Below are 132,491 nucleotides of genomic sequence, written 5' to 3'. Positions count from 1 at the left end.
GTGATTTTCATGAAATCTGGTTTGTTATAAATGTGACAAATTAAACATGAGAGTGGTTACATGTTGGAATTAAATTCAGTTACTGGGGGTCATCTAATCAGCTCTGTAACAAAACATGAACCTTGTTGTGAGTTCCTCCCAAAATTTAGATTTCTATTTTTATAATATTGTTATAAAGCTGCCTGGTTGTTTATAATATTCTAAATAAAGAATAAAATGTTGTAAATAAACAAAATGTTCTTCATAAATAAAGAACAAAATGTCCTTAATAACAAAATGAAATGTTGTAAATATAAAACAAAGCGTTCTAAATAAATTACAAAATGTTTTAAATAAAGACTAAAATGTTCTAATAAATAACAATGTTTAAATGGAGAAGTTTATTCCCATTATTGTTTCCTGGTTTATACAGTCAGATGAATCCAGAACAGTCTGTTACAATACTATTACACTTGTCTATGTATCTTAAAGGAAACTATATTATACAAAAACACGTTATTAAAAACTTTGCAAATGGTTGATGATAGTTGCATTTGGCAGATGTGGTGGCACTGCAGTAGGTGCTTCACCATTGGCTGTCTGATGGAGATCTGCACTCTAATTAGTGACCTCCTTCAGTCTTTATTTATATTAAAATGTGATTTGCTCAGAGTCTGTGTAGGTCACAGCTTGTTTTGTGGATGTCCTCCTTGACATCAGGTAGTCATGAGTCCTACGGAGAATACAGGACCGTTGATGTCGTGTAGAGGAGAAAAAACAGAGGAGTGCACTCCCTGAACCTCTGCTTTCATCTGTCTCTGGTTCTCTCCATTTGTCTGACCTATTTACTTCCCTTTGTCTCTGAAGTAAAGGATGATAATTGAGCTCCATATATAACAAGCTCGTCCTCCAGGTGGAACAGCTCTCTCTTCCATACATGAAAAAAGTGTGTGGAGGAAAACAGTGGTCTGACATTTCCCCTTAATGGATTTCTGCATTTTCAAGTGGCACTTAGAGCAAAGAGGGTGCAGCATGTGAAAGACACCCATAAATGGTACACTGTCATCAGCACTACTCATGTGTTTCTTTTGTTTTTTCATAGACAAGTGTAGCTATTTTTATCTATTCATACTGTTCAAACCCGTTCTGCACAGGTTACTCGGCTACACTAATGTTAGTAGTATACTCTTTGTAGAATTAGAGTCCAGTGGCAGCTATGAATGATTGTTTTTGGCTTGTGTGATCAAAATACTTCTAACAATTCCAGAGTGTTGTAAAGAGGGATGGAATCATTCCAAAATTCACAACATGTCATTACCAACATGTCCTCATACCTAAATGACAGAAGAAGTTAGCTTTAGATACCAAAACTACTTGGTGAATTTGAGGAAAAGATCATGGGATGAGTTAAAATAAACAACGTTACCTTACCTAACCGTACCCTACGCAATGTCATGTAACTATAAACATGGTTAGGTTTCAGCACCAAAACTACTGGGTTAAGTTTCATGGTTTGGGTTAAAATAAGTGTTACGTTGCCTTATGTTATGCTACGTTACCTTACACTACATTACGTTACGCCACATTACATTACGCCACATTACGTTACGCTACATTACATGACTCTACATTACATTACATTACACTACATTACATTATGCTATGTTATGTTACTTACACTATGTTATGATATGTTACATTATGTTGCATTATGTTACCTCACGCAATGTCATGTGACTGTAAACATGATTAGGTTTAGGCTCCAAAACTATTTCATTAACTTTCATGGTTTGGTTTAAAATAAGAGCGCTACATTACGCTACGTCACGTCACATCACATCACGTCACGTCACATTACATCACGTTATACAATGTCATGTGACATTAACACATGGTTAAGGTTGTGAATGGTTGCAGTCTTGTTAGGTTTAGGAAACACTGACTTTTGGTTTCACATGGGACACAAATGGCATGATTTTCATCATGTGATGTCCGTGTTATGAGTCATCATGTTATGTACATAACGTAACATAGTCTTATCCTAAACCCAGTCAAGTAGTATATTTGTACCTAAACCTACCTTAACTGGGACAATTTCACAGTGCTGACCATGTGTTACATAGGCTTTCTTGCCATGTCACATACAGATGCTAAAGAGTACCTTGTGCTTCAGAATCAGACACTGAGTGGCCATAACAAATCATCTGTATATGACGAATTAGGATGAGAATGTGTTGCTCCTGGGTCAAAGTCCTGTGATTGTTTGAACCAGCCAGCTGCCTCACCGCTACAGGCCACTGTCTAACAATAAACATAAATATGGATCATAATAGGCTTCTTGAACAGATGACCAATGCACCATAAGTGTTTTTCTTCTGTGGATAGGCTGCTCTTTATCTAATGAAATATTCCATTTTAATCCATATTTGTTACCATTTAGCCTTTTAAAAACAACATTTTTACTACAGTCAAGAAACATGTTTTTTTGTTGTGGGTGGTCTGATGAGTTTGAGTTATGTTCATTAAAGACAGTTGATTTAATTGAACTCATTTAATCCGATGAATCACTTTATACAAACTGTGGATTTTGTTCCAGACATTTGAAGCATCATTGGAAAACCTCTACAGAAGCTTTGAATGTAAAAACAGAGAAGACAGTGGGTGAAGCCCCTTCAGCCTTCAGCCTCTCTCCTTCAACCTGGTTCTGAAACTGAGTGTAACTGCAGCAATAAAAACATGATGAACAGCTGAGAGCTGAATTAAAGAGCCCACAAATACTGATCAAAAGACCTGAACAAAACAAAAGATCAAGATTTTGTGTAATTGTCTTTTGTGTTCTCCAGTAGTTCATTTGACATGAAGATCTGTCCACAGACATTCCATGACTGTTACACATTAGCATGATGATGTCTTAAGATTTTAAATTAGTCAGTGCTAACACATACAGTATATACATACAATATATACATTTTAGCAGTTTGAATTAAATTAAAGCCCTCTGCACTCTCCAGTGAAAATATTACTCCAAACTCCTTTTAAGAAACATGGCATATTAAAAGTTCTTCTTTTCAATTTGGCATCAGTATAACCTGTAAAGACAAACAACACACCAAACAAACAACAAACAAACATAAAGACTAGAACAGCAAGTACAGGTCAGTACAATTCTGTCATAGAAATAACAGCAGGTTTGGTTTGATGGTGTGCAGGTGTGTGTGTGCATGTGGTGTATATGTGTGTGGGTAGGTAAGTGGGGGTGTGGGGTGTGTGAGAGAAGAAAGGGCAGAGAGGTGGAGAAAAAAATGAAAAAATAAAATTAGAATATAAAATAATAAGAAGAATTAAGTAATAATAAGACAGAGGAATAGAGTTGAAATAGATGAAAGTAATATATTATTATTATTATTATTATTATTATTATTATTATACATATATATAATTGGACCAGCTTTGGGTCTGGGGATTGGCCCATTGAGGATCTAACCCCTTTAACCAGATGGTAAAAAGGGATCAGTTTATTAGGGATTAACAGTAGTGCTTTAATTGTGCAGTATGATTAATCATTTGTCAATTAATTGCTGTTAAGAATTTAAACAATTAAAAATGTATTCATGGATATTTAATCAATAGTCATGGCAGTAATTGCACCTTATCTGACATGATTTGTCTGATGGAGACATTTGTTGATTAAAGAAAATTAAACTTAAAATGACAAAAAAAGAAAAAACATAAAATATGTAGAAATGTGTTTTGTATCTTATAAATTACTAATGATTAGCTGATTTTAGCATTTTCATCTATTGGTTTAGGAAAATGCACAAAAGTTGCAACCCTAGTTTGGAGAGGTGACTGTGACATCAACAGTTAAAAGTAAGTAATACTAGTAGTTTTGGTAACAAATACTTTTACTGAAAACAAATACATTTACTGAAATATACTTCTAACACCAGTACTTTTACCTGTAATTGAGTTCAGCAGTCTAACAGTACTTGTACTTGAGTACAGATTTTCATACTCCTTCCACCACTGTCCTTTGTCCAGGCACCTATGAAACAATGTGTGATACACACATTGTGTGTGTATTACAGTGTGATTCTCATCATTTTGGACTAAATTATTAGTCATCTACAAGTGGTACAGAGCTGATTTTGATATTTATGTTCTCGTTACATAAGTGGTGTTTTTCTCATAAACCCACATCACACCCTCAACAGCTCACTGATGAAAATAGCTCAGCTTTTTCTTAAAATGCAAGATCACCAAATGCCAGTAAATACAGCCTGTTTATTTTATGATTTCAGCTCCGGTACACGGTGGAGGAGGCCACTGTTAAAATAACTGTATCATTTATGATCTGACAGCGTCAGGAGAAACAGGGAGGAGAGAACACTCAGGCTCTGAAGTGCAGTGGAAGCCCCTTAAATGGTCTTTTGGAACAATGAGCATATCTGTGACACTGAGCAGAACACATGACTGTGACAGAGGATGACCTCTTCGTATCTGTTTAAGTCCATTTAAAACTCAGCTTATTTACTTATTTTGTGACAAGATGTGTAGTAGTCAGTATACATTGCAGTGATAATATAATCATTCATCCTCCATATCAGAGCCCATCACTGTCAGAGTCACACTTGCTTTTATTAGCGGGGCTCAGAGCAGAGGAGCAGTCAGAGCTGTAAATGTTGCTGTGTGGGTGCTGCTGACGCCTAACCTCATCTCATTTTTCTTAGATTTTATACTGAATCACAAGATCACCAGAGCCAACAACTTCCTGCTTAACAAAGACAGAGTGATTTGTCATTTAAGTATTATAATATGAATGATGCATGTGAAAAGACTGACAGATGCTTCATTTTGGTGACTTTTTAAGAATGAAAATAAGTACACTGCAACAGCATTTTATGCTAAATACTCTTAATTTTACTTCAAATTCTCAGGGAAGAATACAGACTAAGTCACTGCTCTGGCATGAACTTGTGTAAATCTCTGGTATAAACTAATATTCATCTTTTTTTATGCATTTATTTTTTCTCTGCTCCTAAAAGAAATCTGACACAGCAGGTTTAATAAAATGCATACCCCTTTCCTTCAAAACTTTCCCTAAGAAACAGGGATTTTTCTTTCCAAGGTGTCTGCTTTGACATAGCTGTGTTGTTGTGCGGGTAGGAACAGCAGACTATTTTTTATAAAGTCATGACACTGATAGTCAGTCACTGGTCATATTCACCAAGCAACAAGTTGATACACTGCAAAGAAACAGCCCTACTAGAAAGAATCTAAATATTCTTAACTGTAGTCAAATTGTCTTTTTAAGAAAGAAAGACAAAAAGATCTTAAAACATGTCCAAGAATTTTCAAGAGTACCTGATAAATCTAGCCACTTACACACCCTAATGGAAAAAAGACAAATACTTCACTTATTGAAAAATACTTACTAATAATTTCTATCTTAATTTAAGATTTAGAGTTAGCAAAAATAAAAAAATAAAAAATCTTAAAAGACACATTGTCTTGAAACAGAATAGTTTGGTTTCTAGATTGAGCTGACCTTCAGAATCTATACCTTAAACTGAAATTAATAACTAGCACAAAAGCACCAGATGCATTCTTGTTTTAGCCTTTTATATTAAAACAGTGAGGGAAAAGCATTTGTTTCAATAAAAAAAATATTGATAATAATATTCAGGGAGGGAGTGAATGTGTGAGCAAAAGAGAGAGCTTAACTCTGACTCACACTGAAACTTGGTGCTGTATAGTTGCTGGACATATAGTTTTCTGGAAGCAATAACAATTTTTCATATTTCCATATCTGATAATGATGAAGATCTGCAAGATCTGCATCACTGGACCAAATGCATCACTGCTCTGAGACTCATTAGTTTGTTTCAGATCTGAAAATGACTATGATGTGTTAATGAGCTGCAGTTAGTATTCAGCACAGCTGCTTGTATTTTGCTGTACAGCGTTGTGCCAACCAGACCAGGTTTACTTAACAATGTGAGATATGAAACAGCAGGTTCTGTTCTCCATACAGTCTGTTGCACCCAGACTCACTGACAACGAATAAAAACAGATTAAATGCAAATTTAATTGGTGTCTTTTCATAATTTGGAAATGGTCTCACTCTTGAAATAATAAAAACAATCTTGTTCCTCTGCTGGGATATTATGCAAACTGTCATTGCAGTTTGTCATTAGTTATACATAGCTCAGTATTAACAGCAATATCCTATATATCAAGCAATATCAAGAAAAGTTTATACACACACACACACACACACACACACACACACACACACACACACACACGAGATTACTTTTCTAATGCAAAAAACTTGCTTGACAAGATTATTTTTCTTTTCAGACAACAAATAAGACTGACTTCCCAGAGATAAAGCTTTTTTTAAAAGAAAAAAACTCCCACTGTGCTTTGCACTGCAATAACTGAGAGCAAAGTTTGTCTCACTGTGGTTAAAAGTTCATTGCGGCCTGGCTTTACTTTTCAAACTGTCAATTTTTCTGCTAAAAATGCTACAGAAGAAGAAAGAAAGAAGTGATATTTTGCATATTGTAACACATTAGTTTAGACAAACATCCAAGGGACATGTATAGAATTTCTTGTAAACAGAATCAGATATGTACCATATACAGTATGTTGTTGTATGGGGATATATGTGCAAGTTTTCATAAAGAAATGAAAGAAAACTGCAGAAGATCAGAAGTTGAAATAAAGTGATCATAACTTTTGGAGAAAATACAGATGAGGCTTCAACAGAAGTTTCTCTGAACTATTATTAGATGTCAGCATCTAACGCTCAGCACTAATATTGGATGACTTAACTGTGAATTATTTTCAAAACAGACTGCTGGAATTTAAACATTTCAAACATGGATGTGAGAGTGAATGCTTAGTGTTGCAGATGATTGCTGCTGTATTCTCATGCTAGAGGAGTGAAGTCTTTTATATTCCTGTAATCCAGTGAGACTGATGCTGTTGGCACTGTTTCAAATGAAGATTGCGTTGTTCACACATATGTACCATGAATGGTAATAACTCTTCCCTGCAGCAGTCGGTGCAGAAGGAACCAAATCCTTCAGGAAATCCTCTCCTCACTCAGTCTGGCACCTTTGCAGAATGATAGTGTTCCACAGAGAAGTGGATCCTGCAGCTCAACTGTTCTGCACAGCCTGTGTGTTTACAGCTGATGGAAACATGTGGCTTATCAGCATGTTATGTAAGATCAGGATTTACAGCTTTTTAACTGAGGAATGTCAGATGGATCAGAAATATGCAGTTATTTAGCTGATCTGCCTTCATCCAGAGACCCCTGGACACGCTTCACCAGGAGTCATCAGGTTGAAATATTGAGAATTTTACTCTTGTTTCTTCAGAAGATAAGAGGACATAGAAAAGATGGGTTGGATGTGTTCCCGCAGGGGAACCTACAGGATGAGGAAGCATCACTACAGTACTGCGTCATGGAAATGAAAAAAGCACCATAGTTATGACCCTGTCTCTGCACCTTCTGTTAATCAGTAAAGATTACACTGGTATCCTCTAAGATTCTAAGGTTGGCAAGATGTGGAGCTTTATTCAAAAATATGCTGTAAAGGCAGGAGGGCAGAAGAGCTGACATCAGTAAAAACTCTTAAATACTTGCTTTTCAAAAGAACCGGTATTTTTACAAGGAAACTACCCATTTTCTCAAAACTTGAGAAAACAGTCTTTTCACTGTTTTATGAGAAATAAATGAGATTCTTAATTTGAACTCACTGAAGTCTCGTCTGTTTCTCCTAAACCCCCTCAGGAGAAAAAAGAAGCAAAACAAAAGAAAAGCAGGAGATCTTTTGCTGAGCTCAGAGGTGTCTCGGAGGTTTCTCCTTGATGACTGTATGGAGAGACAAGACTTTAATTTGACCACTGAGACAAATTAATCTCATTTGTCAAGCTTTCTTTTAAGATCTCATTCTTATCTAAAAAAAAATGATTAAGACAAATTTACGATCAGGGAAGTGAGACAAAAAAGAACATTTTAAGATCTTCAGTTCTCAAGTTAGTCTCAATTTAGTTATTTCTCAGGAGCCAAATTTAAGAAGTGTGAGAAAATGGTCAGTCTCATACTGGTCTTAAATTGAGCTCATTATGTCTAGCCAGTGGCGTAACTGGGCTGTATTCCACATGGGTTTTGAGGTTAAAGGGGCCTGACATTGGTGTAAACTTATTGTTTCATTCTTCAGCTCCGTTTTACATATTCACACACGTTTGTTTTGTCTCTGCTCCGTCAGAGCGTCTTGTTCCCATGACAACTGACCGGAGAAAGACACATCGCGCGTAGCAGGGGTGGGGGGGTGGGGGTGGCGCTCGTATCCCCCCTTATATGCAACAAAATGCAGTGACCCAGTCTAACGTTACACTCCGTGCAGCAGTGTAACGTAACCCCGCGGCAACATTACATTTAAAAAAAAAAAAAAAGTTTGACCACAAGAGGGCCCATGGGTTTACAAAACCCACCAACCCTACATCAAACAACAAACATGCCATGTTGACAGCAGGTAATAATACATCATTAATTTAATGATGATAGGCTTGATAATGTTGGCATGCTAATGAAGTGTAATTTATTTTTCAAACTCAAAATATCATATCTGAAAGAAAATTCAAAATACAAGAAAAATGGTGAATGTGGCAAGTTCTCCTAAATCACTCGTACACACCACTTAAGAACAAAACTGTTTGTATGAGGTTCTTGCATGAGGCCTGTTACCTTATTTTGAACCTTTCCTCTGGGTACATCCAAATTTCCAGAAAAAGATCCTGCCATTCACAGGAGTCTAACCCCAGTTACCAAGGCAAAAGTACTGTACTGAGCCACCGGCACATCTTACTGTTTGTTTGGACTACTTTGTCACTCTCTGTCACTTTTTTCAAGTGATGCTGAAGTTTGAGGGAATCTGAAAGCAGACAATGAATTCGGGGTATTCGTAGGCATTCTTACAAGCAGCAGTTAAGTCTTCCTTGGCCAGGAGGAGTTCCTGCAGCAGAGTTTTTGTTAGTGGGGCTGTTGGTCTGCTTGGTCTTTACTTTTCAAAAAATTCTTGTGAACTCAACTTTTGTGAGTTAGCGCTAAATTTTGGGAGCAGCGCAGCTTTGTGGCAGTCCAGGTCAACTCTAACTGATTTGATGAATGGTGTTTTTACTGGTGGATAATTAGAAATACTGGCCCATTTTAGAAATATGGGTGTGACAAATAAGATTCCAATATGTTATATATTGTTAGAAGTTATATTTTATTATTGTTCAGATAATTATAATTCATTATTATTATTTTGTAGCTTTTTTTTTGTATAATTTTAAAGTTTTGATGTGTGTTTTTTAATACAGCTGGTTGGTGCTCTTTCTTTCTGTGTGGTCTTGTAGCCTCAGTAGTAGATTCTGTCTGTTTGGTGTGTTTTGAGTCTGAAGTTGTTGTGGTCTGGGTGGACTAATGTGCCATTTCAGGACACCTCAGGAAAATATGCAGAGTGTTTTGGGTAGTCTGTGTGCCCGGTTTGTCTCAGCCCACCCTGCTCATATACTGACCTCTAATCCACCTGCTGTTCTCTGATTACTAGACCAGATCCAGAATATGAAGGGCCTCATTTGACCCAAAGACAGAGAACAGTTACCCTGGCAGCATCACATGTTTCTCCTGTAATGATGATGAGGCACCACCAATGGTGGACAGAGTACTGAAAATCTGTACTCAAGTACAAGTACTGTTACATTGCTAAAATATTACTCAATTACAAGTAAAAGTACTGGAGCTAGAAATATACATAAGTAAAAGTACATATTCATCTCAAAAACTATTCACAGTATTAGTTTCTTTTAACCACTGACGTCACAGTCACCTCTGCAAACTAGGGCTGCATCAAAACTGATGATTTATTAAATACATAAGTCTGTTTTTTCCCTCATGTTCAGTATTTTTCTCATTTTAAGTGGAAGTTTAAGTTTCCTTATTCAACAGACAAAACAATGTTGAATGAAGTGCAATTGCTGCCATGACTATTGATTAAATATCCATGAATACATTTTTAATTGGTTAAATTCTAAACAGCAATTAATCAATTAATGATTAACCATTAACATCTTTATCCAAAAGTGTGCTGTCGTAGCATTTTGTTTTGTTTTTGAATTGTATGTCTTTGTTTCCATTGGTCTGTCTGTGATCAGATCACCTGATTGGTTGCAGAGGTGTGTATGTAAGGTCTGGATATTAATTGTAGTCAGTTACTTTTAAAAATCACAGTTAAGTACTAAGTAGATTACATCTTTTAATACATACATAAGTACAAGTAAAAGTACAGACTTGAAAAGCTACCCATAAAAGTACAAGTACCCCAAAACACTACTTAATTACAGTCTTTTGAGTATATGGAATTAGTTACTTCCAGTCCTGTGCACCACAGTATCGTGGTCAGACCCCAGACAGTCAGTACAAACAGCACAGGTGACACTGATGTCATCCGTTTTCATTCACTCATATAGTGTTGGGGGACCACGGCTCTGTTGCATCACCGAGCCATGTTTCAGGTCCGCCCAAAAAATCCCGGACACAGACAACAGTTTAACACTCTAACTCCACAATTCAGTACCACAGAGTTCTCAGTTGTTTTCTATGTTCTAATATGTAGAACATGTTTAGAGGGAAAACTCTGAATCCTCTTTAGACAGACTTTAATGACTGATAAAAAATAAAAAATGTGGACCATGAGGCATAAATGAGAACGACTGGATACAGGGGGTGGCTCATTTCACCCACTGGCTCCACTTACCCTGTTCACCCCTATTCTGTAGTTTGGGTCTTGGTTGTCACGAGAGGAATTAAAAAATAAAATAATGTTAAAAAGGAAATAATGGCTATAAGTGATCCTTGTGTGGCTGGAGGAACAGACCCCCCCCCCCTGCCCGGTGGCCAGCCTCCTCCTCCTGAAGGAGGAGCCGTCCACCCTGCAGCCTGCAGCAGAGGAGCCGCTGCTGAAGCTGCAGCTGTGAAGACAGACTGAGAGGCAGCTGGTCCCTCCTCAGCTCCACACAGCAGCATGACACCTGCAGGATCACTCTGCACACAGGACTAGTTCTGTTTCTACTGCCAGCATGAACGAGATCAAGATCACTGTGCTGGGCGGCGAGGGGGTCGGAAAATCAGGTAGGAGAACCTGTCTGCTGCTGAAAGACATGGACAAGTTATTTCTTCTCATCGACCTCACCTGTCTGTCTGTCTGTCTGTCTGTCTGTCTGTGTGTCTGTGTCTGCAGCTCTCATCGTTCGCTTCCTCACCAGGCGCTTCATTGGAGAATACGCTTCTTCTTCAGGTGATTATCATTATCGGTCTGTTGATAAGAACATAAAGACTCTGTAGTCAGCTGACTGTGTATCTGTAGACAGTGAGAGAACACACACTAAGTTGATGAACAAGATTGCTTCATATTTATTTACAAATGAAACAGTTCACTTTTATTATGATAATAGCCTACATATGACTCATGAAGTCCCTTCAAACTATCTGCACATCCCAATATCCCATATTTACATTTGCATATGTACTGCACTGCATCTGACTTTTCACTGTTAAGTTGGACTGAATTTTAAAAAGTTTTTCCTCCAAACCAAATATGTCCACATCCAAATCTGTACCTAACTTTGGCATGGACCTACAGCTGCAATCAATTGATAGATTATTAATTGACGATTAAATTAATCACTAACTATTTTGAGTGATTAAAAAAAATTCTGGTGTCTTTACCCCTCTCTGACAGTAAACTTTCACCATTTTCTGACTTTTTATAGACCAGACAACTAATTAATTAATTTAGAAATTAATGAATAGATTAATCAACAATGAAAATAATGGGTATTTACAGTCCTACATTGAATGTCCAGTCAGATTAAGATTGTTTTCTCCATTTTTGATCAGATATCATAATTTTTCAAAATGTTGATCTATTCCTTTAAAAGGTTCACTCTAGATAGTTTTGTTGTGAGTTGCAGAGTTGTGCAGATATCAGCTGTAGAGATGTCTGACTTCTGTCCACTATAACAGAAGTAGATGGACTTAGCTTGTGGAGCTCAAAGCACCAAAAAAACATATTTGAAAAACTCAGCAGCACCATCTCTTTCCAGATATAATGAACCAGTTACTCAAGATAATCCACACATTTAGATTTTCTTTCTATCAAAGCCACGCTGTCAGAAGCACTAGCCTCTCATCCATGAGATTCACGCTCTCTGCACAGTGATATGGGTGGCAGGTGGACTTAAGTAGAAAGAAAATAGTTCCTGCATGAAACTGCTTAATGGTCATGAGACATTGTGGTTGAGTTTTATAAATGCATCTTTTGTTGCTTTGAGCACCACAGGACTAGTGCCATTAGTCCCATTTTATTAGAGAGAAGGTAGACATCTCTGTGAGCAAATATCTTCAAAACTCTGCAACTCACACCAAAACTATGTAGATCAGACCTGGGCAAAATGCAGACCAGGAGCCAAATGCAGCCCACTGAAAAGTTTCATGTGGCCCACAAGGCCATCATGGAGATAACGAAAATTAAAAATCTAGCAAAGACAGTCAATAGCAGCTTGCTTACCATCAAACTGTTTTCAGACCTTTATTTTGAAAGAGGTCAGTGCTGTGTTCATTCATAATATTAATGAACTGTATATTTTATATGAAACTTAATTCATTATTTATTACTAACTTTATTCACTCCGTGCTGCACATCCATGTTGTTTATGTTGTTCTACTACTAAAGTTTGGACATTGCCAACAAGATATTTACCCACAATTCATCACATGGCAATTCAGAAAGGGTGACCAACAGTATAAAACACTTCTGACCATTTCATTAGTAGAGATTTGGCCATTATTAGGACCTTTTATCATTTGTATCTGACCCACAGCAGCTTGATCAGTTTCTCATGTGGCTCCCCATGAAAAATAATTGCCACCTCTGATCTAGATGGATAAATAGCACTCCAGGTAAGAGGAAAAATATGTAGATTTTACTTTAGGGTGAAGTGACCCTTTAAAATCGTATCACTTTGGTATCAGTACTGAAAAGTATTGAAAGTCAGGTTGTCAGATATGATATTTCTGTGCAGAAAATGTCAAATAATACTCATCCCCATCATTATTAAAAGTTACTGAAGCCCCATGTGGTTATTATAATATTCTGTAGCTCTTTTCTGTCTACATATATTTAGGCCAATCTAATGATCAGTTTGATGCCTGTCGGCCTATAAAAAGACACTCTGGATAATGAATGTTTTTGGTTGGCTGGTTTCTACAGTAGTTTCTATACACCTCTTAATCTATCTCAAGTATTTCCGATCCAAGCCCTCTTATCTCAGTTTCTTGTATACAGTATTCTCCCTCATGGTATGTACTTTGCATGATGTAGCCAACTGCTAAGTCTTAAACTACATTACATAGATTATTGAAATGTTGCATAACTCAATATTAAGAGCATGGCTGGGCTGATTATTGGATCAATTTCATGTTATTTCAGATGGTTGTTATGCAGTATATCTGGTTGGAGGAGTCATGATGTAATGGTTCCATTCTGCAGCCTCCTTGAAAGGCTCCCTGACCTGCAGGAGGAGTGACTCATATTAGTCTCTGATAGTGACTCAATAGGCCTTTGTTTCCCTCAGAATAATCATCTGAGCCTGTCCACTTTCCACTCTGCCAGGGAGTGAGACAAAGATACTGTAGTGTGAAAGAGACGGGTGCATGATTATTCTGAGAAATTAGTCTTAATGTTCGTGACAAATGCAGGTAATAGCAGCTAATAACATTAAAGAGAAGGTAATGATTTACACTGGTCTCATTTATATTTTCAGTATAATTTGCTTATGGAAAACACAAACATACAAAACAAGACAAAATACAAGTTTTTTAATGTCTCAGACGGACTAAACTGACATTTTCCGTGTGAATGTTTTTTCCCCTCTGTCCTGTTTCCTCATCCTCTTGCTGCTGTCTTCCTCCTCCACCCACAGAGTGCATCTACAGAAAGCGTCTGTCTGTGGACGGGAGACATATCAATCTGGAGCTCTATGACCCATGCTCTCAGGTGAGTTTATAGTGCACTCTTAGAAATAAGGATTACAAAAGGGTTATTCCTGAAGGGCTGAGGTTCTACCCAGAACCACTTGGTTCTGAAGAACTCTTTTTTGATGAAAACTGTTTGTCAGGCATTCTTTGTAAGACTAAAGGTTGCATTAAGAACCCTTTTTGGAAGACAGGGTTATTTGTACCATGATAAAAGATGGTTCTTGATAGAACCCCCTGGGTGATGTCTAGATAGAACTCTCAGAACATTAAAAGGTTCTCTATAGAACCCACCAGGTGTGTTCTTGATAAAACCCATGGAATAGAAACAAGTTTTTTGTAGACCACAAACCTTGGGTGGATTCTAGATAAAACACATTGAATATAAAAAAAGTTCTCTATAGAACCCCCTGAGTGGGTTCTAGATAAATTGCTTGGAACATAAAAAGGTTCCCGTAGAACCCCCTAGGTGGGTTGTAGTTAAAACCCTTGGAATATTCAAAGGTTCTCAGTAGAAACCTCTGGGTGGAACCATTACATCACAGCAGAGTTGTCTATAGAACATTTCATAGGGGGTTGTGGGTGAAAGCTTTCACAGATTGGTATAACGCTTTATGTTGGGTTCTAGGTAGAACTGTCTGAAAGGATTGCAGGGGGAACCTTACTGTCACCACTTATTGTACCTGACCTCACTATCCACTGCAGCTGCTAATCCAAACTCACACAGGCTCTTATCTAATCATCTACCTCCTGTCCAACCATCTGCAGTGGTGTTTCCTCCTGCATGTGTCCTCACACTGGACATGTATGTGTCCTGAATGGAAGGCAGATAGGTACCAATGATTTTCTCTGCAGTCTTGACTGTCTGTTCTAGTCTGTGACAGTGATGGATTTCCAGAGATCACACTGGAGTTTTGCAGTGTAGAAGTGGATCAGCAGCTCCTGATACAGGTTGAACTTACTGAACTGCAGCAGGAAGAACATCCTCTAGTAGTCTTTCTGATACATGTCTCAATAGTGGAAATATTGTGGATCCCAGAAACCTGAAGGTTTCCACAGCAGACGCAGTGTTGTTGAGTACAGTGATGGGGGTCAGTGTTGGGGGGCTCCTCCAGAGGTACTGTAGGCACTATTTGAAGCCTGCTCAACTGACCTTTCACTAAGCCCCTCCTCTGAACAGCAATTGTCCAATCGTTGATCAGCAACCACAACTAGGGCACAGCAAGCCTGTCAAGCTTTGCATTTCAGTGTGCATGGGGCACTGAAAAGAGCAATACTCAAAATGTAAAACTTAAGAGGACACATGTGGGGAACGGATTAAACTTTCTTTGTCTGCATGTACAGTGTGTGAGATGCAGAATTAAAGTGGGCTGATGACAATGCATTTCTGTCAGCTTATTGTATGTCCTGTTTCATCATCTGACCAATGTTTTGCTGGAGTGTGTCTTTAGCCTCAGTCTTTTAGCATAAATGTTACATCATGACACTTTTACACAGTTCTCTTTTTAAAATATTTCAGATGGAAACATTACAAAGTCAGCAGGAGAAGTTCTCCTCAGTTGACTCACAGAGTTTGATTGATGATAACATTAGCATAAGCTTGCATTAATTAGCTACACTTGGCATTTTAGCACAGAAAAATGAATGATCGTTTGATAGAATGAAAAAGTTGCTTTAGTAAACTTATCTGTGGAATCAAAGACAGAGTGTTTCAACAATTACTTGACATTTCAATGTTAAATTTATCACCAGTATCACTGTAAACTGCATTTATGCAGTGCAGGAGTTGGTTTACTGTGGAGTCAGTTGGGTGCCAAGAAGAGAAGTTAACCCACTTTTCACCCAACTGAAGTTAATCAGCTGCTAGATTGGAGACATAAAATTCAGTGAAGTGACTAAATAAGGTGCTCTGAGGAGAACATAGAAGAACATAGAAGAGAAGCTGAGAGTTTAAGAAACTGGACCTGATCAGGCTGATAACAAATCAACAACAATCAGAGGAAGATGATAAACTCTCTGTGGAGAACATAGTGACAGTGGAACTCAGCCTCACACTGGGACCAGGTGATCTTCAGACAGGTGAGCTGTGCTGGAGAAAGAATTCACATCCTTTACTTCAGTAAAAACACTAATACACACTGTGAAAATACTCCACCACTACTCCTGCAGTCAAAGCCTGGCAAATGTAGTGGAGTAAAAAGGAGAGTGGAACTAAAAGAAACATAAAATGGATGTTATTGATGAGATGACAGAAGCTGAATGTGTGGTGTTTGTCCTTTACAAACTTTTAAATAGTTGCTGTTTTGTGAAGAAAAGTGGGCGACACACTTTAAGGTAGGTACTTTATATAAACCTGTCAAAGACATTTAACCACAAAGTCTCTGAGACATTTACATCTCTCAGGGAGAATTTATGCACAAAAATAAGCCACAAAATGGCAAATTTATTTATTATTCAAATTTTATACCATATTTTTATTCATTTATTATTAAACTTTGTTATTATAGGTTTTAGTGTGTTCATAATTTTCTTCCATTGTCTCAAGGTTTGAGGTACTTTTTGCTCAGTTGAATCTTTCAGCATAACAAATTGAAACATAAAAGATAATTATTATAAAGGATTTGCACTGATTGAAGTACCTTAACTTACTTTAAGTAGTTGAGTAAGTTCCATTAGGGTGTAAAAATGTTCATTCAGCTTGGCAAATACAAATAAAAGCTATTTCATATATAAACATGTTTCTCTGATTTTCAGTATAGCCCCTCCAGATACAGTCAGAATCATTTTCCAACAAGAACAGCTCAAGAAACTGAGACACTGCATGGTCTTATAAGTGACTGCACAGCCTGAACCTTCTATCACATCAAAAGTTGCAGTGAGTTATTTAACTGTTGATTCAACAGTGATCAGCAATTTGCATATACTTAATATTCAGTAATTTTCTGTCACAGTGGTGTTTTGTATTCTGTACTTGTTTTGTCCCATTAGTTAAGATATTATGTGACCACCATTTTACTCCTTAACTTTAAGAACTCTACACCAGTGTTTCCAAACTTTTTTCCTGGGGACCCACTTTTTAAAAAATACAAACTATTGTGACTCAAGTTTGTGCATAAGTGAACATTTCTGACCATTTTTACTGCCATTTCTGTATCACACTATATTAAAACTTTAAAAAATGAGAAATAAATTCATTTAGGCTGAGTTAACAGGTAGTCTCATTGTTTGTATTTCCTCCTCTTGGGAAAACAACACAGGACATTTTAGTCTTTTTTCCTCAGTAAAACAATAGACAGGTTTGAAACGTTTTATAAAAGCTGTACTGCAGATAAAAATCCTAAATTTGCAGAATTTCTTCCATAGTCTTTTTATTTATTTATCTGGGGACCCATATAAAATCTCCTGTGACCCACCTGTGTGTCCTGATTCAGTATTTGGAAATGACTGAATGCAGATATATAGGTGGAGCTCTGTGCACCTTGAGAAGAAGAAGGAGAAGTAGGCATACTGTATTCATCCCCATTCATTCAGCAGAAGTTATGTTTTTAACCCTGCTATAATTTAGTACATACATACACCTGAAATACACAGACATACATCAGAGAGATGTCAGTGTGAGGGGGATGCACACATACATATATATACATATATATAGTCAGGCACCCTGAGCAGTTAGGGGTTCAGTGCCTTGCTCAAAGGCACCTTGGCAGTACCCAGGAGGTGAACTGGCACCTCTCCAGTTAACAGTCCACACTCCATATGGAACCTGAACTGGTGACTGGCGAGAGTGTATTTATTAATCACATCACCCTCTGATCTACATTCCACTCCACTCAGCTCATTTGCACTTCACACCGCTGCTCATACACAATAGCATCCAAAATAGCAGGTGAAGATGGTCAGACGGTCCGTGGGCACAAGACCTGCCCCTCTGCACTTGTTGTTGTGCTTGTGTGATTAAAATCGAGCCCAGTGAGTGTGAAGCAAAAGCTGGTGAGGATCATCCATCCTACTTTAGAGAGCCAGTCGAGCATGGAGCTGTCCTCAGCTGAACCACTGCCTCCAGCCTGAGTCCAGTCTCAGGTCCATTAATCTGAGTTAGAGCACAAGGACAGCCTGGCACTTCCAGCATCACCTCACCCCCACACCTCTCTGTTAACGTTCACACCTCAGTTTATGTATTCATGTTGACTACCTCATGTCTTTTGTGTACTGTAAGCCCTCAGCTGGCTCACAAATGCTTCACAAAGGCTCTCTGTTCGGATCTTTAACAAACATTGTTATCTGCAAGTGATCAGATCAGATTTGTGTGTCCAGACATCACCAACCTATCGGCATCGCAGGCTGTAGTAACAACGTAGTCATCAGTAACTGTGCACTCTGTTAAAGCAGCTTTTCAGTGTGGTAGTATGAGAAATTGAGATGAATCAAATCACTATCAAGTCCCCTCCATCACACCAGACAAAGTCTAGACCACGATTACTCAGTTTATCGATTACTTGTAAACTATTACATTAATGGCCAACTATTCTGATAATCAATTCATTTTTTGAGGATTTTTTAAAATTCCTTTTTTTAATGTCTGAATTCTCTGATTTCAGCTTCACATTTCAAACCGTTCCACTCCTTCCATGTGTTCTTTTGCTGTCCAGACTTAACATACTTTGAATATGTCAAAAAATGGATCTGGGGCTAGCAGTCTGAGGGTCTTGGTTACACTTTTGCAGAATGTGGGAACTGGTTGAATTTAAACAAATTCTTTGACCACAAAATGTTTCACCTTCATTTCCTCTGTGTTTCAGGCCTGTGAGGGTAAATCTACTTTAAATGACCAGATCCACTGGGCCGATGGTTTCATTGTGGTCTACGATATCAGTGACCGCTCCTCTTTCCTCACTGCCAAAGCCATAGTGCACCTAATCAGAGAGCTGCACCTGGGAACTGCCAAAAGGTACAGACTGAGATCACTGTAATGTGACAGAAGCAATAAAAAACTTCACTTTTAAAAAAGTTAGACACAGAAAAGCAGAATACATTCAACTGAACACAATACAGATACAAGATATTTAATATTCAAACTGATTAACTTAATTGCATTTTGTAACTATGCACTCATTCTGAATTTGATGCCTGCAACATGTTCCCAAAAAGTTGGGACAGGAGCATGTTTAGCTCTGTGAACACTCAGTAGGTGTCCAGTAACTGAGGACACTAGTTATAGTTTGAAGTTTGAACGTCACAGTCTTTTATATTTTTGCTTGATACACAACTTCAGATGTGCACATGCAAAATGTGTCTTGGAATTGTCTCGCTCAAATAATACGTTCCGTCTCTGAAAAAGATGTCGTCTGGATGGCAGCATATGTTGCTCTAAAACCTTTATGTACCTTTCAGCATTTATGGGACCTTCATGGATGTGACAGTTACCCATGATGCCATGGACACTAACCTCTTTAGCCCAGAGGAGACGACGTCCATGATTTGTGAAAACAATCTGAAATGTGGACTCGTCAGACCACAGCACACTTTTCCACTTTGTGTCAGTCCATCTCAGATGAGCTCGGGCCCAGAGAAGTCTGTGTTGAAGTGTTGATATATGTCTTTCTCTTTGCATGGTAGAGTCTTACTTCAGCTGACTGAAGGTCACAGGCTTTCTTCAGATTCTTGGAATCTTTAAATGATATCATGGATTGTAGAATGGTGAAATCTCTAAATTCTTTGCAGTTGTGCATTGAGAAATGTTCTTAAACCGTTGGACTATTTGTCCACGCAGGTTTTCATGAAGTGGTGAATCTCACCCCATCCTTGCTCGTGAACAACTGAGCCTTTCAAAGATGCCCCTTTCATACCAAGCATTCAACAACTTTCCCAGACTTTTGTTGCTCCTGTCCCAACTTTTCTGAAATGCATTTTACACATCAAATTCAGAATGAGCATATTTTAACAAAAATCAATGAAGGTGAGATATAAAGCATTGAATATGTTGTCTTTGTACTGTTGAAATTGAACATGTGCCAAAAAAGATAAGCAAATGATCACATTCTGTTTTATTTACATTTTACACAGCATCCCACCTTTTTTAGAATGGGGTTTGTATTTTATTAAGGTAAAGGAGGAGTTAGTGATTGTGTGACCCTGCTCTTCTTTCTGGCCTACAGGGATACAGACTCCCTCATATTTTTGGTCGGTAACAAACAGGACCTGTGCCACATGAGGGAGGTGCGGCGCGAAGAAGGTCAGTGTCTGGCTGCTGAGTTCCACTGTCAGTTCTATGAGCTGTCAGCAGCTGAACACTACCAGGAGGTGGCACTTATATTCTCCAAGATGGTGCAGAACACCAGCCTTGGCAGCAAGGCCAAGGAGCGCAGGAGACGACCCAGCGGCTCCAAATCCATGGCCAAACTCATCAACAACGTCTTCGGCAAGAGGAGGAAATCAGTGTGAGAAGTTACATACAAGGACAGCGTCAGTCAAGCCTAGAATGATGGCACTGGACTGAAATACTCCCTCTGGCTCGCTTTCTATCTTTGTGTTTGGTGTGGCTGTTGATTAGCATTAATCTGACCGACTGTCTATATGTGTAAAGAGGTGTTAGTGTGATAGAATAATAAGACACAGCTCACTGCTAACTTTCACTGATTCATGCTTTTGCTCTTTAAGATCATTTGAAACATTTCATGAGAGACACCAGCTGAAGCATTTCAGCCAACTTAAGGAAAATGCCTGAAAAAGCTGGTGTTCTTTAAACCATGATAAACAAATGAAATCTTCAGACATGTTCCTTGCAACTCATTTCTCTGTCAGTTAAACTCAAATCTTAATTTAGACTAGTCAACTAGTCTAATGTTAAGAAAACACTCAGTAAATCAGTTAAAATTGAGCACAGTTCAATAATTGATAATATTAAACACTGTCCAGAATACAGGTCATTACTCATAACCTTAATCTGCAATCACCAAATTGTATTTTAAATGCCGCTTAAATGTTTGGCACTTTGCATCATGCAATACAAACATTACACATTAACCTTCAAAATATGACAAAGTCTCTAAATGTTTCACCATTTCAGACTGAAGAGGATCATAGTGTCTGTAGATTAATGATATCATTCACCTGGAGCTAACATTAGCTGCCAGCCTGACACAGTGTGGCCAATGTTAGCAGTGCTAGCAGCAGCAGCAGCTGCTCTTGCAGGTTAATGTCCGTGTCTGTACTGAATGTGGTCACATGTTGCTCCAGTCAAGTGGTTATATACCAGTTTATTCTGACACAGCAACCTTATTTTCCTTTTCTACATCCAAATATTGATAAACCACACTGTCTGTGTCATCTGTTCCACTTTGCTGATAACATCTGGGGCTGGCCATCAGGGCTTTTGCATTGGCTAAGAGGGGCTGCTGTCTGCTTGGACTGGTGGGAATCTGTATAACATATTAGAGGCAACAGTTAACTGGCAATATATATAAATAAAATACTGATAAATAGTTTAACCTACTGGCAAGGGTGGCGACGTTCAGTTGTTTAATAGTCAATTAATCACACACACCCGAGTTGCTGCATATGTAAATGTCAAATGTAATATAAATGTGAAGAGAGTAAAACTGTCATGTCATATATTGTAGAACTGAAATGACTTGTACAGACGTCATGTGTCACACAGGTAAAAGTGTGTGATAAAGAAACACACAAAAAGTGTTTAGTATCGAAGGTATACAGACTGAAACTTGAGACATTCAAAAGTGTCTCTGTCTCACCTCTGCAATCTATTTACGCTAATGATATGACCTTTATTTTATTATTAGTGATGATGAGTAGTAGATATACATTTACCCTGCACACTGTATATTCTCAAACTAGCTGTTGACTGTGGACATCAAATGTACAGAGGTGGGTTATAACCATCATGCCTTAGGAAAAAGGCCTAAGAAAACTATGATACAAGAGTGATATAAAGGATGATTTTTCACTACTGTGGCCTTGTTTTTGTAGTTTTGTTCATCAGTGTGGTTAGATTAGATTGGATTTTTGTTGTGTGTACTGGACCCACCATGTCCAGTACAATCCATTAATCATTAAAAATTCATGATGTTTTTTCCTAATTTTCTTTTTTTTTTTTTTTTTTTGTATTTTTTTTCTCATTTTAAATCTAAGTTCAAGTTTCCTTATTCAACAAAAGGCTCTGCCAGACAAAACAGTGTCAAATGAGGTGCAATAACTGCCATTTGTAGACTATTAATTAAATATCATTTTCAGTTGGTTAATTGGTTAACTGATTAATGACTGATCATTAACACTTTTATTTTTTGTATATATGTCCTGGTTTTCACTGGCCTGTTTGTGATCAGATTACCTGAAAGGTTTGGATATGAATTAAAATTGTACTCAGTAATCAATTATGATTTAAAAGTAGATTACATGGTGTTATGCAGGGCTATTCAACTTCAATACCAAGTGGGCCGAATAGGAAAATCACTGGGGGTTCGTGGGCCACACAGAATATTTGTCAACTAATGGCTAAAAAACCTCTATGTTAGTAGATATATACATGAAATAAACTAGTGACACATATTCCTTTTCTTTCACTTTAATGCTTTTCCATACATAGCTTTTTAACCAAGGTCCCTAACCCTCTATAAATAAAACGAGCCATGATTTGTCTTGTAGTGCCTCTTCACATTGTATTCTTTCATGACAGATATACATTCGTTGCACAGTAAACAGACCGGTTTATTACTCGTCACAGCAGGTAAAGTAAATAAATATTTGTCCGTCTCTTGGGTTTTGAGAGCGACATGTTGCAACACGATGTTAGCTTAGCTAACCAGACTTTACCTCTCTCATCCGTGAGCCCTGAGTGCAAGTGCAGAACGAGCGTGGCAGCCAATTACAGCACACCCCTGCCCAGCATATAGGTGCATGGTGTGACTTAACATTGATGTAGAGCGATCCAAGTCAGATCAGAACTGTTCAGCCTGAATGGCTTGGGTAAGCTCAGAGTTGTAGGCTACCTTTATTTTATTTTATCACATGTATGACACACATGTAATTACCAGATTTACCGGCAGTCTTGCGGGCCATAGAAAAATTCAAAAGGGCCGTATCCGGCCCGGGGGCCGCTAGTTGAATAGGCCTGGTGTAATGCATACTTAAGAATGAGTACGTTTACAGACTTGAACATCTACTCATAAAAGCAAAAGTACCCCCCAAAAATCACATAATTAAAGTAATTTGAGTATTTGTAATTAGTTACTTCCATCCAACTACGGGCATCTTTTAGACGCTCACTTCTTTTCAGCTCCACTCCCCCAGATTATAACACAGGAGGTCTTCATTGTCTCTGAGCCCAAACTGACATAACCTCAATGAGCTCATAGTGATCTCACAAAGCTCTTCCAGATGGACACAAGACATTTTACAGACAATATAAACCATAACATTTAGGAGTACAAATCATTTTAAAGTCTGAATTTGTCATGTGCGGTATCAGAAAGCTGTCTGTATCTACTGATCTCAGGAATGAAGCTACAGAATAAATTGCTCTTTCATAACTGAAAGAAATGAAATGATAATAAAGTAACCATTAACTGCTGCTAACCACAACTTAGCTGCTGTTAGCTAGTTAGCTCAGTTAGCCTGGGAGCTAGTCAGGTGTGTGGTGTTGTTTGCTCCTCTATCAAAGGAGCTTCTGACCACATGGAGGAGGAGGCGTTCAGGCCCCTGAAAGAGGTCCTGGAACCAGAGCGAGTAGACAACATAACCAGCAGGCAAAGAGATGAAGAGGATGGTGATGGATGAAGCTAAGACAAGTAAAGAAGATCAAGACACTACACGACAAAGTTCTTCTTGATCATTAGTTATACATCATAACAAACGCACATGTACAGCTGCCCATATTTACCACAGCGGTGTAGAAGCGAATTGCATGAACAAACTGGCAGCACCAAATCATAAAAAATAACATTTCTTTCATGATGCAGTGCAGAAGCACTGTTAGTTTGTCTCCACAGTTGGTTAACAAAGCTTTAGATTTGTCACTTGCCACCAGCAGCAGCCTGTAAACCCTGGGGTTCAGATTTACTAAACAGTCTGGATATGTTTGCTGAGGACATCGTGCAGGTCAGATCTGAGGCTCCTCTGGGTTTGATTCACCAGAGTTAATCAGATAACTCAGTAAACCTGCTTGGTGCAGACCCCCAGGGCATGAAGGGCCTCCATGATGTTGTTTATCACACCGTCCTTTTATAATAGTGAGGTGCTGAAACACAGATGAATCACAATGTGAAGAGGCAAACAGCTCCAGCTGCAGCCTCCACAACATGTTGATGAGAGAGGACACTGTGGATCAGAGGACAGAAAAATAAAGATAACATTGGAGGAGGTGGACTACATTCACTGCTTGTCCTCTGCTGGTACAAAGAAGCAGCTTCTACCATTTCAAGATCATTTGTTGACACATGAATGAAAAACTTTTATTGTCAAAGCAGGAGACTTCTAAACAGCTTAACTTAAAGGTTAAGTTCACCAGAATTTCTCAAGTGCCTCTAGTGGTATATCCATCCATATAGTTTGGGTCTGATGTTTGGAGCTTCTGAGATTTCTGCCCTCACTCCAGTAGAATGGAGGTGGATGTAATATAGTTTGTGTTGCTTTGAAACATTTTAGATAATTTTCAATTCAATATTCAAGCATCCACATAAAGACAAATCAAGTTCATAATTCACTGTGATGACTTTTTAAAATATGATTTTTTGGGGCAGTTTCTAAAACTCACAAGAGCTTTAGCTAAAGAAGAAAAGTAAATTATCCAAAGATTATAGGTCGGCAAAACTTTGTTTAGTTTATTTCAAAAGTTTCAAAGTTTCAAAACTATTTGAAAATGTTGAGTTTGAATTTGATTCATAACTTGAAAATCTAGAGAAGGCAACTGCCTTGAAACTAGGAGTTTTCTCATTTTTTTTTTAACAGGACAGAACTTATCAATTTTAAGAATAAAAAAAAATATTTCATTTGTTCATTTTGTGCTACTTATTACAACTACTAAATGTGAGCATTTGGTTTTACAGTGTAGCTTAAATCCCTTTTGAAATAAATGTCTATAATATCATGAAGTTTTTGGTAAACTTTGTTATTGTTTTTTTCAGTGATATTTTATATAACTTTTTGGCATAAGAGTTGAGAAAAAGAAAATAAATACATTTGTAACATTTTGCAGGTTAACCAGCTGAAAAGTCTGAGTGTCATGAACTCAGAGGGAATAGATTCCTCAAATATAACTACAGAAACAGAAAATCATGAACTTTGTTTCCTGACAGTAGAGCTATTCTGCAATCAAACAGTATTTGATTGATAATGTATATATCTATATATATATATCTATATATATATCTATATCTATATCTATACACACACACACACACACACACACACACACACACATATATATATATATATATATATATATATATATATATATTCCAATCTTTAAGGACTACCATCTCTTCTTAACCTTAAAATTACATAATATTTAATTAATTCATTTAAAACTACCTTCCTCTGGCCTATCTATCTATGTAGATAGTTGTGGTGCTCAAACAGCCGAAAAATATATCTGAAAAACTCAATGACAATGTTTGTTTTCAGACATCATGACCCAGTTACTCAAGATAATGCACACACCTTGTTGTGAGCAGTTTCATATTCTTTCTTCCTCAGGAAGTGTGTATCTACTCATGGTTGAGAGGTTACAGTCCAGCTGAGGATGATGCCATTTATGTTTGGCTCCTGCTTTATCAGAAGCATGAGCCTCTCGTCCATCTGCTCCTTCAGTTCCAACTGTTTCTATCATGTGATAGCAGAAAAAACAGAAATCATTGTATATTGTGAGTGATTTGGGTCTGAGATGTGTGTACATGCAGCAGAGGTCAGAGCGCTCTGTCTGCTGCAGAGGTCTGATATCTGTTTGATCATGGCTAACATATGGTTCTGGTTAGGGCCTGTTGAGGGGAGAAACCAGGGGGACAGGAAAGTCTACCAGCCCACAGCCTCCAGTTATCATCAGTACAGAGCATGGAGGCTCCTAATCCGCTCCATCCATCACAAATCCCTCTAACTTTCTCTAACAAAGACTCTACAGATGAGCCTGACTGACAGCTCAATGAGAAACACCTTCAGCTTACTGCATATTGATGCATAGTTAACTGGGTACAGACTGTACCTGAGGTCCTCAGAGTGACTGAACTGCCATGAAAATAGGGTCACATCTTAATGTGTGTGGCATTTAAAGTATTCAAATGTCTTTAATGTATTTTCAAAAGCCACATATAGCCATGCTTAAACGACCAGTGTGTAAGATTTAGTGACATCTAGTGGTGAGCTTGCAGATTGCAAACACCTTTCACAAAAATACGGTTCTCAATAGAGCCAGTGTTTGGTTTGTCTGTTCTGGGCTACTGTAGAAACATTGGTGGCCACTCACAGAGGCTCATTCTAAGATGGTGAAACCACAAAACTTGTCATTTTCATTCATCAGTGCATTATATGTGGTCATACACCAACATAGTCCACGTTTGACTGATTATGGTAACGCTGACCTCAGTCATTTGGATCATGGAATATCTGTTTAGACAAAACCAGCTGGACTGGACTTTATGTTACTGAAGATGTTTCTCCTCTAATCCAAAAGTTGTGTTCAGTTGTGACTGAGTCAAGGTGTGAATAGATGTTAAACTGCCTAGGAAAGTTGTCCAGACAGCACAGTGAAGTCAGATTTAAACTTCAAAAAAAGTGCACGGCTATGGCCAGATGTACCAGTCCTAAATATCTGATGCAGGTGGAGATAACTGAGAGTGAAGACAACATGAAGCAATTTTAAGAGAGACTCTCAGCAGTCTTTTCATTTGCAGTAACATACACATAACACAGGACATGTATGGACATGAACACAACAATCAGTATTCAGTTAATTACACATGGCACAATAACTTTATAAGTTACCTGGATGTAGTGATGTGTGCTCAGTTGTTTGAACACTCTTTCAGTGGATAAGGAGTTACAAGTCCTCGTCTAAACTAGATGCTCATTTTTGCTTATAGTCTGTGTAAAGCAATAATAAATGTGTTCCTAGTTTGTCACTCCACAGAAACGTGTATTAACAACCCAGACAAATTTGAATGATTAAAAAAAAATCACTAAGTATATGAAATTAGGTCTCAAAATCAAGAAAAAATGAGCAGTCTCAGTGTCAAACACCACTCTGATCTGAAAATAACCTGGAATATGGACAATCTGTCTAGCAGTTTTATTGGACATGTGTGATGTTATTTCTTTTCTTCTGTGTCAGGTTGTTGGAACTGAAGTGAGCTGAAGTGAACTGCTGGGCTGATTTGAACTGAGAGAGTCACTGAAGGTACATTTGAAACTGTTAGGAAGGGTGAGGGGAGGGGGAGGCGTGTCATTAGTTCACAGGACTTATATAAAGATGGGGGACCATGGCTCCGGGGCAGTACTGAGCCATATTTCAGATCTGCCCAAAACATCCTGAATGCAGAAGTTAAGAAGAAATACGTTTAATCGCCTTTACACAGACTTTAACATTAAATAAGCCTACTGATATAGATAGAGCCCTCTTATGGATTTATTGCTAAATATCCAAGCGGATAAAAAAGAATGCATGGAAGTAATAGTTTTATATCGTTTGAAATGGATGTATCTATTTTTGTATGTAAAGGGTTCATAAATGAGCCAATTTAGTTCAGAATTCAGTTGTCCCTCCTACCTGCTACTACCTCATGTAAACTGTGATGACATGGTGATACTAAGTGTTACTCACATTATTGTGCAACTTTTATATTAACTGTACTTGTGGAATATATGAACCAGCCTGTGAGATTAAAAAAACAAAACAAATTTGGTGCTTGTTTCAACTTTGTACTATTACTGATAGAAGACAGTCTCATCATGTGAAAGAGTACTTCAGCTATTTCAGCTAACCAAGATTTTTTAAATTTGGACTAAAACATAAAGCATAATAATCAGTGGTGGACAGTAGTGAAGTACATTTACTTGAGTACTGTACTTAAGTACATTTTTTGAGTATCTGTACTTTACTTGAGTATTTGTTTTTTTGGAAACTTCTGACTTTCACTCCACTACATTTCAAAGACAAATATTGTACTTTTGACCCCACTACATTTCTAGGAATCTTGTTGTTACTTTTTGACTGAGCTTTGAAGTCAGCTGTTGGTGTTTTTCTTTTCTAAAATGTAGTCGGTCACATGCTGTGTTCCTCACAAAAGGAAACCAATCACAATAGCTCCTCTCAAATGGGACTGATGTAAAAGTGGAAATTCATCATCCAGGCGCTCTCTGTAACAAGAACAACCAAGCTCTCCCTCTTTCATTCAAACAAAAAGCAGTAATGGTGACGGCAGGAGAAAGACAAAATTAAATCTCAAGATGTTATTATAATTATTCATTATTCCAGGTAGCTTTTAAAGTTGGATTGTTTTTATCGGGGTGAAAAATACCACATAATTCATGTATATATACTGCCTCTGAAGACAGAAAGAAATCTCAGTTATTTAACAGACTTAAAGAACTCCTTACAGTTAGCTTCAATCTAATTTTATACAGTGATTTTAATACAGTTACATCAGAAAATGAACAGCTGTCCTTTTTGTTTTTGATTGTATTTCTATGCTGAAGTTTTTATAGGTGTTTCTATAGACTTTGTGTAGCAGAGTGGTTCTACAAGCAGGTCAGTGCATCATTAGATGTTTCAGAGAGTTACAAGCTTCTGTAAATGCATCATGAAAACAATACAGCATGTACTGATATTAGAAAATGTACTTTGTAATTTGTACTTTTGAATACTTAAGTATTTTTAAAAACATGTACTTTTGAATACTTAAGTATTTTTAAAACTAAGTACTCTAGTACTTTAACTCAAGTAAAATTTTGACTGAGCAACTTTCACTTGTAGTTGAGTAATATTTGACCAGGAGTATCTGTACTTTGACTCAAGTACTGGGGTTGAGTACTTTGTCCACAACTGATAATAATCCCAAAAACTTCTTCATGCTCCATTTTCCAAATCTTTGTGGAAACATAAACAGGAACCAATGTTAAAACTTCCACAGGCTGGGAAAACTCTGTAAACACTAAACCAAAGAGGTCCTCATCACCCACAATACAGGTATCTGAGTATTTCTTGTAACAACTCCAAACCAGCTGACCTTGTGCCCAGCTGCTGCACAGAGCCCAGAGCTCCTTACAGTCAGCTCACTGATACCACAGATAAATGCTCTATTCAGAGCTGAGCACAGAGGTGCACTGCCAGCATTCCTGCAGCTCTCTGACAAACACAGTCCGAGCTGAGTCCTTCTTGTTGGCCATCATGTGCTGCCTCACTACTCTGCATTACAGTTGGGAGACACCTGTGCAGGACAGGCATGTCAGGAATGTATAGCAGGAGAATGTGAAGGAGAGAGGGTGGGAGTAAGACATCAGGTTGGGGTTAATAATTGCAACACAAACAAAGCCAGTGGGATGCTTCTCCCAGCAGGTAGTATCAGAGCAGTGGTGCCCAACCCTGGTTGTCAGGATCCCCTGTCCTGCATGTTTTAGATGTTTCCCTGCTCCAACACACTTGATTCAAATGATCAGGTTGTTGTCAGGCTTCTGCAGAGGCTTGATGATGAGCTGATCATTTGAATCAGGTGTGTTGGAGCAGGGAAACATCTAAAACATGCAGGACAGGAGTCACTGAGGACCAGGGTTTGGCACCACTGTATCAGATGAACATCTAGCTAAATCGTAAGCTCTGACAATGAAAACAATGTTTAAACAGAACAGTTTTATGCTCTTTGCACAAATGAGGGCCACAAATTTGATTTTCATGAGATAACTAAATGTGTCCCTCAGGGTTTCATTTCTTGTCCACCTGTGTTGTTTTCTATGACTTGGGCAAGGACATTCAAGCAAAATACACCTATATGCTGATGACACTGTCCTTTATGTACATGCTCCCTCCATATTACAGCCAGTGCAACAGCCTCCGACTGCATGTCAGTCATTACAAACTCTTCTGCTGAGGTTGAAAGTGGTTTTACATGATCAGAAAATTAAGTTCATGGTTTTCTCAAAAGCTCCCTCACAGTTGCATGATGACTTTAGAATTTTCAAGTCTGATGGTGAAGGAAGACCTCGTACAAGTACTTGAATAAGCTCTCAAGTTTTCATTTAATGCACATATTGTCAATTTAGTTAGGAAGCTCAAAGTGAAGACTGTTTTTTATTTTAGCAATGAATCTTGTTTTACTTTGAATTCCAAGAGAAAATATGTGGAAGCTACTTCTCAATGTGATTTATTATAGTACATAAATGCAGCCTTCTCCATTTTTACAGAGCTTTGAGTTAATGTACCATGTGTCTCTATATGTCATTACATATGCAAACTCCCTCACTCACCACTGTATTCTTTATGATTTGATAGGTTGGACATTGGTGCCATTCACCAATCATATTTGAAATAAAACTAAATATGATATAAAACACAACCCTCTATCTTTTGGTTTAAATGTGAGGAAAACGAATTATATCTCATTTTACTACTATAGAGACTTCAGAGCCAGCGGTCAATTTCAAAAGGTCATGCAGGGATAAGGCTGTTTTTATCGGGGTAACATGAATGCTATCAGCCCGGTCATCTTGCCAGCTGGTGAGGTATGCTGGTCGTCCCGTTAGCAGGATGACACATCTCCGAAAACGTCGGAGCAAATTTTAAACTATGCGCTATCGTGATGAATCGACCACAGATTTGAAGTTTTAATGTCTACATTCTTGCATAAAATAATCTTAAAATTGCATTCCATGGTACTAAAACAGTAGTATTTCGACACTTGTAACTTAAAGTTGTGGGTCAAGTATATCTTTAGTTGTGGCTAGAGATATACTTGCTGTTTAATCATGCGTTTGCATTCGCATATGCGTAGTGTTAATTTCTGAGGACGCGCACAACCATCGCTCCAAATGGACGCAGGATATGTGAGGCAGCCATGAAACATAGGGATGTGTACGGGTGCGAATGTGAACGCGTAGTTCAAAGCAAATATATCTACGGCAAAAGGAGAAAAAAGTAGAACTAAAAAAGAGAAATAAAATAAATTAAATTCAGAAAAAGAAAAATACAAAAAAATGTATATATACATACATATACGTATACATATGTGCAGTGGTGGAAAGAGTATTAAAAATCTGTACTCAAGTATAAGTGCTATTACATTGCTAAAATATTACAGTACAAGTAAAAGTACTAGTGTTAGAAAAATACTTAAGTAAAAGTACAAAGTATTCGTCAAAAAAACTACTACTAAGTATTAGTTTTAACCGATGATGTCACCATCACCTCTCCAGACTAGGGCTCTAAATTTTGTGTTTTGCTTTACCAATAGTTAAAACACTAACAATCAATTAATCATTAATAATTGATTTGATACAAAACAAGTGGGGTTTTTTTGTCTTTTTTTCTCTCATTTCAAGTTTTTATTTCCTTATTCAACAAATGTCTCCAGCTAGATGAGGTGCAGTTACTGCCATGACGATTGATTAAATATCCATGACTACATTTTTAACTGGTTAAATTCTTAATGAAAAATAAAGATCAGTCATGAACATACTTTTTTTTTGTTTGTCCATATGTCCTGTTTTTTATTGGCTTTTTTGCTATAAAATCACTTTATTGGCTTCAAAAATGTAGATAAAAGGTCTGGATAGTCATTCAAATTGTACTCAGTACTCAACTCTGATTTTAAAAGTAACTAAGTAGATTACATGACATAATGAATACTTAAGTACAAGTAAAAGTACAGACTTGAAAATCTACTCATAAAAGTACAAGTACCCACTTAATTACAGCAATTTGATTATTTGTAATTAATTACTTCCAAGAAAAAAGAAAGACAATAAAAAGAAAAGAAAACTATATAAATAAATATATATGAAATATATCATAATTGAGCTTGTCTGTGGTTGGGTTCGGCAGAGGTAAAAATGATAATGGTGGCCTGATGGCCATACCAGTGGACAAAATGTGGTACAGTTCCCCAGACAGAAACCTCCTCATCACAATCAGGACAGGTATCTGAGTATTTCTCATAAAAACTCTGAACCAGCTGACCTTATACCCAGCTGCTGGGCTCCCTCCCTCTCCCTCTATCTCTGATGATGTCACTGTGTTCCCAGATCTCAGCTATCCATTTGATTAGTAGATTGTTATTATTGCTGATATTAGTGTATGAAAGCATCCAGTCCCTGCAGACCATGAGAGGTCTGAATCTTGTGTGTGACATTAATCCTACAGCACAGATCATGTGCTCTAAACTGGGAAAGGACCATCAGTGCATTAGATTGCTTCAAACTAACACATACAGGGAGCAGTCTGAACATTTCTTCTTCTGAAGCCTTTGAAGCCAGGACGTACAGCTTCATCACTTCCACTCAATGAATTAGGCCTAATGAGAATGTGAAAGTGTCCCTGTGCTAACCTGCTCTGATTCTTAAGGCTTGTGTCTGATGTATGCAGATGGAAAGAGCAGGATGTGCCACCACTCCAACTAATCTGCATTATTCAACTGCAAACGGATCAAATTCTGAATAACTGAAGGAAACTGAATCAACCTCTGCCTCATTTTCCAACTTCACAGTATTCAGTTTTCCTGGTCATCCAGAGCTCCTCACACTGAGGGCCACAGACTCTGGGGAGCCTTCTGCTCTGGGTATTAGGTTAGGCTGGTTTGTTGTTTTTCAACCCCACACACACTTACTTGCTATTGGTTGAGGCCATGGCTGTATCAGATGCAAAGATGGCACCTATTCTGTTCAGTGAAACAGTTTGCCTGAAGCATGTGCCAGGGCTCACTGAATATGCATCATAGTGTTTCCTCATGCTGGCTCCACCCACAAACTTCCCCTTGGCCCATACACCTTACTTTGTGATGATGTCTCAGATTTTTAAGTCACTTTTCTTGGCTCAAGGGACGTTTTAAAAATATAAAACATAAAGTGTGGTTGTACGAGGGGCATTCAAAAAGTTCTAAGACAAATGACATAAATTCAAACTGAGTTAAAATAGTGTAACAAAATGACCTTGAATCGTACCACTGATGACTTAGAAACAAATTTGACAAGTTACAGCATTCTAACTTTGTTATTCAATGTTCCAGGTTACATATTACAAAACCAACTTTTTTGACCATCCAAAATGAGCCAATTTGAAGTTCGGGCAAACATCAAATTTCTAACAAAACTTCAATGGAAACCTACAGAAATCATTGAAGCTTTGCAAAATGTTTATGGAGACTCTTCACCTTCTAGAGCCGTATTTCCAAAGTTGAAGGAACTTTTGAAAGGAACAAGATTTCAGTCCATACTTGAAGCGAAGAGGGAGGTTGTGACCTGGTTGACTAGACAAGCTCCAGAATTCTATCAAGAAGGAATTTCTCGGTGGAAACATCTCTTGCAGAAGTGTATTGAGTTAGGTGGATCTTATGTTGAAAAATAATTTTGTATCTTTCATAAATAAAGTTTTTTTTCAATTTGTCTCAGAACTTTTTGAATTACCCTCGTATTTTGGTTTTGTCTGGACTGCAGCAAACCTGGGGGTTGGCACTATCAACAAGAAAGTCTGATTAATTGAGTGACAAAGTTACACCTTTGGTCAGTCAAGCATTAGACTTACTCCATTGGCCTCTTTCAAACTCATAGTAAGACTGCCAGCAAAATATGAAATGATGTATTCTATGATGACACATAAGCATTTGTCTTATCTTAGATTTCTATCAGCCAGAGGTAATAACTGATTCCTCCTTTTCAAACAGATGACAGATATAATTGAACGCTTGGAGTAAATCAGTGATGCTAAATCCAGATCAGGCTTCACCTTCAGGGCAGAGAAATGTATTCCAGGCATGTATGGTTTCTCTGCAGGGGTCACAGGCTCAACATGATGCAGTGACAGAATAGATGTGACTGTATTAACACACAGAGGAACAATGACACATCACACACACACAGGATTCGAGTGTGAATGTGGCAAGAACGGAAACAGCGTTGCACCAATGATGCAGTCATACAACTGTCATTAATTCTACAGCAGTTCATCATTATCGACAAGTACAGTGTGTGATCAGGGTGGGACTGGTGCACCACTGGCAATAGTTGCTCTTTATGACATTTCTTATACATATTTATGCTCATTACTGTTAACATGTGTAGTGAGTATGTCTTGGATCTTTCACATACTTCTACTGTATCTTATCTGATGTGGTTGCACTGGTTCCTCAGATGACTCAGGGATGGTAGAGTTGTCTTTGCCTCCATCCTGTGGTAATACAGCAGTACTGCAGTGAGTGAGCTCTGCTGTTGGTCTGACTGATCGTCTCCTGATGACGTGTTGAGTGTCACAGAACGTGGACTAGGACTGCAGATGAAGTGACCAGTCATCATCTTCCTTCTAAAATAGAAACATCATCACTCTCTGCTCTGCAGACCTCATATAGAAGTGTTGAAAATTTAAAATGTCTTCATTCATCAGCACTGAGTCCTGCTGCTGGAAGAGAACTCATACTTCAGATCGCTGTTGTGATTCTTTTGAAGAATGCTGTATTTTAAAAAAGGAAATGTGCAAAGAATATTACAAAAAAGATATCTGTGTATTTACTTGTAGAAAAAAAACCCATTTTATTAAATGGTCAATGTCACCACACCACTGCTCTGGGTCTCCATCAACTGACTTGTAAAATACACAAATAGACAATTAATTCTTTTAGAGTTTTATTGTGAAATTTCCATCTTCATTATTTGTAACCAGCTTCAGAAATTATAAAGGTGTATAAAAACCCCAAAAGGATATTAAAAATAATAAAATACAGTAAAATACAACCACCACACCAAGCTTAGATATGCAAAACAGTGTTAATAAAACATATGAAGAATTTTTGCTAATAAAGTATATGATTAAAGGATATAATGAAGGATAAAGGACATGATGCCCTGAACAAAACACACAGACAGTGAGCGTACTGTATAACTTCTGGTAACCAGGTTCTCTCGCCTGGATGCAGAAACAGAAATCTGCAGAAACACAGACTGTCATTCACAGAATACAGAGCAGCTGATTAAATGCATGTATTTCATTCATAATAATAATAATTAGTCATCACAGTGTCTCCCATTTAAAAGCTATGAGTAACTAAATCTGGCCATCAATCAGTCAATAAATCAAATCCGACATTCAAAAATGGAACTGTGAAGTTAGTGTGAGGCAATAAAGCTGTGTGAAGGAGTGTAGAGAGGAGCAGACAGTCATATGACCTGCTGAGCAGCACTGATGCCTTCAGGGCAGGTGGGACAGACAGAGAAAGTATTCTATAACCCCAGATGGTGATCAGTAAGGAGTCAACCATGGCTGCTCTCTAAATTGTCAGTGAGAAGAGTCTCAGCTGACCAGGTTTCATTTACCAGTTAGTTGCCCAAACAAACAAACTAACAAACAAACAAACATGACTATTTGCTAAAAAAGCAAAAGTTACACAAAAATAAGAATATTTGATACTGTAAATGTGTATTTCATACTAAAAGAGCTCAAACATGCAACTTATTACTTATTATTACTGTATAAACTTTTTCAAATGTTACTGAAGCATTTACTACTAAAATATAGGTTGCAGCTATCCAGCAGTAAAATATCTGCTTTATCTGTGAATCAAGCTAATTTAGTTAAGTTAATGAGCCAAAAGTTTTGCTTGAACGAAGCAAGTTGAGTAACTGAGGCGACTCAAAGAGACTCTGACTCTGTGGACGATGAAGACACGGCTGGTTCACAGACTGGAGAGGCGTGCAGAGGAAGAGGAGTGACTTTGTAGTGAGTTAAATTATACATCATCCTTTGTGTCACTAAATTTGCCAGTATTTGGTTTATTCTCAAGTTTTGAATGAGACTTGTGTGATGACATACTGTTACACTGTCATTAACGGTGCACTTCATGTCACTTTGTGTGATTTTTAAAGGCTCATTATTACAATTTTGTATTTCTGTGTAATGTAGCACAGTGCTAACAATGCTACTTCAAACATTCTCTCACAGCCCTGGAACTCAAACTATTTTCTGATGCTGTAAAAAGTTTCTAACTGATAAAGTGAGTAAAGTTTTCATGGAGTTTGGCAGCAGTGAGACAGGCAGCCACTTAACTCATAATCCAGAGTGTATTTTCAGAGCAGTGACTTTTGTTCTTCAGGATAACAGGCTTAACTAAACATTGAGAGAGAATTGAGTAATAAACAGCTGATCATCTTACAGTGGAGGACTTCTTGCTGCTTGTTATTGTCAAATTATAATGTTGTGCTCATCTTGCACTCATGCAGAGCTCCTGCAGCCTGTATGTCTCTGCCGTGTCTGGGGAGGAGGGGGCAGAGGGAAGCAACTCACTTCAACCACAGAGCATATATTAAACAGGACTTCAACCTGTTTAATACACAGTCTATGGCTCCAACTTGCTATTTGGACTGCTATATTCAATTTTGCATTTGCAATGGCTACATATTGCTCCTTTAATGTCATAAGTGGCCACCAGCTAGTTGACTAATGGCCTGAACTAATCAATACTAGCTGACTAGGAAAGTGTTTAGGCAGGGGGAGCCCTGCTACATTCCATAAGACACCAATGTAACATGACATCTTGACTTCCTGTTGAGAAATTGTTGGAAACAACACTTCTCAGATGTTTCCTGCTTCAGTCGGGTCAAGACCACAACCACTCCTTTTTCAAACAGCTGACTGGATAGAATCAATTCCAAGTCCTGCCCGGTCTACCTGTAATAAGCTGAATATTGTGCTTTTTCACTATAACCATGTCAATACAGTTCATTTTAGCACCTGTCTATTCTTCTGTCTTCCTTTCTCAGGGCTAAACAAAAAGGGTTGCCCACTTGTCCAGGGCAAGTAAAATGCAATGTTGGGTGAGGAAATCTGGAAACTCACTTGCCTGAGTTGCTGAGCATTTAACTACCAAGCTTTTGTGATAAAAGATTAATTGTTACAGTAGTTTTTCATGTACACTGATAGAAAATGCTCTTTTCAGCCCTAGATTAAACAAGACAAGTGACTTTAGTTATTGCAGTTATTTGACAAGTGCTCATAAATAAAACAATTTGTAGAAGGGAAAGATTTCTGACCCACTTGTCCAATCAGGCAAGTGAAAAAAACATTAATGCTGAAACCTGAAAATGCTGAGTGACAGAGAGGAGTGATGCACTCAGGGACAGACTGGGGAAAGAGTTGGTGTTAAAACATTAGAAGTAGATAAATCTTTGCTGGAGACCAGCAGCAGCAGCAACACACAGCTCATAGTTAAACATCCAATAGATATTTGGTGTTTAAAGCAGCAGAGATGGTTTATATTGCACAGGATGAGCAGAAGCTGAAGCTGCTGTTAGTAAGAACCCAAACCTCTCCTGACCTCATGGTGACGAGTTAAAAAGCACAAGTTACACATACAGTGTGTAATGTTTGGCAAAACTGGAACACAAAGTCAGTCTGAAGTGAAACTCTCAGACGGACCCTGCAGGATCCACCATCATTCAGGTGGTCTGAAGGAGAAGGAGGAGTCCATCACAGGATCACACAACTGGACGTGGATGCTTCTGCACTGCTGGACACACAAATGCAACACTTCACATTATATTACTGCACAGCTGTGAATATCTCCTGCCTCCAGAAAGTCACATTTAAGCCTTCAAAGATCCCTCCAGACATGTTTGAAGACTCAAAAATACTTTTCTTTGGAGAATAATTTGTTTGACATAGTTTTCCCGTAAAAAGTTAGTCAAATATTCTTTAAATGACTGTGAAATCATTCAGCTTAAACATCAAATTAAGGAACATTAAGCAAGACAATATAAGAGAGTTTAAGCCCATTGATTGACCAATAAAACGGCTGAAATGATCCCACCTCTGCTCGGGCGCATCACACTGCTTCATCCTCTTGGGGGCGCTGCCCTCCCACTCAGCTGAGGGTGTCTGAACATGCTCACTGGTCTCACTGCTCACCTGAGGAGACACAGAGACACTTTTCATTCTGATTTGTTTCAAATCTAAATATTTCTCTGCAACAGAAGATACTTAGGATTACATAAGCGACCATCTTAATTAAAATCCAGAACTTAGCTGGCAACACACGCACGCACACACGCACGCACACACACACACACACACACACACACATATTAACTACGTGCCTGGAAATACATGATTTTCCAACAGTGTGCTGCCCACTTCAAACCAGCAAGAAGACAAGATTGATTGCAACATTATTGTTCATCTGGAGTTGTGTGTGTCTAACTCATGAAAGCAAGTTAAAGGGTCTCACTACTTTTAGCTCCATTTTGTTCTCCTGAGAAAACATCAGTCAAACCATTGAGCTAAAAGAGGCTGAACACTGCTTAGTTAGTGCTAATTTCTGTGGATTTATCACTGCGGACCACACCTTTCACACATTCACTTGATCCTCTGATAAATATACATATTGATTAGTAGAGCTTTAGAACTTTATTTTTTATGTTGTGTTCTCGGCCAGGACTCCCTTGAAAAAGAGATTCTGAATCTCAATGGCAATATTCCTGGTAAGGTGAAGGTTAAGTAAAATTAAATAAATAAATAAATAATAAAATGAAATAAAAGTATCTGTTATAGGTACAACCATTGAGTTCAGTACAGACATTTGTGCCAGTAGGCAGAGAATTTAAAAAATATATATAAAATAATTTAAGTTGCAAGCATTACCTCTGGCCCATCTGGTAGCTGAAGTTTTGTTGCTAGAGGTCACTTGACTTGACTTGACATGAGTTTTGTGTTTTGTCCACAGTAAAAAGGAGTTAAATGTCACTTCCTGTGTCCACTAGGTGGTGCTAGAGAACACCCACTAATTAAACCTTATGGTGAAGTGAATTGAGCGTAGGCGACACCATGAAAATTTCATGTAAATCAAATGATTGTCACACAAGGCTTACTTACCGTTGCCAGTAGGTGGAGCAATGAGTGTAACTTTCTAATCAGCATGTAGATGTGTTCAGACCAGGACTCTTATCAAACATGTGAAATCTGGGGCAGATTTGGGCAGGTACACTTCAACAACTTTACAACAATTCCTTGTTTCAAGGTGAAACACTGAAATTTGACGCCAGGCCACAGACACGCCTTTCAATGAAAACTTGCAAAATCCCAGTTTATCATTATCAAGGTCTTAAACATTTTCTGACCAAATTTGATGTGATCAAACTGCTAGGACCATATCAAAGAATAAAACATGTCATTTCCTGTTGCCAGTAGGTGGTGCTGTGACTATGACTGAATATTATCATGTAGATGTGTTCAGGATGACACAAAATCTTCCTGTATCATGACAAAACTTAAAAAAAAAAAAAAAAGCTTCACAATTTAACATCACAAAGGTCTTTAGATGGCACTGACCAAATCTGAAGTCGGTCTGATTAATTCTCTAGGAGGAGTTTGTTAAAGTGTAACACTTTAAAATTGCCCAAAGTTATTAGATTCAAAATGGACGACTTACTGTAGGGTTTGGGCTATGGCTCCCCATACTTTTTTGTATGTCTCGAAATTAAAACATCAGTAAACATCTGTTGACCCATTTTGGTCCCTGTAGGTGAAACATGCAGGGACTGCACTTTAGGGGGTGCTGTTGAGCCATTTTACCACACCCATGTTTGAAACCCATATCAGACGTAAATTTTCATCACAAGTGATGCATGAGCCAAGTTTCATGCATTTTTTGAGAAGCCTGAATACCTCATTTTTGTAACAAAAAACAAGAAAGAAAGAAGAATTGTTAGGAAAAAAACAGGGCCCTAAAATATACTCAGCACCTCACATTCAACTTTGTGAGATATGACATCCTGGAACTTCATGGGTAACTCTCACTGTATGAACCTGAAGAGGGTGACTCAGAAAGTGTGTGTGTGTGTGTGTGTGTGTGTGTGTGTCTCTCTCTCTCTCACCATATTCCTCTTCCTGCTGGGCTCAGTGCTGCTGCTGCTGCTCGCTGTGTTGTGGCTGTCGGCGGCTGAGCGGAGGGGTCTCCGGCATAACTCGTCTCTTTGATGGACGACTGTCTTCGACTGCAGCTTCCTGCAAAGACAACACATGCTGTGTTAGCAATTAATCAGCTTCATCTTTACGATTTAATGACATCCTATACAACAGTCCTGTGACATATCACCACCTCATGAAGCTTACAATGTTTCTTTTGAGACCCTGTGGACATTTTTTTAATGCCTCAGTTTTGTCCACCCTTATTTACAGGTGAGAGGTGAGCAGGTCTTCAGCCTCAAGTCAAAAACAAACCTCAACAAGGTTAAAATAAAAAGGGGCACACCTCCACATACTGAACTAAATGTAGAATATTTACATATAAAGGTTCACAGAAAATTGTCTTGATTAAAGGAATTGTTATGTAAAAGACAGACACGTCAAAATAAAGACAACCTTACAGTAACACTTTATATTAAGGTGCTTGTAATGAGCGTTAGTTAATAGGTAATAAGGCCATTTTAAAGATGCTTATTAACATTAACAAGTATTATATAAGTGTTAATAATAGCATAATAAATATGTTTATTATTAGACTAAATGACATTTATAAGTAGTCTTATAAGGAACTTGTTAATACTTTATAGACTGAAAATAATAAAAGCATTATGAGTTTCTTAAAATTGTTTAAAATAGCATTATAAACATATTTATTTAACTACAACTAACTTACCTATTATGTTAAACTTTACTAAGGTCTCATTGTTACTTTATTAAAATTTCTACATACTTCATTATGCATCAATGGGCAGTTAACAATGTACTTATTAACGGTTAAGAGGTGCACACATTTGGGGGGTACTACAGTATGAATAATGCTTATTAAGAATAATTAAACCTTTATTATGCACTTGTTAACAGTTACCAATGAGTTTCTTTACAATTATTTTGATTTTTAGTGTTTTTCCTCTGCTAAGAACAGCAAAAACATGGATAATAAAGATAGAAACCTTTAGTGCTCTTCATACTGCCTTTAGATCCAGGTTAATACAACCCTGACTTAAGCCTTGACTAAACCCAGGTCAGGTATGGAATTAATCCGCAGATGCTGTGGTTTCAGATGAAACAAAACTTTTCCATGGATGTCAGTTTTTGAGCCATGACAGAGGACAAACTGTGTCCTGCAACAGACTAGGTAAGCCTTGTTTTTAGCCTAGCAGTTCTTGATGACCTGCAGTCCTTGCCAGCCAGTTTAGAGGGGTGAGGAGTCAGCAGTTGCTATAACAAAGAGCAGTCAATAAAGTAGGTTTTTTAAAAACTGTGTCACCACAACCAACTAAGTAGCTCACACACACAACCACCTTGCAGAGACAGTTATACTGGCATTAATATGGAGCACATAGTTTTACTACTGAAATAATGACCAGCCCTACACACTGCAGAAAAATGATCCATGTGTCTGATGGGGTCAGTGTGAGGAGGTGAAGCTGGTCAGAGATGTGCAGATGAAAAGGTAACGAAGAGTTAAACTGTCTTTAGCCTTCACTCCGTCCCTGGTGGTCAGGCCTCAGCTACCTCACCGTTCACTTACTGTCACCAAGCATTGATCTACACACTAATTAAGTCCCTTGGCTAGGAGTTGTGTGTGTGTGTGTGTGTGTGTGTGTGTGTGTGTGTGTGTGTGTGTGTGTGTATTAACAGAAGGGAAATACTCTACAAAAAAGCCACAATCAAGAGTTAAAGAGTAAAAACTTTGCTCTGCAGTCAGAGACAAAAGATGGCAGTAATGTGAAGCTGAGATGAGAGAGAGAGTGTGTGTGTGTGTGTGTGTGTGTGTGTGTGTGTGTGTGTGTGTGTGTGTGTGTGTGTGTGTGTGTGTGTAAAGCATTGAAACAATGGCTACCAATCATATGTGACTTCAGCAGAGAGACCAATACATTTTTGATAATCACTGAGAGCAACATCTGATAGATTCACACATGTCAGTCCAGGCAGTGTGTAGTCTTTGTTAAATCAATAATTCAGCTGTGTGTAGAGAGACACACACACAGCCCTCAGCCCTGCTCTCGTCCCCGGTGGTGTGAGCGCTCTGACCCTTGGTCCTCTCAGCCTGTCCTCTCGTCGGTCCTCCACCACAGCTAATTACACTCCCTGGAGTTTGGAGGCGTCAGCCTGCAGCCGCGGCCCCCATCTGCTCTGCTGGGTGGTCGGAGCTCTTTGACAGCCTCCTCTCCCTGCTCTCTGACAAAGTGATAAACTAATTAGCCTGGCTGGGCACACCAGGGTTGGGGCCCTCAGCATAGCTGGCCCCTCCACATAGCGGGGCTGACCCGGCCCCTTCTCTAGGGAGCTGGGGCCGGGCGGTCTGAGAGTGGAGTTACTGAGGTCTGGCTGATCAATGCTGAGAGGCTGTCTGAGAGACAGACAGGCCTGAGGTCAGTATGAGCCTGAGTTTCACTCACAGTCATTCTACACACTCCACACAGTACACACTGCACACTGAGCCCAGCACTTACTGTTTTTATTATATTAATTATGTTAATAATTACAGGTGAAGTTCTCACATACATACTTTTCACTGGATTGATGTTGTCAAAGTATTAATACTTTTTTAAATAACACATTTAAAATGATAAATATCTGTTACTCATAGTATTGAAGGACTGAAGTACTGAATATCATTTCTTTATACTATTATTGTATCAAAGTTTAAAATTCTGGCATTGAGACAACTCTACATGAGACAATCAGAAACAGGAAGACGACACATTTAACAGGGACTTCACAGAACAGTCCACTATCAAAACCACCAGCTGACAGTTGATGCATCATGATAAACCGATCAATAACCAATGGTCAGCTATGTTAAATAAACAGGATTTGAAAGGATAGTTCAGCCAAAAATGAAAATTCAGTCATTATCTACTCACCTTCATGCTAATTGAAGGTCAGGTTTAGTTTTTTAGTTCACAGGAAAACAGTGTTGCAGAATCCAACAACAGAAGAAAAAATGCATAGAATGCCTCCATACTGTTTGCATGGCGTAATCCAAGTCTCCTAAGGTCCCAACATGCCAAATTGACTTAAAAGATGTCATTTACACCATGTTTTTAGCCTGAATCTTCACTGTAGATAGTAAGCTTGAGCCACGTCCATGTATGCATGCACACCGTCTGAACTGGGTGTGTAGGGTGTGATGATGTAGGCAGAAGTGAACGGCAGTGTCGGGGCTGTAGGAGACTTGGATTACACAAGACGAGCAGTATGGAGTCATTTTATGTTTCTTTTGTTTGGTTGTTTTTTTACGTTTGAAAACTGATCACCATTTCCATTGTTTGGGAGATTCTGCAACACTGTTTTCCTGTGAAACTCCAGCAGCGTTTTGTGGACTAACAAAATAAACCTGACCCTCAATCTGGATTCAGTGACTAAATTTTCATATTTGGGTGAACTAACTCTTTAAGAAAAGGACAGACTCCTGCTATCCGTTAAAGGAAGTTTAAGGCAGTTATTAGAGCCAGACGCACACAGTTGCTGTCCACTGACTGTAAGTGCCTGGCTCTCACCTCATCAATGAGCTGACAGGCTCTGATTGGCTCATAAGTTTGACAACAAACACCATGTGATGTAGAAATTAAAATATCACTGTTATCATCTAGAATTGTATAATGCGAGACCCCTAGCTGTAATTCACAATTATTTTCATTATTGATTAACCAGCAGATTATTTTCAAGATTAATTGATTAATGATTTTATTCAGGGGTCGGCAACTTTTACTCTCAAAAAAGCCAATTTGGGCCAAAAGAAAAAAATAAAACTTCTTAAAAAAACTAAAATAAAACTAAGACTTCTTTCTTTGGACATCCAGAGCTGGTCCAGAGAGACTTAAGACGAGCCTCCGACAACATTTAGAGGACAAGACTCCCAGAGACATTTGAGTTGACAAAATATTAAAACTTCCTTTTTACATTTGGTGTATGTACTACACATTTTAACAACGGCAGACTGTAAGAATCACTTCAGGGCTTAAAAAATTATTTTGAAATAAATTAAAATGACCATTATTCATTTCCATATAAGTTTTTGTTAAAGCCACAGGAAGCTAATGGAGCGGGACTAACAGCGAAGAGACCCCTGGTATAGTTTATATAGGGCTGTACAATATCTAAAAAAAACCAGAAAGATAATCATTACAAAAATGTGGTTATTTTGATAGATATTGATGACTCATAATTAATTTTCATATTCACTGAAAAATTATAATACACATTATACTACTAAATCATAATGATGTGACATTTGTTGGGGTCTGTACCAAACAAACATGTCGTCTTTCATCTGGAGGAGATCTGTAGGTCAGGACGTCTCTACAACATTACAGCACTTCATTATATTATTATGCTGTTTCACTCACATTTGACCTTTATCCAAAAACTGTAACTTCTGTGATTTAGATATTGCCCTCAGCCATACTGTGATTCAGTAATATTTCAATTAATTGTGCAGCCATACCGTAAAATGACATTTGTGAAAAATTCTCCAGAGTCCACAGTGATATCAGATGTCTTCTTTTGTCCCACCACACATTCAAAACCCAAAAACTCTTCATTTACTGACATGAATGACAAAGAGAAGCAGCAAATTCTCACATTTAAGAGGCTACGACCAACAAATATTTCACATTTTTGCTTGAAAAATGACTGAGACAATTAATTGATTATTAAAATAGTTGGCAACCAATTTTCTTTTGATCAACTTATCAATTAATTGACTAATTGTTGCAGCTGTTCTCAGGTCCTGTCATCTACCTGCTACCTGTCTATAGAAACTGTCCATCACAGTGTGTTTATTAAGGTTTTAAACTTACATACCACATATTTATTTTTATGACTTTAGGCACCCAGTGTGTGTGTGTGTGTGTGTGCACGCGCATATGCATATGCATGTGTGCGTGTGTGAGTGTGTGTGTGCAGCTGGTACACACCTGACAGCTGAGCTCAGGCTCTGGTACCAGTCGTTGAGATCCTCCTGGTTGCTGGACATCAGCAGCAGTTTGGCTTTGGGGAAGGTTAACTGAGGAAGAGGAGGAAGAGGAGGAGAGCAGTTAGGATGTGTGTTCATCTTTTCCTTCTTTTAAAGGCTGTATTACAGTAAAGTGATAACATTTCCTGAACTACAGTATTGTGCTATTTGAGTGCTGGTGCTGTATGTTGATGGGTGTTTGGAAGACTGTTACAGTCCTGTCATATTGACAACAGCTGAAAGTCAGACTTTCTCATTCACTTCAGTGAGACTGATGTATTGGTGTAACAAGTAGTGCTGTAGCTCAAACAAATACTGTAGATTCAGGGAGGTGTTCTCAGGAGACTTTTCTAGTTTATCAGCTGCAGCTCCATCCATGTACACACACTGTTTGTCACAAATACACAAACAAATGCACACTTAATTGTAGAATACCTGGTAGCTAGTGCTGTCATAATACTGGAGGCTCTAACTTCAACACATCACTTTCATTTGATATATCTACATTCAATACAATTTATACTAAGATTGTAGGCTTAATTTTTTTGATTTTTATTAAAATATAACGAGCTGTGAGATGACTGAAAAAAAACAAACCATTTTAGAAGTTTTTTTTAATCAAGGCCTTCAAAAATACCTAAATACCTAAACCATCTAATCTTAAGTTAAGATAATAGTACTGTGTGTTAAGCACAGCATGTAGGCTATGAAGGCGCTGCAGCAGCGTGTGTCAGCTCGCTGGTACAGATGTATCAATACTGCAGAAAAATGAGTATTAAAAGCATTTCAAATACTCAGAATCAATACTCACAGATAAATCAGTAGTTTTGTCAGCACTATGTGTAGCCTGTGCTTTTTAGTACTGTGCTCAGTAGTAGCTAATTCAACCTATTTAGAGAAAATGAACACCTTGGCCTAAAGCTCTTCTGACTAGACTTGCTGGTTCAGATTTCCACCTGTATCATTGTAGTAACATGTTGTTTGACACAGGCTTTGTATTCTATGCAGGCTAAAATCTATAATGTTTGTCCAGGCAACATGCACCATTTATTACTTTAACACCAGAGCTCACCCCTCAAAACAATAACAGTTCTACAAGACTACAGAATATCACTAATAATAAAAGAACACCTCAGTTTCTATCTTTGATAGTTTGTATCTGAGCTTTGCACAGCAACAGTATTTAACAGTATTTATCAGGTTGGGAGATATAGCTGAAAAATTCATCATGCATAAACCTTTCATTTCAGTCGACATTGATAATTATTGATAATTTTTTAATTAAATGAACTTTTTCTTTAAGGTTGAATTTAACCAATTTATTTATTGAGGCACACAGGAAATAAACTTTTAAAAATTAGACTTAGTCTTAGACTAAAAACTAGATTTAATAAACAAACAATAAAAACGCTGCCTTATTGGTGAGCTGACCTGTCATTTTTTTTTATATCAATTGCCTCATCATTTGCACTCCTTTTCTCACTTCAAGCTGTTTGTGTTGTTGTGTCACATGTCGATGGTGCAAATCAACACAGATTATCTGTTTGTGTCACTTGCAGAGTGCTCCACTATCAGAGATACGACAAGCTGTTTATGAGCATTGCATTTAATGCATTTAATATTGGATATTTTCTTGAGCATTTTTCTTATTGTTAGTGATGACGTGTCTATTGCTGATACATGTTGCTGTCTTCTTATCACGTGGACCTGTTATCAGTTGGACATTCACAAGCTGACTTCAGACAATTTTCCAGATCTGCACATGGATTTCCCATTCTGACAGACTTTTGAATTATTCAGCACTTTAAACTTTATTTAGAAATATACAGTTAAGAATAAATAAATAAAAAAAAAAACAATGAAGAATTTAGAGATGTGTGAAGAAGGTAGAGCCTGTTCTTCTGAAACATTTAGTCGTCTTATCAACTGCAGTTGGATGACTGGAGAAATAAGACATCTGTGTGCTTGTGTTCCTTTTAACAGCTGTACAAACCTGTCTTCATTTTGTTGACAAATGATCTCTGTCATAGTATTTGCCAACATTTTTTCACTGACCAAAATGACACAACAGCTAAATAAAAAATAATTTATGATGACAAAAACTATGATGAAATCTATCTTTTGTCAATGTCGTCAATGAACTTGCAGTGACATTTGCAGATGTGCGGTAAACACACTCGCATTAGGGTTGCAACTAACGCTTATTTTCATCATCGATCAATCTGTCGATTATTTTCTTGACTAATTGATTGGTGGTTTGGTCTGTAAAATGCCAGAAAATGGCAGAAAATGTTGACCACTGATCCAAAAGTCCAAGATGACATCGTCAAATGTCTTGTTTTGCCCAAAACACAAAAATATTCAGTTTAATAAAGAAACCAGAAAATGTTCACATTTAAGAAGCTGAAATCATTTTTTTTGTCAAAAGACTTTGACTAAAGCTAAATCAAAAGAAATGACAAATGTAACTTCTTTCTAAATTAACACTGGTGGTCTGTTTCTGTGGTGGAAAACTGACATCCAAGAAGAACCGGCTCCTAAACAGCACCTCAGTCCCTCAGGCCTGCAACTAACAGTTATTTTCACTGTTGATTCAACTGTCTGTTATTTTCTCAATTAATTGATTAGTTGTTTGGTCCAATAAATATCAGAAAATGGTGAAAAATGTTTATTGGTGTTTCCCAAAACCCAAGATGACGTCCTCACATGTCTTGTTTTATCTACCACACATACTTAGTTGTGTGGTGGATTTTCCATTCTGGAGGATTTTTAAACTATTCAGCACTTTCTCATTTAGAAATATACAGTTAACAAAGAGGATGTGATGCATATTTAAATATGGGCGGAGAAAATAAAGAAACATCTAATTTCACAAACTTTTTTTTATAGTGCTTGTAGAAATCTCCATGACAGCACCCTGATTTGAAAAGATCAGTTAAAGCCTTGCAGGTTTTCCAGGAGACACCGGAACTATAAAATCTGTAGATTTATCAGGTTTGGCTGTATTTTAGTGGCCTCACCATCTGTTAGTGATCGACACCTCTCCACAGCAGGCCTGAAGCTGCAGTAACATTATAAAAACAGTAGAGGGCAGGCCAAAACAAGCAAAAACCTCAAGTCTGTCAGCTCGTCATACAACAAAACCTGCTGCCGCTTCATCAGGCTGAACACTCGGACTAGAATCTGACGGTAAAGAAAACAAAACAACCGAGTAAAGTCACTGAATGTGCCGCTAACTATACTGTGATCTGCAGGCAGCTGGACAGAAGCCTGTCCTCTGATCTCTTGTGGACTCCTCTCAGGTCTCCTCTGAGTCAACAGTAATTATCAACTCTCTCAGTCACATTGCTAAAAGCAGCCTCCGATTGGACTTGTCAAACAAAGCAAAGGGAGATGTCCGAGCCCAAACAAAAGGGGCTTTTAGAGCAGCATAATTACACTGGGAAGCTATTACAGAGGATCAAAATGAGGCCTTCACCATATTAAATGACCTTTCACATTTACCTGCGGCTGCACACTCTGTGCAGCCAGCTAGCGTGTTGAGAAGTGACATATCGATCATGTCCGTGTGTATTTGGACAGAACTTTACGGCAGTACAGAGCAGCATATAGCTCATCAAACATAATGATGTTTTTACACAGGGGACGGGGAGTGTCTCTCATTATACATTAAATAGATTAAGATTTCAAATGTACCATCATCAAAAGTATTATCTCATTACAGAGTTCAGGGAGTGGGGCCGAATCGAGTGCCGCATGATATTAGGCACTCGCCACTTGGGGGACGGCGGTTGATTTATGCACAAATAGATTCCACTTCTATTGCAATGCGGTAATTAGGGATTTGTCAGGAAATCTGACCCTCTTAGGTAGAAATTACTTTGTATAATAAGAACGGCAGAGCACGGAGCCTCATCGCCGCACATAATTTAGCTTGATTATTTATACATCAAAGAGAATCTGTCAGGGATGTGGGAAAATATTCAAGTAGCGAGGGGATATTAGCAGGAGGAAGACTGCAGACACAGAGAGAGGAGAGAAGAAGGAGGAAAGATGGAGGAAGAGGAGGAGATGAAGAGGAAAACGTGGGACAAGCCACAAATAAAAGCCAACATGTGTGACCAGGAAAAAAAAAAAAGAAAAACAGCGGAAATTTTAATAAAAGCCTTTTTTTAAAACTTTGCATATAGATTGCCATGGCATTTACAGCTGTCAAATTTAATTTGGCTTTAATTCTTCATTGGCCTGGATGAGGAGGGCCCCGGAGTGCTGACAGCCCTTTTCCTCCAGCTCAGGTAGGGGCCCGGGATCAATAATGTGTCCTTATGAGAAATTACGTGTAATGCTATTGAGTATGCATTTGGGCCTCGGTGGGATAAGAGGCTAATGAAATGCCATTTCTGCCATTAGATAACGTGGAGCGGGCTGGCGGCGAGCGGCGACAGGCTTGAGGAAGATGTATTTACTGGAGGGCCGGAAGAGATGGATCTGCAGCCTAATCTGATCCAGCAACTGAGAGATTCTGTTACAGCAGGCAGCCATCACTACACTGCCCGAATCCTCACACACACACACACACACACACACACACACACACACACACACACACACACACACACACACACACACACACACACACACTCCAAATAATACCGCTCTGACTAATCTCCCCATCAGCAGCCTTTTCATTAGTCCCTTGAAGGATGCTTTTAATTCACACTGCTTTCAACAAATGAAGTCACACAGGCCTGACAGTACGTCCCTGAACACACAAAGACCATCATACTGCAGCGTGATGGACACTCTGGAGTCTAGAGCTGCAATGATTAATTGATTATTCGCTTTGTTGTCAACTATTAAATTAATCTGTAACAGTATTCATAATCAATTAATCTGTTTGAGTCATTTTTCTATTTCTTAAATATTGAATATTTTCTGGTTTCTTTACTCCTCTCTGACAGGAAGCTGAATATCTCTGAGTTGCAGACAAAACAAAACGTTTGAGGACATCATCTTGGACCTTGTGAAACACTGATTTTCTGACCACACAACTAAGTAATTAATCAAGAAAATAATCAATAGATTAATGGACAATGAAAATAATTGTTAGCCACAGCCCCGCTGTATTCTTATTTATATCCACTCAGGCTGCAACTAACGATTACTTTCATTGTCTATTAATTTGTTGATTATCTTCTAGATTAATCACTTGCTTGTTTGGTCTATGCAATGTCAGAAAATGGTGCAAAATATGAAAAACAGTGTTTCCTAAAGTCCAAGATGACGTCCTCAAATATCTTGTTTTGGCCACAACCCAAAAATATTCAGTTTTCTGTTGCTAAGGAAAAAAGAAATTCTAAAAAAAATTACTGTAACCGATTAGTCCTTTATTAAAATGGTTGCTGAGTAATGTAGTAATTGATTAATTGATTAATCCTTGCAGCTTTAATATACACTTCGTTTTTCACCATATTCACTCAGTCCATATTTCCTTTAATTATTTTTTATTTTCCTCTTCCTCTTGGCTCCTCCATTACTTCTAGAAACTCCAGCCTGACTTGAAATATATATCTTACGTATATACATACATGGGCGATATGGATGTTGGAACTTTCACAAAATATGAACACAAGAGATTTCTGACATGATGACTACGTGGTCAAAGACAAATAAAACAGCTGGAACAGTCTGATGAGAAAATGGCATCACTTTACCGTAATGCCTTTGAAACCACAATACTGATGACACATCGCAATATAACTACCTTCCCTGACAAAATCAATATTATATAGTTCAGCCTGTGTATAACTAGGATTTCCCAAAATTCACCCTCTTATGTGTGTTTTGTGCTGCACAAAATTACAAACTATATCAATTTCACCCACATGCTACTGATGAAAATCCTTTTCTTTTTTTCGACACTACAGAATAGTGGTGAATGATAACAATTGATCAGGCAGAGAGACAACAAGCTGTCAAAGCTCTGACTCATAATTTTAGGGTTAACACACCAAAATGTGTGTGTAGCAATGAGAGCTGTCAGGAAGTGTTGTCAGAGAAATCAATTTATTGATAAATATCGATTGTGATTATTTGATTTCAGTTCTTCTTTTCCACAGTGCTGTGCCAGCTGCATCAGAGCTGCAGCTGAATGGACAGTACTGTGACTATGGTCAGTTGTGCTTAACACACAGTGCTATTAACTTTAATGAATTAAGTTTCTCATCATCATGTTGGACCTTTTATTACATTTATCTTTTAATAAAAATCTAAATATTATGCCCTCAATCTTGTGTCAGTTTCTCCTTGTGGAATTGGAAATAGTTCTGATTATCAGTATTTTTCAAATTCCAATATCATGAGAAGACTACTGTTAAACATTAAAACTGACAGTCCATGTCTTCTCAGATATTACACCCTGTTATATTTAGGGCTCAAATGATAAGTTAATTAATCAATTAGTCAATCAATACAAATTTAATCATCAATCATATTGGCAATCAATTAATTGTTCATGAATTAATTATTATATCAGTCAGTAAACTGAATTAGAGTTGCAACAATCAGATAATTAACTGATCAAAAGAAAACGATTTTTTGATCAGTGATTAATTGCCTTGCTGGTTGCAGCGTCTTAAATGTGAGGATTCACTGCTTTTCTTTGTCATTTATGACAGTAAATGAAGAGTCTTTGAGTTTTGGACTGTTGGTCAGACAAAAGAAGACATTTGAAGAAAAGATTGATTAAACAATCTGATTAATTGTGAAAATAATCACCAGATTAATTGATTATGAATAAAGTTGTTAGTTGCAGCCCTGCAGGAAAACTGGCTAAATTTGCACCAACAAGCTATCAAAGCTCTTTAGATGTGTGTGTAGCACTGAGTGCTGAAAAACTGGCCTGTTAAGAAGAAACTGTGATTTAGTCAGGGCTTAAACCATAAGTTAATTAACTGACTGGTCAACTGAAATAAAATAAATCAGAAAAGGTACTGACAAACATTTTTTTCTTAATTAATCAAAAGTTATGAATCAGTCAAAAATGCATTGTATGAATATCATAGTAAACTGAATATGTCACCTGGAGCTCTGGAAAAATGTAAGGCAACAAAAAAATTAAATATTAATTAAAAAACAGCAACAACAGACAGATAAATCAATAATTGAAATAACTGTTAGTTACAGCCCAAATTTCATTCAAGGTAACCTCTTGTATGGTTGCTTGTGGTTGGACAGTATTTCAAATTGAATTAACTGTTAAATGAATCTTAAGGTTTTGTAGGAAAATATACTTTAATTTCTTAAACCACAAAAGTATTGATTGTTGATTCATATGAGACTGATATCAGATGATCTCAGATAATATCAGTGTAGCAGGTGACCTGTGATGAGCTCTTAAACACACTTTGTGGCTGTTATCTTTAGCTTTTGGACTGACGATCAAACAAAACAGGACATTTGAAGACGATACCTGAGGCTATTAGAACTTGAGATGGACAGTTCCTTTTTTACTTTTGATGGACTAATAATGTTTTGAATAGTTGATAAAGAGAATAATCACAGAGAGCAGCCTTATTTGAAATGACTCTTACATTTACTGGTTTACAGCTTGTGAAACATGTTATATTTCTCAGTAGAGCTGCAGCCAAGTATTTTGATAATGGGCTTAAGTCATTTTTAAAGGAAAAAGTCAAAATTCTGTGATTTCATCTCCTTAAATATGAATATGTTCTGGTTTCTTTACTCCTGACAGTAAACTGAATACTTTTGACTTGCGAGTGAAACAGGACATGTGACGATGTAATCTTGGACTTTGGCAAACACTGATATACATTTTTCAAAGTTTTCTGATATTTTTAAAGAAACAACTATTAATTGATTAATTGAGAAAATAATCGAGAATGAAATTAATCATACAATAAAATGAAGGTAGTTGCAGCCCTATTTCTCAGTTTAGAAAGTAAAAAAGACATTTTTATTGAGTAAAAATTCGTTTTTAACTTAATAATTGACTCAATAAATCAAAAATCACGTACTGAATTATGATTTGTGAATAATTTTTTGTCTAATTTTACAATGTCACTAACTGTCTCAGCCCTGCTGTACATCATTAGTCATGTATGAATCAAGCTTCAGTGTCAGAGAGCGTGAGATGGTGCCAACATTTTGTCCAGCCTGCAGTGTGAGCGGAGCCGAGCTGCTGTGCATCACAGGGAGGAAACATTAGCAGCACAACATAAAGAGCTCTGCGAGCCGATCTGCTGAAATGAATATTGATACCATGCAGCACTGGCACTAAACACTCGCTGCATAAATGCTTTGGTTACTCACTCAATGACGCGCGACTCGCTCCTTTGAATGTTTCATGACAGCAACTACATCATTTAGACGCTATTTGTCAGCCAGCAGCTGTAGTGAGACCTGGGAGACGGATCAGACTGAGAGGAGAGGCACATTAAAAGTTCAACTTTTGGGCTACTTCAAGCAGGGTTTGAAGTGATTAGGGAGTACAGGAGGCGAGGGAACACAGGTCCTCTCTGACACGCACAACTTAATGACATTTTCATTCAGTGAGACTGGAAAACATTCAGGAAAACTCTGTTTGGCAGATTAGACAACAGCAAGCGTCAGGGCCATAAGTAAGACAAATCAAAGCAACATACATCAAAAATGGAAATTAAATAATGCCTCTGCTAAGGACTCACTCATGTGTGTACTCAAATCAATGAACAGATGTCTCCCCACCTGCTGCCCAACAAACAGTCAGCTTCTTTTAACATGCAACTTTTCCTCACTTCTTCTACACTTACACAAGAAATTACAAACCTGTGTTAAAAATCTACTCACCCTCATGCCAATTGAGGGTCAGGTTTATTTTGTTAGTCCACAAAACACAGTCCACAAAACAATAATCTCCCAAACAATGGAAGTGAATGGTGATCAGTTTTCAAACGTAAAAAAAAGAAAAGAAAAACATAAAATGACTCCATACTGCTTGTCTGGTTTAATCTCCTAAAATCCCGACTTGCCATCAGTTCAGACAGTGTGCATGTGCACATGAATGATGCTCCAAGCTAAAGATCTACAGTGAAGATTCAGGCTAAAAACATTTTGTAAATGACTTTTTTTAGTCAACTTGGCATGCTGGGTCTTTGGGAGACTTAGATTACACCAGATGAGCAGCATGGAGGCATTTTATGATGATGTTTGAAAACTGGTCACCATTCACTTCCATTGTTTGAGAGTACGAAATGCTGTTTTTTGGACTTAAAAAAGACTAAACCTGACCTTCAGTCAGCATGAGGGTGAGCTGTGTCACAGTTCAGTGAGTCAGTGACTGAAGCTGCTATAGACAGCACTGACATCTCCTCATGCTATAAGATTGTAGTGCTGCATTTTACGTGTATTACTTTGTATTATGTTTATAATATTTATTGGTTAGCCAATTGAATTGGCATATCACAGCGATATCAGTCTATACCAGTTATCAGTGCATCTCTCAGCCCTACCAGGATTTCATTGGCTTTTTTTGTGACTGTTGCAGCCGAAAATGCCTGATTGCACTGAAGCTTTTCAAAAAACAATGTGATGCACATTGCAGCATTTACAGGCATTTTTTGCAATGAAGTTGTGAGTGCCTGCTACTTCCTGGGAGCGTTCAGGACGCTGCTGTCTCAGGGCTAATACATTACATAGAATTTGATTGGAGCACAGACTCACGTATTTGCCCGATGCCACAGTTTAAGCAACAATACTGTCAGTCTCTGAACAATTCTAATTCTGATGTTCAACTGAAGCTGGGATGAAACGTCTGCACTCTGAAGACAAACCAGGTCTCTTCATAATGGCAGTTGTATGAAGGTTTATTGTCTGTGTTTTTGTCCCAGCAACGTACACGCAGCTTCCAGGACGTAAGCTATGAAGACTCAGCTTTGGAATAAATCTTTACACAGAACAAGACCTCTATCTCTTTGGGTTTATTTGCACTATAAAGGATCACTTTCAGGATCGTATGGAGAGGAAGACAGATTATAATGTGAAGCTCTCCTTTAAACTAATTTGTAGAATATGTTGAAGAAAACTGAACACTAATCAAAAGCTTCCTGCTGTTTTCTATGTGTATACTTCTTTCCTCTAATATGAATTTTCAGCTGCTCTTCATAAATAAGTAAGAACTCTGTTCATTCATTAATCTCCTTCCTGGTTTCTTAATGTTTTTGCATTCTGACTGAGCTTAGCACTGTCTCCACAATATCCCAGATCCCTCTAATGTTTTGGACAGAAACTCGTCACATGACCAGCACTCAGCCCAGCTGGCTGACACTCACACTGAGCAGGCCCCCCTGGCTCCTGGTGTGGCCGAACACCTTCTCCACGGTGCAGTCCTGCAGGGGGTAGGCATGCTGGCCAGCGAACTTGTCTCCATTGGTGGGATGCAGCGAGCTGCAGCGCTTGGCCTGCAGCAGTATGTCAGAGAACAGGAAGAACATCTTGGGTTTAGCGTCCGCACCTTTAGGAGGAACCATCTTCAGCCAGCCCTCACGGATGTACCACCTCCCTGTGAGAGGGGGGGAAACAGAAACAATCATTATTTTTAGCTGTTTGTCTGGGATGTAGGGGAGATGATAGCTTTTGGTTGCGACTAAAACAAGACATTTGAGGATGTCATCTTGGGCCAAACCCCCAAAGTATTTGGTTTGCTATTATAAAAAAGAGAGAAATGCAGCGAGGTGTCACGCTGAAAATATGCACATTTTTTCTTAAATAAATTTTCTTAAATGAATTATTCAGCTAATGGTTTCAGTACAACTGCATTTGGCATCCTGTCATGATAACTGAGACTTTGCTCCTGGCAACATTACATAATTTTATGACATTTACATCTAATGCACCACAAACTCATACACTGATGTTTATAAATCACATTTAAAAAGCAGCAAGACCACTAAGTCATTATGACGGTGATTTAATCAAAGGTCAGCTTTAAATGACACCATGAAAGTCAGCTTTTTAGGGGGGTTGAAAGTCACATATGTTAAAAAAAAGGAAAAAATAGAGTCTGCACACAACATAATACTCCTATGAATTTTAATTTCTATACCACCATGTAACATTTAGGCGCAAGCACTTTTCCAGACATGATTCTTCTTCTCCTTCTTCATGTCTGAAGAAGTGCCTGCACCACAGAACGTCACATGGTGATACAGTGTGTGGACTGGACTATTTCTCTGTTTTTGACATGTACACCTTCTTCTGTCCCCTTTTTTTTCCTTACTGCAGGGTACATTAATACAGAACCAGGTGCAGAAACTAAGTGAGAGACAGTGTGACAACAGACATTACACAATACAGCTGTAATTCTAGACACAAGCAAACAAATATCAGTACAAAACACCAAAAACAACAAAAAAGACAAACAAAAAGAAAACAAACAAATAAACAAACAAAACATATAACAAGAATAATAGAACACATACTAAAAAACTGTGATGATAACAACGAAGGGGGGCATAAAAGAAGGGGCTAGTACATCATAAGAATGAGTATTTCTTTTCAAATGTATATTTCTTCATATTGTTCCTCCTGTTTAAATTTTCAACTTCTTTATTATTGCTTGTTTACTTATTATTTATTTTTTTTATTGATACTCCTTTCTATTTTTGCCATCCACATTGCTGCCGCAATACTGCAAATTTCTCCACTGTGGAACTAACAAAGGATTATCTGAACACATCTTAAATTTACTCTCCAAAATCAACATCAGTTATAACTGTTTTCATTCATAGATCCTTTGGTAAATGTCTCTGTTCTAACATAAGCTTAGCATTTCTTTTTACACACACTCATCATTACCAGAAGAACAATAACAATTCATTATCACAGAGTTGTGGCCTACTAAGCAGCCAACTGTTTTTAATTGAGGACAAAGAAACGAATCTTTTTAAATAGTTTTGTTGACAGACTTTTGTATAAATTGTGATTTCAGTTAACATGTGCAGATCTGATTTTGAGAACCTCAGAGCAGACAAAGTCTTGGGGGCCCTTCTGGGATTTCTGATACCTCCTGAGTGGAGGGCCTGAACCTGGACCCCAGGTTGGGAACCAGTGCAGATACTACTGCTAGAGGTGGGAGTTAGGAACCCATGAATATGGTGATTTGGGAAACCTGTGTATGTGTTTGTGTGTATGTGTGCAGGCATGTGTGGGCATGCATGTGTGGGGCAAACACTGAAATAAAACAAGTATTAATCAAGAAAATAATCAACAGATTAATCGACTACGAAAATAATTGTTCATTGCAGCCCTGGAATGAAGACGTGAGATCAAAGTAGGTGCTGTTTTTATGTCATTACGTATCTTAGCTAAAGATTCTACTCTTGTTTCTGGACCGTCTGAGTTTTGCCTTTGTGAAAACAGTCTGCACCGGTTGGAAAATTATAACAATGAAGAAGAAGAAGAACCAGACTTTTAGGTGTGAAACCAGCCTAAACATAACCAGAGTTTTGCTGTTTCAATATGTATAACTTCATGTGACTTAGGTCACTGTCACTGATACTCTCCAGACAGCATATATATCATTTTGGGAGTCAAAGGCAATCAACTTATTCTGTCATTTAGGTGTGAAGATTAAAGCTTAAAGCTTAAATATATTTGCAGCTGAACCAGACTAAATTTTATACAGATTCAATGCTGAATTTGGATTTGATAAAATGCCACTGAACCACAAACCTAGATAACTCACACTGACACACTCAGACCGACCACCAATGCAAGTTTAAGTGACATGACTGTGTTAGTGTAAAGTGGTAATAATCATTCTCCACAGCATCAAGCTGCAGAACTGCAGAGAAGAAAAATAATGGGACTAACTAAGCCATGCTGAATTGAAAAGATAAATGAAGGCTGTTTGAAGGGAGCAAAGAAGACGAGAGAGAATCAAAGACAGACTCAGTGGGAGGTGGGCACGTCGGGGTGTGGCTGCTGAGGAAAGCTCTCATGTCTTTCTCCGTGATTGGCAGCAGCATGATGATAGCTAATAAGCATGAGGCTGACATTTGGATAGATAAGATGAAAATTCAGCCTGGGTCCAGGGTGGTTTTGTAATTGCCCCAGCCAGTAGCCTGTGATTGCAGCTAGCCTGAGTGGCCGGAGCCGTGCCTCTGGGGCTCAGAGAGGACATTTTCAGCTACAGACGAGCCCACTGAGATTAAGTGGCGGGGCCAGGCAGGGGTCAAATTGCTTTTAAAATGCCATGGGTCTCAAACGGAAAAACAGTCAAGAGACACCCCATGACTCTCTCAGGTGTTGTGTGGAGATTGGAGCAGTGGTTGTGATCGTTCTATTAAATATGATGGAAATAAAACCCTGGTTGAGCCTTATAAAACCCTTTAAAGACCAAGCAAACAGTCAGTTTAATGTGTGGTTACAATAAGCACTGAGTCAGGTCTGTCAACGGTCCGGGCAGGAAATTTTGAATAAAAGACAAGTTTAGTGGAAAATGTCCTCATGCAACAGATCATCACACCTTCAGCTCTTCCACAATTAACTGGCAATTCTCAGCCTTTTATCCACCTGGTAACTGCAGTTACTGGACAGGCCTACGCTCAAAATTTACAAATATGTTTTCTGTCCTCAACTACAGACAAAGGACATTCATGAGTTAAACATTTTAAATTAATTTTAAGCATTACAGACACCAGGAAGAGAACCCTAATGGGATGTTGTACAAGATACAAGATTCATTTATCATATCAATGAATATGGAATGTTTTGTCTATATGTCAGATGGTGAAAACGTCAGTAAAATGTTCTATAGACAAATCCAGTGACCACTTTGTGCGTTCCGTCATCTTGCAGTGCCACCATTGCTGCAGAGGCACGTTATGTCCATCACTCTGTGTCCTCTAGTTGGGTCTTGAAGGGAACCCCAAATTTGTGAGACTCTTATGAGATTTTTCATAGTTTTGATCAAAATGTTCTCTCTTGAGATCTTGCGGGTCTGGGGTTCCCTTCTAGACACTGTGTGTGCTGTTACTTGCTGACAGTGACAGATGGATAACTGGACTGAAGGTGTTAAACAGCAGCCCTCAGTAACTGATGAAGGTTGCTTTTAGGATGGAGATATTAATGTTCTTCAAACTGGACACAGCAGTTAGATGTTGGTTGTGACAACAGCCTGAAATGGATAATGGAGAAGAAAAAACCTGTGACCACCTGTGCCACATTTAAGTAATGAAGTACTGTATAATATATATTAAAAATATATGTATAAATTCACATTTTTCATCAGGTATTCAAGATTTTTAGGAACAAAGTTCCTTTCTGTTAATAATTTTCAGCCAGTATTACACAGTTTGACTCAGCTGTTGGAGCAGCTGAACAGCAGAGGTTCTTCCCGACTTCCTAGACACGTAACGTTACATATGAAGTAAAGGTAAAAGTAGAAAATTGTAAACTTCTTATGAAGGCTCACATTCATTCATGTTCATACTGTAAGGAGATGACATATTGAGATAGCTTCTTTAATTCAGTGTTTCCCAAACTTTTTTTTTCCTAGGGACCCAATTTTTTGAAATAATAAACCATTGCGATGCAAGTCATAATAAGCCTTATACATTAATTCTATTACTTGTTCATTTGAGCATAAAATAACATGACAATTTTTACTGCCATTTCTGCATCACTCTACATTATCTTGACAGTTTTAATTGAAAACACATACGCATTGAAACTTTATAAATGAGAAATACATCCTAGGGCCCAACTAATGATTATTTTCACAGTCAATTATTTTCTCAATTAATCGATTAATAGTTTGTTTTAAAAAGTATTTCCAAGATGACATTCTCAAATCTAGTTACTTGCAGCCCAAAAATTTTCAGTTTATGCGCATAAAGAGACCAGAAAATATTCACATGTAACAAGCTGAAATGACAGATTTTTTTCTTTGTAGACAATTACTCAAACCAATTAATCAAATATCAAAATAGTTGGCAATTAATTTTAATAACAGATTAATACTCGATTAATTGTTGCACACCTAACACATCCAAGTTAGCTGAGTTAACAGGTCATGTCACTGATTTTATTTCCTCTTATCAGGAAAACAATAAAGGACCTGTTAGTCTATTTCATAATTGAGACAAAATAAGTGCATTTAGATGGACTTAACAAGTTCTTTTTTTTTTCTCTCATCAATAAAATAATATACACATTTAAATGCTTTATAAAAGATGTACAGCAGATATCAATATTAAATTTACAGAATTTCCTCTACAGTATTTTATTTATTTGGGGACCCAAATAAAATCTCCTGTGACCCACCTGTGGGTCCCGACCCAGTCTTTGGGAGTACAAGCCCCAAAGACACCCAGTTTACAACCATGTATGACAAAGAAAGGCATCACATTTTGGAAACTAGAACAACAAATGTTATTTTTAAGTTGAATATCTTTCAGTTTTGGTTGGACAAAACAAGCCATTTTTCTGTAACAAACAATAAATACCAAACAATTCATTGAGACTGGTCAAAGTTGAAGTGGTAGAGGTGAAGGTATCGTGTGTTTTGGTCCCCAGCAGGGTTGGGCCGATGGATGATGCCATTGTCCATTAACACTGTAACATCGTGATTTAAATGTGCATTCAAACTGTTGAATATATTTTGTTTTCTCTTTTTTTTTGTTGTCTCATTTGTTTTTGTTGGTTGTCTCTGTCTAACTAACATAAGACTTTTTGGCTGTTAATATGTCTCTATGTAATTGTCTTCTCTTGTTTTGTATGTACTTTATTGCACAAAAAAAAACAAAAAAAACCCCCCAAAAAAACTGTTGGATTTGTATTTTAAAGATTGTCAGCTAGAGAGCATGAAATGAAAAAATGAAGGATGAGCTATACAACAATGGTAGTAACGATACCATTGTTTCACCATGGACATCGCCGTGTTGCTTAAATTCTGAAATCAGTGTTGGAGAGTGGTTTTGAGCGCAATTTGTTCTTTGGTTAAAAGGTCAAAGGGACAAACTAGTGGACACCAATGGTGCTGTGTTTTATTCATAAATTCAAAACATTTTGACTAACTGCTGCTAATGCTCATGGGTACTGAAGTAATTGGATCTGCCAACTGTCCAAACTAATGAAAAAAAACAACAAAATTTATAAAAAACACAAAAGTTGAAAATAATAATTTTCATACATTTTACTAAATAACTGCAATAATGATAACTTCAGATCATAACATAATTCTATTGGGTCATTTCATAATCCTAGGAGGGTTCAATGTGTCTATGTTAAATAACACTGAAGAGATTATTTAAAGACAAATTTGAAATAGAACGAATATGACTAGTAAATGCTCATATCTATCAATTTCAGTGCCTACAGTTTGTAACCCAGGCTTTCTGCCATGAGTTGTGTTACAGACTTGTTCTTTTAAACATTATACTTCTGTTTTCAGAGACCAAGTATTGCTGACAATGAGGAGTACAATGACATGTATGTGTAAAATAAGGAGAGTGCCCCTTTAAAGACAGGTTCTGGTCCTTTCTAACGTCACTGCTAATGTTGAAAATGTGACTAAAATACCTCTCAGATAGTATAACATGGTACAGGTTGTCTGAGAGCAGGTTTTACACCACAGGGAACAAGAGACAAAGTAAACAAACTTGTGCTGTAGCGTTCATGTCCTGTGCAGACAGCGTGTTGTTAGTGGTGCTGAAGAGTAAGAAGCACACCAGCATCTAACCAGACCCAAGTGACATGTGCAGGTACGTTTACATGCTGTTTAATGTGCTGCAGCTGAGCAGCTAATTACTTATCTAGCCTGCAAACTGCAGAGAAGTGCAATTTTCCCCACTGAATGTACGTCTGGTCGCTCGTTCAACAAGCTGAGGTCCAGGACAAGATGTGTGTTCATGTTTGTATGTCAGATGAGAAAGAGACTTTAGCGGGAGAGCTGATGTGTGTTGTTGTTCAGAGAACTGTGGCTCTTGTGTTGCGTAGCAGGCTGCTGTCTGGCTCAGTGTGACAGTCTGCTCTGCCTGTGAGAGACGATAGAGGTTATTGCTTTATGCAAGATTTGATTGGCTATATCTACAGGCAAATACTGGAAAAGTCTTTCCCCAGATTAGGGCTGAAAATGGGTCAAAAATCTTCAATACCAACACTGAGACTAGGGCTGGGATGAAACACTTCGATATTAACACTTTACTCGGGTGCTGATTCAAAATGTATTGCTTAAGTCTGCAAATCAATATTCCGATTTACTGCAATTTTTGTTTGCTTTTTTAACTCTACAGCATGGAGATAGAGTTGAATCATAGACTTTAAGGGACTGTATTTTAGACCTGGGTGATATAGCTGAAAATATTGATAATATTGATATTGATAAAATAAATATTGATCATATAGGTTGTGACTGGCAACATGTTGTGTGCTCCAAAGGGTGGAAGTGGCGAAGGTGCTAAAATAAGTTAGAACAGACAAAATCAAAAGTCATGATATTTTTGACCAAATGCAATGATATAATGTTACAGATATTGCAACAGTATTGTAGATATGACTATTGATGTTTTTTCACAAAATATTAAAACTAGGGTTGCAAGTTTTATGAATTTTCCTTGATTGGTAATTGAAAATGATAACAATCAAATAATAATGAAAAATTAATACAATACTTTTGTTACTTATGTTTTTTCTCTTTTTTTCCCCCTCAGTCATTTTCCCACAGTCTGGTAAGTTCAGAAAATTACATCATTTCAATTCACTACAGCCTTTAAAAAAGCACTTATTCCATATCACAGTATAACAATATGGTAAATCTATCATGATAGCTAGTTTCATATCATGATACAATATTGATATATTGCCCAGCCCTATTGTACTATCATGACTGATATCTCCAAAACTGCACATCACATACCAAGTAAACTTCTGTTCTTGCTCATCAAACTGATGCCATAAGGAAATAATAAATAAGATGTTTGGGCAAAATTAATAGAGCTCATGAAATACTGACACACTATACACATGTTATTTAATGTTATGCAAGTGAAGTAAAATGGATCTGTTTTTTGTTGTAAATCGTTTCAGGAATTATTAAAAAAGAATCACAATACTTCAGGGAATCAATTTTTTCTCCCACCTGACTGGTACCAATACTTCCCTTTGGTGAATAACACTTTTTTCAATACCAAATCCATTCTAACAGAAAGAAAATTACATTACACATTATGATACAATTACTCACTTTAAAGGAAGAGGATTTTCAAAGAGCAGGCGGCAAAAAAACAAAACAATGATCCTCTTCTCTGGGCCATTAACGTAGTGTTTTTCCTGCATGTCTCTATGACGTGTAACGTCAGCAATAACCGGCATTATTTGATCTTGGTAATGGCTCTCTGTAGGGGTGGGGGAAATTTCCGATTCTTAGATGCATCGCGATTCGGACGTGGACGAATCTGAATCGATTCACAAACGTCCAAATTTCGATTATTTAAATCTGTTAATTAAAGTGATACAGAAGCTTCTAAATAATGTGGAACTAAGAAGCGCGGTACGCGTCATCGCCGGGACACTTTGGGACGCGCACCTGGAGCGACACGCGCACAGCGGAAAACAAACATGGCCGACCGGCAGCCACCTCGCCATGAGGTCCGAACAGCTCCTTCTAATTTAAAAGCAGCCGTGTGGAAACACTTCGGCTTCTACAACGTCGACGGCGGAAGCGAACTGGACAAGAGCCACGTTATATGTAAGTTGTGTCGAGCTAAAATAAAATACTTTGGCAACACAACAAACATGAGAAGCCGTAACTCGATTCCACCCGACGGAGGAGTCGGGGAGACGGCAGGCTGCTGTTGCTGCGGCTACTAGTGGCTACTGTTGGTACTTTCCAGTTTGCACATATTTCCAATAGTTTAATAAAATATAATCGAAATGAATTCTTATTACAAATGCGCTGTTTTTAAAAATTGCAAGTGACGAATGCTTATTCAGTGAGACAAAAAGAAATGTGTTTGTGAAAAAGTGCATCAATATACATAAAGATGCATCAATAATCGTTTTATAATCGAATCGTAGCCCCTGAATCGTAATCGTAATCGAATCGGCAGGTGCCCAAAGATTCCCACCCCTAGCTCACTGATGAGATTTACTACATAGGAAAAGAAACTCAGTATTGAATGGCAAAGGATATTTCAATACTTGATTGTACTGAAGCCATTTGGTCAGGTACCATAATACTATTGAAGTTTGGTACCAAAAAAATGTAAGATACACATTTCTCCAATTTGGCAGGGTTCGACATTAACCATCTGCATCTGAGAGATTGTCGCTAGCTTTGGTTGTTAAAGGGATAGTTCACCCAGAAATGAAAATTCAGTCATTATCCACTCATCCTCATGCCAGTTGAAGGTCAGGTTTTGTTTTTTTAGTCCACAAAACACTGCTGGAGTTTCACAGGAAAACAGTGAAGAATCTCCCAAACAATTTAAGTGAATGGCGACCAGTTTTCAAAAGTCTCCCAAAGACCCAACATGCCAAAAACTGTTATTTACACCATGTTTTTAGCCTGAATCTTCACTGTAGATTCTTAGCTTGGTGGCATGTTCACGTGCACGTGCACACTGTCTGCACTAGGTGTGTGTGGTGTGATGGTGTGCAAACGGACAGGACATTGTCCGTCAGGACATTAGGAGATTTGGATTACACCAGTTGTTTTTTACGTTTGAAAACTGGTCACCTTTCACTTCCATTGTTTGGGGGATTCTGCAATGCTGTTTTACTGTGAAACTCCAGCAGTGTTTTGTGGACTACCAAAACAAACCCAACCCTCAATCAGCATGAGGGTGAGTAGATAATGACTGAACATTCATCTTTGGGTGAACTATCCCTTTAACCATATCTTTGTGTGGTTATCATGATAATAGGAATTTGTAACAGCACAACTAACTGTTCTGAATTTAATCACAGTTTATCATGAAACCAATTGTCATTTCAACCTAGCATCTATCTATCCTTCTTGTTGAGAACAGGATCCCAGTGTTTCAGTTCCTTGGAATCATTTGCCAATTTTGCAAACGATTCCCTTATCGAATCCAGTGGGCGTGAATGACGTCACCACGCACGTGGCGACGTCATTCACCAGTGCAGCCAGCAGGAAACAACAAACGCTCAAAAGTTTGGTTACATTTCACGAGAAAGGATGACAACAGGGCAACTTGCAATACTTGCAAAGTGGATATTTCATCAAAGGGAGGAAATACTACCAATATGTAGAAACATTTGCACACACAGCATGCGATAACTTTGAATGAATGTCGTGTTTTCGATCCGCTCCAGAGTGAATCTCAACCCAGCAGCAGCGGCAACGTTAGCACGTCCTCTGCTGTTAATACTGCAGGTAACTAACTAACTAACACTGCCTATCATGTTAGTGCCATTTGCCTCATTGTAAAACCTGCTATTACTACCTGTTAACTGTTAAGGTTAAATGAATGCCTTCTCATGCATTACATTTAGATGACCATGACGAGAGACAGAGTGTGACTGGCTCAGAGGCTGGCAGTACTCGCTCCAGTTCACGTCTAGCTTCCTGTTTGTTCTCCTTTTTTCCAAATGAGAATCAATAAGAGAATCGATAAAGAACCGAATCGTTAAGCAGAATCGAAAATGGAATCAGAATCGTAAAAATCTTATCAATTCCCATCCCTAATCCAAACTTTTGGATTCTGATATTTTCTAAAATAAGCGCACAGTACAAAAGAAGAACATTTAGTGTATGTATGCTGTAGCAGGCGACAGACTTTATTCGAATTTTTATTTAGTATCTGTTGGGCTTTGATAAATACAAAGCACAACATCATTCTGTGATGACAGAATATGTTATCACTTTTAATCCATGCATGGGCAGTAATGTGTTACATGTTTGCTGAAGCATCAGAATGCTGCCAGTGTCCAGTGTTCTGAAACAGATGCATTTCAGTAGACATCAAGTGTAGTGATTATCCAGACGTGCTGGGATCTCCCTCTGCTCCTCCATCAAACCGTACGTCTCACCAGGAGGTGTGTGCTTAAAGGTCTCCATCTATGGTACAGATGCACCGATATCACCTTTTTTTTCAGACTGAGTACTTACAGCTGGGTACTTGCCAATTCTGAGTACCAATACAAGTACTTAATAATGCCATTACAGTTCCTACAATAACTAACAATAACATGTTTTTTGTTCATCAGATGTTCCTCACTTTCTAAATGTTACAAATCATTGCTGTGTCCTGCTGTTAGTGTAACCATAGTTACTATACACATTACATTTTTAGGTTATTTGTAGTAAGTTACTTTAATATTTTTGTGTTCCTTATTAAGCTGTGCAGTTTACTGCATACATGATATTTTTCAGTATTATAAATTCACAACATGATAATGGACTTGCAGAATTAAGTTTACTGTTACAAACAGTGTTTTATAAAATTATTTCATCATCATTTACAACATTTTAACTTGTATTTTAATGGCTTTAATTCAATTTAATTAGTTCCTACCTGTCATTGTTTAAGGGGGACAGGTATGAGTATGGTGCCATGTGTGCAACAGTTTTGTTTACCTGCTGTGAACCCCAAAGAGTCAAGTTGGGTGTAACTGTGCTGTCAGGCTGTTTGGTGAAGATTAACAGGAGTATAAAGAAAAGTACACAAAGAGAAGTTGTAGCAGCTAATTTCCAAGAAAAGATGTTTACAGACTGGTGGCAGCGGTGTTTTTTCTTCGTTTTTGGATTAATTAGTTGAGACATTCAACTACTTTATGCCCGTTGGGACTTACTGGAGAGCGACTGGCTGCCGTCTACAGGTGCACTCTGGGAGGTTGTTTCAGTTTTACATGGACTTGTATGGTATTTTATGGACAGTGTCCAAAGCCACTGCGGTCATTAGTGGTGATGTTAAGGACAGCGAGTCTCTCGCTGATAATAACGTGACCAAAGAAGAGGGTAAGCATCAGCACAGATCTTGAACTCTACGTTGTGTTGGAGCTTTAGATGTTTGCTTGTGTCAAGCAGCTATTTTTTGTGATGTGGTATCAGAGTAGTTTTATGAGTACAAGTATGAGTACATGAGGACAGTATCGGATATACTTGATGTTGGTATTGGTGCATCCCTAATCTATGGAATCAGTTTAGGTATTGAGGTGCTAACTTTTGTTGCTTGAGTGAAATAACATGGACAACAGCCAAGTATATTAAAGCCTTACAGATACTATCTACTAAAACAATAAATACAAAGGAATTACTTTGTTTTTTAAAATATTTTCTTATTAAGTCAAAGTAAATTCAGAGCTACTCTGGAAAGCAAACTGGGGTTTTCCTAACCTTTCAAGTTTGATCAGATATCCCTTATCAGACCCCCCGATAGCCAAAGTTGACAGAGTCAGAGAGGTTGAATGTGCTCTGTGTGAGCAGAGTCTCTTTGTGGAGCAGGTTCTCTTCAGACCCCCTGCCTATATCTGACCATCCGCAGTGCTTTGAGGCAGCAGCAGGTTCAAAGAGCAGGAAGTGCCAAGCACTCCTGTCCATGTCCAGGCCTTTCAGATTCCCTTGTCAAAGAGCACCTTTGCTCCACTACAAAGTCTTTTGGCCAGGTGGGGGGCTGAGGAAGGTGGGGCAGGAAATAAAGATTGATCTACAAAGGGTCCTGTTCCTCCTGATGTGTCCGAGTCCAGAGAAATAACAGAGGCAGAGGGCAGCTACTGTGGCAGAATGAGTGCAGGTCAGGTTTGAAGAGTCAACACTCTTTCTCGAATATTTAAGCTACTGATGATAAAAGCTAACAGGTGAAGTCAGGAGTGTGAAGGAATAAATTAAACTGCAGCTGCAACCACTGATTATTTTCATCATCTATGAATCTGTCAGTTGGGTGTAAAGATGAACCAATACATATCAGAAAAAGTCAGAGCAACATGTTCTCACTCCCAACTCGTCAAATACAAGACTGGTCAGTGGCCCTACACTTCAAACTATGATGCTCTAGGTTCCCTTCTATTGTCAGGTTTGCTTGTGCAAGGCTCTGCAGTCAAGTTAGCAATAATAAATATGCAAGGCTTTCAAAATAAAGGCACAAAAAAAATACTTGGATAAGTTTAGGTAGCATAACTACTCGGTTAGGTTTTAGGTTTTTATGGTTTGGGTTCAAATAAGTACATTTACCTAACTTGACTTAAGTACTTCACATTACTTAGATTTATTACGTCACTTGAAAAAAAAAAACAAATCATCATTGACGCAGCAAACACAGACTCTCTCACTCTTTATACTACACAATCTGACTTTGACAGCACTTTAACACGTAACACAGGTGGGGTACCTCCAAAAATGACCTTAACCGGGATACCTACTAGGCTAGGTATTACAGGTATCAGGTATTACACTATATCAAGGTATTTAGAAATTCTGATGGTATGATTTTCAATACCATCATTGTCAATGAAGTTATCTAAAACATACTGTAGAAGTTGCATCTGTTTTAATCGATGGAAAATATAACTATAAAATGAAATGAATTTATTAAAACAGGAAACTCCAACAGAATAAGTAGTAGAAGGTAAAAAAAGAGATAAATGTCTGGTCATTTCTGCTCTGTATCTAATCAATTAATGATGAGTTGTGTAATCGAAAAAATATTACCACATATAACTTAATTTTAGATAAATTCTTCCAACTACAAAAGCTGTTTAATAGCCACGTGACTTTATTCAGTTGCCACCACCATGTGCACATAATCTTCATTTAGCCCACTGATACATCGCTGTACATCATGTCAAAGAGCCAGTTTCTTATTTAATCATTACTGTATGGATCATAAGTATTTCAACACAGCAAGACTTTTCTAAGTCGGCTAATTTCATATTAAGACACACAGAACTGCATCTTGACAATGTCACACATGACTTCTATCAACAGTACTTGATAGTCAACCGTCATACAAATACTGTTATATACCATACACCACAGTGAAAAGTCAGGAAGATATTAAGGTATGACGAAACAGATACCACCCAAGCTGAGTTCCTACAGCATGATATGTTGAAGCCAAGGGGAACTGACCAAGCTGCCACGTTTTGAGAGTGAGAGAGGGCTGGCAAGAGATATGCCTCCATCAATACACAACCACAGACCCAATTCAAAACTGTACGAAATTTGAAAAACTTTGACAATCGTGAAAATGGGAAGTGGTAACGTAGAATATGCAAAAGGCAGTAGGATTGGGCTGATGGACTGTGTCATCGTCCATCCCGATGCCTGACAGTCATCGACCCCTGCAAGCTCCTGTTATATCTTCATCAGTCCTATCCAAATAAAGGCACAAAAATGCCCAAAAAAAGTGATCCCACATCGCTCCTTGCACCTAATTTGTGAAAGAAAAAACAGCTCATCACACTATTTACTGCCTGCTGAAAGCATTTTGAAATTTATTTTATTTTATTTCCATTTAAAATTTTAATGTGTTGTTTCATTATGGATATTATCATGTGCCAGTTTGGTAGAATCGGCCAACCCTAAGTGGAAACACACACCTTGTTACTGTTTGTGCAAGGTGAACAGTCTATCTGAAGAGTGTAATGACAGCTAACACCACACACACTAAAGGACTATGACCCAAAACTCCTCCCTGTTGATGGAAATTAAGATAAGATGTGTTATTTACAAGAACATACATCCATATGGGTTACTGAAATTTAGGTCAACTGAGATTCTTCAAGTAGAGTCTTTTTTCTCAGTCAGTGTGCAGTGTTCTTCTGATATTTTACTCCCCAGAAGTAGCAACAGAGTGAGCGCTCCTTGGGTTTTCTCTGGGATAAATTCAAGTTCCTTCTGTCAGTGAAGATGCAACAGTTACAGACAGCTGCAGACCCTCTGTGAGTCTCAGTGAAGCCTGGATTATACTCCCAAATGGATGCATACACTGACAGCTGGAGACACATTGGATGCTTAGTATTTCTGAGACAGGGGCACTGCAGCTTCCCCGAGGAAGAGAGGCCCGGTCTGTGGTCAGGCTCCACAGTAACTTTATCTTCTGCCTTCTGCTCAAAGATGTTGAATTTGCAGCTCACAGCAACTTAATATGATATAGTCTCTGGACTTTTGTTTCACATTTCTGATGCATCTTTATTGTAGTCTACACACATTAGTTTGGAGGGCTAGCTTGGTTTGTTTGTGGTACGTGAATGTTGTTGTCACCCTCAACATCCTGCCGAACCCTGTTCCAAAACCTGCCGCTTCAATTAAGTGTTGCTTGATAGTGTATATGAAAAAAGAGGAATGACTGACAGTGTCGGGTACAGCCCTCTTAAAAAAATGAAATTTAGATGGATGAAACTCACCCAGGACTTGAGGTGAACAGTACTTTGCCAGCACCATTTTAACAAAAGATTCATCCTCCTGTTCAACTCCGCAGACTGTTGCCTAGTGCCAAATGTAGTGAATTTCTGTGATTCTCAATACCTAATTCAATACCACGATAAAGACAAAAACAAGAATAAAATTCAACCATTGTTGCTTTTCTTTCACCTAAAATAAAAACTCTTCTGAGGTTCTGGGACAAAAGACTGAGGGGGAGATTTACTGAGGCTGACACAAATCACTCTCAGAGAACCAGTTGCCATGTCTGGAAAGTGATGCAAAAGTGATTTCTGCTCAGACATTAGTCTGCTGCTTTTTCTCTCATTCTCTCCGTCTTTTTCCCATCTCATTTTAACAGTACATTTCAACATAATAGTAGTTTACATCTGCAGCTCTATACTATATTTTTTTGCCTAGTGTTCAGATGCACGGTGTAGAAAAAGAATGGAGTCTACAGTTTCGAGGTTTAACCTATTTTGTCGTGCTTTGAACAGAGCGCACTGGATGCGCTGCTGGGTGCACTGCTGCAGCCAGTGTGTGTGTGTGTGTGTGTGTGTGTGTGTGTGAAAGTAAGTAAAGGAAGGTGGAAGACGGACTATTCCACACAGTGTCCCTGGGAGTCATTAATACTCCGAATGCTGCTTTGGCTCTTGATCTGCCCGTCGTAACCCATGGCATTTTCTAGAAAGTCAATCTAAACCCACCCGATCTGCACATCACTTCTTTGTCTTTTGGATGACAACAACAGTCTGAACCCCAAAGATATTCAGTTTACAACATTAAGAGACAGACAAGCAGAATGAAGAATAGAGATGAATAACTTAAATGATTGTTGGGTAAATTTGTTGTCAGTCAGTTTTTTGTGGAATATTAAATGTTTGAGCACAAAAGAGAGAAATAGTTGATGGATATGTGTAGGATGAGCATTTTCAAAGGAAACAGTGGAAACATTTCATCATTTCTGTTTCTCTCTAAGCCCTACTTAAACTAACAATAAAGCTTAATTTAAGGAGGATGTCTGATTGGCCACAAGACAAAAAAATTGCAGGAAATACATAACACAATTCTGTGTAACAGTCAGGAACATAAAGGGACATAAATTGGAAAAAATCAATGTGAAACCAGATAGTATAGTGAGACATCTTTGTTTTAAATTGAAGGAACAGGCAGGCAGACACAAATGTGCGGCCTCCCAGGGAAACAGCCTGACTGTCTGCTGTATCGATGTCCCATTGATTCAGGCTTTGTGTCTCACAATCGCCCCCCTCATCTCCTACAGAGCTACTTAATATGTTTGAGGGGCTCCAGCGCTTCTCATCTGTAAAAGGCAGAGCTTTTCTTTTACCCACATTAGAGGTGGTGTTGGTGGGGAGAAGGAGAATGGGTCGGCGTGGGGTTGCGGGGCGGGGTGGTGCTGATGCTGCTCTGAAGTCTGCCTGGTGGGACCGGAGCTTTATTGGCTGGAAAGGAAGCCGGCGGAGTTGCGAGGGTCTGAGAACTTGGATGAGAGGAAGCTTTTGAAACTTCCCACATCGGCATTAGAGAGATGAGCTGCTATTCAGCGCTCGCTCCCAGCCTACACCAACACATCCGCACACACACACACATACACACACAGAAAACAAGCCTGCATATCCAAGCAAACAAACACACACTCGCCGCTTCCTACACACACGCATTCGTTCATATCCAGCAAACACACACACACACACACACACACACACACACAAAAACACACTTTGGCTTCCTTTTTATCTGCTGGTTGGCGAGATGAGGCTGAGCTCTAATTGGTCCTGGGGGAGATTGGCAGGGTGAGCGGAGCAACGAGGAGGCCAGACAAACAACAGGAGGGGGAGTGGCAGGAAGAAAAGGGCCACTGCTCCACAAGTAGAGAGGGAGCCACAATAGAAGAGGGGAAATAATTGAGCGAGAGGGAAGGCAGGATGAAGGGGAAAAGCACATTCACTTGCTAACAGTTAGCAGTAACGCTCAGTTAATATAGAGAGCTCAGTGTGATGTGCAAAATACTTGAGTTTCCTGCAGAAAGTCCGATGAATTCCATTGATTAAAGCAACCAGGCAGGATGTCTCCATACTAAACTCATTTCCCTTCAGTTTAGCTACACTCGCCTTGCTTCCCCCTCCACCCCAACGCGTCCCAGAGGACAGAGATGCAGAAAGAGGTAGAGAGGAGATGGAGGTGGTTCTTGGAGGAGATGAAAGGAATATGTGATCAGAGGCTCTAACCTGGAGCCAACACCTTCGTCTTTCGCCCTTTCAGCAGTTTCTGCACCCGGCAAAGCTGCAGGTGATTCTCATGGCGCTGGGTATTGTTCTGGATACGCTGGGACACGGCGCACATCGCAGTCACTGCCCCTACAGCAAACAAACACACAAACATTTGTATTACCATGAAATCCTTTCAGACTAGATATATATATATATATATATATATATATATATATATATATATATATATATATATATATATATATATATATATGTAGGTATATTAGATTAAACCTAATAGATTAGAGTTAGATTAGAGAGCAAATAATTCATTATAATTAAGCATCAGTACTGCACTGGGCAGAACAGACATATTGCTAAGCTCCTGGACAAATGGTGGTGCTATTGGTTAATTTGCCTTAACCTGGTCATTAGCAAGTGGTGAGTGTGTGTGTGTGTGTATGTGTGTGTGTGACATTAAGGCCAAAAGGCACTGCAAGCTTCATTTGACGCACGTTGATACGCACGTTGATATTAAGAGCTGTAATAATCTTTATGAATCATTCTAACCTTTTATCAGTCTTATTTCTCTGTTTCAGTGCCACACACAGTTACATGTAGCATAGGTCTTCAGTTCTGTTACTTCTGTCTACCAACACAGCTCTGTCTGCTGTGCTGCACTGTTGGAAGGAGCTTTAATAAAGAAGATTCAAGTGTCTGAAAATTGTTTCCTAACAGACTCGGGGATGAACGCAATTTCAGTCCCCGCTGTAACACTGTCCTTTGCCAATCCTCTGCAACGCTGTGAAAGTCTGCCTTGAAAAGGGCAACGCTATCAAATTAGCCTAGCAACAGTGTAGGTTTGGACTGCTTGTCTGAGGCCCTGAGGGGATTACTTTTGGTCCCACCCACTGTAAATTAAAATGTGATTGGTCAACTCACCTGTCACTTGGATTGAAGGTTGGATTAAAATGCACAAATTGTGTAGGGCAGCAAATAATGATTATTTTCATGACTCAGTCAGTTACTTTCTTTATTAATCAATTAAAAGTTGTTTCGTCTTAAATATCAAAAAATGGTGTAAAATGTCAATCAATGTTTCCCAAAGTGCAGGATGACGTCCTCAAACGTCTTATTTCCTACAACCAATATTTATGCAGTTTAATGTCATGAAGGAGTAAAGAAACCAGAAAATATCCACATTCAATAAGCTGACATTGGAGAATTTTCACTCTTTTTCTTAAACAATTACTCAAACTCAGCACTAAAGTTGTGTCAGAGTTTTTAAACAGATGTTTTGACATGGTTTTGCTATTTTAAAAACAGGAGTGCCATGAACTTAAACAACTCTGGACAGAGTGTTTTGGATTCAGTCTACGTTCATGTGGAGGCACTGGCAAGTCTGGAAATAAAACTTCAGGAATTCAAGGTAACACAGGTAAGTAACTGATATACAAATTATTTGGGGTGAGGCGCTGCTTTAGGCTAGCTGACATGTGACAGTGACTCCAACTCAGCTGAGAACTGGCACAAGTCTTGCTGTCATTGATTAGTTTTTGTGATCTGCGACCAGAAAGCATAAATATTAATCTCCTGATCGCATATTTTTGACTGAATATTAGTGACTAACAATCAAGTTGTTTCTCATTCTTTTACTCAAGAATTGATGTTAACACTGATTCTAAGAGGGCCATGATCTAGTTTGGGACTTCTACTGGCACCACCAGGGATTCTAACAGTGACTAAATATAAGTCCTTCTACACACACCCCATCCTGATCCCACCCCTGATGCTCTCTCTACAGTGTCTAAACAAATGACAAAAACAATACATTTACATTTACAGAGCACACAAAATATAAATATACAACAGCGGATGGTTGGAGCTACACGATGCAGATATCACATCTTTCTTTTGGGCCCTGCTGATATTTTGTTGGATTTACATGCCTGAGCCTGCAAGTTGAGGTCCATTTGTTTACAGTATACAGACTTTTCAGACAGGTAGGTCTCACAGGACATAGTTATCTTTCTGAGCTTTTGATCCCCTACAAGCCTCAGAGCAGCTGAAGGTCCTCAGGCACAGCTCTTTTACTTCTTTGTGTCCAGGTTAAAAACCGGAGACGGCTGGACTTAAGTCCTCAGGGTGGAGCCTTAAGACCATGATGGAGTCAGCATTATCTTTCAGATTACCTCCAAGCATTTTTTCATTTTTATTTATTCAGCCACTATTGTTACTATTGCCTGTTGATTATTTATGCAGAGTGTCTATTTGCACTAAGGTTGTGGTGATGGATGACGCCATCATCCATTGCGATGGCTGACAGTCATTAACCACTGAGCCCTTGAATATTATAACACTGTCCCCAGGAGGCCAGGGGTTTGAGTCCTAGCTTGGGAGACTGGGCTATGAGTCCAGTGTGAAAGTCACTCGGTTTATTGTATTCAGTTGCTTTAAAATTACTAGTATTATTTTTCAGGTTGGTTTGATTGAGCCGACAAAACTACTTGGTCAGGTTGTTCCTGCCACACCAGCTGCAAACAGCGTTGTCAGTGGCGCTTTAATCGTGCCTGAAGAGTTGAGCCCGTCGAGGCCCCATGCCAACAAAATTTTGTCCGAAACCAACCAAAATCCATCCCTTATTAGCACATATCAGCCGAACCTGATTACAACCTGACATTTTTCTTATGCACCACACAGTGGAAGTTTTCAGTGACAGGAACAATACATGTACGGAATTGGGATTGGTAATGACTAAACGGGGGAGAAAAATAAAAATAAATAAATATAGACCAGCCTGAACCCAACATGAGCCCGTGAAATGTGTGAGAAATAAGTCCCAACCCGACCTGAACCCGTTCAGGCACAGATCTCAAGCTCTAAATGTTAGCTACTGACACATAGGTGCTGACTGTATCTGCATTATTTATTCCATTAATTCCATCAACTCTTAAATGGGCAGGTACATATGAACATTTTAGAAAACTGAACTAATAATTGCTATTATCTAGTGGATTTAGGCTAAAATAACAAAATGTTATGATTCTGATCAAAATGTGACCTTTAGTTTCTAGTTTTCACCCTGTATCACCCGAGATAGATCATCCATTTAGGGTATAAATTTAACATTTTCAATTTTTTTAAATAATTCCTATGCCAACTTTTAAAGTATTTTAAAAAGAATTAATTCGCTACTTTCTTTATGTTTTGCATAAAAAGATTTAAAAAGTGAAAAGGAATAAACAACAATTATTGACATATGTTTTCAACACTGGAAATAAATCTAATCTCTGAAAAAAGTTATTAACACTTAAAAACAAATCATCTTATTCCTGTTTTTAAATCCCCATCTTTCCGGTGACACCCCTACACCTGCAAAATCCTAGCGGCAGCGGAAGCTGAGCAAATAGGAAAAGACAAGCATTTTGACCTATGACTTTGGACACAAATTAATCAACAATACACATTTTAGAATAAAAGAGAGTTCTCAATATTTCACACATGTATATTATTGATTATCTGTAGTACAGAGTACAGACCTTAAAACGTAACTGTATCTATGAGTGTTTGCCCCTGCTCTGTTTGCCCCTGACCTGGACAATGTATCCTCCAGGATACACACATTCAATTTACACACATTCAAATTTACAATTTTTCAACAAGAACACATAAAATCATCCTTAAATACAAAAACAAAACAATTTTCAACATCAAAATCCCCCCAATATATTATAAACATGAATCACAGCCAGTGTCTCTGTCTATGTACACCATCATTTTGTATTTTTGCCTCAAAGTCTATTTTTGAATGTTGACGTGAAGTCACCCCTCTTCCCTCAGAATTTTTCATGATATAAAGTTCATCCATTTAATGCCCCCCTCCCACAGCCTGCCATTGTACCCAAGGTGGGCACATTCATTTTATACTGTTTTAGTTGTGTAAGTAGTCAAGTGTCAAGTGTGTATTTCCGTCAAATATAAAGCATGCCACTATGCTTTAAAATTGTTCTGTAACTTATACATATATACACACATAATATATGTATGTATGTACAGTATATGTGTGTGTGTGTGTGTGTGTTTCTGTGCTTGTGAGGACACCAGGTGCTTGTAAGTATAATAACAGAACAACAAACATGTGTGCACACACACGTACATGTGTATATAGACACACATAGGTGTGTATGTAGACACACATGATGACGCTGAGCGCTGCCTGAATGCATTAGTCAAAGCAGAGTGTCTGTGTGGCATCGTGTTATTTGAAGTGCAGTGCAGAAGGGAAATGAACAGAGATCACCAGGGAATTCACTGCCTCTCTGTTCCCCTCCACCTGTGGCCACAGCCTCATTCTTAGGATGTGTGCATGTTTGTCATTTACCCATCACTCCACTGAGACACACACACACACACACACACACACACACACACACACACACACACACACACACACACACACACACACACACACACACACACAAACAAACACATACACGCTCTGGGTGTATGGGTTTAGGTTTAAGAAAGCATCCGTCTGTGGGTATCTAGGAGTGACGTCCTTTAATCAGAAACTGGATCTGCAATCACTGATGTCCACCTCTGACAGTCAGCAGTCTTGTTGATTACACACTATATTAACTGTATTTACTTACTGTAGCTGAACAACAACACAGTGACTGTCTGTGAGTTCGGTGTTCAGTGTGTTCAACCTCAGCTTTCAGAATCCCAATCAGTTTTCTGGCAAAGACCGCAAAGACTATTTGGGTCACAATCTCTATTCATTAGGCTGTGTGATTGTACAAATAGGTCTACATTTATTGTTGTTGTTGTAACTGTTGTCATAGGTATTTATAACTACTGTTAGTACTCTTATCATTATTCTTATTATTCTTATTATTATTATTATTGTTACTATTACTATTTTAATTATTAGTACTATTATTAAGGATGTATTGATATCAAAAACTCAAACTACAATAATACCACAATTAAAAAGGCCACAATATGATATTTATCACAATATAAAATGAAGAAAAATCACAACTTGAAAAAATGTCCGGTATTGAATGATTAATCCCATGTACACAGCATTTTTTTAATTCATATAAAATTTCTTTTTCCTTTTAAGTTACAGTGCTTGTGATTTCCTTCTTTAATAAAGATAAAATAAAAGTAGCAGCCGTGAACTAAGGTTGCAAAATGAAATTTCTTTGGCAATGAATGCTTGAATTATGTATTTACGAACTGCAAAAAATAAATGAATTAATTAATTTAAAAAAAGGGTTACTTCCCATCCTTTTGTGAAATATAAAAATTAAGAAATAAAATAAGCATAAAATATCACTGTATGTATTGTCACAGTCTGATACTACATTGAGGCACTTTATTTGAAATATGATATTCAATATATTGTTACCTAATTATTATTGTTAATATTTCTTTGCTTTGGCAATATAAATACTGTTTTTATACACCAATAAAGCTCATTAAAAATGACTGCAACAATTCTGCTCAATTCTGATAAAATTCACCACAACCTGCAGCATAACACAGCTGCTGAATTCTAGACAGACCTTCTTGTCTGACATTTCACTGTTTCACTCTGTTTCATGGGCTTTTCCACATAATCAGTGCAGAAAGAACCAAAAATGTTGGATACTCTTTGGGACTTTGCTTGTTAATAAATAGAGGTGTCCCGATCTGATATTGATATTGAATATCGGTCCGATATCAGCCAAAAAACAAGTATCGGATTTTATCGGACTGCATCTAAAATCTCCTATATAAGCGCTCTGATAAGCAGTCCATTTTCCGCTCCAGCACTTCTATCCATAGGTGACTCTGGTTGCTGACTATTGTTCTCTGTTTGAGTAACATCACTTGATTAAGCCTTTTCTAACATTCCACACTACAAAATAAGTAATAAAAGTATGTATGATTTGTGCTGATATCGGATCGAATCGATATCGGTATCGGCCAATACTCAAGGCTGCAATATCGGTATCGTATCAGAAGTGAAAAAGTTGTATCGGGACATCCCTATTAATAAATTATGATATAGCTTATATATATGTATTCCGGTCCTAAACACTACAATAGAACTTAGAGACACAAATGACAAAAAAGTGATGCTTCTCTTTGCTTGGTATTCATATTGGGGGTGGGGAGAAAAACTTTCACAGTTTTTGTGTTCTAATAATTCTAAACCAATTCTTACAGTCCAAAATTAATTTTGGACTTTTTCATATCTTAAAACCTTATATATAGATAAGGGTTTGGTTTCTCCTGTGTTGAGTACAGCTGATCAATACTGGATTTTGAGGAGATCTAATTATGATACATCAGCCAATATTCACCTTTTCTTACTTACTTAGAAATATGATCAAGATATAAACTGGGCAGGACATTTTGCAGATGAAAAATAAACTTGTCAGTGTTATGTAACTATATAATTGAGATGTTTATTTCACTCCTATTTATTGGTTTGCCTCTAATGTTGACAGAATGGAAAGGCCAATCATATCATACAGGAGAAAAGAATCAAGTCATCTTGGAGCATGCTGGTGGTCAAAGGTTGAGGACACATTAACTGCAACATATCCGGTCACCTCTGCCAAGAGACCTTTATTACATGTCACTCCTAATCTCCCTCTTCTTTAATTTCCTATCATCTTTCTGATACAAGGCTCAACCAGTGACGGTAAATAAAGACATATGACATGTCTCCACTTCCTCCCACTGTACAAAAAAACAAAATATTCCAGACATGAGTGCTGCCATCTTTCGCTGAGGACCAGTGACCAGTAATTGAGCTGTTGTATCGAGTTCTGGCCCACACAGTCAGCTCATTCAACTCAACAAACATCAGCTTAGTAAGAACTACTCAAAATGACAGAAACCATCTCTGGAAAAAAATAATAAAAAAACAAATGTACTTTGATGTTTTAGTTTGGCCAATGTGCTATTTGTTAACACTGGAAGGCAGGATTTATGACTTGTACTGCAACCATCCACCAGAGGGCGTCTCAGATGCTTTACCCTCACTTTCGGGGAGCTGTAATTCTGTCCAACTACAAGATATGTCATTGGGCTCAACAATAAGAATTGCCTGATTACCCAGGGCAAGTAAAATGCCATGTCAGGCTACTAAATCTAGTGACTGACTTGCCCAGTTGGGAAAGTGGAAGAAAAAATATTAAAATGTTTTTTTGTTGTTTGTTGTTATTGTTTTTTTTTTCGGAGCTTATGATGGATGTAGCTAAGGAGTGAGCATTTAGTTTCCTTCACTTCTGGGCTAAAAGCTGCACTTGCGCAGTAATGATCCGGCACTCACAAGAAAATTGCTATGACTCAAGACGAAGTTTATGAGCTGAATCTCAAGCAGGCATTTCAATCATCCTGGAAACAGTTTAGTTGGGTGGTGTAAAAATTCCAACTGTTTACTGCATAGTTTGCTGCAAGTTGGAGCGCAAAGCAAATAAAATGGGGTAATATTTCAAAAGCAAGTCAAGTTTCTGAAAAATAACGCTGGAGTGCCATAAGAGCATCTTGCTTAATTGACAGCTGAGAAGGCTGTTGACAACCTCTCCTTCATGGCCTCGCTAGTGCTTGATGAAACATGAACACTGAGCAGGTCAGGTGATCACAAAACTTGTATTATATTGCAACAATATTACAGGGTTGACTATTTGTGCTTTCAAAAAAGGTTAGATTATTTTATAAATAATCATCAGTAATGTGGATATAATGCCTAAGTGAGTAAAGGCAAATATGAGATCAGCTGGAACAGTCTGGTAAATTCTCAAAATGACGTCACTGGACAGCAATGCAGCCTTTAAAACCAGGAAAAGACAACACTTCTGACATATCACGATATAACCATATCCAAAATCTATCACAATATCTAGTGTCATATCACAATACAATAAAACATCATTATATTGCCCAGCCCTAAAACAAACCCTCAGCCACTTCCACCCTTTGTAGTACACAACATATCATCAGTCACAACTTACACGATCAATAATTATTATTATTATTGACCCATATTAAACTTAACTATCGTGATAGGTTTTTCGGCTATATCGCCCAGGCCTATTTTGTTAGTTGATATCTGCTAATAATTACAACAATTTGTATAGGGACAACTAAAAGTTGACTTTAGGTAAGTTGATACTGGCCAACAGTCAGACAGAACAGGCAAGTGAAAACAAACATCAACACTGGACCCTGTTTACTGCATTTTCTTTTTCTGGTCAACTGTCTTAATAGAAGATTTAAGATCTGAGTATGAGGACAAAATACAGTGAATCCAAAAGTGCTGTGCTTCTCATGGGATAATACACCTGAACCTGTATCCTACCACAGGTACACAGACACAGACATGTAAAGGGGTTGTAGTCTTTGTTTGGGGGCTCACTCAGCCTGATTTTGCTTAATTTCATCAGTGAGCTCTTGCTGAGAACTTAACTGTGCAAATTAAAATCTCCCAGCAGTCCTGATTGGGCCTGATGCTCTGCTGAGTGGGTCAGGCTGGGCTGTGTGTTGTCTTTGAATGTGTGTGTAGGGACATCTAAGCACGGTCATATTAATTAGAGGGATTCTGGTCTCCACCGCTGCGGCTATTGGAGCCCATAATGCATTACCCTCCCGTAAATCAGCTGAGCTGTCAGTCTGTAATTTTATGCAAACAACAGTAGCCCCCAATAAGCACAGCTCATTTGGTTAAATAAACCTATTTTCTCCAAAGTGTTTACCACAAACATCGGACGATTCCCACCTCAGCTCCTGTACAACACCCTGCTGCTCTATCAGTTGTGGATTGATGGTGTAAAACTGATACAAGCTCATGTTTAGTAGGTTTATTGAATAAATAACTAAAATTTAATCCTACTAATTTTAGTTGTGGTTGATTTGGTGACACAGATGTTAACTGGTGGTAACAACAACAGCATTTTAAAATAATACAGGACCCAGATTTGACCACTAGGGGGAGCAAATAAATAATGGTCTGGTAAATAAACCAAATAAACTGACAGCTTGATTCCACCAGACAAGGCGGTGTCACATTACAGCTGCACCACATCAGCTGGAGCTGACTGCAGCCATTCTACACAAGTTTATTTTTGACAGATGTTGCGTCAGTTTGCACAGAGCAGATTGAGTGGACGGGAAGTCAGACACAGACAAAGCAGAGAGGATGTCATCAATTTTCAAAATAAAAGACCTCGTGCATACTTGCAATCATAGAAACAGACAAAAAAGAAAACTGACTACGCTGCCATGGCCGAAGCACAAAAAACAAGGAAAGTGGATGAAAATAACAAAAACTGAGTGACATAATCAGGCAAAACGCTCCATAATGAAATGTCTCTGAAACATTAGTGGTGGGGGCTGCAGCCATGAGGAGGATGGATCAAAACTGTGGTGCAGACATGTCATGCCCAGTAGAATCTTTCATGTATTCTCCTTATTAAACAGAAAAATACCACTATACACCTTTTAAATTCAAGTTGCTGTTTTTTTACCACACTAAAACAGATTGAATTGACTTGTCAACTCATCATAAAACATACTTCATTCAAGTTCAACAGAAAAACCATGTAAAACTCATAACAACCATCTTGGTTAGTATTTCCACTGTTCCAGCAATCACCAACTCCTGACTGGAGTTAAATGTGAAAACATTTCTGTTCTACACACTGTTTTTCCCTGCTTCTGATGCTGGACCTCCAGCTTGCTCCTGTCCTGCTACACAGCTCTCTTGTCCCTGCCTGTCATGTTTTCATCATCCCTGTAGTCAAGAGTCCTGGTCTGAGCCGCTGTAACTAAACCACCTTGGTACTGCATTCCCTGTCAGTGTGGGAGGTTCAGGATTAGATAAAGTGCGTGTGGTTATTCCTCAACAAAGCAAAATCTTTTTGGAGCTCAAACAACACAGTCAAAACAGTAACCAGAAAATTATAACATATCAAAGGTCACAGATAAATGTCAATAACACCGACAAATGTTGTATTCTGTTCAATACCCATGATAAAAAAAAATATATAAATGCTAAAGAATTGTGAAAAATAAAATAAAACACTGAGTCGGTTTGCTGAGATGTATGTGTATGATATTTGCACAGGGAGCTGCTAGGATACGTAGAACTCACAAGAAGCAATAATGATTAGTCAAATTTGTGGAAAAGTTGCAGAGATTGGACAAAGTTGCAAGGCCGAAAAGAATTCACAGGGATTGGTGTAATTTACGTGAATTGTTGTGATTACAACGTCATAACTTCCTGGAGGGACTGTCTTTTAGGGCTGAATGATTTGGTAGAAAAATCATATTGTGATTATTTTGACTGAAATTATGGTTGTGAAATTCTGAACGATTTGTTGAAATGATCAGTTTTGCATATTAATTAATAATATTCATTGAGGTCTGTACCAAAGAAACACATTTTCATCTGGAGAACAGTATTTTTGGGCCAGGTCATCTCTGCAGCACCACAGTACCTCATTATTATGATGTTTTCTCACAGATTTTTCCTTTTTCAAAAAATTGTGATTTGCACTTGGCCATATTTTGATTTTATTGCGATCATGATTGTGCAGCCTTAATGTCTTCATATGGCTCATTTTGTCTAAAATCCAAAGATATTCACATAACATGATAATAAATAAAGAAAATCAGGAAATCGCCATATTTGAGAGGCTGATGCAATATTTTCTGCCATGTTTCCATGAAAAAGTGTTTTAACAATTAATTGATTATCAAAATAGTGTAACTCATTTTAGTACTTGCCTGGTCAGGCCAGTGAGCTGCTAGATTTACTTGCCTGACATAGCATGATACTTGCCCCAGGCAACCTGGCAAGCCTTATTGTTGAGCCCAGTTTCAGTCTGAATGTTCTGTCAGTGGACTCGCTGTATTACTCCACATCTATCTGCATGTAAAGAACTCTTTCACAAACTACCTTCCTTACTTTTTTGTACAAAGCCTTAAAATCTCTGCCCCAGAACAAATAGGCAAATCATCAAAATAGACACAAGCATCCAATTACTGTGTGCCAGCCATAATAATTGCTGTAAACATTTAGAACTACATCATTAACGCGTCCAAAATAACAACAAAGAGATGGATTCTAATTTCAAGCTCAACTTTCCTGCTTTTGTTCTGAGCACTGAAACTCGGCGGATGAACTTGATCCTCAGGGCAACTTGACTACACTAAAATAATCACGGCCTAATTGGCTCGCTTAACTTCACAACAATTACAATGTAAACCAAACAAGGCATCCATGTAGACTTCTTCCCTTTGTTGCACATGTTTGGAATATTTTCCATTGGCTGCTTTAGAAAAACAACAACTCCTAATTACAGTATTCTTGGGCTGAGTTCTGGCCGAGGCATTAATAATACATCTAGCCCATTAGACATTCTGAAGACATCTTCCACTTCTTACAGCTCTTTATTCCATTTATTCACTATTTAGACAGTGTTTGACCACGGGAAGACAACTGTTAACTTTTACTGTTAAATCTCTGACAGAGTTGGAGAGTTGCTTCTAGTCAGGTCAGACTTGGTTATAGTTAGTACAGCGGTGTTCAGCACTGGAGTGTCATATTAAAGCAGGCTGATGAAAACTCCTGAAGCACTGCAATTACAACAATTAAATCCAGCTTGAATGCACTGCGAGGGGAAAAAGGGAGGGGGGGACAAAGGAGAGGAAAAGCAGCACAACAAGAGAAAACAACAACAACAAAGCCTCTTGTGATTCTATCTGCTAGTTTGCTTAATCAGATACAATGTGATTTGTCTGGAATTTCTTTTTTTAAATAATTCCCTTTACAATACAACCGGGCTGACTATAGGAAGTATTTCCACACATACAGACACACACACACACACACACACACACACACACACACACACACACACACACACACCAACCCCAATAAAAAGCAGCAGAGTTTAAAAAAAGGATCTCTAATGAGAAGAGGAAGAGGCGATGGTGGAGCACATTTAGATATGTACCTTCATCTTAGAGTAAGGGGCTGTTTTAATTTGTAAGCAAAGGCAGCACACCAGCAATGAGATTTTAATTGATACACATAAATAATTCCTTGTGTACATTCGCACTTGAGTCAGATTCGCTGTTTATTTGACGATTGAAATTAGTCATTATCGGGATTCGTGTTGATGTTGAAGATTTTATTTATTAATATAGCTCCCGCTTAATATCCTCTGATCCGCTCCCAATTAATTATGTCAAAATCCACATCAAACTAGAACTTACACGCATATTGAGCTCTGGCTCGCTTTCATTTCTCTACTAGCCAAGCGCTGCTGTGACAATAATAACAAATGAGGAATGAAAGGGATAGGGAGCACTTTCCTTTGTTCCTCAAATGAAGATAATGAGGGCTGTCTTTCACTATGACAGAGTCTGACTGCTGCGATGAAAGTCTTGGGTTTTTGTGTTGGTTTTCCTGCTGTTGGAGGACTGGCCTTACATTCTATAATTGTACAGCTTTGTTTAACTCTGCTGTGCTCCAAACTGTTTGTCACAGGTAGAAAGAGTTCCACTTGGGAGGGAGCTAAAAATCTTTGTGACTAGTGATGCAGAGCACATCATCACATGCTCATCACTCGTTGTTAGGTTGCTGTCGCTGACAAACCCCAAAAATCCTGACAGACTGGAAGAGGAGGAGGCAACAGCATTGTGTGTGCAGCTCCAGACACAACCTTCCATAATAAAAGCACTCAGGGTTACTGACAGGGACCAGACCAGAGGAGAAATAAAGAATGAAACAAAGTTGAATGACTTTTTTTTAATCAGTTCCAACCCCAGTTATTGTTAATGATTGATACTTTTTAATGATTTAACTTTTTTCAGCTTCTGAAAGGGGGGCATGCCAGAAAAAGTTTGGGAACCAGTGGACAAACAACTAATTCACTGATTATTATTATAACTCTTTTCATGAGTTTGTTTGTCTGGATGTTACCCCCAGGCAGCATTATACCACTGTGGAACAGCCTATAGGAATGAATGTGAAACAGACAGAGTAAACATATTTTCATTGTCAATTAATCTGTTGATTATTTTCTCAATTAATCGATTAGTTGTTTGGTCCATAAAATGTCAGAAAATGGTGAAAGTGTTTCCCAGAACACACAGTGATGTACTCAAATGTCTTGTTTTGCCCACAGACCAAATATATTCAGTTTACTGTCACAAACAAGTAAAGAAATCATAAAATATTCACATTTATGAAGCTGTAATCAGAGAATTTGGACTTTTTTTTGTCTTAAAAATTACTCATAGCGATGAATCAATTACCAAAATAGGTGGTGATTAATCTTCTTAAGCGCACTGTTTATGAGTTGAAAATAATATAGTTACTAATGCATTTTACACCCAGTCCTGAGTATACCAATATACTCTTGGTTTAACAGTATATAAACCTAAATACACAAAATCAAAACTGTCAGGATGGGAATCTATAGAAGTACAGTGTTACTTCAAGGCAGCATTTACATTCAAACAGTTTTCAGTTACTTCATTATCAAATTTCAAAAGTGCATTTCACAATAAATCAAAAAATCAAACTTTACTCATCTATTTATGTGAATCCATTTTTTTCCAGATAGTAAAATGACAGAAAGACATTTTCAGACCATTTTTGTGACAAGATGATGGAGATGAACCAGGTGAGGAAGGCTGCACAAAAGGGATTCAACATGACCTCCAGGGAGTCAAGTGACAAATTAGTTTCCTCAGGTTCCTGCCTCTTTTGTAAAGTTTGCACCATGATTGAGGATATGTTGTGTGAGTGTAAAGGGCCAAAAACACGTATCAAGGCAACACCGCACCACAGAGGGTTAGTATTTCAATAATTTGTTCAGTCATCACCCTGAGAAACAGACATATACAGCACATTAGAATAAAGATAATAAGTGGCATCTTTTGAAACTGGTTAAATTTCCAAGAGACCCTATTTGATACAAGAAAAACATTGAAATGTCTCAAATTCAGACTGCTGGGATGCATGTTAATTTAACCGCTGTGTCAACCCTTTTCTCTGACCCAGAGAATCAGTATTGATATATAGTACTTGACTTCAGACGTAAAATAACATTGATTTGAGTTAAGATAATCACTGGCAAATGTACTTTTGCATCAATGTGGGGCAAGGAAAATAATTTACAAACTGTAAAAACAACAGTCTGTAATGTTACTGAAGCCATTTTCTCACTCATAGACCGTCATTAAAGAAAACTAAAATATGAAATGGCCAAATAACAACATCAGATGACCCATGGTTTGAAGTTGCAGAAATGACTTCATAATGCATGATCATGGCTGCTTGTTCCCTGGGTGAATCTATGCTTTGACTGAGCGCAGCAGTTCAGTGCTACACACATTATGTAAATAAACAGTTTTATAATCAATGACGTTGATAATGACGTAAAATCGCCCCGGACCTAGCAGCATGACTGGAAAAGACACTTACTTGAAATCTGCTGAAACTCTGGGTTGTCTGGACTCGTGTTGGCAGTCAGGTCCTGCAGGAAATGTTTATACCTGTGAGAAAACAGAGAATAAAGAAGGTTACTGTGTGCTCACTGTCTAAAAATGTCATTGTAAAAAGGAAAAAGTGTAAACTGCAACAATAAACACTTGGTGACATTACTCATGTAGCAGCCAGTGTTGAACAGAACATTCTTTGACCTGTCACTGCAGACTGGATGCAGGAAATCAGCAGCAGTACCTTACAAACTGCACCTCAGAGGAATCTAACAGGCAAAGAAAGTGTACACACAGTCTGATGCAGACCGGAGAAAGCAGGTTTTGTCTTGAAGGAGCATTGATTGTGATGACCTCTTAGGTCTATGTAACATAATGCGATGAAGATCTGCACTGGTTTTACTTGAGTCATCCTCAGACAACAAATGAAACAGTCACTATTACTCCATCCAGTGAAACAAGACGTGGGCACAACGTTAAGACAATGGACCTTCATTATCATCTAAAATTAAGTCTTAAAACATCTTATGAAATCAATCGAACAAAAACCTGGCTGAGAGTAGCATTTTCACAGTACAATTAACATTACAGCACTCTAATTAAATAATTTATGTTTTATGAATTACTTTGATGGATAATCAAAGTGATGGATCGTCTCCCCGTTCTCTCTGCACTCTCTATTACCACAAGTATATTAATGAGGCCTGGTTCACTGGGAGCGTAATGGTAAAATGTATTCACCTCAAAATGTTCAGAACAGGATGTTTGGTATTTATCTTTCTTTGGTCCAGTGTGAACAAAATTTTTACTGCTGATTGTTGAATTAACACAATACACTCTAATTCAGGTAGCTATGGAGTTTCATATTTTAAGAGAATGTGTTGTGTGTGGATCAGTCTACCAGCTAAAACTCCTGGTTAGTCCCCGGATGTCTAGTTCATATAGTGTGCAGCTAATGCAGGCACTGATAATTTGTCCATAGGCGGTTTTATCACATGGCATGGCACAGGCAGGCAATTGCCTGGAGCCTCGCCTGCCAGGAGGGCCTTGTGAATTTGTCGCTACATACACACGCATTATGCGCTGTGCGTCTGGCACCAGGAAGAGACACCACAACTGCCTCATGGACAAAGGAATTCATTTCTCACAGCAGAGAGTGAGAGAGAGTGAGAGTGAGAGGGAGAGAGAGAGTTCATGGCGAGTGAAAGAGAAACAAGTGAGTATGGACAGATGTTTAAACTTTCTTTGACCATTAACCCTGATGTTCATCTGTAATGTTGTGATGTATCTGAGACATGTCAAAACTACACTGCAGGAGTCTCTGTTAGAAACAGACAGATCAGAGCTATTCTCTCATCTCCATATGTCTGTATCTACAGAGGACCATTTCTGCCAATATGATGGAAAAAAAAGAAGATCCTGTATGTCATGGAAATGTCAATTTTTCTCAAAATAACTCCATCTAATAATGATTTACTGTTTCAAAATATTGAGTTAGTATCTCAAAATAATGACTTAATAATAATAAATAATAAAAGTCACTATTTTTGAGATACTAATTCAATATTCTGAAACACTAAATCATTATTTTGAGATAGCGACTTATTATTTTGGGAGAGATTCACATTATAATGACCTACAGGAAGTACTAACTGATTATACTGATATACTAAATTATTATTTTGAGGTACTAACACAATATTTTAAAATACAAATTAATTATTTTACATTATATTATTATTTTGAAATAAAGAATAATTATTGAGACACCAACTCCCACCAAAGCACCCTCTTTTGTGTATATAAATATGTGTATACATTTTAAATTGATCTTTCATAGATATTTATCTAGATTTAGTTTGAAGAAGGCTGCACAAAAGTTACAAAAGTTTTTTTTTGAGGTATTACTCAATAATAATAATAATAATGATATGTAATTGGACTGTAGTTATTAATTAATATTAGTAATTAAATGAATGTGTTCATCAGTTTAATGTTGCAGCTGGTAAATGTGCAGCTGATGTTAAATACTTTGTTCAGTATATTGCTGGGTAGTTTAATGACACACCATCATTTTTTATTTGTGGTGCGTTAATGTTTTGGATTGTTAATCTCAATCTACAAAGTAAAGTAGAAATATAAAGTAGCAGAAAGTGAAAATAGTCAAGTAAAGTACAAGTAGCTCATTGTTGTTTGTCAGTTGTAAATGTACTTATTTGTTACTCCACTGCTGAACAGTGATGAGTTAAACAGTTTGGTGGATGAGATCAGACAACAGCTCAAACTTTGGGCCCTTTACCTCTGTGGCTCTGTTAAATGAAAAGAGCTGCCTCCAAATAGTCGTGTTCACTAGCTGTGATTGCATTAATGGAGAAAGGGAATCATGTTGGTTATTGCCTGAGGCCTCCAAATCACTAAAACTGGATTTAACCTGAATTTGACCAAACCCTGATCCCATTTCAATCTATCAATTGGGAGCGTTATTGATTCCAAGTAACACAGAGACATACGTTTGACAAAGAATGATGGATCGAACAAAAATCATGCACTAACATTGGGCCTCATGCAACAATGTTTTCATATTCTCGTCTTAATTTTCTCCGACTTTTTTGCGTATGAAAGGCTTGTGTGAACATGTCACATGTCAGATCCAACAAACGCTCCTAACTGTGTAAATGCACGTACATGACACTTGGAAATTAACATAATTAACGCCCCAATAATACCATATAAGGCTACACTTCCTGCTCCATATGTCAGCAAGTGTTCGTTCATGGATTTGGTATCAAAGAGTAAAAAGACAAACTTTTTACAAGTTCCGACTTTTAAGTTCTGCTTTCAGAGATCCATCAAGAAAAGTTTGTCATTTTAACAGCGTCAGAAGCTGAATTAAAGGAGCTGCTAAAGCAGAAAAATGGAAAAATGAGAAAAAGTTCTGTTAATGACGTGTTACCTGAGGGTTGAACTATCACTGAAATAAAGAAGAAATATCTTGACATAGAAAATGACTCAAAAGAAAAAAAACAACTTGCCACAGCCACAGTAAGGTGCCTTCGATGATGGCAGCAAGAGGAGGGGTCAAGGAAACATTTCTATCACAGAGACAGACAACAGAATAAGTGAGGGCATTGCCATGACCAGCAACTTTATAAACCATAAACATGTAAAGATATACAGCCAATACACCTAAGAGATCATTGAATGAATGATGATAGGCTTTATATATTTACAACTATATTATAATTTGAAATGCAGTCCAACAGTCATTAGAGAAAAACTTGGTTTGGTTTGTATACCAGCAGACTGACTGCACGTGACTTTACAACAGCTCTGGACCTCATAAATTGTGTTTGTATCAAGTTCTCCTAAAGCACTTGTATACACCACTTAAGAACAAATCTGTTCATACAAGTGGTTCTTGCATGAGGCCCAATGTTCAGCCACAGTTGAGAATGACTCTGGAGACAAACACTGCACACACAGCATCTGCATCACCCATAGGCTTGTATTACAGTGCTATAACATTCCTTCACTTCTACATCAGTCAGTCTCTTGTGCCTTCTCATCTGCTGCAGTCATCCAGGAATTATCCAGTTCCCTGGCAGTCTCTCACTACTGATGAATGGACCTCCAGGACTACAGAGACCGACTTCATTTCAAAAATACATTCCAACCTGATTAAGAGATTAAAAAAGAAAAGACTTAACTCAACTGTACAATATGATAAATAAATTGCAGCCCATTTGTAGTGAAATAAAGTAACTTATTGTCAGTTTTCATCTAAAGTAACAGTTGTGAAGAGCATCAGCTTCCTCAGAAATATCCTTTTTACTGGGATGATGTGACCTTGAAGTGCATTGACAATTGACATTGATTTCCAGTGTCTGTCTGCCTTTGCAGCCTGTCTTTGTGCAGTCTGGGCTTGTTTCAGAGACATTGTGGTGCCACTGAGAGAGAGAGGTCATTAGTGATGCGAGCAGCTTGTACACCACTGCTACTCCATGTGGTGGCACAAGAGGAATGAGACATGCTTGAGAGCGACAACAGTGTAGTGTCATAATGTTTATATGTTCTGTGTGTAGAGAATATAACACCACAAAGGTGATTCTTGAAGATATCTGCATGAGAGTGCACGTGCTGTCCTGTCTTTAGAAGGGAATGGGAAGTTCTGTTGTTGTGGTGCAACTATGATGTCTTTTTGTTACAAAGTCAACATGGACAACAAGGCAGGAACTCAGAATTACAGCTGAGCTATTTTTGAAAAAACATGAAATTGTGAATATTTTAGAGGATATTACATCTGCAATACGATTTGCAATATTAAAAGAAGTAAAGAATTTTTACAGAATTTCCCTAATTTTCATTGGAAAAACCCATTAAAATGATTTGTGTGATTTTTTCAGAGTCTGTGTAAAGGAAAATGGGAGTTTTTCCTCTAAATCTTAGAACATAGTTGCTGAAAACATGTGAAAAGACTGCGAACTATGAAGTACTGAATTATGGAGTTAGACTGTGTTCAGAAATTTTGGGGTGGACCTGAAACATGGCTTGGTGATATGCTGAAGCCACAGTCCCACAACACTATATGAAGTGCACAAAGCGACACATAAATGACACCTCCTCACCCTCCCCTCACCCTCCCTAACAGTCAGTTACAAGTGTACCTTCAGCAACGCTCTCAGTCCAAATCAGACCAGCAGTTCACTTCAGCTCACTTCAGTTCTGACAAACTGACACAGAAGAAATAAAATACCATCCTGTTACCATCCTCTGGCTCTGGTGGCTCAAACATAACTGGACATGTCCAATAAAGCTGTGAATTACTCTGGAACTTCTGGGCACAACTGGATAGACCTATAACCAATCAGATCATTGAAACATGACCTACAACCAATCAGAGCAACAAAACATGACATAGTGGTGCCTGGACTGTTTCCAAGCAGAGTACAAAATGGCAGCTGCCTAGTTGCGATATTTCCTGTATTACAATGAAACAGTACATTAAAATATATTTCTGAAACATCTGAAACAAGAAATAGGGAATTAGAAACAGAACCTTCATCCATAGTTGATCAGCGTGCACTTTCAGAAGCTTGGGACAACGCGCTGGATGGACCTACTGACCGGACACAGTTGGACAGACCAACAACCAATCAGAGCAACGAAATGCGTGACATGTGACTTTTCAAATCTGTATCGGTGACATGCCTCTATCAAACATTGCTGAACCCACCCCATATGAAATAAATGGTTAGGATTGGCCCAACCGGATCCAAGGCTGTTGGAATTCAGATGAATCTGCCAGAGGAAATGAAACATAAGTTTAGCAGATATGTCTCTTTCCAGGCTATAAAAGTTTTAGAACAAGCGAGGACATTGAAGAAATTGTTTTGTCACACCCAAAGAGTACGGTGCATGACATCATGATGGCACCATACGTGACGGCTGTGTGCGAGGCAGCTAGATTCGCAAGATCGAAGAATCCATCTTGCCAGGTTTCAAGTTATCTGTTTGTGTCTGTACCAACAGTGGGGCAGCCAATCAGTGTCCTAGAGGGGACCACTAGCAGCTACGGGTGTGTCTTTCAATTTCTCCATTGAAAGAATAACAATGAATGACACTGAAGGATTCTCTCTATGGAAAAAATGTTTTCACTCTTCCTTTGACCGGCTTTGGCAAGAGTTTGATCTGACTGGATGAAAGTTAGCCCGTACTAGACATGATAGACAGATGATTTATTAAGTCACCTGCCAAGTGTTTTTTTGAAAGTGCCTGCCCTTTTCCAAACAGTTTCTAAGGACAACCTCCCAGATGGTTGTGTGTAACAAACAATCTGGTGTGCCACGGTACTGGGGAACATCAGTTTTACAGCAAGGAACCTGGACAAAAGAATGAGAACTAGAGATGCACCGATCAACCAGTGACCGGCCGGTCAGCGTCACATATCCAATTCTGTGCCCGTCATTGTCACGCACATGTTCTGCACGATGGTCACGTCAAACGCGCAGCAGGGAAACTGACCGTGATATCAACACAGCGCTGATAACAGCTACACACACTCACACACATGCTTGTATGAAGTTGGTGTCAGCAACAGATTCCAAGAAGGACAGGATAAAGAGAAGACAGACAGTCTACAACGTGACAGAGCAGCTGACAATGTCGCAAAACAGCTGTAAACTTTGTAGCTCTTCAGGCTAATGTTAGCCAGCAGCAGACTGTTGTTCACAGAGGGACACTTAAAATCGCACTTCCTGTTCTGGCTGAAGAAGAAACAACCTGTGTTGATGCGTCTCCTCAAACATTTTGTCATTCAGACTCGTTTAACTTTTGTATCTGTTTTTCTCATGGCAAAGCAAACTGTTGCACAGCGTCTGTCTCCAGTTTGTTTACATCTGCTTCCACAGGAGATCACGTGAAATCGCATCCCAGGAAATCCTGCGAGATCACATTCAGCTGATTCATAATCTTAAAACTATAATAAGCCCTGGCTGTAACCTGGAGGACTTTGACGAAGATTTAAATAGTATTTAATGAATATTTAATAGTCAGTGTCTTATTATGAACATCTAATTTAATTTTTACAAGAAAAGTGGCAAAAATGTTTGTGAATGCTGTCAATTACAGTTCTTAGAAAGACTGAAAATCGGAATCGACCAAAATCGGAATCGGCAGGTCAGACCCTTATAAAAACCGGAAATCGGAATCGGCTAAGAAAACTGCAATCGGTGCATCTCTAGTGAGAACTCCAGAAAGAGACAATATCACACCAAAAGCATTCCCAGCATCCACTGGGAAGAGGTCAAAAGTTATAAAGCAGGAGCTAGTGGATGACTGTAGAAAGATCAAGAAGGACATTCACATCCCCACCCCCATATACGTCTACCTATTATCGTAGGAGCTCGTGGGAAAATGGCTAAACTAGTGCTTGTCTATGACACCTGAGCAACTCCATCTGCTGTGGCGGGCCATGAGGTGTGGTCGAATGCTTGGCCTGAAACTAACGAGGTGTGTGCTGCACCACTATGACTTAACAGGAGCTGAACTACAGAACAGCAGGTTAGCACAATGGTGGGTCTACGGGTGGAGGCGGAGGAAGAGGAGGGGGGCATTGTTCTTGTAGTCGATTACTCATTGGAAATGAAATGGAAGTCAAACAAGATCTAATTAAGCCTCCTTCAATTAAGAGACACTTAAAAAGAGAAATAATTTCACTTCTTTCTCTTCTTGTCTCATCTTGTAATAACAAATACATTACAGGCATTATTAGCGATGGATGCCCTCGTTCTTATTAAGGAGTGGAGACGAAAATCTAATTAAAGCAACTGTGTAACAAAAAGGGAACACTCTAATGAGCATTATTACGGCACATTTCAAATAATGTAAACGGAACTCTCTCGTTTAGCTGCCCTGTCCCGCTCATTAGCAGCAAAGCAAAGGAAAGATAATGAGACAATAACATAATCTGAACCATATTTATAACAGTTCAGATATTCTAATGAAGAATGCAGCTTTGGAAAACATGGGCTGGTGAAGGGATGTGCCTGCCGCCGCCGCCGCCGCCACTGCAGCAGGAGCTGCTAATTCCTTTCTAATATGCAGATGATATGCAGGCTTTTTTCTCACTCTCTCCTAGCAGACATGTCAGGTCATTTGGGCATTTGCACACATGTCAGTAAAGAAAAAAGAGATGGAGGAAATATCTGTCTAATTATTTTGCTTCCCATACATGCATTAAGGATTCAAATTTGTAATTAAGAGACAAGAGGCGCTGGCAGGCTCCTGCATGGGTTAGTGAGCATGGCACGGGCTTGTGGGTAATTACTCAAATTTAATAGCTTAAAAGGAAAGGAATGCACATCCGTGGTAAATACAGAAGACTAGAGATACTCCACTGTCCAAACTTGAGCAATTAAAATGTAATATGAAGTGATTGTGAAGACCGTCTTATCTTCCTCTGAAATGGTGAAAAAAGGGATTTACTCAAAGAGAGGAAGACATTAGGAAACACTTCAGAATGACTGGAGCTTTTATTACTGTGTGTTGCTGAACAACTCAACTTTAATCAAGTCTGAGGATTGGACTTGGACAGTTTTAAGTGAATATATTGCAGAGATATAATTAGGGCTGCCCTGTGAACATTAATGATCTGAATCATCAGTCAAGAAGCCCCAGATTCAACCTGCTGTTGTCAGTCAAAGCATCTGACTTTTTTTTTCCCACTGTGTCACTGTGTGGCAGGTTATAAACTTTTTACAACCACAGTCTTGACTAAAAAATCACCTAAGTAATAAATATAAAGGAAACGGAGGAATGATAGGTAAGGGGGGCAGAGCAGCATGATGATAAATTTGCTTCTCATTCACCTGATGACTGAGCCAATCCATCACCGAAGGCTAACAGTCATCAACCACTGAGTCCTCTACCATTATAACATTGTGGTTTAAACGCCGTCTGTATTTGAGGTAGTTTGTCCCCTCAGAGTTGCTGGAGAGAGGAAGTTGTAAAAGTTCTGTTTGTTGGCATGTGGCACAGAAAAGTAAAAGAAGCTGTTGCTGCTGGTCATTACAACAATGTTATGTCTCCATGTTTCGTTCATTATTTTACAAACATGTCCAGTTAGGGCAGGGGTGGGCAATTATTTTTCATAGGGGGCCACATGAGAAATGGATCAGCCTGCCATGGGCCAGACACAAATGATATAAGGTCCTAATAATGGCCAAATGTCTAAGAATGGAATGGTCAAAAGTGGCACTTCTACTGTTGATCACCCTTTCTGAACTGCCATGTTGAACTGCAGCCTAATATTTTACTGCCAATGTCCAAACTTGATATTTTACAGTGAACCATGCAGACAGCATACAGGTTGCAACGGTGATAGCAGCAAAAGTAAAAGAAGAACATAAACAACATGGATGTGCAGCACTGAGCAAATAAAGTTAGTTTAATGTAAAAGATACAGTTCATTATCATTATCAATGAACACAGCACTGATCGCTTTCAAAATAAAGGTCTGATAACAGTTTAAAGGCAAGCAAAATGCTAATGACTGTCTTTTGGTATTTTTATGATGGCCTTGTGGGTCACATGAAACCTTACAGAGAGCCACATCCAGCCCTCGGGCTGCATTTTGCCAGGTCTGAGTTGGGTGAACCACAGACACTTGGTTCATTGGTGCTGTCAGTGTTACTTTTCTTTAGGCTCGGTAGTGAGTGGCAGCTGGTCAATGGAGGGCACTAGAGTGCTGCCCCACCTTTCCCTTTTTCATAATTACTTTAAAATATATACTGTATATTACTTTGATTGGGCAACAACAATAATGTGTAGATAGTGAGTAAAATGTGTAATCTGCTCTACAATGTGCTGTTAAAAATGTTTTATGATGTCCAAAGTTATGGATAGGTCACATGTTTTCAGCTTGGGGCCAAATTTTTTCACCCATTTAGTCTCGCTGTATAGTTGTATATGCACAGTTCAAGTCTCTCAATACAAGAGATAGGAGCTTGATGGGGCACACAGAAACTTGGCCCTCTGGTTAACACATCGTCAACATCACACATCGTAAAATGTTCCCTGTAACTAGTAACTGTACCTGTCAGGAAAATGTAGTGGAGAAAAAAAGTTAGGTACAACTATTAACTAATATAATATGGATGTACTTTGAAACTGGTCTTCAGTACAGTATTTGAGTAAATGTACTGAGTTACATTCCCCCGCTGAAGATGATAGAAGCTGAATGTGTGGTGTTGTTTTTTTCCAAACTTTTAAAAATTGCTTTTTTGTGCAGAAAAGTGGGCGACACACCTTAAAATAGATACTTTATATAAACCTGTCAACATTTACATCTCTCAGGGAGAATTTACCTTTAATACCTTTAAGTATCAATCAGTATCAGTTTACTTACCTTAACTAAACAAGTTTCATTAGGTTATAAAACATGTTCATTTCATTGTGCACTTACAAATAACGGCCCTTTTCGTACATTAAAATACACTGGTGTGACACCTTAAGATGCTTGCTTGATTTTCATTATAGCCTCCCTTGAGAAAAATCCACCAGCCGCCACTGTCAGTAGTTAGATAGTTGTTAACTAATCAATGATGTGATTAATCATTGCAGTTTGAATGGTGTGCCACTCCTGACCGTGGTATCCAGTTCTCCTTGGCATGCAAACTTTATGTTTTTTGTGTGCAACTGATTTATTACATTTGATAATTGAAGACACTTAAATATGAGACTTAACATTGCATATTAAAAACATCAGTATTTAAAAACAAAAACAGAAAAAAAAGTATATCTTAGATAAGAAAAAGATAAAGTTGTTTCAGATGAGCGACTGCCACCCTCCCACCCCAGAATATTTAAAGCATCAAACCGCACTGACTCAAGTGCTACCCTCGAAATAACAACCATTAAGGCTTGTGTGGGTCAGCTGATTATGAAGAGCTAATATTCAATCATCAGAATCTTGAACTTTTCTTCTAAGCTGTTAAGTGTGGTCTCTGCGTTCAGGGTCAACAGAACCAACTAATGGTTCATGACAAAACACCGTCTCACACCATAATTGAGGCACTTTGTTTAATTTCAAGCCTCACCTCAAACTCGGCAATGAACCACAGGGTCAATTGACAGACAATGTAACACAAAAATTATGAGTGAAATACAACTCGGTACCTTCAGACCATGGAGAGGAGCCACTTATGAAAGGCTCCATCTTTCAGAATGGTTTCAAAAGAAATTAATCAAAACTCTGACCTTGTGTTGGAGAACCTCACTGTGTTCAGCTGTTGGAGATTATGGAACTACCTGAGCACATAAAGCAGTCAATTTGAAATCCCACCTTGGCAATTGAAAGACAAAATCAAGCATGGCCAGCACAGCATACAGCTACACACCTCTCAGTACTTAGCAAGTATGACAATGACCCAGAGACCTCTGGAGTTGTACGGCCTTTACATGGAGCGCGCTCTACAGTGAGCCAACCGCTGGGCCCTTCCCTTGTTAGACTAAATGGTGCTCAGCTTAGAGCAGATATATCCAAAGGCCTCCAATTGCTGCCATCTCTGTGAGAGCTGCATCTCTATTATCGACACAAACACGGGCAATACAGGCAGAGAGGGCTGCTGTTCACCACCACAATCAACTTGAGACCCCATCACTGTCATAATGGTGATCTCAGTGGGGAGGACACTGATGACTGCTCCAGCCGGCTCTAGTGAATGCCACTTAATAAAGGCAATGATTTTATTCCTCCCCCAGCAGCAACATAAGTATCCACACTCCAGGCCCTACTCGCCATCCATCATCCTTGAATGGTGATAAGTGACAACAATTTCCTGCTATTCCCAGCCACGGAGCCAGAGCAAGGTAAGGCGCCAGCCATAGATGATTATCTAGCCGTGCCACTTAAAATCATCATACAATTAGACACATCCCTCGAGTCTCCTGAGTTTCACTGAGAACGACAGACGAATCAATGATGATGATGGGAAGTGCAGAGGAAAAGGCGCAGTGAGAGAGGGCTGAGCTAGAGAGAATGGGGCCAGCTAATTATGTGTCAGTCAAATACAGTGGTCAGCCCACTCATATGTGAGACACAGGGTACTCTCATTTCCTCTGTTGGTTACAGAAAAAGTAAACAGGCCTCCTACTCCTGTAGAGAAAATACTTACCAGGCCATTTTCAGACCTACAGACTAATATTTCCCATACTATCTTTTTGTGGAAGTCATGTTGTATTCATGCAACAGGAAAACCACTCATTATACTGGCAATATACTTATCTCTAGTGCTAGCTCCATAGTCATTATGGGTGTAACAACACATCAGTCCGGATTGATATATTGATTCAATGTTGTGGTTGTAGTGATTCACAAATTTTGAAAAGCCTTTGTAAAGGCTAAAAAAAGGCTTATCTAGCCTGTCACGGGTCACATTTTGGCCTTTTTCATGGCTCAAAAACTGACATCTAAAGAAAAGTTTGGTCCCATCTTCTTCTGCAGATCAATTTCATATCTGTTTTGTTATGATCCACTAAACTTAGGCATGATACTAGATGAATACATTCCTGCCATCTTGACTCTACATCATGGGCCACTGCTCTATGTCGACACTATGTGTCTGCATGGTTGCTAGATTGTGTTTAGGGTCCATCTGGATCAATACATTGATTCAATCTAACTTTGTGACTTTGCAGACACATTCAGGCTTAAAAATCTCCATAAAATCGACGTTAATCAACCTTCAGTTGTCTGTGGAGAAAGATAATTCTGTTAGATTACTATGTGGATCATAAAGTCATCGTTTTTGTCCATTATTTATAACAGTAACAATGACATTGTACTTGCCAAGTACAATATGATTGATGCAAAGTGAAAGAAATATCTATCCATATTGTCATCTTTAAGATACACGTTTATTTTGAAATTCCCAAAGTGTCTCTGTGTCACAAATGTGTGGAGGAGTTCAGTCATAAAATTGTGGAATCATAGCTTAGTTACTTTTTATGAGTTGATATAAATGTAACTGAATGTGTTTAATGGACATATATTGATCGCAGACCCCTGAATTGAATCAAATTGAAATTGCATCATTGTGGACTTTGTGATATCAGCAAATATCGTATCATTGTCCAAAGAATCAATATATCGTACGATAATAAAACATCTGATTTACACCCCTAATAGTCGCATCATGTATATAAGCAAACCCTCCTATTTCTAAAAGGGATGTGTCATTCCAACTCTCTCCATATTAACTCTGATACCTGCCAATATGAATGATCAAATAGAAGAGCTCTCTTTTTTCACAAATTTGAGACAAGCATTCTAATCTCTATAATGTTATTGTTACAATTAAGGATGCAACAGGTCACAACACAAACACAACTTCATAGAGTGAAATAGTTTTACTGTCACGGTTAGTTTTTATAATAATAACAAGAACAAGAACAACAAGAACAACAACAACTATAATTATTATTATTATTATTATTATTATTATTATTATTATTATTATTATTATTATTATTATTGTTGTTATTATTATTATTATCATTATTATCATTATCATTAGTAGCAGCAGTAGTAGTAATAGCATAATAATACAGTATTTCTACAGACAGAGAAGTGGCTTAAGCAGGTGGGGAAAAGCCTTGGTTATCTTCTTTTCACACATTTAGTGACTGTTTATCTATATAAATATCTAAACTATATATAGTATTTTTTTATACTGTACTTTTAAATATTATATTGTTGACAATAGATTTGTTTGTTTGATTGTTTTTTCTTCCTCTCTTTATTCTTATTGAACTTTTAATTTAATTTCCTTTCATTTTCCTATTCCAACCTGAAGGCCTGTGGCTAGATGTGTGGCTAGTCAGTCTCTAGACACTGACGATAACCTCCCATCTCTCATTGCTGAAACTGGTTGGAAACAATTACAAAGTTTAATAAAGAAAAAATGCCAAATGAATCCAAAGTCTTTAAAGCAGCCTTCATGTTGCTAACTTACTAAATGTTTACTGAATGTGTTAAGTTGCATTAAATTACCCTTTTTGTGTTGTTTATTGTTATATTGTGGACATAAATTCACATTTAGGCCACAAAAAAGTACCTTAGCCACCAGAGTTAGGGGCTTGGTGGTCCACAGGGACATCTCTCCCAGTATTCTGTTCTAACTTAAAATCATTGACTTATTTGTGTGCAGCATGGAGGGGGCTACTAATGCATTTCATTGCACAATCCTTTAATGCATTATGGAAATAAATCCTACTGTGAACAGGTTTTGCCACCATTTTGGCACAGGTGTGTTACACAGTTGAGTAGTTATTTTTGCCAACTGGGAGGTATCACAAATCTGAGAAATTCCTAATATCTCTAACTCTAAATTACAACTAGTAGACTGATGAGAACATCTTTTCCCACTTGGCTGCTCATAATTATGGTCTAAGCAATTCACAAGATGATAATAATATTGTCTAAATGACGTGAATGTGGCACTAATGGTAACATGCATCAGTGGCAAATCATTTGTATACCATCAGCATGGACGTATTTTGATGCGCCAGGATATACCACTGTGCTGTTTCCCAGCACTGACAAGCATCAGTGCTCCAGAAAAGTTGTATTTTCATCACATTTGGCTCCTGGATCGACTCATCACAGCTACTAGTATGTGGTGATGATCCAGGACAAAACACAGGATGGGGATCAGTATCAGCTTTACAGAACCCACTTCATTTCAGTCCTGTCTGTTTGCAGAGCTGTAGGCAGCAGTACTAACCTGCTGATATGTACAGCTGGGCAATATAATTATTATATAATTTATTATTATTATTATTATTATTATTATTATTATTATTATTATTATTGTTGTTGTTGTTGTTGTTGTTGTTGTTGTTGTTGTTGTTGTTGTTATTATTATTGAAGGCAAAATGTTTGTCAAAAAACTTAAATGAATGAATGTGGTGAGGTAGAGATGTACTGTCCTACCAATCAGATTCTACACGCTTCAAAAACATCTGAAAAAACATTTGATACAGATTCCTGAAAAAAACATCAATTAAAATAAGAATAATGATATAAAAATTATCATTACCTCTAATATTACAAAACATATCCATAGATTTTGGATATCATTATGTGGTGATATCTCATTAGTATTTTCCTGGTTTTAAAGGCTTAATCACCGTAAAGTAATTTTCCAAACTTACGAGACTGTTTTAGCTGCCATTCAGTCATCATATCCACACTATTGTTTGTTATTTATCAGAAATCTCATTGTGTTAACATTTTGTGGAAGCACCAAAAGCACCAATGGTCATCCTTACGGTATTGTAACTGAGGAATTTGGTCAAAAATATTGTGATTTTGGTTTTATCCAGCCCAACTGTTGGGTAGTTCAGTCAATAGCAATGCACCATACAGTATACCATAATCATATCATAAGTAAAAAGAAAAGTAAAAAGAAAAGGTGGAAACTGAGAGCCATGTTTTAGTATAGCCTAAAAATAAGAGATATTAAGTTAAATTCTATATGTTTTATTGGCATGAAAGTTTTGTAAACAATATTGCCAAAGTGCTGATGTTACAATTAATTCAATTCAATAATGATATGAAAGAAAAAGGAAAAATACAATTCACAAAAAAATCATCAAATAAAAGAAATTAGGGATTTAAGAGATAGTTCACCCAAAATTGAAAATTCAACCATCTACTCGCCTTCATGCCATGGGGTTCATTTTGTTAATCTGCAAAACACTACAGGAAAACAGTGTTGTAGAATCTCCCAAACAACGAAACAACAGTGACCAGTTTTGAAATAAAAAAAAGAACAACTGGGAAAAAACATAAATGCCTAAATAATGCCTCCATACTGCTCATCTGACATAATCCAAGTCTCCTAAAGTCCTGACATGCCATTTGCACACTGTCACACCACACACATCCAGTTCAGACAGTGTGTAGGTGTACGTGGCTCCAAGCTAAAGATCTACAGTGAAGATTCAGGCTAAAAACATGGTGTAAATAACATTTTTTAATCAACTTGGTATTCTGGGGCTTTAGGAGACTTTGATTACACCAGACAAGCAGTATGGAAGCATGCTATTTTTTTTTCCAATTGTTTTTTTTATGTTCACCATTCACTTCCATTGTTTGGGAGATTCTGCAGCACTGTTTTCCTGTGAAACTCCAGCAGTGTTTTGTGGACTAAAAAACTAAAACTGACCTTTAATCAGCACTGAATTTTCATTTTTGGGTGAACTATCCCTGTAATAAATTAAATTTCTTATAGTATTCTGCTCTGATTGTATTGTATTTGTCACATTTTAAGATATTATCCATAAGCCAGCAGCACTATTGGATTGTTACCTACTTGCTATGCGATACCCTGTGTTGATGTATTGCATTGGGAGAGAGGGCTGAATTAGCGCATCTTTATCATTTTCCAGGGCTTGAAAAACTGCATTCCAGAGTTCCACATTATTCCAGAAGCATAGGAATGTTGAGAAAATAAACGGACGGTGATTCTTTTGTTGTAGTGGAGAAAGTGAACATAAATGAGACATACAGTAAAGTGTCTCAGATGTTAAGGTGAAGGGTCAGCTCATCTCAGAGACAACTTCTCTCTCGTATGATGGATGGATGTAACACTGTGAGTGCTTGACTGTACATCTGGAGAGATGAGAAGATGAGAGGGGCCTAATTAAGATACAACCAAGCAGCTTGATAAACCACTGTCATGATATCTGCTGCATTGGAAAGCACGTTTCAGCCCATTTCTCCTCTTGTTCCACTAATTAACAAGCAAGATCAAGACCGCATGAAATTACAAAACAACCAAACAAAAACTGGAGCCTAACAAAAGAGATTTTGACAGTTTCTGGACAGTCGGAGTACTTACGTGGGCGCTACATAAAATAATAATAATTACATCTGTCACGGAGACTATAGATTGTGCCGTGCAGCGGGTGACTGGTGAAAGGAAAACAACTAAGCAGCAACAACAGAACTCAAGCGTGAAATCTGTGACCCATCTACAGCAGTGGAACAGCACCACCGTAACACCTCCTCAACACTTTGCTGTTTTCTCTAAACTGTGGGTAAAATACAGAAATATTTTATCAAACCTGAGCATCAATTACAGAGACAACTGAACCAGTACATCAAACATTTTCTAGTAGTTAAATGGAATGAAAGCTCAAAAATTCATCCTCTTACACTGTGAGAAGGTGATGTGGTGTTCTGTTCTTGTGTTTTAGGGAATTTCTCTGAGGTTCTATGCACTATGGGTGGAGAAAATAACACTGAAAATGTAAATACTAGGCATGCCGTGTTAGTACATCACATCACATCACGGCCTGATATGAGGCTGCTTGACAATATGGTTGTACAGACCAATTATACAAGAGCCCTAGCATCATTGTGAGTATTATAGTGCATTACCATGAAGGAGTTAGATGGTGTTAATTTGTCTGAACTAAGGATTACTTTACAACTCGTCTGTGAATGTTACTACCGTTGTTTGAGTCAGTGTGGGGGATGTTTAATAGACCTGGCAAGTTAAAACTACGCAAGATATAGATTATATTTGTTATATTCCAGTGTGAATTAACATGTGATATAACATGATCACCTAGTCACACTGGAGCTTTCAATGTTTCCGCTGAGGGGCAGTTACTTCACTTCTGTCAGTCATAAAGTATGTAGATCAGCTCAAATCATAGTATAATGGTTACTGAAAGGCTGTGTGTTGTTTTTGCTGCCACAGGAAAGAAATAATGTCCCTATTTATGGAACTTTATTGCAGTGTTTTTCTGTATTCTTTACAGCAGAGCTGCTCTGTGAAAAGCAGCTAGTTAGCTAGCTAGTTAGCAGTTATGGGTAAAGGCACCTAATCTTAGTGTCACCAACTCATCATCCAACCAAAAAAAACTAGTGATGGCATCAAATAATAGCCAGAAAAGTGTTGACAGAACATTATGATGTTACAGTGAACTTGACCTTTGATCTTTTCAATATAAAATGTCAATTCATCATTTTATCCTATTACACACTGAAATTTTGTCTAACCCGTAATTTACACCAGACGCGCCTGCGCCGCAGTTTTGCTCTGTCATGCATGCGACTTCAATTTACACCAGCAGCATTTCAGAAGCATTTCAGAAGCGTTTCAGCAGCGGAGCATTTTGCCCATCTGATTATGTTCACTGGCTCTGATTTTGTTGATTAAGTCCTCCTTCCTTGCTCTTTGTGCTTCTACCATGGATAAGCAGGCTACGTAGTTAAATTTTTTATTTTCTGTCTGTCTTTATGATCGCGAGTCTGCACAGGGTCTTTTATTTTAAAAATCAACCGGATTCTCCCGTTTTCCGTGCCTGGCTTCCTACCCGTTCGACCTGCTCTGTGACAGACAGACAGACTCGCTGCGTATTCTCCGCGGAGTGGAATGCTGAGCCGCTTCTGGGACGCTGATGAGACGCGCCCTGGCGCTTCTAGTGTAAATTGCACCATTGACGAGAATGGCAGTGTATACTGCTGAGTGCCGTGGCGCAGCCGCGCCTACTGTAAATTAGAGGATAGTCAGAGTATGAGTTATTGAGTTATGGGAAAGAAGGTCACAGTGACCTTTGATTACCAAATTCTAATCGATTTGTTCTTAAGTCCAAGTGGATAAATTCCCTCAAGGTGATCCATGGTTGTCACCACTGTGTTACATAATAAATTCAAAAATTAAAGGTGCAAGCAGCACTGGATGGCCCCTCCCATCTCCATGCCAGTCAGAGCATGTGGCTAGGTGGGGCTCCAGTGGGTGGCACTATGATTATAACTCCTGATTGGCATGTAGACATGTTCAGGCCGAGACCCTTAATAAAACATGTGAAGTTTGGGGTCGATTGGACAATGTACACTGAAGTTACAGCAACTTCCTGTTTCATGGTAAAACATTAGAGTTCAAAGCGCCAGGGCAACGCCATTTGACAGAACACCAGGATCTTCACAAAACTGCATTACCAACACCTTAAGGCTTTTCTGACCTCATTTGAGTTGGATATGGTGAACCTCTTAGGAGGAGCACATCAAAGTCGAAAAACTCATTTCCTGTTGCCAGTAGGTGGTGCTATGACTATCAGGGAATAATGTCATGTAGATGTGTTCAGGTTGGGACTCTTATAAAACATTATAAGTTTGGTGCAGATTGGACCATTTACACTAAAGTTATATCAATTTCGTGTTTCATGGAGAGGCATCAAAACTTGATGCCACGCCATAGCCATGTCCTTCAACGATAACTAAATCTTTTAATAACTTTTGATCCCAAAGTAGTCTAGATGGTACACACCAATCCTGAAGGCATTGTAATGAATTTTGTAGGAGGAGTTTACTAAAATACAACTTGTGGAAAATGCCACAATTGACCAAGAAATTCAAAATGGCCGACTTCCTTTTGGGTTTGGGCGATTGACTTTTTTTGTGCATCTGGGCATGATACATGTATGTACCAATTTTCCTGCATGTCAGTAAAACATACCGTGGAGGCTGCTTTTTAGAGGGTGTGGCCAAACGATCTGGCCACACCTACCACCAAAAGCTCTATCATACAAAATTTTTCACCATCAGTATTGCGTGTTACAAGTTTCATGCGACACTGAACATGTTTAGTCCCTCAAAGATGTTACTGAAGATTGCAGAGAAGTAGGAAAAAAATAAGAATCAAAGCAATTCCAATAGGGTCCTTGCACCATTCAGGCCATAATAAAGAAAATCAATCAAACCAACCTTGGCTCTTGTCACTGGTGGTAAACACGTTTAGTCTTGGGACCATCTCAGTGTTAGTGTATGTAGCCAGCTGTTAGTTAGTGTAGCCAGAGAAAAAGATGTTGGGTTTAAACAAAGGTCAGAAATCTTACTGATCGATCCGCTGAACAGGAAGTTGAAGCAAGTCCTCGAGCTTCTGGTTGTTGAACTCTGGTCGGGCCTCCTGTAGTTTCTTAAAACGTCTGAAGGCTTTGTTTTTCTTCAGCTGGATCTGAGAGTACACACAAATCACTGGGATGTTATTCTCACAGGTACACACACACAACTGACATTTTCTGAGCTGCAGGAAGGTTTTTCCTGGACTGTTTAGTATTTTGGGATTATACTTGGAACAGTATCTCTGATTAGCATATGTGATGTTAAATTCACCCTCACTATCCAAGGGTTTAACAAAACAGAATTCCCCTCTGCTCATCCTGAATATACCTGGTGCCTTTGCCCATGAAAATACTAAAAGCAAAATGTCCTCAGTCTGCACTACACTTCATATACACCTTGTTTTATGACAGTAGGATTCTCTGACAAGCAACTAATCAACAAAAACATAACCTGCTAATGGACTGAGAACATGCGTCTTATGCTCAGCATTCACTGTTATCCACATGCTTTTTGCTAATACCATCTGCATGCAGCTTGTAGAAGTGAAGACGGACATGTCATGAGCAGTCACGACCCCTGAATCTCATGTCACCTTCTAGATGCATACTCTGCCTGACAAACCCAAAAATCATCCTGTTGTCAGTCATTATGCTAGACTGCCAGCTGAGGTATGAGGAGGTGGAGTGGTAGGGTTGTGGGGAGGCTGTACATGTCATTAAATATGCATTTGCACATCATGTCAGCAGGAGTGTGTGTCAACATTTGGATGACAAAAAGTCTTATCTTGTCATTTCTGTCAATCATCAAAATGAACATTACTCATGTATTTAAACAGACCTGTGGAGAGCTCTACCCTAATTCACTGCAGCAGAAGTCACTGATAAAACATTATAGAATCAGAGAAAAAAAAATCAATAAATCTGAAATCATTGTTTTTATTTATTTATTTATATATTTTCTAATTTGTCGGGGATGATTCAAAGCACACTGAAATAGGTTACAGCAACATGGGACAGATGTAATGTCTATGGGATTTTTAGCCAAGGCTAATTTGTGACTCTTGTACCTGGTTGGCATTTCTGTTTAAAAATGTCAACATTTAATCATGATCAAGAGTACATGAGCTACATTACACATTAATGAATTTACAAAAGCTCCTTCATTCACACAGCACTATCTATTTTAAACAAGGCCAAAGAAACTGACACTTCTTTTTAATTTTAATTCTTTTTTGCACATCTGCTCTTATTTATGGAACTGTTTGTGTTTTAATGCAACTTCAATTTTATGTGAGTCTCTCATGGGTGTATGTTTTTATGTTGTGTTTGTATGTTGTGTTATGAGCCCCCAACCTAATACAGCAACGTTTTTTTTTAAATTACACTGAATTGATTTTCCATGAGTTCATTATAGTAAAAGCCCCATCTTTCCATATTCCATCACGATATTAATGTTTTCATAAATATCATGTAACATATCACAATCTGGTAAATCTGTGCGTATCACAAATACTTAAATCAATTTTAAATACAAAGAACTGTGCTCCACTGTATACTTGAGACCAAACCTTTCATGGATGTAATACAAAAAATTATGTTTTTGCAAGCGAGTGCAGGTGAAGCACCTACTGCAATGCTACCATAACTGCTTGTAGCATTGTAAACAAGTATCATAGTTTCATCTGAACACTTAATATTTTTTAAAGAAAAAAAAGTCTGGTTTCAGCTTCTTAAATGTGAACATTTTCTGGTTTCTTCACTCCTCTCTGACAATAAACTGAATATCTTTGGGTTGTGGACAAAACAAGACATTTGATAACCTTCAGGAAACACTGATCAACATTTTTCACAATTTTCTGACATTTTATGGACCAACAACCAATCAATTAATCAACAGATTCACTGATGATGAACATAATCATCAGTTGCACTCCTAAAAGTGCAAGTTTCATCACGATACAGTATTATGATGACTCTTTGAACAACAATACAATATTTGTTGATATCACAAAGTCTTCCAATTTGATTCAATTGAGGGTTCTGTGATCAACATCAGACAAAATCATATGTCCATTTAACATATTCAGCTACATTTATGTCACTCACAAAAACAACTAAATAATGAGTTATTTTGAGGGGACAGTAAATTTACACAGTTATACAAGCTGTACACTGACTACTTTACATTGTATCAAAGTGTCATTTCTTCAGTGTTGTGCCATGAAAAGATATAATTAAATATTTGCAGAAATGTGAGGGGTGTACTCACTTTTGTGAGATACTGTACATGCCATGGGAATTTCAAAATAAAGGCGTATCTTAAAGATGGTGATATAGAATGATATTTTCACTTTGCATTGATCATACTGAATTGTGGAACATTGAATTTTTCAATCAAGATTGATATATCTGCATTTCTCAATAAAAATTGTATTTGTTTACTAGAGGATCTTAAATACTCCAATCCATGCCATCAACATAAAGCAGCAGCCAATGATGTAGAGTCAAGAGTCAAGTCAAATTTAGTGGCTCATAACAAAACAGATATGAAATCGAGCTGCAGAAGCTCAAGTTTAAGAGGAGACCAAACTTTTCTTTGGATGTCAGTTTTTGCACCTCAACAAAGGCCAAAATGTGACCTGCAACAGGCTAGGTAAGCCTTGTTTTTAACCTAGCAGTTGTTGATGACTTGCAGTGGTTATGTATCAGTATTATAAAGGCTTTTCAAAATTTGTGAATCCATACAGTCATGAATGTCCACAGAAGATTTTAGGCTGATGGGGCCATTGGAGACACTAGATGCGAACAAACTCAAGCCCTGATGCTCACTCACTCACACATGCACACACTAGGGCTGCATGATATGGTAAAAAACTTATATTGCAATTAATTTGATTTACATTGCAACTGCAATATGTGAAACAATTATTGGGAATGATCATTTTTGCCTCACAATTTTGATTTTCACAGGAAAAAAATTAAAATTGTGATGATGCAAAATTTGAAAATATGTTTTCTAACATCTGGAAAACAAGACTTGTAGGCTAGAGCATCTCTGCAGCAACACAGGACTTACTTATACATTATAATGCTGTTTGTCACAGATTGTTCCTTTCTCATAAAATTGCAGATGCTGTTTCTGTTGATTTGGATATTGCAAACCATATTGTGATTTAAATTATTTTGCGATTAATTGTGCAGCCTAGCAGACCCACAGCCCAATGAATGATAATTACTACCAAGACCTAATTATAGGGATACACTGACCGGCCAGAGACCAGAACTGGCCAGTTCTCAGCATGACCGGCCCTGACTGGTGACAGGCTGGTCATGCGATTCTGTGCCCATCATTGTCACAGGTGTTCTGCATGATAGTTACGTCATGTGTGCAGCAGGCAAACTGACAGTGATATCACACCCGCCACAGCGCTGATAACAGCTACACACACTCAGACACATGCTTGCATGAAGTTGGTGTTAGCGACAGATTCCAAGTGCAGGATAAAAAGAAGACAGAGCAACTGACAATGTCGCAGAACAGCTGTAAACTTTGTAGCTCTTCAGGCTAATGTTAGCCAGCAGCAGACTGCTGTTCACAGAGGGACACTTAAAATCTCACTTCCTGTTCTGGCTGAAGAATAAACAACCTGTGTTGATGTGTCTCCTCAAACATTTTCTCATCCAGATTCGTTTAACTTCTGCATTGTTTTTCTCATGGCAAACTTTTACTGCAGCAAACTGTTGTACCGTGTCTGTCTCTGGTTTGTTTACATCTACTTCCATATGAGATCACGTCAAATTTACGTCCCGTGAAACCCCGCAAGATCGAGTTTCCCCTATTCATAATCTTAATATAAAAATATGATAAGGCCTGGCTCTAACCTGGAGGACTTTGGAGAAAATGTAAAATAGTATTTCATTAATATTTAATAGTCAGTGTTTTATTATGAACATCCAATTTAATTTTTACAAGAAACGTTGCAAAAATGTTTGTGAATGCTGTCACTTATAGTTCTCAGAAAGACTGAAAATCTGAATCGGCCAAAATTAGAATCCGCAGAAAAAAAATCGGAATCGCCCAAGAAAATTGAAATTGAAAATACTGAAATTTAAATATTGCTTCCATATTCAGAATTCCCCTAAAGGAGCTTTTGCAGACATAATGTTTGATATTTCATTTAATTTGAAAGTATAATTAGCCTGATGTGGATCATAAGTTACTCTCATTAAGGCTCTGAGAAGGTTTCTACTGTTTATAAGTTTATGTCACTGGTCACTTGAGTAAACTAGCACATATCACTGTTCAGTCAATTATAAGGACTGTTGATGATGTGCATTTGAACTGGGAACTGTATCACTGCTCACACAACTCTAGGATGTGATTTGTGGAAAGCAGTGAAATTTGTGAGGTTTTTTTTTCTTTTCTTTTTTTTATTATTAAAGGAATATTTAAACATTTTAGGAAATATGAGGTGAAAAAGACTGATATCAATCCCATGTCTGCATGTTAAGTCTGAAGCTGGTGTCCAGGTGTGGTTACCGTGATGACACATCTAAAACTCACTAACTAGTCCCTCCAGGAAGGAGCAAAGTTGCAATCGCAACAATTACTGTAAATTCAACAACTAGCTGTCAATTCTGTGCAACCTTGCAATTTTGTCCAAACACTGCAACTTTTCTGCACATTTGACCAATAATTGAAGTTTCCTGCGAATTCCACCAAACAGTTTTTGCATCTATATTTTTTATTTCATGGGTAATGAAAAGAACACATTTGTCATTGTTATCAACTCTGTTCACCTTTATTTTATAATTTTGTGGACTGAATTTGAGCTCCAAAAAGATTTAGCTTCTTTGTGAAATACTCCCCAGGTTCACTTCTTCATTTACAATAAAACATACTTTGCTAGAATTTTTGTAATTCTGAGCCTTTATAGTAACACTCAGAACAGAGTGTGGTTTTCTTCTCCCTGGAACAAATTTAATGAATTATACAAAAATATTGCAACTTTCTTTTACAATTTTCTCTTGGTCCTGTAATTTCAATGGGAAAAAATGCCTAAAAACACTGCAAAATGCATCGCAATTCTTTGGTAAAGGTGCTGTGAAATCAGGCATTTTAGGGCTCAACAATCCCAAAAAAGGCCTGTGAAATCCTGGAGGGACTGATTAATTATCAATGGCAATATCAGTCAAAATAACTGCAATTAGATATTTCTTCAAAACCGTTCAGCCCAAGCTGTTGGTCATTTGTAAAATCAGTATTCATGTGGAGTTCATAACGAAACCACACAACCAAATCTGTCATGCTAAACAGTGCATACATGTAAGTGCTGCCATGACAGTGCTGGCATCACTGACAGCAGTTGAATTATGTCAGCAACAAAGAATACAATAACCACTTATGAATTTGTTATTGTGTATTCAGTCCATTAACTGTGGAATGCGTCGGCCAATTTTCCCAAAGGGATTATTACAATCTAATCACATCTAATGTAATAAACTGCTTGTCAAATGCTCATAAATGCAACAGGAGAGTCTGTCACAGAGCTGTGAGAACATGCGGAAATACTGTGTTCCTACCACAAGCACTTTGCTGGCATTATAGATGTTGTCCACATATGTGTTGTAGTGGTGCAGATGTGGACAGAACTGGTCGAAGCCTCTGCCGAAGTAGCCATTCTCCAAATGGACCAGCAGAGACCTGCAGAAAGACAGCATAGATCAAATCAGAAAAAACAAAAGCACCAGAATAAGACTGAATGGTGGATCATTTCAAAGAAAAAAAGGGAATGTTCTATCTCAAAAGCTGAAATTTCAATTACAAACTTACATAATTAGCTGTCGTAACAAGCTGTAGGAGATGAAGGTTTAGGCCGGTTATAATGCAAATGGCAACTCAGCTGTAGTTAATTAACGTTAATTCTGTCAGTTGGCCAAACAACAAAAAATAAACTCTCAGCTGTTGTCTGGTTAATAGGCTTTCTGCATGCGACTCTTCTGGCACAGTCACAGATGGTTTTCATCAAAGAAACACATCACTCTGTGAAGTTTGAAAAAGTAGTCAGTGTACTTTGTCTTTCTGCTGTCCAAAACACCACTAGTGATAAAGTTTGCACTCCATAAATAATCTGAGTCAGTGGTTCTCAACCTTTTTGAGTCGTGACCCCCCAGAACAATCAAGTTTAGGTTCATGACCCCTCCAGTCTGCCTGAGATTGTTCAGGGATTACTTTCATGGAAGCTACCAAACTCATATTTTTGAGAGCTTTTCCTTTATGTTGAATGCCTTTAAAGCCTGACGTCACTGAGAGCTACTTTCTGGTTCTAATTCCGTGCTGCCTGCCACAATATTTGTGGTGATTGCCTCATGTCAATTTTAGTCTGAGAAGCAGTGCAGATTCCTGACAGGCAACGGATAGTGAAGCACCTGCTGCATTGCCATCAGGACTGCCAGATGCAATAAGCAAGATTTGTACATTATAGTCTTATTTTTCTTTTAAGATGTTTACAATAGTGTAATGGTATTGTAACTGAGCGTCCTGGGTTCACCTAACTATTTATACTTACTAATAAAACAATAAACAATGCAACAATATGTAAAACTTCTTTACACTCTTGTTAATTTAAAACAGTTATTTATTACATCAAGAGCAACAGGCACCTTTGCAACAATATATACAGAAATGTCTTTTTTTTTTAGGAAAACAAAAGCTGAAATTCTGAATTCTGAATAATGTGATTCATGGTCAGAGCTGCATGTCCCAGTGGAAAATGTGTCTATTCAGAGTGTTCAAGTTTCGGCACACAGCTCATTTGATGGCACCCAGTAACTGAATTTAATTCCAACAAGAGTCCACTATAATGTTTAATTTCATGAAAATCAGTCCAGGATTAAGTGAGACAAAAAAAAAGACTAGGGCCAAAATGTGCACTGCAACAGACTAGATGAGCCTTGTTTTTAGCCTAGCAGTTGTTGATGACTTGTGGCCCTAACTGGCCGCTTAAGAGGAGTGAGGAGTCAGCAGTCACTATAAAACATTACATTTTTGCACACTTTCGTTTTTTCTTGTGTTTTTCTTGTGTATTAACTACTCTTTTCATTTATGTTGTTTTTCCAGCAGCACTTGCCTTAATCTTTATTTATATTTCTAGTACTCTGTTTGTATGCACCAACATGTCACAGCAAATTCTTTGTAGGCAAAAACCTACTTGGCAATACAACCATTTCTGATTCTGATTCAATCAATAAAACTGGTTCTTCAAAGTTTTTTTTTTCTAAAAAAGTGAATCACCACAACCACGAGAGGTCCTTGAGCATACAGTCATAAATGTTATGTGCTATATGTGTTTTGTTACATGTAGCAGAGATAACAATAGTTTAGACAGTTTAAAGTGCAAAACTGTCAGCTGTATTACAAGTAGGACTGAACAATAACTCAAAATTTATGGAAATCGCAATATTGCAATTTTTCAATTTACAAATTTAAAATTTCAAATGCTCAATATTTGTTAAAGGTGAAATGTTTATCAAAATACCTGGTCTAGACTTCACAACACATCTTTGTTTAGTACAGATCCCTGAAAAAAATAACGCATCATAATTGTAGAGTGTGAAAATGAAAATGAGAATCATGATGTAAAAATTATCGCAAATTAATATCAGTCAGAATAATTCCAATCAGATATTTCTTCAAAATCATTCAGCCCTAATTACAAGTTAGTTTAGTTGAACCATGTCATACACTGGTCCTAAACCAGCAGTTTGTCATTATTACCATCTGTTTCCAGCAAATATGGCATCACCAGTCATGATTATATTTGAATATCCTTGAGTAAAGTTAAGAAAAACACTATTGTAATATCTTCTAAACATGGGCTCAATTCAGGGTTTCCCACAGGAAATTGGTTTGCAGAGATGGTATGTTCTGCCCTCGCACTGCCCCTAGGCTGCCAAGTTTACTTAGAAATTGCCTGTCCTGGGAGGACGCAACAAGCAAGATTATTATTTCATCTAACTCTATTAATGTAGAAACAAAATACATTTATGGTTAGACTTGGTACAACAACATCTTGTTTAAAACTATGCAGATCACAACCACAAATACAAAAAAATAACTGCAATATTGGCAATTAAAACTGCAATTACAACACACCATATATTTGTAGAAAATTGTCACTCCTGCAAACAAGCAGTTGCACATCATTGCTGAGTCAAATCAACATACTTAACTTCAACACAGGACATGGCAGAAGGAACTATTTCAATATGTGTGGCATATTTTTTGTGCATCACAGACCTTTGACACATTCATTTCAAAGTGTCCCCCAGTGAGCATTTAGCCTGCAGTCAAACCACATTGGACTTTGAGTTAATGCACATTACTGCCTGAGAATGCACTGCTGCTCTGCATCAGTGAAGAGACGCTGCTCAAATAGGGCGAGATCACATCTGAAGCATCATTTTCAGCAAAGGCACACATGTTTAGAGAAAGTGCGGAGGTTGAGCAAAGTTCAGAGGATTGCTTCCCTGTTAATGGGAGGTTTAGCAGGCAAAGCTCTGTAGTGTCATCTGAAGGCCTCTTCCTGTGGGTGACGTATTTACTGGGACCCAGACGGTGGGTCTACCTTCAGGGCACCCAGGGCCACTTTGTAGTGAGAACACGCCCGCTGAACTCAGGAACAAAACAACTGGATCAAGGCAGAGGCAAAGCAGTCGTTCAGCCTGTCAGGCACATTACAGTAACACGGACACAATTGGTTGGGGGTGTTGACACTTGTGAAGGAGCTTGTTATCCAAACTTAGAGGAAGTACCACACACACACACACACACACACACACACACACAATCGTACTCTCTAATGATGTTCCCAGAGACTTCTGTTCGTACATGCTGTAAGAAGGAGCACTTTGCTGTTGAAGTTGATTTAAATAGATTTTAATGAAGTTGTGCGCCAAGGTAGCCTCTGTTCATAATCAGGAGATGCAGGAGCAGCCGAGAGAGTTCTAACGAGGGCAAAGGGCGGGAAAAACTGTGTTTCCGTTTTTTTCCCCTCTCACTGCCAGAGGCTATTATGATAAATATGAAATTATGGATTACATTTTTTATACTTTTTTCACAGCAATTAAATTGTCTGGCCATCAGCAGCAGGATGGAGATAACATTAGCATTCCGTGCGTGTCACGTTAATCCACATTAATTCCGAGCAGTTGCGACATCTGGGGCGGATACAACCTCGACCAAACAATTCAGGCCGAGGCGCCTTCATTTGGAGAAGGCTCGAACAGAGGAATACTAATTGTTACGACACTGTGTGAGCATCCGCTTAACATAAATGACTACTTATTAAATACATAAACAGAAGCAGGAATCACTGATAAGAAAACAAAGCAATGCAGCAGCATGTTGTTGCTCTCAGTGAACTGTACAGTGTGATTCATGCTGTGTTGAAACATGGTGACTCGCGTCACTCCATGTCTGATCTACCTCTCAAACGACACCTACTCTCATTATGACCCCCCCATCCACTGCTGATTGTGTGCTCCTTACTGGATCCACTGACTGCTCTTTCAAGTTGCTGATTCTTGTTTGTCATGTTAGCAGCTGGGGATAATTGGGTTGCTGCTTCTGCTGCCTGCTCTCTGTTCTCCATAAACAGTCAGAAGCAGAATGAATGGCATGGCATATCAATATATTCACGTCTCCTTTTCTTGTAACTCAACAAAGCTTAATGAAGGCAGAATTCATTACTACTATTCCCACTGCACTCTGGAGTTAAGTAAATAAAGACAGAAACATCAGATGAATATACCTCCACTCTGCACACACTGACACACTTGTATTACTATCAGAGAACCATTAGGCTGTGTAAAGCTGACAAGCGTGGCTTCTGCCACTGCGGTGCTTTCTTGCTGCTTTACGTGGATCAACAGCTCATCTGAGGAATCGGTGACCAACTGTAAGAGTCACCTTACGAAAAATTTCTCTGATGAACCTAGGACATGGGTCTGCAACCTTTATGATCAAGAACCATTTTTGACCAAAACTAGAAAAAAATCTGTCTGGAACCACAACTATTGAAATCTCTTTTTTCCCCTTAAAGCAGGGGTGTCAGATTTTTTAAAGTGAAGATGCCCGGGGGCCAATAGTTCCTTCTGATGTTCTTTTTTTTTAACCACAAAAGTTACATGCAAATATACACTGTTATAAAACAATTTTCATTGTCACAATTATCTTTATTTTTCAAATGGCAATGTAACCAAATATAAGCCACACAGGCAGACTTGAACAACTCTAAAAACACAATTCTGCCTTTCATTCATATCTGGAGAGTCAGATAACATTGAACATTGAACTGTATGGAATACTTTAAATTTCCATGAGTTTGATAAATATCTTTTCCTCTTGATCATTTTAAACAGGAGTTATATGTAATGCAAAGTTGTCTGTTATCAATAAAGTTTAAAACCAGTGAATTTTGCTCTTGTCTTGTCATAAGTCCAAGTGCATAAGTATGTTTTTGGCTTTTCACTGTTAATAGTGACAGATGTTACCGTTCAAAACACTCAATTTTAGATAGATCAAGAAACCAATAACTTGCTGACACTAATGAGAAGGGTGATACTGAGATATGGATCTCAGTAAAGAGGCCAGGTCTGGTTTGAGGGCAGTGGTTGAGATGCGTAAAATGTCACACAAGTGGGAGTCACTTAGTCTTGACCTCAAATGGTTCTTGTTTAAGTTCATGACAGAGAATGTCTGCTCACACAAATATGTGGAGCCAAATAAGCTCAGCATTTTCTTAGCAAATGTTCGCATTTCTGGAAACCTGCCTTTATCCAGCTGCCCGTAAAAGTCAACAAGAGAAAGCTGCTGGTGTTTGCCTCAATGAGCTCTAGCTGCAGCTGTGGAGGAGCATCATCAGGGTCCACGGAGAAGGGAGAAGAGAAAAGCAACATGTCCTTTTCAATAACTGCAAAATCCCAAAAGCGTTTGTTAAATTCCACAGAAAGAGATGCGATAGCTGTTGCATAACTCATCATTTGCGCACCGATATTGTCCTGTGGGAAACTGTCAATGACCTCTTTCAAAGGTTAGGGTTTGTTTGGGACTGTCTGAAGAGACTGAAGTGTCTTCGGAAAAGTTGCAGCTTGGTTCCAAAGAGTGTACAGCTGGCTCACCACTGCATCTTGTCCTTGCAGATTAACATTCAGCGCATTAGAGCCATAAAGGATTGGAAAGTTCTTTCATTGGTTGCCCCTTTTCACCCATAAAATGTACAATTTCCTCTCTGAGAGAGAAAAATCGCTGCATTGTGGACCCCCGACTTAGCCACCTCGCATTGTTGTGATATATTACGTCTCCGTATTCAGCCTGGATGTCAAGCAAGAACTGCTGAAACTAGAGATGCACCGATCGACCGGCCAGAGACCGGAACTGGCTGGTTTTCAGCATCTCGCGAGATCACATTCAGCTGATTCATAATCTTAATGTAAAACTATAATAAGCCCTGGCTGTAACCCGGACTTTGGAGAAAATTTAAATAGTACTTAATGAATATTTAATAGTCAGTGTCTTACTATGAACATCCAATTTATTTTTACAAGGAAAGTTGCAAAAATGTTTGTGAGTGCTGGTCAGACCCTTATAAAAACCGGAAATCCGAATCAGCTAAGAAAATTGCAATCGGTGTATCTCCAGCTGAAACTGTTGGTGGTGTAGAGCTTTAGAGCGAATAGAATTGATTGCCTTTACCACTGGTTTCATAACACGATCAAATTTGAGATGTTTGGCGCAGAGAGTCTGCTATTGAATTATACAGTGAAGTTTAAAAGTGTTACCTCCTTCTTCGCTGACTTTATTGCAGATCAGTGTGGACAATCCACTTCGCTCACCAGCCATGGCAGGCGCACCATCAGCAATGATCCCAGAAACTTTACTCCATGGTAGTTTCATATTATCAACAGCTTCACAAACAGAAACGAATAAATCCGTTCCTCTGGTTTGGCCTTTAAGGTCAAGCGGCTCCTCTGTTATGTTCATGTTGTCGCCAACTCCTCTTAAAAAAATCAAGAGTTGTGCAGTGTCAGATGCATCGGTGCTTTCATCGCAGGCTAATGAGAAATAATCAAAAGCCACTCCCCTGTCCCCCAGTTGTCTCTGAATATCTGATGATATGTCCTCAACTCTCTGTGCCACAATGTTATGTGCCAGGCAAACATTCATAAATTCTTGTTTCTTCTCGGGGCAAATGTTCTTCACCATTTTCATCACACAGTCTTTGATGAATGTACCTTCAGTAAAAGGTTTGCCATGTTTAGCTATTAACATAGCCACTTTGTAGCTTGCTTTGGTGATATTTTCTTTTGACTCAGAGGCCTGCGTGAAGAATCGCTTGGAGTTGCTTCACATTTTCAGCAGTTGGGCCACCTGTTTAACGCTGTTGTTGCCACGGAAAAATGATCCATTTCTTATCAGTTTTAGCCGGGAACTCTCTGCAGACAGTGCCGTACATAGCCGGTAATGTAGCATCGTACTCCACCCACAGATATATTTCTTTCCACGAAGGGAGAAACATTCTGTCTCTTTTCTGTCTCATGAGCTAATTTAGCTAACTGGCTGCGACCCTTCCACCATGATGTCTGAATTAATATCTGACATCTTTATGTTAGCAGAGACGCTCAGCCAGTGGAGGCAGCGGCACACTGTAACTGGCTACTCCAGGACTCCATAGTAACAGAAACGAGAGAGGAAAAACATAATGATGATAATAAAAAAATGATCCGAGTTGGTGCTTGCCCGATCGGGCATGTCTGGGCAAGTTTTGCTTGCCCACTGGTTATATTTAGTTGCCCCGGGCATTCGGGGAAACCATTAATGTTGGACCCTGCACTGTATAGTATTATTATTATAGTGTAATTTTTATCATATGTAATCATTATGTATATATTTATTATCATTATCATTATTATTATCATTAATATTACATTACAATGGTGATGACTACAGACAAACAGAGATCAAAGCCAAGTACAATTTTAAAATAATGTAACTCTAATCCTACCTTTTTTTTTTCTTTTTTCTGATCAGAAAAATTATCTGATCCCTGACTCAAAACAGGGATACGGTCCACTGCACCCCTAGTATCAATATCAAAATGTGGGGTTTTTTTGGCATGTGTGTTTCTTTTAGGCTAATAAATTAAGCCAAACTTCTCAAATGTGAAATGTTGTCTTGATACAAGTAGCTGTACAAGAACCTGGCCTGACTAAAAAAGTCTAAAAGTGGTAAATGTTCATTTTAAATCAGGAACTGTCTGATCAAAGACTATGAAAACTATAATACATCTGAACAGATATTCCATACTTGGTGTTAGAATACAGAGACTTGCTGACAGAAGCAGCAGCAGCCTTTTACAAGTCCCTTGATTATAGCAAGTCTGTTTAATGCATTAAGACTCACAGTATATAATACTTGATATTTCATGTGGGACAGAGGGATGAGAAAGTCACCTACATATCCGTCTATGAGAGCTAATTATCACCACTGTTATTATCAATTACTCCTGGCACTGTCACACAGATATTCAATGTCTACCAAATGTCAGAGTGAAAGAAAGTGAAAAGAATATGGGAAAATCTATAATCAATCATTTGGCAGTGGTAAATCAGTCTAGCACTAACACACTGTCTCTCCATGGACCATTTTTTAAATGGAGTGCTTGCCATTATGTTTCAACCATTGATTCAATAAGGGGCTCATAATGAAGATGTATGGGAACTGCGGAACCATTTATCCAATACATCAGACTGTGTAATTCATACTTCAATCTTCATTGTAGCACTCTCAACAAGAAAGCCTGTCAGTCTGCAGAGGATTAGAGCCTGAGGGAACCCGCTCCACTCATTATTTAGTCTGGAAATGGAATTCCCAATCAAAGGTATCCCAACCACTCACTCCACAGTTTGTCAAGCTATGCAGTTTCATTCTGAACTCTGCATGCTTTGTCCCGTGTTCCCACTGGAGACAGCAGATCGGATGGGTTTCTCAAATTTAGAGGCTGATTGTCCACATTGTTATCTATGAATGGTGTCTCAACTAAATAATACATAATAAATATGTTGGTTATCTGTCTATCTGTGTTTCTGGAAGGAGAGTGATGGGATCAGGGTTACCACAGACTAACAAACCAATCATTCACACTCACCAAGCATCTGCAGGCCATATTTCAAGAGGCATTCATCAGGTTTGCATGTTGGACGGAATTACATAATTTTAGACGTTAATGGGTGTGTGCATGTTTGTGAAGCTCAGCACTAGAAGCATGAAATGCCGGGTTTATCCCAGTGTAGTGCAAGCCTGGTGGCCCACCAGGCCTAAGATGACCCCCCGACTGAGCCTATGCATCAGGGAATTTAATTTGTTTTTTTCAAGGAATGTATTTTGAAGATGTTTTCTAAACAAGAGTGACTGTGGAGCAGCTTGGTTGGAAGTTCACCAGCAACGTCGTGTTGGTTAAAATGTGAATGCACTAGAGAGGTGAGGTCCTTCCCCTTCCGATGTCCTCCATGGGACCTTTTGGAAAAAATATGTACTGTAGACAGTGGCAAGAGATAGATATTTTTTTGATCCTATTTGAATTGTGCAACAAAAGATGTTTATCAGTTTAAAAGATCATTTTAAAATATAAAGAAGTCACATTTTAATTTCATTTCAGATTTTTTGTTAAACTTTTTACTCAATATTTTTAAAACGTGTTACATAAATGACCTCTTTATTACAAAACACTGCGCAGTAAAATTGTTAGCTTTTAGCACAGACTTAAAGTAGCAGACTACTCACCCCTGTGCTGATGTGAGGATAGGTGAAGATCTCCAGTTCACAAAACACTCCTGTAGCTTCAGCCGAAAACAGCGTTGCAGCCAAATCCAGTACAATTGAAGTGAATGGTGACCAGTTTTAACATGTAAAAAAAGAACACAAAAAAACAGAAAATGTCTCCATACTGCTCGTGTGGTGTAATCCAAGTGTCCGTAAGCTGTGACATTAAAATTTGACCCAAAAAGACACCATTTACACCATGTTTTTAGCCTAAATGTCAACTGTAACCTCTCAGACCTGATCCTCGTGCACACGCCTGGAGCAGGTACACAAGCTCTCGCCCAAGCAATGCGGCTTGAGCAAAGAAATGATGATCCTCTTCTATGTTGAAGTCCTTGGACATTTTCTTCTTTGTTGAAAGTTTGCAAACTCAACTGTGCGCCTAACAAGTCACTATTTCTGAGCAGATCTCTCTCTGTTGTCTGAGCCGCTTCCAGGTAGCATGTAAACACAGATGCGAAGGTATCACGAGATCTTGTTTATCTCGTGTCATGCCGTGTGTGTACCTGCTTCAGGTGTGTGCACACAGATCAGGTCTGAGAGGCTACACTTGACATTTAGGCTAAAAACATGGTGTAAATGGACACTCAGATTACACATATGGAGACATTTTGTGTTCTGGTCACCATTCACTTTAACTGTACTGGATTTGGCTGCAACGCTGTTTTCGGCTGAGGCTCCAGGAGTGTTTTGTGAACTGGAGATCTTCAACCATCCTCACGCAGAAGAGTTGTGAACTGTAAAGTTGTAACAGCAAAGCAGTCAGAGATTTTTGTTTACCATTGTCCAGAGAGAGAGAAAGAAAGAAAGAAAGAAAGAAAGAAAGAAAGAAAGAAAGAAAGAAAGAAAGAATACTGGCCTTTATTTATTATCATCTAAAATTAAGTTATATGGTAATATTTTTACAATTACACAGCTCATCATTAATTGATTAGATATAGAGCAGAAATGATCAGACTATTATCTTTTTTACCTCCAACTCAAAAAAGTAAATTTAGTGTTAATGCACCCATTAACACTAAAGCCCCAAGACTGGTAAAAGGCTTCAGAGGCAGTGAGGATACTGAATGTTGTTATCTTTAACATAGAAATGATCAAAGTACAGCTCCCACACTTTGAAACAAAAATATCAGTTTTAGTATCAGCTTTCAAGAACCCATCATGAGCCCTATTTTTCTACTTCATTGATTTATGGATACCATAGCTGAATCCAGTGCCTCAGTGTGCATGTACTCACTTCAAACAGCAACTTTTTATTTATGTAACTAAACTTCTTCAAGTCTTTCAAGTGCAGTTGGAGATTTTATGTTTTACAGCACCTTGACAGCAAGATCAATCTGACGTCTAGACATGTGGGGAGATGAGCTGCTCTCAGCTTCCAGTTGACCCCCCCAACAGCAGGTTGACAGCCAGAATTCAGGAGTTTTCTATAGTATCAATAATGCTCTTCACTTGTGATATCAACTGGAGTAAATATATTGATATGCATTAATGTACGCACCAGGGAAGAGAACCAGTCTACACTACAACACAGTATCATTGACTTGTGCTAATGGGGAAGATAAGGACTTGCTTTGCTAAACTAAGTTTATCTCAACTGCATTCTTACGCAAGAGACAAACTACTAATCGTCATCTCCAAAGCATAGCTTTTCTTTAAATTATTCAGAGGATACTTACTGGTTTACTGAGTGAATGGCTTTAATTGAACTGAAGATGCTTTCTCTAATGTCCTGCCTCAGGGTTCCTTTGGCCTTCAAGATCTCCACAAAGTACTGTGAGAAACAAGAGAGTAGAGAGAGGGAAAATGGAGTTATTTCTCAGAATTTGTATTAATAAGCTGGAACTGGGCTGTCTCTGATTGGATATGCCTTTGATGAATGGATTTTTTTTAAAAAGAGGTGCTTTCACTGCAGACATCTCAATTACCAACACACAGAGCTAACGTAGCGCCAACGACAGAATGCACAAAACATTTAGAGGTTGGTAGTTTCAGGCCCTACAGCCCACACTGACTGCTAACATTATGTGCTACTGTATGTCTGCAGGGCTCATATGAAGCACAACTACAGAGGGATGTTGTTATACCACAAGACTCACAATAAAGCGACAGCTGTGCTGGTCTCAAGTCATTTGAAGTGAAAATGGGATTAGCAAATTGAATGTGCATTAGGCCTAAAAATGACTCCTAATTGGAGTGAACGGGTGGAGGGTGAGTAATTGTGTAGAAATGAGGCTGCAGCGGTGGGTGAAAAAGTCTGTTCTCTCCACAGGGAGGAAGAATACCATGAATGCTACCTTTTATTCTGTTAATATGTACTGTACAGTATGTTCCACTGCAACATTAAAACAACTCAAGTGTACTTGTTCTGTAGTATTTCCTGTATCAGCTGTAAAGATGTCTGCCTTCTCTCCAATATAATGGGACTAAATGACACTTCTGCTTGTGGTACTCAAAACACAAAATTCATGACCTGGTCATTATGGATAATCCAAAGACCTTGTTGTGAGCAATCAGTTTCATGAAGGAACTACATTTTTCTGCAGTTGAAACTACAGGAACTACTTTAGAATCTACTGGAATTACTTCCTTTACTATAACAGGGAAATTAGTTCCTACATGAAACTGCCATTAACAACATCTGTGGATTATCTTTAGTGAGTGGGTCATGATGTTTAGAAAGAGACACTGGTTTTGAATTTTTCAAATGTATTTTTTAGTGCTTTGAGTACCACAAGTGCCAGTTAGTCCAGTTATACTGAAGAGAAGACAACAACTACAACTCATATTACAAAAATCTAAATGGATAAATAGCACTACACGCCAGAGGAAAATATGTATTTTGAGGTGAACTGTCCTGTAAAATAAAGAGAGATTTCCAACACTATCTTAAAAAAAAAGGACAGGGAGCTCCAAGCATTTCTTATCAAGTCAAGTGAAAATTTAAGTAGCTCCTCAAAGTTTTATAAATAAAAAATAAACTATTCAAACTGAAAAATGTAATGAAATTTGAGTCCTTTTCTCAAAGTCCCTGCCCTCAGTTAGGAGTCCCAGTTCAGCAGCACCAACGTTGCTCAGTGAACAGCTTGTGATCTTCTCATAAACTGCAGAGATTAACTGAAGACTGGAAGACTGTGATGACAAGTGAGTGCACTTGTGCACAGAAATACATCAGAGGATGTTTATAACAACTTCAGCAATAAATGCTACTGAAACACGGCTCCAGTCATTCACCGGAGCAGCCCCAGTCTGCCTGTCTGTGACACAGGAGCCCTCAGTGTTACTTGTAACTTGTGACGTGTGACCAAGCGAGACTACGGAGTGTTGTCTACAGAGAGAGAGGTGGGTGCATCAGAGCCACAGTAGTTTTAAATTCATTCATTTTATCAGCAATCACATTTAAAAAAAAATCCAATAATCAGAACAGTACCAACTGATCGACCTCTGATATACATATACATACAGCTGCTGCCCCAAGTGAAGGTGTTTAAGTATGTTGGGCCCTTGATCACAAGTGAGGGCAGAATGGAGTGTGAGGGGGGCTGGTGACATGTCAGCAGAAATGGGGGTGTTGTGGTAGAGAGGTGTATTTACAGAGATTAAATCTCAGTCTTCCCAAACTTAACTAAGAACATCTTTAATGTAGAATGTACAGTGGTAACAAACAGGCTAATGAGCTTGTTATAAAAATACTAAATCAAATTGACAAGAAAAGTAAATGGAGACTTTTATTTTATAGACCTCTGAAAGACTATAACAACCTTTAAGATACATTGTGGCAATTCTCCTGAGGGTCATCTGTAGGCGAGGGACTATATTGGTATTATACTGATTGTTATATGAGACTAGATACCATTTAAGATTTTGAATATCATTATATATATTTTCCTGGTTTTAAAGGTGCATTACATTATAAGTATCCTAGCTGTGCTGTTATTTACCTTCACTCACTCACCCACTGGGTTTTCTGGCCAGTGTTAAAGGTGCATCAGGGCTGCAACTAACAATTATTTTCATCATCGTTTAACCTGTCAATTATCTTCCCAATTTGCTGAATAGTTGTTTGACCTAATAAATGTCAGTAAATGGTGAAAAATGTTGATCAGTGTTTCCCAAAGTGCAACGTGACGTCCTCAAATGTCTTGTTTTGTCCACAACTCAAAGCTATTCAGGTTACTGTCAGAGAGGAGTAAAGAAACCAGAAAATATTCACATTTAAGAAGCTGAAATCAGAGAATTTTAACTTTTGTTTTCTTTAAAAATTGCTCAAACAAATTATTTAATTATCAGACTAGTTGGCAATGAATTTACTAATGGATTAATCGCTGGAGCTTTGATTAATGATCAAAAATTTCATTGCGTCATTGTGATATTTGATTTTATCAACCCTATTATACAGAGTATTCAAATAAAATCTAAATAACAAGCAGTGCTCCTGACTGCTACAGTACGTACAATGGTGACCAGCTCCAGCTGTTGGCAGTAGCGTTGTTCTGTCTGCACCAACTCTCTGGCTGTCCGGCTACGTTTTCGCTCCCAGCGTTCCCTCTGCTCCTGGATATTCGTGCCTCCGAGGGGATCAGACGGACCGGCAAAGAAACTCATGGTCACAGAGATGAGGGGGACACTGCAGAGACACAATCGGACCATTCCAGGGTTACAGACAGGCATTGCACTAGTGAAACAAGATGCCACAGACAAATGGGTGTAAATCTTCTACTTGTCAGCATTTCTACTTTAATCCAGAATAAACAAGACCACAGGCCCCAAACCTAATGATACCAGAAATAAGGATGACAAAGACTAACACAGTGACAACAGCAACTGATGATTTGGGGCATAAGTCAGAAAGGTGTAAATTTCCTCTTAAAATGGGAAAGAAGAGTTCACAACGCACAGAGAAGTTTTCCAAGAAAGCAACACAGCCAGTCATGTGAAATTTACAGCTCTGAAGTTGTCACGTAAGGAAAGACATTATCAGTTTATCTAACTATTTCACAATAAATCAGTTAAGTGTTGGCTTCAAATGTCTTCTTTTGTCTGACCAACCACCCAAAACCCAAAGACTCTTCATTTACTGTTATAAAGGACAAAGAAAAGCAGCAAATCCTCACATTTAAAAAGCTGCAACCAGCAAATGTTTGATGATTTTTATTGAGAATTGACTGAAATGCTTAATCGATAGTAAAATAGCAACCACCTAATTTTTTTCAATCAGCTAGGCTAATCAATTGATCAACTAATCGTTGCAGCTCTATTTGAAAGTGACAAGTGACTTAGTCTGTTCACTGATCAATAGAAATTTAAGTTAAATTTAAGTTATTAATCAAGTATAAGTACAAACTATTGGCAGGCTATAGGTTTTCAAATGTGAGGATTTGCAAAAGGATTGAATACTTTAGAATGTTTGGACTGTTGGATAGCAATTTGAAGATCTAATAAAATTATTAATATAGAACATGTATTTTTTTTTACAGTAGTCACCAGAAGCAGTCATAAACATTGTTGGTTACTAGTCACTATCTACTACTTGTAAAATGAATAATGTCGATCTCTGGTCCAGCTGGGCAATCATCAAACCCTCCCCCAGCTGACCTACCATCGAGCAGAAACAGTGTCCTGCCTGCATTCCCTCATTAGTGTCATCTCCTTTGTATTAGCAGAGCGAGTAGTGGGCAGAGAGCAGAGCTTTAGCACCAATTAACCCCTGTACTGTCCCTGAGGAGCCCCACACTGTAAACAAGAGGGCCTGATCAATGCTAACCAGGGTACACCTCTCCCACTGGGAGAGCCTCACATGCTGAGCCTCACTGTGACTGTGGATGATGAGTTCAACTACATGAGACTACCATCCAGTAATACTCTGCACCAGCTACAGAACCATCCAATAATACACCTCAGCACCAACTACAAAACCATAGATAGCTGGGCTGCACAATCAATCAAAATTTTATCAAATTGCAATACGACTTCACAAGAGGTGAAATAATTATTAAAACATCTTCATTTGGTACAGATTCCTGCTATATAAATAAATAAATAAAAATCACACCATCTTAACATATTTTTCAATCAAAATAAGAATAGCAGTGTAAAAGTTATCATTACCTTTAATATCAAAATAATCACAATTAGATATTTTTTTCAAAATTGTTCAGCTCTACACATAGAGGGCCACCCATTTCAGTTTTCTCAGCCAATGCCAATTTCTGATTTTTTATGGGTCTGACCTGCCAATTCTGATTTTCAGCCTTTCTAGGAAATATAAACTAACAGCATTCACAAACATTTTTGCAACGTTTCTTAATTAATAATAGAACACTGACTATTAAATAACTTTACATGCTCCAGGTTACAGCCAGGCCTTAATATATAATTATCTTAAGATTATGTACTAGTGATTATGTACTACTGATCTTGCAAGATAACAAGTATTAAGATAAACTGAGCATGAAATACACCCAGGTCAGGGTTCTCAGCCAGGACCTGGAATGTGGCATGTGAAAGTACAAATTCAATTATATAAAACTGTGCAATAAATGTCTTTACACCGGTCTAAGTCACCAAAAAGGCAGAAATTCAATCACACTTAATTCAGCAAATCGATTAAGAAATGTGTTTGAAGCTTCTATGATCCATTTGTAATGTCCCCTGCCACCAAGATTCAAATCAGAAATCTCAAACTGAATGATAGCTCTGACAGGAGTTTAAACCACATAACAAATATTCATACAAACAGCTTCAATGTCTCAGTCAGGACTTGAATTTTATATAATAATAATAACTCTGTATATAATGAGAATATAATAATTCGTGTGGATAGCCACAAATGTATAAGCAACATTTAAGGTGAGATTTGGGCAACTAATGGTCAAATTAATTTGTTTTTCCCCTGACAGTTAGATTTATACTTGCCAACCCTCCTGATTTTCCCAGGAGACTCCTGTTTTTCAATGCGCTCTCACTATTTCCTCCCGGGATCTCCCAGGATTTTCACACCTTCTTTTCCTTTTTCATTATCACAGCCATCTCTGCCACTGTTCAACGTGTATAACCCTGTTTACAACTCCAACAGTCTGCTGTTTCCACCCAGACAACAACACCGCTACAACAAACCAGGCTTCCAAGAAAGAGGAATCCCCTTTCATAAAGGAAGTTTTAAAAGAAAGGGGCATTAGAACAGAAAATCGGACCTGAAAAGTTGAGCCCGAAAAGCCCGACAAAATTCTGTTTGATCCCAACCTGAATTCATCCCTCATTAGCATATTTCAGCACAAACCCGATTTACAGACACTTTTCTGAACAAGCTCCCCTCTATGTACTGAACAGTAGGAGTTCGCAATGGCAGGAACAATACATGGGAGGAAATTGAACTGGCAATGACAAAACTGGGGAGAAAAATGGAAAAAATAAAAATACTACTACTACTTATAACAATAATTGTAACAACAATAATAATAATACAGACCAAACTTAATGTAAGCCCTTGAAATATGTGAGAAATATGGCCCCACCCGACCCAAACCCATTGGGTCCTGTTGGGTTTGCACACAGATCCCAAGTTCTAAGGGGCATTCACTTTGTAAAATCTCCTGTGTCCATTTTCTTTGAGGGGCAGGACAAAAAATAAACATATGAAAGAAAAATGCTTTGCTTCCATCAAAATTTTTAGGCCAGGTCATCTCTGCAGCACTACAGCACATCATTATAATACTGTTTTCTCACATTATAATACATTTTTCAAAAACACTGGGTCTTGTTTCTGGTCCGGCAATTGGGATACTGCATTTGTACATATTGCAATATCAATAATATTGTATTTTAAAAGTCACCAAAATGCAGGAAACAGTCTTTCAAACTTAAATTTTTGGTTTCAAAATCCTCCCTATTTTTGAGGCCTCAAGGCTGGTAAGTCTGCTTATATAATACCTCTATATAACATAACATTTCACTTTGACAGATGATAAGTTCAACGACTTATCAGGTTTTCTTTAAGACACTGTTTTTGCTGGCTTTCTGTGTACACTGGTATGAAAGACTTTCCTGACATGACCGTCAGTGAATTCCAAGAATTCCGAGGCTGAAGCACAGACAGGTCTGGATAAGTGAAAGGAAGTTTTATGTCACTGATATTTCCTGAAATTTTTCTTTTGTTAGTCAAATTCGGTTATAATGGCCACTACCTGCATATTACAACTGAGACACTGTGACAGAATTACAGGAAAGGACCAAATTTTGTGTCTTTTTCTGAAACGTCAGTGTTACATGTAAACGTGAAGTAGCTCATCCTGTTTTTTTCGAAAAGGCAGGTCTGTTTGAATCTCTTACTGTATTAAAGCGATAAGAGGAACCTCTGTAACATTTTCACCAGCAAACTCACGTCTGCGACAGAAGTACCGCTCCGTGTGACAGACAAACAACAACATTGAAGTGTTTAGGTCTCTTATACTCCGTAGGTTCAGAAAGAAGCAACTTACCTTCAGCTAACGTCTCCACTTTTAACCAAGGCGCTCTTTTCGGCTTCAGCTTCCTTCTTCCGGACTGCGGTGTTGATGCGCATGCTGATTGGCTGCTGCGTACTGACACATGAACAGGACACACCTCCTGAGATATCTGAGTGGCCACACAGCTGAACTGATATTGTACCGAAACCATGCAGGAACAGACACATAAGAAAAGCGTTTATTTCCTTTTCAGTAAAATTTCATGACATCCAGACGATATACGTATTGGAATTAGCTCTCAAACATGTGTAATATGGTCAGAGTACTGAATATCTTTACTCAAGTACAAGTACTGTTACATTACTATAATATTACTCAATTTCATGTAAAAGTACTGGTCTTAAAAAAAAGTACCTGAGTAAAAGTACAAATTATTCTTGTCAAAAACTAATCAGAGTATTAGTTACTTTTGAATTTTTGACATTTAATCAATTATCAAGGAGGATTCAATCAAACCTTAAGTTTGTCCAATTCACAATCACAATCAAACAATAGTTGTGAACATTAGCAATCGATCAATAGATTAATAATTTAGAAGCTATAAAACATGTTGTAAAAATTTTTTCCTCACTTTTTTGGTCATGTTCTTGTCTTTTAAGCTTCATTGTTCAAAAAATGAGGTACATTTACCACAGTGTCTAAACTATTGATTAAGTATCAGCCAATATATTTTCAGTTGGTCAAATTCCTAATAGCAATGGTAAATGAATGAATAATTGTTAACATCCCTGTTCCAGACCTGTGTCTGCTGCTGTGTTTGTTTGTTTTTGTTTTTGTTTTTTGTTTTTTGATTTTGCAGTGAACTGTCCCTCTCATGGTCCAGCGTGTCAAACTCAACTAATTGTGTAATTGCCATTATGGATTTAGGGGGCTTTTTAGGCAGAATATAGCAGAAATTGAATAAAATATTATCAAAGTATGTTTTCAGTAGTGTGTAATAACCTGAAAATAAAAGGTTGTTGTTTTTTTGTTACCTTAGAATGAGCCCTTGACATGAACATGAAAAGCGCCTCTGACATGGGGCTTCTGCTCCATAAACAAAAGAACCCAATGCAAAAATGCATTTTATTTGCATTGGAAATGTTTTGACATGCTTTAAAAGACAAAAAATAATTGTGGAACTACAATTTTTGTGGCATGGTGCAGTATTTTCAGTTATTTTGAATTGACCCAAAGTCTTATCTTTTTTTTGTTTTTGTAATTTGTATTCAGTATCTGACTACAATCTGCTCCAAACCTGATCTTATGTCAGTATTTAAAATATGTTTCAGCATTAATTTGTCAGAAAATGTTTCTATGGGTGAATGAACCTCATATGGGGCCAAAGGACAAAAATGAGCTCCTGGGTCCCACTTTAACCCCCTCACCTCATTCTTTGTACGATGTGTACAGTTTTCTGTGCTAAAGATCATACAGATTAGCTGCCTGCTGATTTGATTGAACATATTAAAATGGTAATACAAGCACAAAACTGAAATGATTAAGGTTTTAAAACTAGAGTTTGACAAAAGGACTTTCTTCAAGATAAATCCTCAAGATCAGGCATTAAAGCAGGATCATCTTTAAGGCTCTTATTGTCTCAGTTGATATTGTACTTTAGTGGTGGATATGCCTGAACAAATATTCAATTCAAGGATAAGATAGGATAGAACTTTATTAATCCTGAGGGAAATTCTTGTGCCAGGGTTGTTCCAAAAATACAGTAACATAAGACTAACAAGTGTATAAGGAGTAAATGCAAAGAAACAATGCCTAGTAGAACAACAATAGAAGTCAGATAAAAGTAATCTAAATAGATAAAGTGGTAATTATTTGACAAGCAGTTGACACACAGGGACCCTGGAGCCTTCAGGAGCCCTGGTGTTCTAATGATGGAGCTTTGCTCTCTACAGACTCTGCTATATAGATTTTCATATGTAACATATAAGGAATAAACGCTTCATGTTTGAGATTTAAATGGTTCAGTGAACTTGAAGTTTTTGTTTTCTCTGTTTTCATTTTGTAACCTTCTCTAATTTATCCTGAAACCTTCAGTAGATTTTACTGTGAAGTTGTGTTCATAGTTGAAATTATGGGGGCGCTAAGGGGAGCTCGGCTCCCCTGAAAGTTTACTTTGAGACATTAAGGGGGAGTTCTAAAACACTGTTCATTTCCAGAGTTACAGATCATATGTCTTTTCTTATATTTTTTAAATTTGCATTGCCTGTGACTCCTGGCTGATTTCATGGTTTTTATTTTAATTTAATTTTATTGCTGTTATTATTCTTTGTTTTTGAACAGTAGCCTTATGATGTTTTTATGTAGTGTCTATTAAATATTATGAACAGTATTAACTGTGTGTAGTAACAGTAGAATGCTTTCTGCAG

General features: G+C 38.1%; 2 protein-coding genes across 3 annotated transcripts; one reads left to right on the top strand and one right to left on the bottom strand.

The window, feature by feature from the left end:
* Nucleotides 1–11,000: 11,000 nt before the first annotated feature.
* Nucleotides 11,001–20,782, top strand: rergla (RERG/RAS-like a). Its single transcript, XM_084711044.1, has 5 exons — nucleotides 11,001–11,170; nucleotides 11,280–11,336; nucleotides 14,023–14,096; nucleotides 18,877–19,025; nucleotides 20,233–20,782. Exons 1-5 carry the CDS (start codon nucleotides 11,119–11,121, stop codon nucleotides 20,516–20,518), a joined length of 618 nt encoding a protein of 205 aa, XP_084567170.1. The 5' UTR covers nucleotides 11,001–11,118; the 3' UTR covers nucleotides 20,519–20,782.
* Nucleotides 20,783–36,025: 15,243 nt separating this feature from the next.
* On the bottom strand, nucleotides 36,026–130,163 carry arhgef39 (Rho guanine nucleotide exchange factor (GEF) 39). 2 transcript variants are annotated; one of them, XM_084711151.1, is made up of 12 exons: nucleotides 130,099–130,163; nucleotides 126,077–126,248; nucleotides 123,301–123,395; nucleotides 112,324–112,444; nucleotides 106,735–106,853; nucleotides 87,311–87,381; nucleotides 72,829–72,957; nucleotides 55,524–55,753; nucleotides 45,158–45,246; nucleotides 40,142–40,271; nucleotides 38,080–38,177; nucleotides 36,026–37,779 (listed from the first exon to the last, which is right to left on the bottom strand). In XM_084711151.1, exons 2-12 carry the CDS (start codon nucleotides 126,224–126,226, stop codon nucleotides 37,740–37,742), a joined length of 1,272 nt encoding a protein of 423 aa, XP_084567277.1. In that variant the 5' UTR covers nucleotides 126,227–126,248; nucleotides 130,099–130,163; the 3' UTR covers nucleotides 36,026–37,739. The 2 variants fall into 2 exon arrangements, with proteins under 2 accessions (XP_084567277.1, XP_084567278.1); XM_084711152.1 differs by having other exon boundaries at nucleotides 36,026–37,776.
* Nucleotides 130,164–132,491: the final 2,328 nt, after the last annotated feature.

The sequence above is a fragment of the Lutjanus erythropterus genome, chromosome 22 (assembly GCF_056507025.1).
Source record: "Lutjanus erythropterus isolate fLutEry1 chromosome 22, fLutEry1.hap2, whole genome shotgun sequence".
NCBI lineage: Eukaryota > Metazoa > Chordata > Actinopteri > Lutjaniformes > Lutjanidae > Lutjanus > Lutjanus erythropterus.
The sequence above is the reverse complement of the archived record's forward strand: the minus strand, read 5'-3'. Positions and strand labels throughout refer to the sequence as shown.

What these genes read in the sequence shown, in the direction of transcription:
- arhgef39 (XM_084711151.1), bottom strand. Translation starts at nt 126,226, where the DNA reads ATGAGTTTCTTTGCCGGTCCGTCTGATCCCCTCGGAGGCACGAATATC. An exon ending in AGCCTGAGCTCAGCTGTCAG is followed by an intron (nt 40,272 to 45,157) that starts GTGTGTACCAGC and finishes TTGTCTTTGCAG; the next exon opens with GAAGCTGCAGTCGAAGACAG. An exon ending in TGTGATGCGCCCGAGCAGAG is followed by an intron (nt 37,780 to 38,079) that starts GTGGGATCATTT and finishes TTGTGTGTCCAG; the next exon opens with CAGTGCAGAAGCATCCACGT.
- rergla (XM_084711044.1), top strand. Translation starts at nt 11,119, where the DNA reads ATGAACGAGATCAAGATCACTGTGCTGGGCGGCGAGGGGGTCGGAAAA. An exon ending in AGAATACGCTTCTTCTTCAG is followed by an intron (nt 11,337 to 14,022) that starts GTGATTATCATT and finishes CTCCACCCACAG; the next exon opens with AGTGCATCTACAGAAAGCGT. An exon ending in CACCTGGGAACTGCCAAAAG is followed by an intron (nt 19,026 to 20,232) that starts GTACAGACTGAG and finishes TCTGGCCTACAG; the next exon opens with GGATACAGACTCCCTCATAT.